The sequence below is a fragment of the Telmatherina bonti genome (genome assembly GCF_933228915.1).
Source record: "Telmatherina bonti genome assembly, chromosome: 10".
Taxonomy (NCBI): domain Eukaryota; kingdom Metazoa; phylum Chordata; class Actinopteri; order Atheriniformes; family Telmatherinidae; genus Telmatherina; species Telmatherina bonti.
Genome location: NC_136628.1, coordinates 12,541,497 through 12,685,675, shown reverse-complemented (window position 1 = coordinate 12,685,675; position 144,179 = coordinate 12,541,497). Strand labels below are relative to the sequence as shown.

Here is a 144,179-nt window from a genome sequence, read left to right as displayed (position 1 = left end):
ACAATTTAACAGATTTTCCAACTTGCTGGGGTAATAAGCTTCTCTCACCAAGCTTCTCCTTCAGCATCTCAATCACTGTTCACTGGCTTGCAGGGAAAATGGCTTCTTATTCCACGTTGGTGCTATTTGTCCCTTAATGGAGGCTGTAGTTTCTAGATGGCCGGCTGTCATGGGGCTTCCCTGCTGGCTTACTCGTCATATGTACAAACAAATCTAAAATTCTTTACTTACAGTTCTGCATCGACATTAGCGGAGGTCATAATACACCAGTGATATCATATCACACATATAAATGCAGACATCGATTTAGGCCAGAACATGTCACATTGTGTCCCTTTAAGTTTGGGTTGTTAAAGTCTTCAGTTTGGTTTAGATGTCAAAACTTAAGATGTTTCACTGAAAAACAATTTGGAAGCGTAGAAAGGTGTGCGCTTATGTTTCATGTCTCTGAAGCTGATGACATAGCAGGTACTTTTAAAACAATCTTGATGAGGAATGGACTCATACTGATGTATTGGCTGATGATGCAGTCCTGCAGGTAGTTCACATCGCCTCACTATGATCCGACTCGAGGGGTTTTTCAGAAACTAATTATTTCATCACAGATATGAGGAGGCAACAAGGCAGACATCCTGGGCTGTGTGTGACAATGCCACATTTGTCATTTCTGTCTCATCTACATGCAGACTGTAGATGGGATTGTTAACTTTGTTTTTTCTCAACCAGGTAGATACACACTGTACAGATGAAAGTTATAACATCTTTGATCTACCGCACAAGATCTCTTACGTCTTAGACCTTTAAATCATTGTTTTACTTTATAAAACTATGAGATGCTGTCACGGTCAGAGACCGGGGTGGAGGGGTGGACCCAAAAGCAGAACGTACAGATGAAGAGGTAAATGAAGTATTTATTTAGTACTCAGATCCTGTTGGTCTGGTCCAGGGAAGAACTTCTCAGATAATTGGAATTCTGATGATAGTGGAGGTTGCTGGGGGGGGTGGCCTCTGGTTGTGGTGGTTGGCCTTGGTTTGAGGCAGAAGCAGGCAGGCACAAGCAGTTGGGGAAGTTGGCTGAGGAAAATGTTCTTGATCCAGGAGGATGTCCGTAATGGTCTTGACGTGCTGAGGAGGCAAAGAGAAACAAAATGAAATCGCTAGCGATGAGCCACAAGGTAAGCACTAGAACTGGCCTGATTACCACGCAGTAAAGAGAGACAATCTGGCAAAGACTGGAGCTCCAGCTTGTCCTTAAATAGCAGGATAAATCAGGAAGATGAGCTCCAGGTGGTTGTAATTGAAGCTCCAGACTCCGCCTTGAGTCCCCATGGCAACCTGCACAGACTCAAACAGCAAACCATGACAGCACCCCCACCTCAAGGGACGCCTCCAGGCGACCCAGGAGGTACAAGACGGCGGGAGCGGCGGAAATCAGCAAGCAGGGAGGAGTCCAGAACGAAGCGACGAGGAACCCAAGAACGCTCCTCCGGACCATAGCCCAACCAGTCCACCAGATACTGGAAACCCCGACCCCGGCGCCGAACATCCAGGATACGGCGCACAGTATAGGCAGGACCACCCCCAACGATCCGGGCGGGAGGAGGGGGCCTGGCAGGAGGGCACAATGGACTGGACAACACAGGCTTGAGCTGAGACACATGGAATGTGGGATGGACGCGGAGAGAAGAGGGGAGACGAAGACGGACGGCCGAGGGGCCCACCAACGAGACGATCTCATAAGGACCAATGAAGCGAGGGGCCAGTTTAGGGTAAGTGCCCTTCAATGGAATGTTCCGGGCAGACACCCACACCTTCTGACCAGGCAAAAACACAGGAGCAGGACGACGGTGGCGATCAGCCAGGCGCTTGTTGCGACCTGCGGTACGAAGCAGAGCCTCCCTTGTCCTAGTCCAGACACGCTGAGCCCTCTGGAGATGATGTTGCACCGAGGGTACATCCAGATCCCGCTCCTCCGTGGGAAACAACGGAGGTTGATAGCCAAGGGAGGCTTCGAATGGAGAACAACCGGTAGCAGAAGTGGACAGAGAATTGTGGGCATATTCGATCCAGCTCACATGACGGCACCAAGTAGAGGGATTATCAGATGCGACACAACGCAGAGCAGCTTCCAATTCTTGATTGAGTCGTTCTGTCTGGCCATTGGACTGAGGATGGTGGCCAGAGCTCAGGGAAACCTTGGCACCTAGGGCAGTGCAAAAAGCCTTCCAAACCCTGGAAACAAACTGTGGTCCCCTGTCAGACACAATTTCAGTTGGAATGCCATGAAGACGGAAGACATGGTTTACCAGGAGCTCTGCGGTCTCGGACGAGGAGGGCAGCTTGTTCAGGGGAATGAAATGGGCAGCCTTGGAAAAGCGGTCCACTATAGTGAGGATGGCTGTCTTGCCTTGAGACGGAGGCAAACCAGTGACGAAATCCAATGAGATATGAGACCAGGGTCGGCTGGGAACCTCTAGTGGCTGCAGAAGTCCTGAAGGAGGCTGATTGGAGGTTTTATTCCTTGCACAGACTTGACAGGCTGAGACATATTCCCTGGCGTCCGATACCAGAGACGGCCACCAGAAATGTCTTTGAGCCAAAGTGATGGTCCGATGAATTCCTGGATGACACGCAAACTTAGATGAATGGATCCAGTGTAGAACCGCAGAACGGGCAGAAACGGGCACATAACGGCGGTTGGGGGGTCCCTCCTCGGGATCAGGATCCAAAAGCAATCCTTGGCGTATCTGATCCTCCACATGCCATGACACTCCACCAACCACCACTGAAGGAGGAAGAATGCGTGCTGGTTCAGAAGACTCCTTGGCAGAGTTTTGCCTGGACAGGGCGTCAGGCTTAGTGTTCTGGGACCCAGGGCGATAGGAAATAGCAAAGTCAAAACGATTAAAGAACAGTGACCAACGGGCTTGACGGGAGTTCAATCTCTTTGCACTCTGCAAATAGGCGAGATTCTTGTGGTCTGTCCATACTACAAAAGGATGTTTGGCCCCCTCCAGCCAGTGTCGCCACTCCTCCAAGGCAAGCTTTACCGCTAGGAGTTCTCTATCGCCGACATCATAGTTCTGTTCAGAGGGGGTCAACCGTTTGGAGAAATAGGCACAGGGGTGTAATTTGTCCTCCTTACCAGATCGCTGGGACAAGACGGCCCCAACTCCAGCCTCAGAGGCATCCACCTCCAGGACGAACTGTCGCTCAGGGTCTGGCTGAACGAGAATGGGTGCTGTGACAAATAGTTCCTTTAAACGGCCAAAAGCTTGATCCGCCTCCGGAGTCCAGGAGAAGGGAATCTTGACAGAGGTCAGCCTGGTGAGGGGAGCCGCGACCATACTGTAGTTTCTGATGAAACGTCGATAAAAATTAGAAAAGCCAAGAAAACGTTGTAAATCCTTCCTGGTACTGGGAATAGGCCATTCCGCAACAGCCTTGATCTTAGCTGGGTCTGTCTTCACCTGCCCGCCCTGGAAGACGTAGCCCAGGAAGGAAGTTGATGAGGCGTGGAAGTCACATTTCTCTGCCTTGACATAAAGACGATTCTCCAGCAACCGTTGTAAGACCAACCGAACATGTTGCTGATGTTCTGCAAGGGACCTTGAAAAAACAAGGATATCGTCAAGGTAAACAAAAACAAAGCGGTGTAGGAAGTCTCGAAGAACATCATTGATAAGTGCTTGGAACACAGCGGGGGCATTTGTGAGTCCAAAAGGCATGACGAGATATTCAAAATGTCCGAGAGGGGTGTTAAAGGCCGTCTTCCACTCATCCCCCTCACGAATCCTGACCAAGTGATATGCGTTCCGGAGGTCCAATTTAGTAAAGATCTGGGCCCCCTGAATGGATTCAAAAGCCGAGGTGATTAAAGGTAGAGGATATTTATTCTTGATGGTAATGCTGTTCAGATCCCGATAATCAATGCATGGGCGTAAAGTCTTGTCCTTCTTTTGCACAAAAAAAAACCCTGCCCCAACGGGAGAAGATGATGGCCTGATTAGACCTGCATCTAGAGATTCGCGGATGTAGTTCTCCATGGCCTCCCGCTCCGGTTTGGACAGGTTAAAAAGTCTACCTCTAGGAAGTGATGCACCTGGGAGTATTTCTATAGCGCAGTCGTAGGGCCGGTGCGGTGGGAGAGACTGAGCCTTGTCCTTGCTGAAAACGGCACCTAAATCGTGGTATGCTGACGGAATGATAGATAAGTCCACCGGTTGTTCAGGAATACAAACTGGTGCTCTAGAAGGTTGACAAGCCGACTTCAAACAGTTGGACAGACAAAAAAGGCTCCAACTCTCCAGGCGGCTCTTACTCCAGTTGATATGAGGGTTGTGCAAAGCCAACCAGGGGTATCCTAGGGTGATGGGTACATTAGCCACAGGGAAAAGAAGGAACTCAATTCTCTCACTGTGATTCCCAGACACTAGTAGGGTAAGAGGACGGGTCTTATGCGTGATAGTTGTAAGAATTCTTCCATCCAAAGCAGTAACAGAAATAGGAGTTGACAGGAGAACAGCGGGGAGTTTGAATTTAGTGGCCATAGTGGGATCCATTAGGTTCTGTTCAGCGCCCGAGTCGATTAAGGCCTGAAACTGGTGGTCAGTTCCGTCCAACGAGAGAGTTACCGGTAGTACACAACGTGGAGGACTTGGCTGCTGAATCCCGCCCACCAGTAGTCCTGCCTCTACTGGCGGGCATGGTCTTTTGACTGCAACCGGCAACTGGACACGAGATGATCCGGGGAGCCGCAGTAAAAGCACAAATGATTCCGTAACCGGTGTTGGCGTTCCTCTGGCGTCAACCCAGCTCGCCCTACCTGCATAGGTTCACTCTGACCTTCAGGAGCAGGTAGAGACGGTAATGTGCCACCAGCCGCAATTGGAAGGGTCCTTGGGCCGAGAACCGGCCTCCGACTGGACAGCGGGTCCCGAACCCCTCGCTCCCGCCGCCTCTCGGCAAGTCTGTTATCAACCTGTATTACTGTGGTGATCAACTCCTCGAATGAGGCTGGCTCCTCCCGGAACGCAAGCTGATCCTTTAGATGGTCATTAAGAGCATTTAGCAGAACTCCCCTTAACACCTCGGGAGGCCACCCTGTCTCAGCTGCCAGAACACGGAAGTCCACAATGAACTCTACTGCAGGTCGACTGCCCTGTCTAAGATTGAGCAATCTCTTGACTGCATCAGCTCCCTTCAAAGGGTGGTCGAAGGTCTTACGAAAGTCATCTAAGAATGAAGAAAAAGAGATTGAATCCATTGGACGAGACTGAAAATAGGCCAATGCCCAGTCCAGCGCCTTATCACGTAGGAGAGCAGTGACAAAAGATATCTTTGCGGCATCGGAAGAAAATGATCGTGGAGAACGAGAAATGGCTAATGAGCATTGAAGGATAAAGCCTCCACACTTGCTTACGTTCCCAAGGAATGGCTCAGGTGTCGGGAATGCAGCATCACGAAACACCGGATCCGGTGAAGGAGTAATGCTTTGTGGGGTTGAAGTGGAGGAAGATCCAGAAGCTGCAGAAGAAACAGACAGTAAGTTATGAATGCTCTGTATCTGTTCAAAGACTTGGTCCAGACGATGGTTACAATGTCCCTGTTGTTCACCCAGGAAGTGCAAAGCTTTCTCATGCTCCTCTAGAAGTTTTCCCTGTTCAGTCAGGGCTGTTTGGAGTGTGTTCGCTGGGTCCATGTTATGGCCAGATTGTACTGTCACGGTCAGAGACCGGGGTGGAGGGGTGGACCCAAAAGCAGAACGTACAGATGAAGAGGTAAATGAAGTATTTATTTAGTACTCAGATCCTGTTGGTCTGGTCCAGGGAAGAACTTCTCAGATAATTGGAATTCTGATGATAGTGGAGGTTGCTGGGGGGGGTGGCCTCTGGTTGTGGTGGTTGGCCTTGGTTTGAGGCAGAAGCAGGCAGGCACAAGCAGTTGGGGAAGTTGGCTGAGGAAAATGTTCTTGATCCAGGAGGATGTCCGTAATGGTCTTGACGTGCTGAGGAGGCAAAGAGAAACAAAATGAAATCGCTAGCGATGAGCCACAAGGTAAGCACTAGAACTGGCCTGATTACCACGCAGTAAAGAGAGACAATCTGGCAAAGACTGGAGCTCCAGCTTGTCCTTAAATAGCAGGATAAATCAGGAAGATGAGCTCCAGGTGGTTGTAATTGAAGCTCCAGACTCCGCCTTGAGTCCCCATGGCAACCTGCACAGACTCAAACAGCAAACCATGACAGATGCTACATTCACTCATCTTTCAGCTCAATCTTCAACATTAATGCAAAAAACTTTGTGTCTCTTTTCAGATTTTTTGTGAAGGTTTGGATCTTGTGATGTTAAACCTCTGGGCTAAATTGTATATAAAAATGTCTAAATCAGTTTGCCAATCAGCCACTGTAGTAAGATATTACTCATATATGCATGTCAATAATCTCATAAAATCATTTGTAATAATAAAATGAAATTAGCATTTTAATAGTAATATTTATAGGAGAAATGGGAATAACTTACTTAAAAGCCAAAAAAATTATCTTCTTTGTAGTAAAAAGTGTAACACATACATAATAAGTGTATTTACGTAGGTGTGGTTTAATATTTACCATTGAAGTATTACCATTTTATTTTCAATTCCAATGTTTTACATATTAGTACTTCATAAAAACTCACCTGGTTCTCAGCATGTCTTGAAATGAATGTGAGATATTACAGTGTAATTGAAACTGGGAAAAAAATAAAATAAATAAATAAAATAAATAATACATAATAAAGTGTATTCACCCTCGCTGCTTCCATAAAAATGAAGAGGATGAGTATCAGCTGCCAATTAAATGCACTTTAAGTACTTGAACAGGGCTGCTAAAATTTACTGAGCAGAAGTTTGCTGCATTCAGGTGTTAACCATAGACTGTATGACAAGAGAGTTCACACAATGCCTTATAAGAAAGACATCAGAAGCAAATGCTGCTGCCCATCTGGGATGGATTATAAGCCGGTTTCCAGACAAGCGGGAGTCCACATTGAGAAAGATTATTTACTCGCAGAGAATAACTAATGTGCCCAAGGAGGAAACATCACTGCAACTTCAGTCCAAGGTCAGCTCATATAATGCTCAGAAGAATCACAGAGCCATTCACATAATAACTCCTAACACTTATTAACCCCACATGCATGTTTTTAACCACAGGAAGAAGCAGGAATACCCTGAGAGAGCCCACATTTATAAAGGGAGAAGATGCAACTCCACACATCATGTCATGATGTGATGTTTTCTTGTTTCAGATTCCTGTTTTATTTTGTAGGTTTTCCCTGTTTCCTGTGTAGCATTTGTTCTTGTTAGTTAATTTTACCTGGTCTCGTTAGTTCATTCTTTACACCTGTGTCTTGTTCAGTTCTGTCAGTATTTCTAGCCCTCAGTTCAGTTGGGTTTTGCGGGTTCATTGTGTTTGAGTTAGTCCCTGCTTCATTGTGTTTGAGTTAGTCCCTGCTTCATTGTGTTTCCTGTGTTCTGTCGTTGAAAGAATAAATCCTCTAGAATCTGCATCCCTGCCTCTCTGGTCTGCATTTGGGTCCGCACCTCAGCATCCATCCCATGACACATCCACGCCCACCTGAGATTAAAACTTTCTCGCAGCGAGCCCCTCAGTTAACATGTTGAATATTAAAAGGTCATGACAGAAAAAAAAACAAAAAAAAACTGTTGAATCTAGGAGTGTAATTTTTTTTCACATTTGTTTTTGTTTTTCTTAGTTATATTAAATATATAATGTGTCAGATAGTGCTGGAAGTGAAGACATGGACACAAATGTAGACTGACGACGCAGTAGGCAAACCGGTGAAGGAATCATGGTTTAAAGGTACTTGATGATGCTATTTCTAGTTCTAGCTTTCTATAGTGTTATAGTGCTGAATACTCATCAGACATGTGAGCGGCGTTGTATTTTTTTATCACCTAAACACATGTTTGAGTTTTCCAGACTACATTCGGTTTCCATGGCGATGGAAACAACTGGTTTTAGAGTTTTTTCTACTTAAAAGTTTTAGTGACGTCCCAGGGGAGGGACTCAGTGACTCTAGGTAGGGACTCTATATCGTGCACGTTCACAAGAAGAAAGCCACGCCCACTGCTCAGTATAACCACTCACAGCAGTTAACCAATCAGATGCAGTTGCTGGCAGGACATAGGGCGGAGCTTTCTCTGGTCGCTTGTTTCTGGAAGAGGCTGATCTGAGAAGATCAATACAAAACGAATGAAGGGGTTTGTGGAAAATGCTTGATTATTTCTTGTCCTTCTGGACTTACATATTAAAATAAATTAGATTGAAATGTGCATAATAGAGCCACTTTGATGTCATGGTTTCAATCTATCCTGAAAGTCTGTAGTAAACTGGGGAAAACATTTAATCCCGCTCCTCCTTCTGCCACTTTATTACATCACTTTGGAGAAAAGCATCTTCTAAAAGACTGCAGAATAGAATAGAATAGAATAGAATAGGTTAACCCATCTGACAGCACAACCCACGACAAACCCATGATTCATGCATGTGTGCAGCTCCCCGTTCACATGCAGACAGAACATTTGTATGCTGAATCAATTAGCTCTCTATTAACTGCTGTTGTCATGCCAATCCAGTAATAGCATGTTGAGCCGTATGTTAGAGATGCTACTTGCTGAATGTGTTTGACAGGTATTTCCTGTCCAACTATCCAAACGCACACTTCTATGACGGTGATTTGAAAGGTTTAAACAGCCTGAAGCTCATCAACTTGCTGTTGAAGCTGTTTTAGATGCCGGTTTGCTATGAGTCACACTGTCATGACCACAGTGCTGTGCTGCTACAGGGAGGAACTGTCTATATAAATCATGCAGAAAGCCACAAATAACACAAATGAAAAAATGAAACCCACACACGGAGATGTTATGAAACATGGAATAGATCTCAATTAACATAAACCTGGTTGTCTGAATGAAGGATAGCAGTTTCAAATCTCCTAAACTAGCCTTTAAAGATCTGCTTAAGGTAATATTCCCAAGGCTGGTTTCTTCCTCGCTGTGGTACATTCCTGCTCATCACCCTCTGTCTTCTGCTGCCTGTGGCGCCGCCTGTATTCTTGAAGGTTCTCTTTTTTGTTCTGTTCATTGAATGTCATGTCTTCAAATCAGTTAGATGTACACTGCTCAAAAAATAAAGGGAACGCTAAGGTAACACGTTGTAGATCTGAATGAATGAAATAATTTTATTATTTTTATTTAAATTAAATTCTTTCCATAGTTGAATGTGCTGACAACAAAATCACACAAAAATAATAAAAGAAAATCAAATATATCAACCCATGGAGGTCTGGATTTGGAGTTATACTCATAATAAAGTGGAAAAAACACACTACAGGCTGCTCCAACTTTGATGTAATGTCCTTTAAACAAGTCAAAATGAGGCTCAGTTTGTGTGTGTGGCCTCCCCGTGTCTGTATGACCTCCCGACAGTGCCTAGGCATGCTCCTGATGAGGCGGGAGATGTTCTCCTGAGGGATTTCCTCCCAGACCTGGACTAAAGCATCCGCCAACTCCTGGACAGTCTGTGGTGAGACTTGGCATTGATGGATGGAGCGAGACATGATGTCCCAGATGTGCTCAGTCGGATTCAGGTTTGGGGAACGGGCGGGCCAGTCCAGAACATCAATGCCTTCGTGTTGCAGGAACTGCTGACACACTCCAGCCACATGAGGTCTAGCATTGTCTTGCATTAGGAGGAACCCAGGGCCAACCGCTCCAGCATGTGGTCCCACAAGGGGTCTGAGGATCTCATCTCAGTTCCTAATGGCAGTCAGTATACCTATGGCGAGCACATGGAAGGCTGAGCTCATTTTGCAGGGCTCTGGCAGCGCTCCTCCTGTTCCTCCTTGCACAAAGAAGGAGTAAGCGGTCTTGTTGCTGGGTTGTTGCCCTCCCACGGCCTCCTCCACGTCTCCTGATGTACTGGCCTCTCTCCTGGTAGCGCCTCCATGCTCTGGACACTACGCTGACATACACAGCAAACCTTCTTCCCACAGCTCACATTGATGTGCCATCCTGGATGAGCTGCACTACCTTAGCCACTTGTGTGGGTTGTAGACTCCGTCTCATGCTACCACTAGAGTGAGAGCACCGCCAGCATTCAAAAGTGACCAAAATATCAGCCGGAAAGCATTGGAACTGAGAAGTGGTCTGTGGTCACCACCTGCAGAACCACTCCTTTATTGGGTGTGCCAATTGCCTATAATTTCTACTTGTTGTCTATTCCATTTGTACAACAGCATCTGAAATTGATTGTCAATCATTGTTGCTTCCTAAGTGGACAGTTTGATTTCATAGAAGTGTGGTTGACTTGCAGTTACATTGTGTTGTTTAAGTGTTCCCTTTATTTTTTTTTAGCAGTGTATATTGTCTTGGCTGCCACCACCCAAACAAAACTGGCTCTGAGAAGTGGTAGGGTCCACATTGATGGCTGGATCTTATTACTACCATTGGTGTGGCTCCTTTCCGTACCAACATGAGGTGATTGGCTGTGGCTTATAATCTCACCCAGCCTTTGAAACACCCAGATACTTGAAGCTACCCTCAGCATCCCTCTCTCCTGTCTCTTGACAACTCCTCTCCCTTGACCCTGATCCTCTTACCTTTCTTTGCAGTTACACTAGACTGCATTGTCCTTGACCTACCTCACCAGTGGATCGATGAGAACAAGAATGGAAGTTGAAGTGTGTCTTAATTAGCAACAGCAATAGTTACAAAGCTGAATACAGAACAACCAAGGTTGTTGTCATTCAGGTGATCATGTGACTCCAGCCTGCCATTAGAAAGTAAAACCACTCTGTGCTTCCTCTGATTACAAAAGAGAAACTGCAGTGGCTTCAAGTCCCCAGAAAATTGGCTAGTAACCCGATCACAACTAAATGAATTTCGGCAGTCCAATCAGGCAATAAAATTGCTGTGGTCAGGGCCCATTTATCAAGCAAAATTTGACTTTTCTAAAAAGCCCAATTGCAGAATAATAATTTATTTTGGCTCATATTGAGAAACAGTAGATATGGTACTATAGAATACCACTGAAGTATTTTCTCTACTTTAACAAACAACTTTACCAACACCAAAATGGGGTCCAGCTGTTATCAGCTGTGAAAAGACAAAAAAAACCCATTTCATTCATTAGAGGAAAGTCGGTCTAGTAATCTAAACCAAAAATTAGACTCTATACTTCAACCAGTAATCAGACTATATATTTCAACCAATATCAGACTATATACTTTAACCAATAATCAGACTACATACTTCAACCAAAACTGAGACTGTATACTTCACCTAATATTAAGACTATATACTTCAACTAATAATAAGACTATATACTTCAACCAAAAAGTCAGACTATGTACTTCAACCAAAACTGAGACTGTATACTTCAACCAATAATCAGACTATATACTTAAATGACAGACTTTCTGAGGCTGAGATCAGTTATTCGAAGAACCTAAACAATGAAAAACCCAACCAGGTTAATTCATAAAACTTATTTTCTATTCACAATGATCACCTATTCCATTATGATGACCACATTGATTATCTGTGTTCTCATCTACAGCAAAGGCTGTAGTATTTATGTAGACTAAGGGTGTTTGATGTGAATCACCCCTGTGATGGACTGATGGCCTGTTCAGAGTGCACCCTGCCTCTGGGATAGGCTCCAGCTTATTATTAGGTGTGGGATGTCGGTGTTGTCAGCCCATATGCTTTTAACTATGTGCACCTCTGATCACAGTACATATATAGATATATTGCAATTTATCGAACGCACTGCTTTTATTGTGAAGCGAGCGGAAGTCACTGGGTAAGCCCATGTGCGACTTCCTAGCTTTCTTTAAAGACGTGGCTCACAGCGTTCTCAGGTGAGAATTGCTGGGCTGTAGTTGCCGGCTAAGGCTTTGTGGTATCGTGGATATTATTGGGTATATTTAGTTATGTTTATGTATTTCATACGCTACACCAGTAGAGGGCGATCTTGCCTTTATGTTATGTTGTATAGGACATGTTACACGGAGAACGGTAGAATAAGAGATGCCGCATGGAGAAAGAACCGTGTGTGTAACATGTGCGCGAGAGAAGAATAAAGGAGAGAAGAAACTTGAGAGGTGTTGCACCTTTATTTCGGCCACGATGCAACATCTTTTTGGCGACGAGGATGGGATCCCCGACGTGGATGTTTTGGCATCGAGAATGTTTTTGCCGTCGAGGATGTTTTTGGCGACGTGGACGAACTGGCGGATGTAGAGGCGAAGTGTGGACGTGGCTGTCGTGCTAAAGTCTTAAGGGTGAGGAGGGAGAGCACTGCAAGGTACAGACAAGATGGCGACCATCGGCACTCTAGCGGCGTTTGATGCTAAAAATCAAAGCTGGGAAGAATACTGTGAAATAATGGATCAGTTTTTTGAGGCCAATGAGATTGATAATGGAGACAAGCAGAGAGCTATACTCCTCAGTGTGGTCGGCGCATCTACCTACAGATTAATACGGAATCTTCTCAGCCCGAGTAAACCAAAAGAGAAGACTTACACAGAGCTGGTTTCGTTGCTGAAAAACCACTTCGACCCAAAGCCAAGTGAAATCGTCCAGAGGTACAAGTTTGATTCCCGCAGTAGGAAGCCAAATGAATCAGTTGTGGATTACGTAGCGGAACTGCGTAGACTGGCACAGGACTGTAATTATGCTAACACGCTAGAGCAAAAGTTGCGAGATAGGATCGTGTGTGGAATTAATGATGACCGTATCCAAAGACGACTCCTAGCAGAAGCGGAGCTAACCTGTGAAAAAGCCTTATCCATTGCCGTGGCTGCGGAAACTGCAAATAAGAATGCACATGATCTCCAAAACCCAAGAGTAACAGTGAAGTGCTTCAAGATGAACAAAGACACGTTCACGAAAGACAGAGTTCCAGAGTGTTACCGGTGTAAAGGAAAACACAAGGGATCCGAATGTAAGTTCAAACAAGAGAAATGTTATGCATGTGGAAAAGCGGGCCATATTGCTAAAGCTTGTCGGAATAAAACCAAGGGAACAGGAAATGCTAAACCTGGAGTTAAAAAGGAACAAGCTCGTTCAGGCTATCGTTCACATAAAGTTAAAGAAAGGTTTGAGGAAAGTAACTCGGAGAGTTCGGATGAAGATTCTTTCGCATTACAAAGAATGAAGTTCCAGCTAGGGAGCATGAGTGAAAGAACTCTGAGAAAAGTTGAGCCATACACGGAGAGTATGAAAATAAATGGTAAAAGAGTGACTTTTGAGATTGATACTGGTTGCAGTCTTACCGTGATGAGTGAGAAAACATTTTAAACAATGTGGAAATCAGGGAAAAGTCCTTCCATCAGACCAGTGAGGATCAAGTTAGAGACTTATACAGGGCATCCCGTGACAGTGGTGGGAATAGCTCAAGTCCAGGTCAAGTACCGTAAGCAAAGAGCCAAGCTGCCCCTAGTGGTCGTAAAAGGAGATGGACCTACCTTATTAGGCCGAGGCTGGCTGGAGGACATTCAACTGGATTGGACAGAAATAAAAGACAGAGACAAAGCAAGACAAGTACATAGTATTCGCTCCGAAAGAGATACTAAAGAGGAAACGGTGACGTTACAAGACGTGCTGGGTGAACATGAGGAAGTGTTCAAGGAAGAACTGGGTACGTTGAAAGGCACAAAAGCTACCATTCACGTGAAGGAAAATGCAGTTCCACGTTTCTTCCGCCCCAGATCCATTCCTTATGCTATGAGAGCTAAGGTGGATGAGGAAATTGACAGACTTTTAAAAGAGGACATCATCACCCCGGTGAAATATTCAGAATGGGCAGCCCCGGTAGTTCCCATCCTGAAACCAGTGGGCACAGTCAGATTGTGTGGAGATTACAAACTAACAGTAAATACCGTGTCATCGTTAGAGCAATATCCAATACCCAGAGTAGAGGACTTGTTCAACACACTTGCTAAAGGGAAGCAATTTTCCAAGTTAGATATGAGTCATGCTTATCAACAAATACTCTTGGATGAAGAGTCCAAGAAATACCTTACAGTGAACACGCACAGAGGATTATTCACCTACAACAGATTGCCGTTTGGTGTGGCCTCAGCTCCGGCCATATTTCAACGATGGAGAGTCTTTTAAGTGGAGTTCCTCTGGTCGCTGTGTATTTGGATGACATTTTGGTCAGTGGAGTGAACCAAGCTGATCACCTCAGAAACTTGGACAGTGTGCTTAAGAGACTAAAGGAGGCGGGGCTACGTCTCAGACGGAACAAGTGTTCCTTTCTTCAGGATGAAGTGGAGTACTTAGGGTTCAGAGTTGATGCACAAGGATTACACCCCGTGCAGGAAAAGGTCAAAGCGATCCAGGAGGCCCCTGCCCCAACGAATGTTACAGAGCTCAAGTCGTTCTTGGGACTGTTAAACTATTACAACAAGTTCCTGCCGAACCTTGCAACTAAGTTGGCACCATTGCATGAACTTTTGAGACAGGATGTTCGATGGAAATGGACCAAAGAGCGAGAAGAGGTCTTCCAAAACGCAAAAGACATGCTCAACACATCTGATGTTTTGGTACATTACTCAGCGGACCGAGAATTGGTTTTGTCGTGTGATGCTTCACCTTATGGAGTGGGTGCAGTATTATCTCACGTCATGGAAGATGGAAGTGAGAGACCGATTGGGTTTGTGTCCCGTACTTTACAACCTGCCGAGACAAGATACTCGCAGTTGGATAAAGAAGGACTTGCAGTCATATTTGGGATTGAGAAGTTTCACAAATATTTGTACGGACAAAACTTCGTGATTTATACAGATCACAAGCCGTTGATTTATCTGTTTAATGAAAAGAAGCCAATACCCCAAATGGGATCACCAAGAGTGCAAAGGTGGGCTGTGAAGCTCAGTGCATATGAGTATAACATTGTCTACAGACCAGGCAAAAATCATGCAAACGCTGACGCTTTGAGCAGATTGCCAGTCCCAGTTAAACTGAGGAAGGAGGAGGGGACTGAGCAAGTTCTAATGATGGACCTGTTAGATGAGCCGATGATACAAGCGGATCAAATAAAGCAGTGGACCGCTAAAGATACTGTTTTATCACAAGTACATGAGTACATCCTAAAAGGGTGGCCTACAGTTCATGATCCAAACCTCAAAGTTTTCTACCAGAGAAGAATGGAGTTAAGTGTAAAAGATGGCTGTGTTCTCTGGGGAGCTAGAGTGGTAATCCCTACAAGAGGAAGAGAAAGAATGCTCAAACTATTGCATCAAGCTCACACAGGGATGACTAAAATGAAAGGGCTGGCTAAATCGTACATGTGGTGGCCAGGCATGGATCAGGATGTAGAAAGAACTGTTCAGGCATGTCATGAGTGTCAGGCGCATCAGAAAGCACCTGCCCATGCACCATTACACCCGTGGGAATGGCCGGAGTCACCGTGGTCAAGAATTCATGTGGACTACGCTGGACCATTCCTTGGAGAGATGTTTCTCGTGATTGTGGACGCTCATTCAAAGTGGCTGGACGTGTATCCAACAAACTCTTGCACCTCCCAGATCACTATTGAAAAACTCAGACAAAGCTTCAGTAATTTCGGAATACCAAAAATGCTAGTGTCTGATAATGGGACGTGTTTCTCAAGCGCGGAGTTTGAGGTGTTCATGACACAGAATGGTATTAACCATGTGAGATCTGCCCCGTTTCACCCATCTTCAAATGGACTAGCGGAGAGAGCTGTTCAAACCTTTAAAGAGGGGATGAAAAAGATGAAAGAGGGGACGATCCAAACAAGAGTGTCAAGATTCTTGTTCAACTACAGGATCACACCTCACGCCACGACAGGTTTGTCACCTGCAGAACTCTTGATGTCACGCAGACTGAGATCAGCGTTGGATTTGATTGTTCCGGACGTCAAGACCAAAGTGCAACGGAAACAACTGAAACAGAAAGAGTGTCACGACGCACACAGCAGAGGAAGAGGATTTACATCTGGAGATGACGTACTCATCAGGAACTATTCCTATGGACCGAAATGGATTCCTGGTGTTATTCAAGACTGTTCAGGACCTCTATCTTATACTGTTCATGTAGGTTCTGGTCAAGTTGTGAAAAGGCATGTAGATCAGGTCAGGTCTAGATTACCTGATCCAGAGCTAAAGGTTGAGAAAGAGAGAGTGTTGTATCCAGACACTACGTCTGATGCTTCTTTACCTGAAATGTACAAACCGCTAATGTTAGAACAACAGAGTTATAGTTTAGAGGTAGGGCCAGGGATACCCCCTGCTCCGAATATTCAGGCAGAGAAAGTGTTAACCCCAGAGCCAGAGTTAAGACGTTCTCAGAGAGAGAGACGTGCTCCTGGGCACCTTAAGGATTTTGTTTACTAGAATGTTATTCATCATTCTTATTGCTTAGTCTTGAGCTAAGTCATTTTATGTTTGTATTATAACATGAATGCTATACTTTGTTGTGAGTATGTGTTTTACTTAGCCCGGACAGGTTTTTGCTTAAAGGTGGGGGAGATGTGGTATCGTGGATATTATTGGGTATATTTAGTTATGTTTATGTATTTCATACGCTACACCAGTAGAGGGCGATCTTGCCTTTATGTTATGTTGTATAGGACATGTTACACGGAGAACGGTAGAATAAGAGATGCCGCATGGAGAAAGAACCGTGTGTGTAACGTGCGCGAGAGAAGAATAAAGGAGAGAAGAAACTTGAGAGGTGTTGCACCTTTATTTCGGCCACGATGCAACAGGCTTCCAGACGTGTAAGTATTTCACTTTTTAAATCTTTTGCACACTAAAAAACTTAATCCAAATTTAACTTAAAATCTACACTGTGTTTTTCATAGGGGACCGACGTGTGTGTATATTGTGACATGAAAACGTGAAAGAAATTTTAAAAATAAAAAAAGACAAAGAAGGAAGTGCCGGACTATTGTTCATTCTAAGGGTGCAACAACAAATATCTTGGTGTTTCTGCCTGGTCGGATTAAGTTTTGGAAGCGTTACTGTGGATGCCACCGGAGCTCATGCGAGGATTCTAATCGCGAGTGGAGTACAATGAATGACGCCAACACGGAGCTAGCGCGGAGCTAATGCTAACAGTGGCTACTACTCAAGCACGACAGATTACAACGCAATCTACCATTAAAACCAAGGTAACGAGTTTCTTCAATCATGTCTGCGCCACAACAGCAAGTGTCATCTATGTGGGAAGAAATGTTGGAAAGAATTGAGGAAAAGCTAATTACCTTACCTGTTTTGGAACTTGTTGATCTTTGCACAAATACACTTGGCATTGCAATTAATAATGAAGATAAGGACTCCTCTCGCAAATTGAGAAGGCTCATCCTCCAGCATTTGGAAGGTGATGATGTCACGTTGCTTGAAGATGAAGGAATGTCTTTATTATTAACAATAAATGATAAAATAGATGAACTGAAAACACTGCCCGGTCCCACGTCGCCGTCTGGCGGACACAGCCGGTACTGCACCCAATGTCGAATCTGGGGTGAGGCTACAAACATCTGTCAATTTTCCTGCTACTGCTGTGAGCTTAACTGAAAGGACTCAAACTGTTCACCCAATGTACAGAAAAGACCTGAAAATTAATGGACAAATTGGTGAACACAATCAGAAGGACAAGCTGGGATATGCTAGTCTGGAAAGACAAATTACTAGAGCATTAAAAAAAGGGTATGATGAATGTGAAATTGTGGATGCAGTCATTCAAGCCATTATCCCAGGCACAAAACTCAGAAGTTATCTCGAAAGTAGAGATGATTTGTCACTGCAAGCCCTCAAACAAATATTAAGGACTCACTTTGTTGAAAAGGATGCCACTGAGCTGTACCATGCTCTCACTCGTGCTGCACAAGAACCCAGAGAGACTCCAGTCCAGTTTCTGGTTCAAGCCATGGATTTGAGGCAACAGATACACTTTGCTTCGGAAAGGGCAGACAGTGGACTAAAGTACAGCCCAGAACTCATTCAGAATCAGTTTTTACAGACAATACTCACCGGACTTCAAGATGACACCATACGGACAGACTTAAAACCATACTTACAAATTCCAAAAATTGCAGATGAAGTACTCTTGGAGAAAATGACTGCAGCGTACAACTTGGAAATTGAAAGGAGGGGCAAGCTGGCTACAAAATCTAGAGTCAAGGTGTCAGCAGTAGGTTATGAAACAAACTATACTAATTCAGAAGGTTGCGGTTATAACAGTGACTCTACAGCTAGTAAGAAACAGGAACAGTTTAAAAAAACGGGATACGTTAATGGATAAAGTTGATGAAGGGAATAAAGCTATCTGTGAAGCCATACAGAATCTCACCATGCAGCTCTCTAACCTGCACCAGCCACCTAGACGACCACAACCACCACCATCCAGGGGACAGGCTAGTCGTCGCTGTGGCAGATTGCCATCCGGGACACACCTCAACCGACAATGTCATCATTGTCAGCGGGCCAATCCAGGAGGAAAGTGCGACCACTGCTACAAGTGTGGGAGTACAGACCACTGGGCTGTGGGTTGCCGCAGAGGAGCCAGGAACACCACAGCCTCAACCAATAAGATCGAGAGCAGGTTACATCTTGGTAAGAATGCAGATCTGTTCTGCTCTACAGCACCCCTTACAGGCAAACAACATCAAACAGCTAAGCTAGTGGGAAGGAGATGTCTGAGCTACTATGAACGATGTTGATACCAGAGTGGTGTGGGACACTGGCTCCCAAGTGTCCATTGTTGGAGCAGGGTGGAAGCAGAGATACCTACCTGATGTCTCTGTGAGGCCTGTGGAGGAGTTACTGGAGGAGGGAGGACTGGACTTATCAGCGGCAAATGGCACACAGATCCCATATCAAGGTTGGATTGAAGTGGAGTTTACACTGTGTAAAAATGCTGTAGCTGGGATGAGCGACAGGCCTGTGGTTGTCCCAATTCTTGTTGCCACTACAGAGCTGGAGCGTCCCATCATTGGATTCAATGTGATTGAAGAGCTGGCTCTAGAAAGTGAGGACCCTGGAAGCAGTTTTCCGGCTGGTCACATGGTAAAGAGACTTTGCTCTGCACTTGAAGTAGGACATAAAACTGCCAGAGCTGTTTTGACTGTTCTAAAGAAGCAGCCTTCAGGAAACAATCCCCATTTGGCTCGCATGGGGAGAATGCCAGTCACTGTCCCAAAGAATAAAACCGTCCAAGTGCAGTGCAGTTTCCTCCAGCAGGGTGTGTTGTTTGGACCCCATGTCATGTTGGAGCCCAACCCAGAAACACCGTGGCCCACAGGACTGAGGGTAAGGGAGCAGCTTATTCAACTTCCTCAAGCTAATACAAGGATTAAAGTGGCTGTTGAAAATATAACAAACTGTGACATCGCCCTGTATGGCCGCACAACACTTGGCTGGTTGCACAGTGTTGATGCTGTCTATCCATTGGAGCCCAAGTCTACAGAGTGTCAACCACCACAAAGCCGTACCAGGTCATCACTGGAGCAGCCCGGACGTGTGTCACAGCCGGAGTCCTGGGATCCACCCGTGGATTTGAGTCACCTCTCCACAGAGCAGCGGCGCATAGTTTGGCAGATGCTGAGGGAGGAGTGTGATGTGTTTGCCAGAGATGAGTGGGATGCTGGCTGCATTATGGACTTACAAATGGATATTAATTTAAAAGACTCTGTCCCTGTTCAAAAGACTTACAATGCAATACCACGACATTTGTACCAAGAAGTGAAGACTCACATCCTAGACTTATTAGATAGAAGCTGGATTCAAAAGTCATATTCTTCTTACTCTTCACCTGTAGTTTGTGTCAGGAAAAAGGATGGAACTCTTCGTTTGTGTATTGACTACAGGCTGCTGAACGAGAAGACCCTTCCAGACCGTCATCCCATCCCCAGAATCCAGGAAATACTGGAAAACTTTGGAGGAAATCGCTGGTTCACTGTTTTGGACCAGGGCAAGGTGTACCACCAAGGCTTCATGAGTGAGAAGAGTCGACTTTACACAGCCTTCATAACACCATGGGGACTTTACGAGTGGATCAGGATCCCATTTGGACTTTCAAATGCCCCGGCTGCTTTCCAACGCCATATGGAGGGATGCCTGGGGGATTTGAGGGATGAAGTCTGTGTGCTCTATCTAGATGACGTCTTGGTTTTCAGCCGCACATTTGAAGAACATGTGCGTAATGTTAGGCAGGTCTTGCAGAGACAGAGAGCGAGTGGGATAAAACTCAGAGCAGAAAAATGTGATTTGTTTAAACCACAAGTCACTTATGTTGGACGTGTGATCTCTGCAGAAGGATACAGGATGAACCTGAAGGAAGTTGAGGCAGTAAAGGCACTCATACATCAGGCCCCAGCTACAGTGAGGGAGGTGAGGAAGCTTCTTGGATTCTTGAGCTACTACAGAGCCTTTATCCAGGACTTCTCCAGGATCGCAAAGCCCCTGTATGAGCTGTTGGCCAAGCCAAAGGGTGAGACAAAACATTACCGTAAGAGGGAGACAAAATGCTCCAGTTTCCAGCTGCCACCTTCTTCTTCTGTTCACTGGACAGAGACTCACAGAAGCGTTTTGGAGATAATTGTAAACCAACTCACAAATCCACCTGTAATGGCTTATCCTGACCTCGAACAACCTTTCATCCTCCATGTTGATGCCTCTGAAGAAGGACTGGGTGCCGTACTGTACCAACGTCAAGATGGTGTCCTGAGAGTAATTGGCTATGGCTCTAGAACCTTGACCCCTGCAGAAAAGAACTACAAGCTGCACTCTGGTAAATTGGAGTTCCTCGCGCTAAAATGGGCCATCACAGAGCGTTTTCGTGATTACCTGTTCCATGCACCTCACTTCAGTTTACGGTGACAATAATCCACTCATCTATGTCACCAAGTCAGCAAAACTCAACGCTACTGGTCACCGCTGGGTTGCAGAGCTGGCGGATTACAGATTTACACTGAAGTACCGACCTGGAACAGCCAACAGAGACGCTGACTTTCTGTCTCGCACACCAGAGCCCATCGAGACCATCATACAGGAGTGCACTGAGGAATGTGAGCTGGAGGTTATGGACACTGTGAGCAAAGCCCTTAAATGCAGCCATACAGGTGAGATAAACTGGTTTTCTGCAGTAACATGTAATACTGATGTCTTGCTACAGTTAGGCAGTATTGTACCACCAATTCAGCCCCTTCCCATTCAGGATGTTACGGCGCAGCAACATGCAGATCCAGTCATCCAAAGAGTTGCGAACCTGAAAAAAACCCACATTTACTTGAAATACAGAGACAGAGCCGCAGAGAGTCAACCAGTCAGAGCTCTATTGAAGGAATGGCCAAAGTTGCAGCTGAATGAAGATGGACTCTTGTGGAGGAAATGTAGTAATAGGATGCAACTGGTGGTGCCAGAGTCCATGAAGCCCCTGGTGTACAAGTATCTTCACGCGGAGATGGGACACTTAGGTGCTGACCGGATGGTAGCTCTGGCTCGGGAACGCTTCTTTTGGCCAAAGATGAGACAGGAAACGGAACATTGTTACACAAGTCTGCACTTGCATTAAGAGGAAAAAGCCCAACAGAGTCACAAGGACACCACTCCAAAGTATCGAGACTTCTGCACCTTTTGAGATGGTCTCCATAGACTTTCTACATCTGGAGAAAAGCAAGGGGGGCGAAGAATACATCTTGGTTCTGGTGGACCATTTTACTAAATATGCTCAAGCTTATGCAACCAAAGACAAGGCAGGAAAGACTGCAGCAAAAAGGTTGTTTGATGACTTTATCCCAAGATTTGGTTTTCCAGCGAAGATCCATCATGACCAGGGAAGAGAGTTTGAGAACCAGCTGTTTGAGAAACTACAAAAGTACAGTGGTATGTATCACTCTCGCACTACACCTTACCACCCCCAAGCTAATCCTGCGGAGCGTTTTAATAAGACTCTGAGTATGCTGAGGACCCTGGAGGACGTTGAGAAGACCAGATGGAAGGAGCACTTAAACAAGGTGGTTCATGCCTATAATTCCACCATCAATGATGCTACTGGCTACTCTCCTTTCTTTCTGCTCTTTGGGTGGGAACCTATTCTTCCGGTAGATCTCCTGTTCCCAAAGAGGCCCAGTGGGACGGGAAGGCAGACCCCTGCTGGCTATGTTGAGAAATGGAGGGAGGCAATGCAAGAAGCTTATGCCATTGCCCTGGAAAACATGCGAAAATCGGCCAGAAGAGGACAAAGTTATTACAATCAGCCTGCTTGGAGTTCTATTCTGAAGCCAGGTGATCATGTATTGGTGAGGAATCTCACGCCCCTGGGTGGTCCAGGGAAGCTTCGCAGTCATTGGGAGGATGCTGTTCATGTGGTGAGAGGGAGCAAAGGTCCTGGAAGCCCTGTTTACCTTGTTGAGCCTCTGAATACTGCAGGGAGAAGATGTGTGCTGCATAGAAATCTACTCTTACGTTGTCCTTACCTGGTTGAGCCTGCTCCTGCTGATCCCGGTTCTAAAAGGAGAGACAGAGGAACCAGGAACATCTCCCAGCCAGAGAAAAGACCTAAGTATAAAACTCAGCCTGCAGACATAGAGACCTCTAGTGAGGAAGACTACAGCCTCTTCATACCATCGAGACCTGTTCTTCAGCCACTCGACCCTGCAGCCAGAGAGTTCCAGCCTAGAGCCCCTTTGCCCGCACAACTTGAGCAGAGAGCTGCACCAATGGATAGGGTTGAGGTGATCATCCCAGAGGTTGGTCCTGAATCAGTTCAAGAGATAGATCCATCTGAGCCAGAGGCTTTCTCTTCCGATTCTTCTGAGGAAGCTTCTGAGATCTGCCCAGCCAGACCTGTCAGAACCCGGCAACCCAGGCGCTTCTATACCTACAATCAGCTTGGTGAGCCAACAGTCAGGGAACTGAAGAGCTGTCCTGTTGGTGTATCAAAACCAGCAAGGAGCCGAGACGACGACTACTTCAGTCCATCAGCCAACCGATATCCTTTTTATTACTAGTCATAATGCAGTGATAACATGCACCATACCATAGTAGCAGTGAAAGTTAAAGTATTTTGCACTTTACAGTACAGTGTGCAATGTAGTCAGAATACTATTTAATGCACTTTGATATATTGGTTTGTGAGTAGTGCATAGTTTTGGGTTTAGTCTTGTTATACATGGTTTATTATGTGGCTACATTATTTTGGGTAAAGAGGATTTTCCTTGAGTCAGTTTTGAAGATTGGGGGCCCACTAATGCTTCAACTGCCAGACTACCCAGTGATACGAATGGACAACAGGTCTTGTGTGTTTTGCCATGTGGAAGGACTTTAAATAACAGACAATTCATAAAGCCAAGACTTTATTCTGGAATGCTGTTAATGTTGAAACTGATGACCCTTTTACTCGTATGTTGTTAAACCTAGTGTAACTCATATTAGAAAATGTTGGCGTAACTTTTTTTTTTTAGTGGGGGAGGGTGTTGTCAGCCCATATGCTTTTAACTATGTGCACCTCTGATCACAGTACATATATAGATATATTGCAATTTATCGAACGCACTGCTTTTATTGTGAAGCGAGCGGAAGTCACTGGGTAAGCCCATGTGCGACTTCCTAGCTTTCTTTAAATACGTGGCCCACAGCGTTCTCAGGTGAGAATTGCTGGGCTGTAGTTGGCTTCCAGACGTGTAAGTGTTTCACTTTTTAAATCTTTTGCACACTAAAAAACTTAATCCAAATTTAACTTAATTTAACTTAAAATCTACACTGTGTTTTTCATAGGGGACCAACGTGTGTGTATATCTGTGATGTGAAAACGTGAAAAAAATAATAAAATAAAGACAAAGAAGGAAGTGCCGGACTATTGTTCATTCTAAGGGTGCAACATCAGCATTGTACAGCATTCTCCTAGCACAGGAATCCTCTTCCTCCAATTCATCTGTGTCTGTACTCAGACAAGTACAGAGAGTTTTATCAGAGCAATTACACATCTTTTGTCCTGAATGCTAGTTATTGCCTTCTGGTAGAAGGTATTATGTTACAAAATGCAGACTGAACTGTTTTGAGAATTTATTTCACCCAATTTCAATTAAAAAGTTCATTAATTTTAAATAGTGACTTTTATGGCTACATGGACTGTGCAATATCTCTACAGGCCAACCAGGGTTGTGCAAATCATCTTGTTTTAATCACGTTTTTCTTATGATTTGTTGTACTTCTTTGGGTACTGTGCTATATATTTATATATTTATGTTTTATTGTGTGGGTGAGGGTGGTACATAGTTTACAGTGGTTTGTTATTGTGTTTGTGTGGCGCATCGATTGTGATAGTGCCACTAATAGCAGCACTTGAGTCTATATATGTCTCATATTATGAGACATAAGTTAAACCCTAATAATTTCACAAAGATACTCAGTAGAACCAATAGTAGGTTTTGCTTTTGTTTAGCTAATTGGCACTGTTGACTTTGTTTTGTCAAACAATTGTGTGATAAAAGGGAATATCAGGATTCTTTCAAATTATTTTGTTATATTTTTGATGTTATTATATATTGTTTACTTACAAAAAAAGGTTTAAATTTTAATTTCTTAGTTATGCCATTTAATTAGTTAATAAAAAATATATTTGTGATGAGTTTTATTATCATAATCGTGATCATTAATTAAAGAAAAGAGGAATCATAAAATGATTCTACAATTTCAATTAAAAAGTATCGGTATCAGCATCATATCGTATGAGTAATGTATTAGTCTTGTATCAGTTCATATCGTATCATGTCGTTTCTGTATTGATGATACTTGATATAGATTTACTTGCTATTGGCTTATTTACAAAATTTGCAGTATGGCCCAACCCTGCTGCTAAGTCTCTGCCATGGACATTTTTCTACCATGCTACGTGTGTCTGCTATGTCTATCCTGACTGTGATGTTGTACAAACTGCACAAAGGCGTGTGCCATCCAGACTGTTATTGTAGAGTTGTGAATGAGTTTCTTAAAAAAAAAAAAAAAATTCAAATAAATTTTAAAAAAGAATTTAATGTTCTCTGTGTTTGTTCTTTGCTCTTGATTTTTGTATAAATTTGTGGTTATTGTTTGAGACTGCCACCTTATTGTAGTCTGGAGTTTGATGTTCTGCTCTGTGTTTGTTTGTGACAGGCCGAACTATTTCAGCTTAGTTTAATATTTTAGTTTATTGTTATTTGGCTGTCCAATAAGACATTTGTTATGTTGTTTATTAAAACTTTGACAATTGATTTTTATTTTTCTTATTTTAATGTATCATTTTTATATTACGTTTCCTTCTGAGAGGTATATACCAGCAGGAGCTTTAGCTTCTGGTGGGACACCCAAGCTGGACAGGTCTTAGGTAAGAAGCCTGACAAAGTGCAATCAATATCTTCACACTTTTAACAAAAAAAAGAGCTGAAACATGATGTCCCGTTCACATTTCTGCCTGTCCCCTCATGTAGGCCTAATAATAAGACTATAGACTTCAACCAATAATCAGACTATATACTTAAATGACAGACTTTCTGAGGCAGAGATCAGTTATTCGAAGAACCTAAACAATGAAAAACTCAGCCAGGTTAAATCATATTAGGTAAGAAGCCTGACAAAGTGCAATCAATTTCTTTACACTTTTAACAACAAAAAGAGCTGAAACATGATGTCCCGTTCACATTTCTGCCTGCCCCCTCATGTAGGCCTATGCTCAAGGCCGGATTATCCAATGGGCATTATGGGCATGGGCCCAGGGGCCCACACCCATTGGGGGCCCATGTGGGGCCCACCTGGGGTATACACCAGCAGTTTGGAAAGGAAACAAAATGTATATAAAAGCTGAATAGTTACACCACAGTGTCTAGTGTATCGCTACTCGTACCGCTGGCTGAGAGATCTTAGAAATGTCATTTCACAGTGTATCATTCACAATTTTTACAATGTTATGGTGTGGAAAGGGGTCACTGGTACACTCTGGGCCCAAGGGCCTGTATACTTTTAATCCGCCCCTGCCTATTCCTTCCCACAGCCGCCACTGATATAAATACATGAGCAACTTGTGGTTTTATTTTAATGCTCGTTGTATAACTTGAGCTGCAAACAGTCAGAAATCGATTCAAGATTTTCTGGCGACCTGCCCAGGGTGTTAACTGCCTCTCACCCAGTGATTGCTGGGATAGACTCCAGCTTCCCGCCACCCTGAACTGGACTAAGCGGTTAAGAAAATGGATGGACGACTGAAGAGATGGCTCAAACAAATGAAAGTAAGTGTGTGTCTTCAACAGTTACATTCACTTGTATCACCACACATTTCGCCTCCCCTCTCTCTCTCGCTCTCTCTCTCCCTATCTCTCTCCCAGTGCCCACTGTCTCTCTCCCGGGGTGGAGGCTGACGGCCGTGTTTTCTGTGGATGGATGGAGGAAAGGGGAAATTAGTGTCTCTCCGGCTTCCACTGAGCGGTCTGGATTTGCAGAAACTACCAGCACCAGCGAAGACTTTTCATGGTGGAATCAAACGTCTTAAAATGACCGTTGGAGTGATCGCTGACCTGCTGCACGAGGTAAGCACCCCCCACCCCCCTTCGCGCGCTGCTGCCGGTAGCGATGCTTTATGATCGCCTGTTAAAATGTAATCATCTGTTATACGGAGGGGATGACGGTGGAGGGGGGGTGGATAGTTACATAACAGCGCGAGACGAAATCAAAGATTAATTAAGAAAGCAATCAGCTCGTGGGGGGGGGGGGGGGGGGGGGGGGGGGGGGGGGGGAGAAAACCAGGAGGCTACGTGTAGGTGAACGTCAGACCAAATTGGAGGAGATTCTGGCCGATTTGTCTCCGCTGACATGGAGGGAAAGCAGCCGGGGAGATGGAAGAAACTAGAAGGTGTTGAAGAAAATGTTCCAGGCTGAATTAGCCTGCAGGCCCGCGGCCTCACGTCTCCACAGGATACCCATACAGCTAATAAATGAGACACACAGCTCCACAAACGGGCGATGAAAAGACAGAAACGTTAGTCTTTTATCATTATTATTATCTGGATCGCCTCCACCATCTCCATGACAACGGGAAATCTCCAGTCTGGCAGTTTGCTCTGGTTTCCAGCAGATGCACCTGATCCAAACAAAAATAATTCAGCCTAGTGCTCTGCATTAAAAAACCCACATTTAAGCCAAGAAAGGTTTAATATCTGAATGTATCTGAGCTGAATTACAGGAGTGATCACAGCAGTTTACTTTGGAGCTTCTCAAACTGCCTCATTCAGACTTAAAAAGTTGTTTTCTGAAGCTACAACTTATCCAGACAAATCCGTATTATGTGCAGGTATAAATTCTGGTTTAAGGTAAAAAAAAAAAAAAAAAAAAAAAAAAAATCGCGTTTCATCGTGAGTGAATGTGATACGTCGTGACAAACCTTTTCTTTATTTAAACTTCCCACCGGTAGTTCCTCTCATTTAGATACAGCAAACTTCTTTTGGGTTTTATTTAACTAAAAAGAATATGTTGCTATTTAAGTTCTGGTGCCGTTTATTTATCTTTAATAAAACACTATTTTGAATTTGCTAAATTTAGAAACCCCCCTCCCAGACCAGTACTGTTTTTATTCTGTTTTATTGACCAGTCACCATTGTGCTTTTCAGGAAGCTATTTCCTGGAGGTGAAACAGATTTATTTAGACTACCAACATGATTCCACTTCTACTTTGACTGTGTTTCTCCTGGTCACGAACTAATGGCAGTGGTTTGGAGTGTAGCTGAAGTTTGTGTTAATGATGACAGGGGGCATTTATGGGGAAAATCGTGCATGATGGCTGGAAGGGTGTATTTTCCACAGGGACTGGAGGAACAACACCCCCCTCCCTTTTTGAAATGGCTATTTTTGTCAGTCTCACTTTCACAGCTTCGGGCTAATTTTCTCACCAGTGCTGAGCTCTTTAAATCAGTGTGGAGACCCTCAGCTCAACCGATATAAGGGGCTGCACATGAAAAGAAAAAAACAGCCTTATGAACTGACCCTAATGAATGACTTTCAAGTTATTATCTTGATTTCTTTCTCTTTTTTGTCCTGTTAGAGGGTTAATGATCCTAATACAGCAGGTCAGCTCGGAAACATTACAAATATGTGAGAATTATTTCACTATGGGACGTCTGTGGTGCCTGAGCTCAGCTGTTGAGATGCCTTAAAATAGAAAACGCTCCCATGCAACCTACGCTTGGTTTTGGCCACATCTGGATTGAGCTACCTGGTCAACACTCTCACCCAAACAGCAGACACAATGAGAGCGAACTGAACAACAGATGCAATGATCATCCACTGACGTATTCACATCAGTTTATTTTAGCTGATTTATCTCTCTTATTAAGTTTGAATGCACCACGTTCTGCTGTAGGTCAGTGGAATTTTTCAGGATTGTTGCACCTATACAGCCATTTGGTTGCCTTTGTTAACCTCTTGTGGTCGTTTTATTCATAGTATTGTGTGGCAAACTGCTGGAGAAGTTGTATAGCTTGGATGAAGACGTGCTTTCCCAATTAAACTACCAACATGAAACAATAAGATGTGTGTGTTTTGCTGTTACATCGAGTGGAAGCTTTATATTGCCGTAAATAAAAATACACATTGTCAGTATAATTTTATTCTTGGTAAACTACCAGTACATTATGCAACTGTAATCATGAAGCATTAAAATTTTGAGCTATTTTAATTTTTGCTCAACCTTTGGTTCATGGCAACAGCCTCTGATGTTCGTGGCTAATGCAGTTCGCTCACACTCATTTGCACAAGTAGCTTTGTTTCTATACACAAAATCAAGCCAAGTTTTCAATGTCATTTTTATTTGCATCTAAGATAAATACACACTAACTACACCAGTGTATCATACTGGTAACCTTATCTGAGCTGCTGGGCGACGTAGCTACATGTGTAGGGATGTTTGTAATTATGAAAGCAGCATCACGGGGTGGGGGTGGGGGGGTTAGAAGTGGAAAAAGAAGGTGGTATACTCCGTATATTTGCGTATACCCTGGACTACACCACTGGCTGCTGGGTTTCAACAGACATAGCGCTGACATCACAAAATGCAGACCGGGGTCAGGAAGTAAAGCAGCTGCACAGAACCTTGTTTCCCTCTGTTGGGCCAGTGTCAAAATGCCTAAATGCTGTACTGTTACATATTACAAACATTTTTTTTTTGTGTCCTGAAGTATTGTGTGACAAAAGAGTTTAAAAAAAAAAAAAAATCCTGACAGAAATATAAAACAAACGTGGATCAACCGTCTTTGGCTGAAAACGGGAGGAGAAACGGACATGACAGGATTTGTGGCGACCACTTTCTAACCAGTAAGGAAGGTGAAGTTTGTCCCAAATGGTGAACACAACCTAAAATAAAATGCTTCCATGCTTTCATTTGTCTGAGCAGTAAAATAAGATCTGCAGGACGAGATCATTCGTGATGTCAACTGCGTCAGCGCCAGGTAAATCCTACAGATTGAATGGAAAGTCTAAATTATTTAAACTATTTAAACTATATCTCAAATTTACTTGTATATATATATATATTTTTTTTTTGCCACAAAGCGATGAAAAACACTTCCTGCCGCCCATCTGAATTCCACTCATCTTCCATGTCGAATGAGTGAAAACCAGCAAAGACTGTGGTGAATTACCAAACAAACTATGTCTCAACCTGTGGAAAAGACTGGGATTGTTGTGCAAGTCAACATCAGACCTGACTTCAACATTTCTTTCTTCATTTTAAAAAACAAACAGATATAAATGTATTTATTTATTTATTTATTTACCAACTGTTCACCTGTACAGCAATATAAATAAACTTTAACAATCAATCAATCAATAAGCTTAAGAAGCTCAGTCGAACATGTAAAATGATATCCTGGTTCAGGCATGTAACACATGATGTAAAATAATAAAATGCTGAAACTGTGAAAATATAATAGCTTGACAAGCTTGGTAAAACATGTAAAAATAAACAGGAACAACACCACTTTGAAATGGTTTAGTTCAGGCAATTTGGATATCAGATAAAAAAATATAAAAAATAGAAGAGAAAGAAAACACAAACAAAAGTTCCAGTGGCTTGTTTGGTAGATTTCCATAAGAAAAAGAAATCAGTCCTACCCGTCAAGCTATTTCACACACATACCACTCCGTGTCAGTGACCTGCTCAAGCAGATTCCTTAAGCTTGTCAAACTCAGGCTTAAGCATCACTGGTAGGTTCCTGCTTAGGAAAGCAAGCATGTCAGCTCTCTCCTGTCAGTCAGCTTTGCTTGTCATGCAGGATGGTGCAGACTGTGCTAAACAGGATTTCGCTTTCGATGCTGTCGCAGAAGGTAGAGCCAACAAGGCCAGGAAACCACTGATGGTTGAATCCCAGTATTTGTATGGGTCATCTGTGGCAGGACTGGTTTCCTCTGTAAAATATTCATGCATCCGTACAGCAGTACGAGAGCTGCTCGCTGCACCAGCATCCTCCTCACGCTCTTGATGCTCCATCAGCGGTGTTGGTCCGCAAGTCTTCCTCCATTTCCTCAGCTAGTTTATCTTCCCTTGGTGGTCTGGTGGAGTCATCATGGGACAAAAATCTGAAAAAATAACATGTTGTAATCAGTTATATATTATACAAAATAATACTTCTTGTAGTAAAAATGATAATAAAAAAAACAAAAAACACAAATACGAAAAAAAGAAATCATCCGATATGCAATTATCCTCACTTTAAATTTCACATAAATTATTTGTGTGTGTAATATCTAATGTGTTTAATATGTATCAACTGTAAGTTCTATTAAAGCTGAATAAAGTTTGTCACAAAGAGTTAAATAACTTAGAAAAGCATTAAAAATGTTTTGCTATACTTTTAATTTATTGAGATTTACTTGTAATGTTAAATGAATATCGGGGCCAACATTGTTTTTAATTGTTGCATTTTGATGCAACACGCGCCGATTCAATTGCAATTTATAAACAATTATTTTGAATAATAGTTAAATGACCAAAGCAGCTGTAAAATGTGTCAGGAAGCTGGAAGTCACCCAGTCAAACAGTAAATAACAGATCATAGGAATCATATTCTATATTATTCCGATATAATAACTACTTCTTTAGCCACTAACAGCATCGCTCACCACCTTCCTCGTTACACTGTAGCATAGTTTATTTATTTCAAACCAGTTGCAGGAAATGTGATGATGATACAGATTTAGCTCTTGCAGTTTTTCAGCTTTTAACTGAAATTACTGCTTTTGAGTGAGTAGGAACCCATCTGTATTATAATGGTTTGGTTTAATTAGGAGACTGGAGTCATAACAGTTGAGAGTCGTGAAATTGTTCAGGCTTAGATATTAATCCTATCAGTCATTTCTCTGTACTTTTGTTTAAACAAAATAGATCTCCAATATACTCATAATAGTAAAATAATCCTTAAAAAGGTTGAAAATGGCATCATACAATCCAGTTAAGCAAAACAAAGATGTCTACGTGTGTCACAATAAGAGTTAATGTTAGAAATGTATTTTTAAAGCCTGGGTCAGATAAGATTTTCCAGCTTTTCATATTGTGACACTTGCACAGGGAGCCGCTCAGCAGCTGTGTGGTTGGTGGTCTGCAGTGGGAATAGAAACACTGGCTACAGCCTGACAGATTATGTTCTACGGTGTTTGCTTAAAGTGACGGATTCAGTTCTAAACCAGTCATGAGACGGTTCACTTATTTTTTTTATTTTGCCTATTTATTTTCATTCATTCTCTCTCTTATTTTAACTTCCTTCATTTTACTAATGTCAAAAATGACAATGATAAAAAAAAATCATTTTGAAAGCTCAGCTCGTGCAGCATCCTACTATGAGCATCGTCCAGCCAGTGAAGGACAGTCTTACCTTCATTCTTGTGTTAACTTTTTCTTGTTTTCTTTTTACCTCTCTTGCTCCGATGTCTTTTTGTGTTTCTTTGCTACATCAGCCACACCGTGTATTTAAAATAGCCATCATGTTTATATCCATTACTGGTGTGTGAGATGGTGCATAAAGTGAAACTCAGCTGCAACACCGTGCAGCATCCCTGAAGAAAAAAAGTTGTAGAATGCAGTTTCTCAACCTTGGCATGAACAGAAATGCACATAACAGATGCTGTTTTGTCATCAAATGAGTCCAGACCATAGAGTTTAAAGTTGGAAAGTCAAGCAATGCTTCTTTAAACCTCTGTGTTTCTGAATCATTTTGATGGCAAATTGACATTTGTTATGCATCATTCCTGAAGTCATTGCTGCCCTGCTGTGTCCCAAGGCTGAGAAACTGCACATTACAACTTTTTTTTCCAGCCAAGACCATTAAATTAAGCTGACTTGAGTTTTAAGAGGAATAGAGGTAAGTCAGAAAGAAAAAGCGAGAAATAAGACAGTATTAGACTGACTTATATTCACTGGAGGGAGCTCAGATAAGAGACAGGATGCAAGATCCGCCAAAGTTCAGTGCTGCTTCTTAAAACCAATAATATTTAAGATTACTTTATTACTTCCTTGTGAAATGAAAGAAAAACCTTTTCTACAAAGTTTAAGCAGTACTCTATTCATAGAGTGCATCACTGAGACACAGCACTTAACCCGGATGAATATAGATGCAACATAGGCTATATAGACACCACACCACTATCCAGTTTTTTATTTAGTTTCTTCTGTATAATGGCAGTATATGACACTGGGTTAAAACAATTATTTAGTAAGTAAACATCACAAAGTTTTCCCAGCTGTATGCCCTCATTACTTTCCCCTCTACAAACTCAGTCATTCAATTCATACATGTGCAAAAGGACATACCTCTCCAACTCTGGTGCGCGAGGGCCACAATGCTGCAGGTTTTCCATGCATCCCTGCTCCAACACACCTCAGACAAAAGAATCAGTCATTGTGCAGAACTTCATTGGCTGTTGGATCCATTTAATGGAGGTCAGGTGTGTTGGAACAGGGATACGTTAAAAACCTGCAGGACAGCGGCCTTTCAGAGCTGACTTTGGGCACCTCTGAGGTCGACTGTGGAAAAAACACTGTACAAAGCATCAAGTTAGAGGCTTTTAGTCAGTTCATATAACACAAAATTAATGCAAATAATAAGCACTTTAGTTCATCGTATCAAAAGTGTCTGTTAATGTTTTGTATGCTACACAGTCAAGAATATCTGTGATTGATAAATGAAATGCGGTACAAAAACAACAAATAGTACTAATGGTGCAGGACACACTAAACAAGATAATGCTTACAGACATTCAGGAATGTAAACAAATGTCTACCATCAGCCTGGTGTCTTAGGAGTAAGAATAAAGTTGGACATTTTGACTGAATATCCACAGACATCACACTTTTGTTTGGGAACTTTGATTTTGTCTCCATGCTGTTCTTCCTTCATCCAAACATAGTTGTATGAAAAGATGGAGCTGCAAGTGAAAGCTGAAAGATAAAAGCTGAAGTTGATAAAACTTTGTTTTTTAGACCCTTTTGCTATTGAAATGATTGAATTTTTTTAGAAAAAGCACCAACATGTTGACCAGAAAGATGCGATGGACTGGCGAGCTGTCCAGGGTGTACCCTGCCTTACGCCCTAAGACTGCTGGGATAGGCTCCAGCTCCCCAGCAACCCTGAATTGGATTAAGCGGTTAGGAAAATGAATGAATGTTGACCAGAAGGATTTTTTTCAGCTTTTTTGTGGGACAATACTTCCACAAAAGATGACAAGTGGGTCATCCATTTTTTTTATACAGTCTATAGTGATGGCCAAAAAAAAAAAAAAACGCTGAAAGACGTAAAGACTGTGTGTTGAACTTGGGGTATTTACCTTTAGGTTCACTGCTAGAAAGCAAATCTTCCATGCATAGTACAGATGACTTGGCAACAACTGCACTGAAACCCAGTAACCGGCTCCAATAATAGTTTAAATTTACTTCAATTATGTTTGCTTTTTCTGTTCACTGCCTTCACAACACATAGCCTCTCAGCAGACCTGTTTTCTGGTATTTTTATTCACCGTTATTTGGCGTGACAAAAAACCAGATGTGATATGAATGGCAGCTCTGTGCACAAAGCAGGTGCAGTGCATTGTTCTTCCTCACGCTCACGGAGACAAGATGAAACAGACAAATGTTATCCATCGCTGTGGCCTCATCCAGCATATTCCTGCTATATTGTGAGTACTTGGTAGACTGAGCTGTGCGTTGCCATGGAAACCAGCGCTGCTCAAGCTCATAATATTCCCCGGTGAATGGAAGAGCGAGAACGACTTCAACACAGCCATTTGTTCCAGCGGTAGAAACGCTGGTGGTTGCTGACAGGCTAGGATGTGCACAGTACAGGAAATCTGCTCTGGTCCCAGGTCAGCACGTAGCACAACAGGGGGGAGGTGAGACTCTCAATGTGACAGCCACTTAGGATGATTCACGCTACACTTCTACTCTTCTTTTTTTATTTTTCCCCTCTGCAACTTCCACATCAGCTCCACACAAACAATAAACATGGACAGAGCAGTGTAGCACAATGCAGTAAATCACCTCTTGACAGCAGTGTAAGCGCCAGCACTCTGTACGGTGAGATGAGTGTTGTCAGTTTTGGTATGTTACGTAAATGTAATATTGGAAAGGTTAGGAGGTGAGGAGTTTTCAAAGCCTTCAAAACATCTCATTTCCCATGATGTTTACTTTGAGAATGTATTTAATTTTTCTTTATTCGCCTGTCTGTAGTCCTCCCCGATTCTAGCTGGTAAATTTATTGTGTTTTGTAAAACTTACTAGTTTAAAGTTGTTTTTCATTAATTGCTGGATACTTAAGTGCTATTACTGAACTTTAGCAGATTTTCCGACTGAGGCACCCCAACTAAGTCTAATGGGATGGGATGTACTTGTAAACAATGCAAACAATGCAAGTGTGCTGTGGCCAAAATGTTCAGTACTGGAGGTCACCGCTAGGGGGCGCTGCGCGGCACTGGGACTCTGAACTACTGAAAAGGTCAATGCACCAGGAATGTTATATTTCACAATGCCAATCTATTCCTAAATATCAGGCACTAATGTGTGAGAGACACCCTTCAACAATATCTGCTATTGTGTTTGCTTCCGACCTCGTGTTCATGCTCTTGATCGCACGAGTGTCTCTTGCATTCAAGTCAACATTGCACCGAGTGCACACGACATGTTGCCTCACATCAACGTGGCGGCCTACATGCCAAAGGTAAGCTGAGTAAGTGTGGGTGCCATGATGCGTACGCAGATGTGTTAGCAATTATGTCTCAGGCCTGATTCTGCATCCGTCTTCATCTAGTCTCTTCTCTGAGCGCTCTCCAGCAAGTAAAAGTCAGTCTGAGGTTGACTCTTGTTTTGTGTTACTCTGTCACTTTCTTTCTTTCTTTTCCTATCTTCCTCCGATAATTTCTTCTCAATTTCCTTTACTAACTCAGCCACGTTGCCCCTTCAAAATGGACGTAGTGTTGCCATTCAAAATCAAATCATATCAGAAATTATTTGTATCGCACTTTTCATACGTAAAATAGCGCAAATTGCTTTACATATATTAAAACAACAAGTAAGACAATTAGATACATAATCACTCACAGACACATACTGAACACACCCCCAATCCCATGTTGCATGGCAAAACTAAGTAGTCTTCTGTCTCTTTAACCAATAATAATAATAATAATAAAAGAATAAACATCTGGCTTGGCAAACTGTGAGGACACAATATCCTGTCCAGGAGCAGGCGTTTGACACACTACTGTAGAAAGCTTTACTTTTTTTCTTGGTTGTAAAAAAGTGAAGTGTTCTTTCTTAACCTTTAGACGCTGTTAGACAGTGATGGCACCAGGAATTTACATAACTGTCGGAGGGCCATCAAAATGAGTCATAAACACAGAGTTTTAAGGTCTAATAGTTATGTAGTGTTGCAAATTTCTTTTTCAATTATATATGATTATATATTATATAATTTACTATTATATCAACTTTTATTTGCATGATTTTTATGTCATGTTTACCATGATTGTTGTTTTAAATTAGTAACAATAATATTATAATTTTTTTAATTATATGGTTTCATGTTTATCCATCACAATAAAATTTGTATGCGTAAACCTGCATGAGCATCTAGGGAAGGTGAAAGTGCAGAAAGAAAAAATTTATCAGTGGGGGTGGAATATTTTTTATGCCTCCTTCGGACCCTTAGTACCAACATGACATGGTTTAACCACCGCAGCCTACCTGCGTGTTGCTGCTGATCATGTCCATCCCTTTATGAGCACAGTGCAGCATCTTCTGATGGAAACTTCCAGCAGGAAGACGCACCATGTCACAAAGCTCACATCACCTCTAGCTGCTTTCTTCAACATGAAAACGAGTTCACTGGACTCCAACAGCCTCCACAGTCACCAGATTTACACCCAATAACATAACATTTGGTTTGGTGGAGTGTGAGATTCTGTCAGCTGGTTGAATCTATAGCACAAACAACAAAGGCTTTTCTAGAGGTACAAAGGTGTAATGATTTTAGCATTTTGGTGTTACAACAATAGTTTATCACCTTATTAGACAGCTCAGTTTAATTTCTCACCTAATTTACCTTTTTATATGGCAGGGGTGTGGGAATCTTGGCCCTTGTCCTAAAGGTTTTCGATGTCTCCTTGTCCTAACACAAGATTCAAACGAATGAATCAATGTGCAGATCTTGATGAGCTGTTGGATCCATTTGATTTGAATCAGGTGTGATGGACCAGGGATACATGTAAAACCTGCAGGATTCCAGCAACTCGAAGACCAGGGTTCCCCTGTTGTTAAATTTCCATATGTCCAGGTGAAAAATACATACAAACTTTTAAGCATTACAGGAAAATCTTGCACTAATTTGAAAGAAGAACAGAGAAACAAGACAAAAAGCTGAAAAGATTGTAGCTATGAATATAAAACTGCTTTTAGTGACCTCTGCCTCAGATGAGATTAAAGCTAAAAACATTTCTGGTTCCAAGATGCAATTATTTCACTGTGTGACGCCTAAAACTACCAGCCATGAAACCAAGCGATTAAATATAGATACTGACACAGTTTAGTTCAGAGACACAGCTTTGACACTGTTTCTATTTATTTTCAGTGGATCGGCTCACGTTCCTGCGGTGCCGAGGACCTCCTGAGCACCAGGGAAGTCTTGCAACTTACTGCGACAAAAGCGTAGTTTACTTTTTGGAAGCGTGGGTGATGGTACTTTTCCTTTGCGTGTACTGCGGCTGCAGGGTTTCACAGTGAAACTCCTTCATGTATTTGCATACTGGACTTTAAACGTATGAGTGGGAGGTATTTGGTTCATGATATCATCTGTATGCATGGCTTGTTTGTGGAGCGGCCACTCTGTCTGAGAAAACATCCATATTAAGTTAGTCAATTATTCTTACAGCTTCACCAAATTACAGCTTCAACAAAACAGCCTCAAGAGTAGGGATGCAGCTATCCATGATTGTTCTGACTTTAAACAAGGCAATGAAAAACAAATGGTTTCACCAGAAATGACATCACCTAGGGATATGATTACAAAATATGAAAAGCTGAAGATCGCTTCATTATGTAAATATAGTCACCAAATCAAATAAATGAATAAATGTTTTTTTATTTTGTCTTAAACAGATGAAACTCCAAAGTGCCAAATAATCAAACACGCCCCCTCACCTGGTTTTTGAGACTCAAACCAGCAACCTTCTTGCTGTCAGGTCGCTGTTTTAACTACTATTTCACTTTATATTGTTCTCTGGCATTTTATTCATTTTGTAAGAGCACATTCACACTGTTGCCGTTGGCTCCGCTTTAGGGACCATGATCCACTTTCAGTGATTCTTAATACGTTTGGCGTCGTATGAACACTGACCGCACTCTGCCAATCGCAATAAAGCATAAAGAAGATGAAGGAAGTAATGCAGGTTATGGTTTGGGCAGGAGGAAACACAACAGCATGTGTTCAGAAAACGTATGTTCTGCACACCAAGACCATGCATGGGTTCAATTTCAAACCCACCCAAGATGAATTGTTTCATTACTGTGTTGTTCAAAGAATATTCATTAGTTCCATCTTGTTTCACTGCTAAATGGATAAGTTCTCCAGAGGTTGCTGGTCTTGTGGTTTTGGAGCCTTTACCTCGTCTGCTACTTGCTTTTCGTAAGTCATCGTTTAACTTAATGTTTTAATGAATACAACTTGCTGCACGGTGGCGCAGTGGTTAGCACTGTGGCCTCACAGCAAGAAGGTCACTGGTTCAATCCTTGGCTGGTTTGGTCAGTGGCCTTTCTGTGTGGAGTTTGCATGTTCTCCCCGTGTATGCGTGGGTTCTCTCCGGGTACTCCGGCTTCCTCCCACCATCCAAAGACATGCATGATAGGTTAATTGGTTACTCTAAATTGCCCCTAGGAGTGAGTGTGAGCGTGAGTGTGGTTGTTCGTCTCTCTGTGTGGCCCTGCGATGGATAGGCTCCAGCTTCCCCGCGACCCTGAATTGGAATAAGCGGTTCAGAAAATGAATGAATGAACTTGCAGCCCGCTCCATCTCTCTCTCTCTCTCTCTCTGAAGGGAAGCGTTCAGAAGTATTTTGTGAACATCTTGTAAAGCGGACAGCAGCACAGCAAGGCGCATTTCTACTCCAGCCAGGATAATGAAACAAGTTTTTCAGCACGGCAACTTGGGAACGAGTGCTGGTTAATATGTAATGTTTATTGGCTGCAGTAACATCTGTTTTTCATGCTCAGTTGTCTGACAAGATAAAGAAAAATTATGTTTGTGCAGCAGCCTACAGTCACAGAGGAAGACACCTTATGTCACTACTAATATTTTCCATGGCACTACATCATGGAAAGTCATTAATAAAGTACAACTGTTATCACTGATCTGGATTCTATAGGATTTTTCAAGTTCAGTTTAATTAATTTGGCAATTTTGTTTTGGGACAAAGTAGAAAAAGTAGACTTCTATGAACAATCATGAATGTTTTCATGCTGCAAACTGTTTAACAGTGAAGAAACGACAAATCACAAACAACCATAAAGCGCCAAATGTTGGTAAATGTCACGCAGAATGTTCCTATCTCCTATCTTTTATTTCATTTTATTACATTTAAATTTACTTTTTATGTCTTTACTTTTGGATAAAGGAATCAATGTACTCTGATTCTGATGTGCTTTTATTTTATAAGTAATTACAGTCATGTTACTGTGAAACTGACATATTTAGTTATTAAAATTTTATTCTTATTAAAGATATAAAACAAGTATATTCTGTAGAAACTTGTATAACTTAATGATCTTATCCATCCATCCATCCATTCTCCACCGCTTATCTGGGGTCGGGTCACGGGGGCAGCAGCCTAAGCAGGGAAGCCCAGACCCCTCTCCCCAGCCACATCTGCCAACTCTCCAGGGGGGATCCTGAGGCGTTCACAGGCCGACCGAGAGATATAATCCCTGCAGCATGTCCTGGGTCTTCCTCGGGGTCTCCTCCTGGAGGGACGTGCCCGGAACATCTCACCAGGGAGGTCCAGGAGGCCTCCTGACCAGATGCCCGAGCCACCTCAACGGGTTCCTCTCGATGCAGAGCAGCAGTGGCTCTACTCTGATCTCCTCCCGGATGACCGAGCTTCTCACCCTATTTCTAAGGGAGCGCTCGGCCACCCAGCGGAGGAAACTCATTTCAGCCGCCTGTATACGTGATCTCGTTCTTTCAGTCACGACCCACAGCTCATGACCATAGGTGAGGGTAGGAACGTAGATCGACTAGTAAATCAAGAGCTTCGCCTTCTGGCTCAGCTCCTTCTTCACCACGACAGATCGGAGCAGAGTCCACATGATTGCAAACGAACTGATTCGCCTGTCAATCTACCGCTCCATCCTTCCCTCACTCGTGAACAAGACCCTGAGATATTTAAACTTCTCCATTTGAGGCAGAACCTTACTCCTGACCCGGAGAGGGCAATCCACCCTATTCCGGCTGAGGACCATGGTCTCAGATTTGGAGGTGCTGATTCTCATCCAAGCCGATTCACACTCAGATGCGATACGCTCAAGTGAGAGCTGGAAATCATGGCAAGATGATGCCAACAGGGCCGCCTCATCCACAAAAAGCAGGGACCCAATCCTGAGGCCACCAAACCGGGACCACGACCCCAAAGAGGACCACTGTTCCGCAACCATGACCAAAATCACACTTCTCCTCCTCAATCCGAGATTCTACTACTTGATGGACCGTCGTCTCCAAGACCCTTAAATAGACCTTACCAGGGAGGCTGAGGAGTGTGATTCCTCAGGGTTGGGGGTTGTATATAGTATAATCCTTTTAGTACTTTCGAATTAGTGTAGAACCAGGTGGGAATTGCTGTGTTTTATCAAAGTTTTAATTGTTTTGTTTCTAAATGACTTTGTGCTACATTATAAAATGTGCGGTATAAAGGCGCCAGACTGATTGATCAACTGACTGATTGCACATTACTACATGAAATGTAAAGGGCAACTGTTCTAAATGTTTCACGTAAATAAACTATTCCTACAGCTTTGTTTCAACTGCTACGTTTACATGGGAGTTTTATTCCTCTTTAATTCTGAATTAAGTTAATTCTGCTTTAAACTGATGAAAAACAACCATGTAAAACCTTAATTCCTAATGCAAATTTCTATTGTAAATGGCTGGTTTATTCGCATTTTAATTCCAAACTATTTAATTCCTCTGTCATGTAAACCTTAATTCCACTCTAAGTTAATTCTGGTCGTTTTGCACATGCTTGTTACCTTGTCCTGGCCCGATGACGTGTTGTTTTGCCTCTGATGTTTGGTGATCTGTCTTTCTTCTCCTTCTCATTTGGTGCAAAAAGTGAATTAGTATGCCCGTGCTGAGCCGGTACTTCAAAATTATAATAAAAATAGAGGCGAAACTGGTACTTTTTATGTAGTTTTTACATGTACGACTGAAAAGACGAGAAGCAGGGAGCAAACTTTGTTTATTTCTGGTATATGTCACAAGTCACATGTGTCCTCTGTTCAATCAGAACCCTTCCCAACCCACCGCTCTAAAGAGGAATTAAGTCAGGACCTGTTTCATGTAAAACTCTATTCTGAATTATTTTCATGTAAACTCGTAGGAGAATACATTAATTCTGAAAAATTTAATTCCGAATTATTAATTCCGAATTAAAAAGCATCTTGTAACCATACCACTGTCATGCTTTCCATCCTCGCCTTGCATTGAACTAAACCAGCCATGGCTTCTCTGCCTGCTAATTCATAACCTCTACCTCGTTTCCTTTCTCACAGGCTTGAATCCACCCAGAAACCTCATGGAGCATGATGTGGAGAGCCCAGCCGTCATCAGGAAGCCCAAGTTGCCAAAGCAGGCCCGAGAGGACCTGCCTAAACAGTTGGCAGAAATAGACCGAGCCAAGAAAATCCAGCGGTACGTTCAGAAAGATGGCAAATGCAATGTCCATCACGGGAATGTGCGAGAGACATACCGCTATCTGACGGACATTTTCACCACGCTGGTAGACCTCAAATGGAGGTTTAATCTCTTCATCTTCGTTTTGGTGTACACAGTGACATGGCTCTTCTTCGGCTTCATGTGGTGGCTTATCGCTTACCTCCGGGGTGACTTGGACCATATAGCAGACAACCAATGGACTCCATGTGTCAATAACCTCAACGGGTTTGTATCAGCTTTTCTGTTCTCCATTGAGACGGAGACAACCATTGGTTATGGATATAGGGTCATCACGGACAAATGCCCCGAGGGGATAGTTCTACTTTTAGTTCAGTCAGTGTTGGGCTCTATTGTGAATGCCTTCATGGTGGGCTGCATGTTTGTTAAGATCTCGCAGCCCAAGAAACGAGCTGAGACACTTGTCTTTTCCACCCATGCGGTCATCTCAATGAGAGATAGTCGACTGTGCCTGATGTTCAGAGTCGGAGACCTTCGAAACTCGCACATCGTTGAGGCTTCGATCAGAGCCAAACTTATCAAGTCTAAGCAGACCAAGGAGGGGGAGTTCATTCCTCTAAACCAGACGGACATGAACGTGGGTTACAACACGGGAGATGACCGGCTCTTCCTCGTGTCTCCACTCATCATCTGTCACGAGATAAACCAGCACAGCCCCTTCTGGGAAATCTCACAGGCTCACCTAGCCAAGGAGGAGCTGGAAATCGTTGTCATCTTGGAGGGGATGGTGGAGGCTACAGGTGAGCACTCTCTTTCATGAAGTCAGACAAATGACCACAGTTAGGTTCATTTGTGATGTCATTAAGAGCTAATAACAATTGTTCATGTTAGTCAGAACATTTTAGGACAGGGGTGCTCAAGTCTGGTTCTCAAGATCTAGCATCCTACACACACCTGAATCACACAATTGGCTCGTTACCAGGCCTCTGCAGAGCTGGATGACATGAAGAGAGAATTCAGCTGTTAGATTCAGGTGTGTCGGAGAAGAGATGCATCTAAAAGTTGCAAGAAAGTAGATCTCGGCACCAGACTTGGACACCCCTGTATAAGAAAATACAAAAATATGTGTTGAATTGTAACAGATAGAGGCTCATTTGGGATCACACATATGTTATTGCAATGCATGAACACAGTGATGCAGTGTTTCAGAATTTTTTGTTATTTTTTTAATTTTTTTTTCTTTATTTAGGTCAATTTAACACACAATACAATCACAAGTAGTTTCGTTTGTTTTAGCCATGTTCACAACATGGCCCCTGGCGTGCTGAATTGAGTGTTTTCTCATTTACAGTAATTATTTGGCTGATTTTACTCTGTCTAATCTGTAATATAATCTGTAAAATACACAAGGATTTCAGCATCTTTAAGAGTAAAAATGTGTAAAACTGATTTGGAAACAGTGGGTTTTTTTCTCTGTACCCTAACTTTAAAAGCCTTGTATTTTATAGCAGGCCATAGATCTGCACATCCTAGGTGAAATTGATTCATGTTGATTTTCTGAGGATTTAGCCCTCTGTACTTAAAAATCTCCAAACTAAGTTGAGTCCTTGTGAAGAACAGTACATCCTGTTGGCTGCTTTGACAATGCTCCCCTGTTATCGGTGCTCAGCAGCCCATCTTTCTAACAATAATCTGTTTTGTAAGATTATTTGGTTTGAGCCACTTCTTCCAGATGAATGTTAACCAGTGAATGGATTGTCAGGAAATTCAGTCCAGAGATTCATTCCTCTGAGAGGATACACTCTGACTCTTCTTCACACACGAACATTAATTGTCCTGACAGTTGGGCTGAGTCTTTGTCAGCAGTGTGAAATGGGTGTGACGTAATGTGACGTAATGTTTTTTAATGTGTACCTGTGCCAGTGGGTTCACTGGGTTCCTCTGCATTTCAGTGTTTGCAGCTTATGTAATAAAACCTCGCTGTAGTGGTCAAAGCTCAAGCTAATAAGTTAATTACAAGCTAACCCGGCGTGATTGACAAGGATGCAATGCTTTAAAACTCAATGTCAATTCTTGGCGCAGCAATCTGACACAAGGTTAATCACATTTGTTGTTTTGGTGCTTCTGTTTGAAAATATTGAACTATTAACAACTTTCCACAGCAAGTTAGGTCAGCAAAGCAAAGGAATTAACTAACAATTTAATTTAGCAATGAAAGACTCCATTTTCTGTCCAAAGTGAATGAGAAACGAAACTTTTGATGCCTGCAATGGCTTACATCAGCATGATAGAGGATTTATTCAAAGAGAAGCAATCCATTGGTTTTATATGAATCGGTTTATACAGCTGTCATAAATTGGACTAATGTGGATCAAATGGATTTGTTGTAATATAATTATTATTTGGGCCCCACTGAATTATACTGAATTGGACTGTGCCTGTAAAAGTGATCCAGGATTACTTTACTGTGAATTTTATTTCCAAATAAAGCAGAATTCAGCTGAACTAAATTCAATTTCATAATATCCTTTTGGAGAAAAGAACACAAAAAAAAACACAAAGTGCCAAGTAACAGCATGGACCTTAGCCTTGAGAAAAGTTATACACCTCTGTAATGTGCTGTAGGCTGATTACATCGCAGAGTTTTGGTACATTTGGCCAGAAAGGTTGTGTATATACAACATAGAATGTATCTGCAAAGCCTCCATTGGTTTACTGACTTGAAATACCTTCAAAACGCTGTAATATCTAACTAATAATAATTTTTAAAAAATCAATAAAATAAACTCAAAGCCCATTTTAAATTACTTTTTCCAAAGAAAGGGGTCTCAAACAAAACTGTTTTGTTGTTAATTATCACATCATTGTGATTTAGCGCGAAGCACTACTGCCTCACATGATTTGTTATTTTCTCTTTATGTTGTGACCCCTGCATCTAATGTTGTGTGACAGGTAAAAACAAACATCAGCTGGAACCGTAACTTTGTTTGCTAATATTAAGGAAATGAGAAACTAAACCTTTTCTGAAACTAAACCTTCACCGTACCCAAATAAAAGTCCTGTTTATTGTACACCAATGAAGCACAAAAGCCTAATCTGCTGTGTCATCTGCCTCCACAATATTTGCAAGCAGTCTTAAAATCTTTGCGGTTTAGAGAGACTACAAAGGCTGGCACACATTGTTCACCCTTTCAGAACAGTCAATAAGAAATGTTAAAATAACATCTGGTATGCAGCAGCAGTATTTAAGTTTAGTCGTGTGTTATAACCAATAACACATGGTAGTTCTAGATGTGTGTATCTTGAGTGAGCCCACGACCATAAGCTATGCTGACAAATCTAAATTTATCCAAATTGTACTCTAATAATATATGCTTTTATCTTCACAAACAGAATGAAACAGGCTTCAAGATGAAATAAAAAAACTAAATGAACTAAAAAATTTATATAAAGATTGATGTTGCATGTTATATGTCCTGAGCTGAGAAAATCTGCAGAGCAAAGATGCACACTCAGAAGCAGGGCAACTAAATCTGAAGTACAAACAGGACATGTGTGAGAAATACAACAGCTGAGAAAATTAACACACGAAACTACATATTAGTATATTAGATAAAAACATCTTAAGATGTGTGATGTGAGTTTAGTATGCAGTCATTTGTCCCACTGCCAGTTTGAATAAAATCAAATGAAAGTATTACGTAATGGCTTAGTGGCGTGTTTTGAAGCAGCTGCTGGAGTCTCACAGATGACTCTGTCTGCAACAGACAGCTGAGCCAGAATTTCATGATTAATGTAAAATGTCAACTAATCTCTGCTGGAGCAATTATTAACAGTTAACTAATCTAGGAAGAAATGTATTTATTAAATTACAAAGTGAAGTCCCTATAGGCTATAGACCAATAAATTTATTATGCTAAAACATTAAACCTGGGTAAGTGACTATGTTTGAGCACTTCGTTTGCTTTCATATTCAGCATGAAACTATTTTTTTTGTTAATGTAACAACACAATGGAGGTCTTGGTACATACCAGAAGGACAATTTTAGGTTAAAATTTCTAATTTTAAGGTATTTCATAGAGTTTCCTATCAAGGGTTAAACTTTATATGAAAGTGACAAACAGCGCAGTGTGTTTTAATCTGATTTTGAATTTAAACACTTGCTCATTTAACTCTTTAAATTTAACTCTTTAAATGATTTTTTTTCTCTTAAGTCAGCTATAGGTTGAAGAATCCCTGGTATCTGGTTAGTTTTCAGTAATGCTAAAGCTAGCTCTTGATTTGCAAGTTACTGCCAAAGTTACAATGATTTGTACTTTTCTAAATGTGGGTGATAAAAGTACTAACTATGCATAGTCATTGTTACTAGATGCTGACAGTTGTCAGCAGCTTAGCACTCTCAGCTAACATAGCACTAACAGCTAACTGCTGGGAGCTAAGCTAACAGCTAATCAGTATGAGAAAGGGGCTAATTTTTCACCATCTACATCAACTATTACCTAAAAACATCATCACACTTCAATGAACCTTCATATTGTGTATTTTTATGCCCTATAATTTTTTTAATCAATATTGAGTTTGTGTTCATGTTTTATTAACTTCAAAAGACCCATATTGCAAACTCAGTCAGGGCTGGGTTACTTAATGTAACACAAAAGTCCATCTTTCTGGTGGCCCCAAGCGGCAACCTCCAGCAGTTAAAAGTGAAGCCTATGCGGAAGTACATAAAACTGCAGTTCCCCTTCATCCTTTAGGGGCTGCAAAACAGAGCTAATCCCCATAGACTCCCATGTTAAAAAGACCAACTTCACAGCAGAAATAAACATGTTTACAGCCTGGTTCAAAAATCCATTTTAGGTTTAATAGGTCAGGTTTACCTTCAGGACAACTGTGGGGGGAGTGAATTTTTTTCTAACTCGCCCGTTTAAAAGTAATTTAATCTCAAAGTTCAACATATTTAGGGGTGTGTCCTTTTAATTGACAGGTACCCCCGCTTGAAGTTAGAAGAATATAGAACAACCACGGTTTTTAGCCGGTTAACAACGTGACTTAGCTTTAGCCCGCTTAGCTTCGTTAGTTGGGTAGCTCGGTTAGCTTTTAGCTACAGAAAGCTCGGAGTTCGCTCGATGTCAATCATCCACCATGACGCTCACAGCCCCCCTCTCAGCTCCACCTCTTTGCCCATATTTGTATTTTCCGGGTGAGACGACGCGCATGTCCCTGCCAAAATGGCGATTGTTGGAACCGCCCACCGAGCTTCAATTCAGCTCTTCAGAAACCTACGGGTGACGTCACGGAGACTACGTCCATCTCTTTATATACAGTACATGGGTGGCCCTGTACTGAATAGCAGTTAGCTTAGCTAACCAACAGATTTTCTCCTGGGTTCTACAAACTGAGAGAAAGGTGTCTACCAATGAGATGGCATTATTATTGATTAGGGCTACCGTTTTGTTTTTTTTTTATCAAATAGAAAGCACCTTCATACTATCTGAGCTAACATTCACATTTTTAAAACTTATTTTACTTGTCACATTTGAATGCTTTCACCAAATTAAGTGACCCATAAACAGAACATTAATAAAAAAATAAAAAAACAAAAAGAAAAACAGTACACTTCGATTGATCAAATACAGGATAAATTAATAGGATTTTTAACCATTTATCAGGCACACATTGAAAATTGAAATTTGTATTTTCAACTATTAAATGAGTGTTATCATAATATAGGAGTATAATAAAGGACTGAAATGTATACTTTTTTTCTAAAATAACAAAAGCTATACATGAGTAAAAGCTATGGGTACAACAGTAAGTTATCAGTTTTAAACTTTTCTTTTTTTCATTTTAATGCTGAAGACTGATCTTCAGTAAAGTAACGGAGATGTAGTCTGATCTTTGAGAGGAGAACTTCTCTGATTCTCTGATTTCTAGCATGCAGATGCATTTCTATGTCCAGTGATGAAGTTAACGACTGAGTTTTCATCTTCTAATGAACTCAGTGGTTAACAGATGGTCTCTGTTAGGAGAGTCGTAGTCATTATATATCAATTTAAATTCTTGGTAATGGTAACTTGAAAATAACCTTACATTTCTCATTCTTTTCTGCGTTGTGTATATTAAGTGAAACTGTGCTGCCTTGACCTAAATGCTAACATCAGCGTGACAGCATGCTCACAGAGAGACTAACACTTCAGTGAAATATCAATCCGATTCTTGGAAGAATGACTCCCATCTCGTTACTCTGTTGTTTGTGTGGGAGAGGGGGAACCTTTAGCCAATGCAATGAGCTTGTTTTAATGTTCGTGACATCCTTTCCTAGAACACATGGCGGTCTGCTGTTTTCTTATTCACACCATTTGGCCAGCAGGCCATGCAGCATTGATGAATCCCTGCCTGTCTAAAGCAGCAGAGGATTTTTAATCTTTTCTGCACATCGGAGCAATCATGCTGTTAGTCTAGACTTCACCATCTTTAGCACTTTACACCTCACCCGCTTTGCAAATTCCTTTGTCAGTGGTATGTTTCAAGCTACTTCACTCCTGCAAACTTCAGACTTAATTAAAACTTGTGACTTCCCCAGAAGCTTGCTTGGCAATACTCAAATTAACGTTCTACACTCTTTGATGCTTTGTCTTCCCAAAATTCTGACTCTTTCTCCAATGTTGCTTTGGATTTTAGTCCACTTGGGCATTGTCAGTCAAATCAGCTGGCCGTAACCAACCAGCAACTTGGGCAAAAAGGATAAAAAGAAGAAAGACCGATCCAAAAAGACTTCTTTTCTCTTTTTTTAACATTTAAAATACCAGTTTGAGGAAGCAGAGACAGAGCCTGTAACCAAAATTGAGCAAAAATGTACAAAAAAATTACCAACTTGACAAACCCAGTAACATATGACAAGATCTATCTGCTGTCAACATGATGTCAACTGCTAATTGTTTTTATTGAAACATTATTAATATTTCCTTCTTATTAACACTGTCAGTTTTGACCAAAAGTTGCAAAAACTTTTAAAAACTACCGCAGCCAAAAGCCTGAACTGGAGCACTGCAGTGAAAGTGCAGCTCAGGCTCAGGCTTAGCATTTATCCGATAAAGATATTCCTCTGAGGTATGTCTGTGTGGACAACTCAGATAAAGTGAATGATGTTGTGTTGATGGTGGGGGATGAAAAGTCAGAGGATAATCAGGCCTGTTACAATCCAACTAGCAGAGGACATGAAATGTCAACAGTAAATGTCATGGCAATCCATCTAATAGCCGTGTAATCCACCAACATTACTGTCATTAGAGAAACTGCTATCATGACCTAACGAGCTCCGATTGTTCTGCCTGAAAGGCCATGAGTGTGGTGACATGTCTTGAAATCTGGATGCAATGCTTTAAAAGGTGAAGTCTCACTGTTTCATTTTCTGAGAGGACTTTGAAGTGAGCTGTAGATGTACAGAAACTCTGCAAGGTGAAAACAACAGCATTAGTGGGGTGTCATTAAGCTGCTCTAAAGGGTTCTCACTGTAGACATTCAACAGCAATGCAGACAGTCTGTAGAAGATTTAATATGTACAGTCTCGGTAGCAACCCGGAAGGTCCCGTAGGAGATAACAGAGAGCAGAATGAGAAAGGAAGGAGGGCTTTTACAGAGATAGAACAGAAAGCCTCAGGAAACATCATCTAAAACGTTTAGTGAACCAACTCCAAGGTTTTTCTGAGTTAACAAAAGTGTGCTGGTGTTGTTTTTATTTTCTTCTTCGAGACTGCTCACTTTGTAAATTACTTAATATTATAAAGAAAGGATCTATTATTAACATTTCATTTTCAAAATATTCCCCAGAAAATAGTTAGAAAATTCAGTTTGAAGCATCGCGGTGCAAGAGAGTGATCTCAGTGGTCATTCTTCATCCTGACGTCTGGCAGTATCTGACGCTGTGGATGGTGGTGTGCATGGAGTGATGCTAATAGCCTCATGCTGGCTGCTACTCCTTTCAGAAGGAATGACACTTTTTTTTTTACTTAGGAATGAGCAAATCTCTTCCAAACTTTATGATATGCACATGATCAGTTGTTGATACTATTATCTATTTAGCCAATGGCACGGCTGCAACTCACTGCATCCAGTCATGATGATTTGGAGTCCAAACTGGGCATCAGAATCAGGAAGAAATGAGATTAAAGTTACTCAGAATGGTTGTTTGTAACAAGGGGGACTATTTCAGAAAAGATCTGCAGGGGTACACATTGGACAGGTCACCAGTCCGTTGCACGTCCAACACAAAGAGAATCATTCATGCTCACATATACAACATGCAACCTCCACACAAAAAAGGCCAAACTTCGAACCAGGAACCCTCTTGCTGTGAGGCAATAATGCTAATGACCATAACACTGTGCAGCCCAGTAAGTCTGTAATAAACAGTTCAGAACAATGAAACATTTCCATTGCACCATCATGCAGGCTATTTCATGCTGTTACCTGACTGCATGCATGCTATTTCACAGCCTCAATCAATTTAACAGTTGTTTAAGTGTTGACTGAGTAGTGGCTGCAGGTCCGCCTTACGTTGGCTGACATTAGTTCAATTCAATTCAATTCAATTCAATTCAATTCAATTCAATTCAATTCAATTCAATTCAATTCAATTCAATTCAATTCAACTTTATTTGTATCGCGCCACTTCACAACCATGTTGTCACAGGGCACTTTACATACACAAATCAACATACACATCATTTCGAGCCAATTCATACATATCCTATACTAGAAACCAACTGATTGCATCGAGTCATGACTTCGATCCAATCCTCCATCCTGAGCATGCACGCAGCGACAGTGGGAAGGAAAAGTTTACCAGAATCTCTTGTTTCTGTTGAAATCACATCAGAATATGTCTTTCTGCTGTCCATTGCTAAAACACAGCCATCAGTTTACTGAGTAACTGAAAGAAAGATGGTCCTGATTGGATCTGAGCAGCTTTCTTTCTATTTGTACTTCCATGGACAAGGGAACTGCTAATAGCTAATTCAACCCTCTTCTGATGTTCCCAGTGTGCCAATAAAAATGAACTTGCCGTAACACAGTGAACGCCAGTTTAAGTGGGACCATAAGGCCCATATTTCGGTTTGCTGGTAATTAGGATGAAGGATGCAGCTTGAACCCAACACAGTGTTAAAACCCTTCATGCTGTTTGCAGGTATGACGTGCCAGGCCAGGAGCTCCTACGTCAGCAGCGAGATCAAATGGGGTTACCGCTTCACGCCCGTCCTGACGCTGGAGGACGGCTTCTACGAGGTGGATTACAACAGCTTCCATGAAATCTACGAAACTGACACTCCCACCTGCAGTGCCAAAGAGCTCGCTGACATGGCCAACCGGGCTCGCTTGCCCCTGACGTGGTCACTGGCCAGTAAGCTTAGCCAGCAGGGGCTCCCCGAGTCTGAGCAGGAGGGCCAGGAGACAAAAACCAACACAGATGATGAGGGAAAGAGCCAGCAGACTGAGAGGAATGGAGATATTGCCAACTTAGAGAGTGAGTCCAAAGTGTAGCGAGTTCTTTATGATAGGCAGCGAGCTCACAGGTTTATATGAGATCACTGGACGGAACTGCTCGCAAAGGATGGCCACACAGTGATGACCAACGAACATAGTAGACCAAGTATCCTTCATTAAGAACCGCTTCTTCTCAGTGATTCACACTTACCGCTAGAAGCAACAAACGACGTAGACATGTGTCCCACCGCTGGACTGAAAACCATCTGCGGCAAATGCATGTTTAAAATATAATGTGATGTCCTCCTGATGAGATTCTTATTATTTTTTCTATTAAAATATTCCTAGGGGCATTTGCTTAAGTATTTTTGTATATAATATAAACAGTTTTGAATTCTTTGTTTAGTTGCGATGTGAATATTCGACCAATGTTTGATACTAATAATACACTTAGGTTAGATCTGTATATATTATATGCCTTACTGTGTGTATAAAGCTTTCATTATTTGTTTTTCAGAAATATATCTAAGCATGTATAAACATTATCTGCAGTTAATTTATCTTGTATGGTGTATATACTGTATAACAATAATGTTATAAGGAAAATGTACATCTCAGTGGATGCAAACTCTAGTTTAAACCAATGATCATTTTTTCCCCTAATAATAAGTGTTTGTTTTAAGGTAGTACTACATGAAGACATGACTTGCTGTTTACAGCTGACTGACTTCAGACAATGGCCCTTTAAAACTGCATTTGGTCACTTTTTGCACACAGGAAGCCTCTGGTCTGGCGGTGTATGTTAGAAATCCCTCACATGTCACCTAACCGATTCAACAATTAATAAACAGTAAGTTGCTTATTATGCACCTGATGAGATTTTTCTTTCATTTCCTGAAATTACTTCATGATGATTCGTACGTACAGCAAATCAAACATACGAAGTTAGATCTGAAAAACCCCTTCATGAGATAACAGCTACATTTTTTTTTTTCTAACCGAATTCTTTATTTGGCTCTTTAACAAAATATAGAAGAAAAAAAGTAACTAAATTAATTTGCATGATTCACCTTTTCTTATTGTTTGAGTTGTCATAATTGTTTAGTATTTGGTATTTCTTTATTTATTTCTAACAAACAAAAAAAAAAGCAAGCATCAAAAAATAACAGCTTTGTCAGAAAAGGAACGGGATTAAGTAACAACTTGTTTCTTCCAGGCCCCCTTTTTAATCTTAATTTACTTCCTTACAGTTGTCATAATAATCACTCAAATGTTAGCTTGAAAAAGTTAAAAGAAAATAAATACATAAAACTAAACATACAAATACGTACTTACTATCGTGCAAAAGCGATCCACCTGGGCAGGAGACAAACATCCGACTGCGGTTGTGAGAGAGCTTGGCGTCTTACAGAGCATGTAGCAAAATCAGGAAAACTTTATGTATCATTAACAACTGAGTTTCTGCTTCTATTTAATCACTTAACTAAAATAATTATGTTTTTAAACTCCAGAACGAGTCATTTATTGACATTATCCTTTGGTTGACGTAAATTAAAGCTGCCATTATCAGCGCTTTGAAACCGCAGTACAAGCTTGTTTTAACAAGCAGCGTTTGATAAATAACGCCTTAAAATGCACATAGAAGAGGCCAGTATGCATGTGGGGAAGTCATCGCTGCACTTGAGGCCACTGGATCCTAACAAAGAAGAAAACATGGTACCTCTGGAAGAGTTTTGGCCACAGACGGCCACCGTCCATTCACAACTCTGCTTGGTACTTTATGACATTTCTATGCCTGTCTTTACATTAGATGCCAGTAATTCTTACACTCTGTATCTTTAAGTTTTAAAAATGTCTTTTTATCTGTTTAACCTGAATGAGTTCCCAATATTATTGTGATATGATCATAATTTTACTCAAATCTCCTGCATTTCAGCATGATTTTTATTCTTTAAATTTGAGCTCAATTCAGAATTAAAGAGTATTTTGTAGGATTGGATAACTTTATGGTAAATTGATCACTATTGCATAGGAGTGAATAGCTTGTGTGCATTGTTGGCCAGATCTTTCTTCTTTTGCTGTTTCTTTCCTGCTTTTATAGTCTTTGATTTGTGGACCTGTTTAATTTAATGTGTTTAGTCAATAGAAGGTTACTGCAGAAATATTCTTAATGTTTCCATGAAAAGGACAGAAATTTACCATGTTTTCCTCTAAGTAGCTTCAATGTCTAACAATTATTCATTCTTGCAGGAGCACCACTTCCTGAATGGAGGAAATTCTGCCTTATTAATAGTCATTAAGACGTAGGCTACCAGTCTGAAGGCTGCTTGTTTTCAGAAAACTGAAAAGTGAAAGACTTATAACAACTTTGTAGCAAAACCAGGATTTATGATTAAAAGACATGGATTATGGTGAATTAGACTATTAAAATGGGAAAATATCTAAATGAGTTTATACTGTTTGGAAGTAATTAATAAAGTTAAATTTATTAAAATGATGAATAACTTTGAACTGAGAGAAAGATGGTAAAATAAATGCCAATGTGGGCCTAATATGGGAACTTGTTAGGAATTTAGACAGTAAATTTAGACTTGGAGCGGCAACAGAACGATCCCCAATTCCTTTGTATGACTTTACACATCTCCTTGTCCTTGGGTCAAGTCATGGTCAGTCCAGCCCACCTTAAAGCATTTAGGTGGGCTTTATCCTGCGATGGCGTGGATCTGCAGGTGGTTTGTGGACCAGTCTGCCTTGGACCAGCACAGAAGTATTTTCTTCTGGGAGTCCTGGGTAAGTGTGTCCTCTCATAAGTTGGTAACAATTCTCCTGGGCCAAATGTACATTACCACCTTGTTATTAAGATTGTGACACACACAAACACACCCCTCCTTCGTAAAAACAAAAAAATGTTAATAAAAAAACTTGTTCACTTAACTGGTAGATTTAGAAATAAGAAAAAAAGAAAAGAAAAGAAAAAAGACAAGAACAGAAAAAAAAGAAAAGAAAAAAGACAAGAACAGAAAACAAAGAAAAGAAAAAAGACAAGAACAGAAAACAAAGAAAAGAAAAAAGAAAGCACAACTTGTGGACTGAAAGTCTTAGTTAGAAAAACAACATAAAATGCAGTTTGGTTTGAACAAAAGTAGCCGTAAATATTAAAACAGAAAAAATGAACTGGATTGTTCCATGGAACAATAAACCTTAAAGTCATGGTGGCTGGATGATCTCTGAACGTCATATCAGTTTCATCATAGCCACTTATTCCGCATTTTAATCCTTTTAGAACTTTTACCACAGATTGTAGTACAAACTTTCCAAAGGCAAATATCACAACAGATGTGTGACTCTACTTTTCAGGTTTAGTCCTTCTTATCCCAAGACGTGAGGGGAAGGGCACAACTGTCTGGATTTGTGTACTGAAGTCAGTTTTCTCGACTTCAGATTGGCCAAGTTTTATCTGGTGGAGGGAGACCTACAGAGACTCACTGGGGACATTTTAATGTTAAACAAAATGATAACTTAAGATTGTTTGGTCTTTCTTTATATTAATTTTTCACTGGCATAGTCGCAGTTAAATTCCCTTTTGGGCAGTATCTGTAGTTTTAGGGAGGGTCCTCGGTTTATGGGGAGGTCCTCCATTCTGACGAGCTCAGGACTAGCCAACCCACCATATTACAACCACTCCTGAAATTAAAATGAGAGAACTTGTTAAATTGCATACGAGCTCAGTGTACATCCCTACGGACGCAGGATAAGTCATCACCATTCAGTACATTTACATGACATCAGAAAAAAATCTTTCTGCCAGTTTGGCTGGATCAAAAGTGGAACATCTTTGAACATATAAATGGGACAAATTGCTGAGCATGCTCCATCGTTTGTCCACTGCAGTCTTTGGGGGGGGGGGGGGTATACAGATAAACAGCTGAAAAAAATAACCGTAAAAGATAGCTTGTACAGAAAGAACAAATCTGTAAAGACAAAACAATTCACTTCTCAGTCCGTACTGTTATCAAACTCCGATAAACGGTCAGTCAGATTGTTATTTTATGGAAACAGTAAACCAGAAAAGTCAAATAATAAAAAAGTCAAGAATGTTCCCACCTTTCAATCAACTCATTCCCATCCCATGCAAGTGTACAGAGACAATGATTACTGTTCAGTTCAATTTCCCAGCTGAACTCTCCCTGCATCTCATCTCTTCTCTGAGCTCTTCAAGTCAGTAAAAGTCACTCTGATTTTTACCCTTGTGTTTTTCCCTTTTCCCAGCAAGTGTGCTGGTTCCCAGTTGTGCCCATGTTGCAGTGGAATAAAGCAAGCTCAGCCTTAACGCGATGTTTTCAGGAGGTAAAGTACAGCTTCTCAGCCTTGGACAGTGAGTTTTCTCTACTTCTTTAGTGTTGCTTGAGCCATATCTAAACAGAAATAATGGTGCAAGCAGACCATGAACACTAAAGTACCATTTATAGTACGTTTTCTCCATTTTCATTCATTTTCTACACAGCTTATTCCAATTCAGGGTCTTTAGTCTGCTGAAGATTTTCTGTTCTTGCTGAAATACTTATATATTTTGCTGCTTTGTTCTAAGACCAGACTTGACTCTGGTAGAGAACAATATTGAACTTTTAACTCACTTTTGTTTATTTCATAGTTTTATAAAATAAGTAAAGTTATTCCATGTTTTTTCAAAACTCTTAACATTAGAAAGAAGGAAAAAGTAGCTTGATACTGATTATTTTTGTTAATTTTAGTGTCTTATTCACTCCAAATCCTTTGCGTTTGACACCAGACTACATCCTTGATCTAGTCATTTAGTAGATATTTTTATATGAGTAACTGGGTTAACGTGCTGCTAATGCTGCAGAACCCTGATGTCTCATTTGCAAAACAGTGCACACTCCTTCAGTTTTAATCTTCTAACTCCACAGCATGCTGCAGTACAATACATCACTGCTGCAATGACGTAAAAAGCCTTAACCAGCTTTAGTATGAGCCAACTCATACTGGTTCAAGACAGGAAATTGAGATAACAATTTTAACTCTTAAATCTCCAAAGTGCATAATTATTTATCTTCATATGTATCATCATGACGGCTCCTGAATGAAAGACATTTTCTCATCACTCACACACCAACATAACTTATCATAGTTAATATTTAACTAGAAATGTCCCACTTTATGGTACAAAACCAGTTAACAGCAGGGTAACTTAGAAAATGAAAGTACAGTAAATGAGGATCTATAGCTCAGTGCTGCTGGAAGTTTTCATGCACACTTACATATTTTCAGTGCAATCCCATGTTTACCCAGAATATCTTTTATATCTTGAAGGACAGATTAATCTTGGACTGACAAATTAGCTGAATTAATAATAATAATGATGAGGATGATAATAATAATAATAATAATAGGAAGAAGAAGAAAAAGGATATATATATATATATATATATATATATATATATATATATATATATATATATATATAATTGTCGTATCTACAGTTTCCTTCCTGTTTTGAATTAGGCAATAAATCATTTTACATAGTGCCTAATCACATTTATGGGCCTCATTACATCTATCCTACATCAGTAAATCAATTTGGAATAGTATGGAAATGATTTCTGCGAGTCCTGGAGTATCTTTCACTAATATGTCACAGACATGATGTTGTAGAAAAATGTGTCTCAATGGTCTTTTTTATCATGGAAGTAAAATTTTACCATAATTCAAATTAAAATTGATCAACATAAATGCTTTTTCATTTTCAGAACATACCTGCTGTTTTTGACTCATGAATAAAATTAATAATAAATAATCCAAACTACATTTTTATTTTCTTCTTTGAGACTGCCCATTTAATTAATATTATAAAGAAAGGGGCCATTATTAACATTTCATTTTCAAAAGATTCCCCAGAAAATAGTTACAAAATTCAATTTGAAGCATCGTGAGTGATCTCAGTGGTCAATCTGACATCTGACAGTATCTGACGCTGTGGATGGTGTGCATGCTTGGAGTGAGGCTAATAGCCTACACTGGCTGCTACTCCTTTCAAAATGAATGACACTTTTTTTTTTTTTTTTTTTAAATTTAGGAATGAGCAAATCTCTTCCAAACTTTATGATATGCACGTGTTCAGTTGTTGATACTAGTATCTATTTAGCCAATGGCACGGCTGCAACTCACTGCATCCAGTCATGATGATTTGGAGTCCAAACTGGGCATCAGAATCAGGAAGAAAGGAGATTAAAGTTACTCAGAATGGTCGTTTGTAACAGGGGGGACTATTTCAGAAAAGATCTGCAGGGGTCTTCTCTCACACAACCATCTGTAGCCTTTACAGGAAATTGTCTAAAATGAAAAATTAACTAGAGAGCAGCAGTTTTTTGGACCAAAAAGCCTTATTGATGTGAGAGGTCAGAGTGGGCAGACTGGCTGGAGATGACAGAAAGCCACCAGAACTCCGAAAACCTTCAGGTAAAACCAAGTCACGCAGAACAGCCTCTCTGAAAAACACTAAAACCTCAAGCAGCAGCAAAAATGTTGCCTGGTCTGATGAGTCTCTATTTCAGCTCCACATTCAGATGATTGGACTGGGAAAACCTAGAACTATCCTGTCCCGTATCGATGATTAAGACAAGTAAGGGGTGCAGCAAAGGTGGAAATGTTTTCTAAACACACTTTAGCCATTTAGTACTAACAAGATCATTTAAACCACAGCTTACTGAGTATTGTTGCTGACCATGTCCATCCCTTTATGAGCACAGTGTAGCATCTTCTGATGGAAACTTCCAGCAGGATGATGCACCATGTCACAAAGCTCACATCTCCACCATGAAGACGAGTTCACTGTCCTCCAACGGCCTCCACAGTCACCAGATCTACGTTCATGTACGAGAGATTCTCATCATGGATATGCAGCAACTGTGATGCTTCATGTCAGTATGGAGCAAAATTTTTGAGGAATGTTTCAAACATCAAAACAAATCAATGCTAAGAAGAATTAAAGCATCTTTAAAAGAAAAAAGAAGAAATACTGTATCTTCCTGTTACTAGCAAAGCAGACCTGGCGTAGCGACCAGAGAGTGTTTCACTGTTAAGCCGGAATAGTGTAAGACTGGGAATAAATAGTAATCCTTATTTGTTGATCAGAAGATAATAAAAAATTCCTATCAGAACCGACACTGTCAAACAGCTGATTTTGGTGGAATAAAATGTTCATTTGTAAACGTTCAATTATATCTCACACTTTTCCGACATTCTGTGTCAATAACTGAGATCAAAGCATGACAATGAGACAAACATCGACACTGGCATCCCTCTCATATGTGCAAAAATGAGTTAATGTTGGTCTGACAGGTGTAAATAGTCACAGTAATGCTTTGATTTATATGATTTGGACACATAAGATGTCAGCTGTCATTTCTTATCAGGTTACAAGAGCAACAGGAGCCTGCAGGCAACATGACATGCGGATTTAACAACTATGACATAAAGTTCAGACCATCTGTTCGAACACTTAGTATTTTAGACCAAACTAGAAAAAAAACACTTCCTTTTTCATCTCATCATGATCTTTATTTCACTCAAGTGTATTACTGATGTGAATTTTTAACTATCAGTTTTATTAAGCAAAGTAACATGTAAAAGTTATTTGTCTAATTAAATAAAAAATTATTTTAGTGAAAATGAAAACTTTGCTTTTGATTGCTCTCAGTTTTAATGTTAAAATAATTTAAAAAAAGCAGCTTGAAATGGAAAAGGTCCCTCTTCATCAGGTATTTAAAAAACAATGTGGTGTTAGTGTAAGTCTAAACCATGCTTTTATCATTAATAGTTTAATTCACATTAAGAATATTATCTGTATTCTTTCATGTGCAGGTGCAACTCTAAAGTGTAAGACGTATCTGTTTGGTTCTTTCAGTTCTTTATGTTTTAGTTGGTGGACATCTTGTCTAACCAAAATGATCTGGAAAAAAAAAACATTACAAACAGATGACTTTTTCATTCATTTCTGTATTCAGATTCCTGAATACAGAAATGACCATGAAAAGGTTTACAAGCTTTTACGTGTTCAATCTTCCCTTTGTTAGTTACTGAAATGAAAAATGATGGACAATAGAATACATCTTGAGATAATTAAAACAACCTTAAAACCAAACATCAGTAGTTTCACAAGAAAGTACCATATTATTTTTTACAGTCAGTGCTTCACAAGAATCAGCATCTGAAATACATGATTTTTACATAAAACACATTACGATTTATCCATGGTTGAAATCAGTTGGTAAAACACATACAACATATAAAAAGTCAATTCTGAAAGCATTATAATGTCAAAACATCAGAACTATAGCATCTCTTAAAGTTGGACAACATCAAAATAGAGAGTTCCTGTTCTTTCTTAACTTGCATGATTTCTCTGGCATAAATAGACAAATCTCCACAAAATATTAAGACAAAATTAGAAATTAGGTCATGTTGCTATTATTATCAAGTGAAACTGGCCTTAGACAGAAAAAATACATACATATGTTTATGCTGTATTAGATTTGCCATTCAGTTGTTGATGAGTTTTTATGAACTACATGTACAAGTGAAAACAGCAGCCATGTAAAAACTGAAGACTTTAAATTATATTTGCTAACCACAGAGGCACCTTTAAAGAAAAAAGTTAGCTTGAACAGAACATAAAAACAAAATAAACAAAAAGGCAGTACAGAGTAAAATGCAATTTATGGTTATGTTAGAACTTTATATTCAGTTTTGTGTCTGTATTGTGCGTTATTGTTTTAAACTTAAATTAAGTGGTGTTCATTTGTATTTGTGAGTGTTAGCAAAGCTAACTAAACTGTTAGCAGCAGCTAACCTGCCAGCATGTTAACTGTTTATCTTTTTAGCTAAAATGTTGACGAGCAAGTTCACTACAAATTACAGCTCTACAGTTTTATTATTTGGCAACAATTGTTTTGTTTTTCATAACTATCTGTAAAACAATAATCTGACACTTTAGTATTTCACCGCACTCGACAAAACAGAATACTTGGCAGGAAATAGTATTTCATGAATCATGCTAGCTAATTAACACCACTAGCTAACTGCAGCTAACATGCTAGCACTGCTAGCTCTGCTCTGCTAGCCTAAAACTAAATAAAATTTCAATAAAACTTATTTAGGAGGGGAAGACAAACTGCAATGAATAAATATAAGAGGGAAATCTTCTTTAAAATGATGTCTTTTGCCTTCTTTAAAAAATCTTTAAACATTCAATGCACAAAGCAGCTAATTTTGACCATGGCTACATTCAGGGTTGCTTTGCTTTGTAGGCAACATTGCTCTCTTCAGTTCAGAAAAAAGAAGATCTAAAAACTGTTTTGTGAAATTAAAAACTGGGAAGAAATATTATTGTAAGGAAAAATATAAATATAGTTTCTAGACAATAAAAATGGAGTGGGAAATATTTCCTGAGTTACAGAGAAGGAATCAAAGTACTTAATGTGGCGTTATTAGAGACAATTCTGAGCTCTCACCTGTATTTAAATACAGAAAAGGTTTTCCATGCTTAAGTTTGGCTCCCAAACTGTGCTGTTAATAAACCTGCATTTTTTGTAAGCATTATTTGCAATTTTGCACCACTGTCTTTTGTCTTTAATGTATATTTTATGTGCCAGTTTTTATTGTTTTATACTTAAAGGATGAATAAAAGTAAATTGTACAGCAAAGATCACATTTTTAGCCTTAACCCTGCTAGGCTCTTTACACGATCTGGATTTAAAGGTCACTGCTGTCCAGACAGCAAGCTATTGCTTAACATGTGTTCATACAAACTGAAAGTGACATGAAGAAAAAAAACTCAAAAATATGCAAATATGAAGAAATGTACTGACTAAATCTTTACTCGGAAATGTTTTAGGTTGAAATGTTAATGCAGCAGGGTTTCAGTTGTGAAAACTCAGTCGGAAGAGATTCCATAATTAATCTGCACATGATATTTTAACTGGAAATAAATTTAGCACGCAGTGTTATGTGAGCTGACCTTTTCAAGTATGTGTTCCCTAATCGAAATGTTGAAATGTTTTGTCAACTTCTCTAGCTAGCAAACACCTGGGGTTTGAGGGGTGACGGCAGGTTGTCATTGTCCGTGTTGTTTGCATCAATGGCAGAAACACTGCAGGAAAGAATCTCCAGTGGGTATTTCTCCAGTATGTCATGCACCTCCTGCTGTACACTCTGAGACCAGGAGAGGAGATCAGCCTGGAGGCTCTGAGCTGCTTCCATCAGGGCCTCCTGTCGACTGCTTAGACCCGACAGCAGCTCCAGATTGTGGTTGAGCTGTGCCAGAACTGGGTTGGTGGCGGCCAGGGCGACTCCTGGACCAGAGTGGGGCCACTCACCCTCTGAGCTGCTGCATCGCGGGGAAGCTTGGCCTGACATGTACCGCTCAAATTCCTCCGGGGAAAGGTTGAGAGACTGAGCATCTAACTTCTCTATGAAGGCAGCTGCACAGCACTAAACAAGATAAACACTCTGTATTAAAATCATGGCTAAGATTCTGGCAGATGATGTAGAATAAGCTGAGTCACAGAGAACCAGATGGCCTTACTGTTATGCATTAAAACTCACACATATGAGACTGGCTCACTGAACTCCTGTCAGACGACAGCATCTCATGACAGATTTTACAAAAAAAAAAAAAATCACAATATCATTGTACTGGTTCATGTTGTTGGGTAAAATATTATTTGTGTATTATTTTAAATTGAACACCAAACATTTGTTTCCTTTATTAAGGTAATATAAACTTTACATATGGAAGCTGGAATGATGTGAAATAAACCACTGAGCTTTCAATAAGAAGGGCTGTGTTTGTTTCCCATGTTTTACAAAAGCATTTTTTTTAAACTTCATTTTTTGTCTACAATTACAGTTATCCTTTCTCAACCTGTGTCCTGCAGGTTCTCCTAGTGTCCCTGCTGGAACACACCAGACTCGGGTGAATCAGGTGTGTTACAGCTGGGACGCTTGGAAAACCTGCAGGACATCGGTCCTCGAGGACCTGGATTGAGGATCCCTGCTCTACATTACCTTTTCTACTTGATATGTGACATACATAGTGTAGATTTCAAAAACAGGTTTAGATTTACCTTCATAACTATTTTTACTATTATTTAATCTGCTAATCCTTCTTAATTTAATGTTGGATGAAAGGGTTTGTTTATAAAATGTTAAATAATATTTTAAAAAAGATTAATTTGTTTTATTTACCAAACTGTCCAACAATAGAAAAAACTATTATAATAAGAAATGCATTTTTATATTTTGTAAAATATAAACCAGCAATATAAGGATTTTTCCTTTCAAATTAATTAAAATTTATTATTAATATAAGAATTTTTTTAATATCCCTGGATGCACTAAATTTTACCATGTGAACTGTCTGAACTGTTTACAATAAAGCCATTAGCCATATTTCCATTTCCAGCTGCAGGTTAGAATACTTCCCATGCTGGCTGACAGATGTCCATCTCTTGTTGATGTCAGCTTACCGACAGGAAGACTTAAATCATAAAGTCTTACACAACTCAACCGCATTTAACCAGCTTCAGCGCTCCGGTTCAAACTGACTTTGATGAGAAGTGAAGGAGGAAATGAAAGGAAAAACAAAAACAAAACACAGACCAGGTTGGTGAAGTAGTATCCGTCCTCTCCGGTCATCAGTCTGCTGGGGTTGCAGAAACGAGTGATGTACTGGATGTTGGACTGGAGTCGCGGAGGGTTCGCCTTGAGTACGATGTAAATAAGCGCGGGCAGAAAGTCATCCGCGGACGCCGGCTCATTCTTGGTGATCCTAATGGCGCTGAAGATGTGTTTACTGCAGCGTGTGATGCATGCAAGTTTGTCCCGAGGAACCCTCTTCGAGTCCATTTCAATGATATCTGGAAAAAAAAACAAGAAGCAGAGGTGGTCGTTGGTTCAAAGCATCAAGTATTTACCAGAACTGACTGGTTACTTACTGGTTTTCTCACTCTACTCTGATACTATGCTTTATATGATGAGGTAAGTATGGACAATATGAGCCAAATGAGCTAAATGAGGTAAAAATGACTTCAGGGGCTGAAACTAGTTCAGAGATTTCTGCCTATAAGGTTTCAGCCTCCACCTTATGTGTACTAAACCGACTTAAGAGGCTCTTTATGAATTGAAAGTCACATTTCTTCAACCTGTAATTGCCTTGACCACATTTTCAGAGACTTCAGGGATTTCTTCATCCATGGACACACAGAGCATCTGGATGGTCACCCAGTGTAAAGCCCTGCAACACGAGCAATCATCATAGTGTTGATTAGTGCGAGCTCCCAGCAGTTCACAGCTTTTAAATTTCCTTCTTGTCTGCTAATGACGTCACAGTCACATTTTTACAGTCAATTTCCTCCTGAGATGTTAACACATGCAGGCGGCGGCTGCCACTGTGCATTCGCATGTAAGAAAAAAGTGTAATCAGAAGCACAGACAGGAGTTTTCACAGACGGCTGGAGATGTAAGACAAGCGCTGTGCAGCGGGGCTTACTGTCAAACAGCTCATACATATGTTAAACATGAAATATCCATTCTTTTGTTGCAATATGTTCAGTACTAATAACTCAAATTGATGAAATCACAAGTCCTTCATGTGAATCCAGGTGGGCCCACCTTATCCTGTTCTGTGTGGCCAAATCCTTCTTCTCATCATCGGTGGTCTCCGGGCAGAAAACGCTCTTATACAGACGAGTCATGATGTATTTTTCCACTTGGTCCATCACCTGCTCCACAGATTCTGAAGAGCCTGACGGACAAAGGTTTAATGAGTCCGCATGAGATGCTGCTGGTGCTGCCACCTTGTGGTTCTCACTGTACAGCCTCTTTGACTTGTTGGGAACTTTTGAAGCATTATTGGAAAAGAATTGCTGAACTTTGCAGAAAAAATTACCTTTAAAGTGACTCATCAAGCGGTCGGCCAAGCCCTGGTAAAAGTCCTGAACACACTCCGACAGTTCGTCTGCACTCAGGTCCTGCTGAAGAAGTTAAAGGTTTATAAGGTATTTGTGAGCGTGTGGACCTTTGTTTTGCCCTAATCCTCTGCTCAGCACAACCAACCTTCTTGCTCGACATGTTCAGAAGAAAAGCTCTGCACTGCTTGTGGATTTCCCGGCCAGGTTTATGAAGATTCTTCAAGAACTCTAAAAAGTCTTTGGACACTTGGTCCGTATCAAAGCTGGCATGGCGGCTAATGGAGGGACTGGGAGTCTTGCCCTCCTGGGTTTCTGATGAGAAAAGCATCAAACAGAACAAGTTATGCAATGGATACCTTCCTCTCCACTGGAAAGTAGAAATACTGAACTTTTGACAGATGTTCTCAATGAGGCTCTGAGAGTGATGGGCATCTATCTTGCGTCCTGTCTCTTCTCGAAGCTCTTTCAAGCCAGTAAAAGTCAGTTTGATATTAACTTATGTCTCTTGCTCTGGGCCTTTCATCCTTTTTTTTTTTTTTTTTTTTTTTTTTTACCATCTTTTCCTTCAATAATGTCCTCCTGCATTTCTTTACTGAATCCACCATGGTGTGCCTTCATAACAGCTAGTGTGTTCACATCTAGTTGCGGGTGTGTGACATGGTGCTTAAAGCGAAACTCTGCGATCACATGATGCTCAGGACTGGAAAAAGACGTTGTGAAAATGAGGTTTCTCAGCCTCAGGATGCTACTTGGCTACAACTTCATGAATACGCACAGCAAATGACCCATTAAAATGGATTATTTTTATTTTTAGGTCAGAAAGTCATTTAGAGCTACTTAATGTACTTAAGTGTTTGACTCACTGCATTGTGAGTAACAACAAAAAATCTGCACACTTTTATGTGAATACTGTGGAAAAATGGTACAAAGCTGAGGAAGTTCCAGCCCTTCTTTCGTCTTTTCAACATCAATGAATTGAGACCCTTTTGCAAAGCTTGGAAATTTGTCTTTGGAGACTTTATTGCTGCGTTTGATTGGACTTGGAAGTCATAATGGCATCATGACCCGTTTTGAGAGCGTTTACGTTGACAGATTGGAGAACTTGGAAAACCAACATTAGCAACAGTTCCTAATGTTAGCAAAGAATCTAGTTCCAATGTTTTCATTTTGTCATGGTTTGGACTTTTCATGTCTTAGTTTTCCTGTTTTATTTTGTAGTTTTTCCTGTTTAGCTCCCTTATGTTTTGTTTAGCTTTTCTTACTGTTGATTTAGTTCACCTGGGTTCATTTAGTTCATTTGTTTCACCTGTGTCTTTGTTGTGTTCAGTGTATTTATACCCTCGGTTTCCGATCTATATTGTGTTGGTCACTCCCCTGTATGCCTAGTGTCTTGTTTTCCTGTGGTTAAACAATAAAACCAGCCTTGACTCAGCTTTTCTGTCAGCTTCTCTGCAATCGGGTCCACACCTCACCTCCACCGGCCGGGACATATTTAGCATTTTGGACACGATCGCATTACAAAGCTCCACCTTTAACTCTAATTTATTTACAGTTAAACAACTACATTTAGACAATGTATTTTTACTCTTGGCTTTACTCACTGTTGATTTGTTAGGCAGCCATCTGTATTAGGTAAACTCACGGTAGGTGGATTTGCTTCAACTTTCAGAGCCAGATTCCTGACATTAACATCGTATTTCTGACTGGGGAACTCGGAAAATCTTACTTCGAGTGCAAATCGAACACAGCGTTAGTGTTTTTACAGGAGCCGGTAGGAGGCAGCTGGGCTAACTCACATAAACTAACTTCTCCTTGGATAGCAGCCTAATTCTCAAATCATTGTGACTGATGCAGTTTTGTTGTTACGATCCAGTTGTGTTTAAACATCCTCATCATCATTCTTAACTTCATTTGTAAAGCTAATTTTTTATCGAAACCTTCAACTTCCTGGATGATTCCAACACATGTTGTGGTTTAGTTTCAATTAGCTGTTGGTAAGTCTCTGACAGACCGTAACACCAGCGAATGATTAATATCAGCACATGAAATTCAACAAGTCAGAGTAGAGTTGTTTGTAACACCTTTCTTGGATGTGGTTCGTGATGAAGGACTGAAGAATTTTTTCACAGTTGTCACTTTCCGAGTCTTCTCGTTGGTTTTCTTCTCTTCGAACTTTGAGAAGGGGCCCAGCGAGGTGTGCTGCTGGGGTGTGTGTGACTGGGAATGTGCTCCGTGACTGCTGGCATAGGCTGCCTCTTCTTCACGTTGCAACCTGGACAGGAATAAAATTTACTCAGTGGACAAGCTGTTCTTATATAAAGTGGATATATAAGCATCTCTGCAATACAAGCAGACTGCATGAATATTTAGGACGATTAAAGGCATAAAAGATCTTTTTCAATCTTTTACTTGAATTTTTTTTGTATATGTGTCTTTTAGCAGCTATTTGTGCTGATAAATTACAACTTTGTTTAATAAAATTATGAAAAAGAAAGAAATTGAGCTAAATTTCTGTTGAACTGGCCAAATAACAGATGCATACCAGCCTATAAATAAGCTTCAAAGAAAATGTTGAGTCTAATTTATCTGTTTTTTCCTCTGGGACGTTTTGGGGAAGCAGGAGCAGCTGGATATTTTGAAAGCCAAATAAAAATGATCTCACTTTTCTGCCAAGGCCCAGTCGTCCTGGATCTGCTTCTGCCGTACCCGCTGGTACTCTTCTCTCCAGCACTTGGAGCACAGGCCCTGCCACGCTGTGTTTCCATAGTAACCGCATCCCTTTTTGCACAGAAGGTCTGATTGGTCCACGTGTATGCCCCGTCGCTCCGTCCGCTGACTCATAGTGCCGGATGACCTGGAATAAAAAGTTCATCCTCTTATTAGTGTATTTGTATGCACTGCAGGTCAAACTTGTCTCTCTGCTGCCGCGCAGTCATGTCTTTCAGATTATTACAGTTTAAATACACAGTCTCACACGCAGATCCCACACCTTACATACACCTGTCAGATATGTTTAACGTCAATGAATCATCTGGAAATAAAAGTGTTGTGATGTGTCTCTACTGTCGATTTCATTTCCATCTATTTGTACTCTTCTTGCAAATGACTGAGTCTGTACTCAAACTTTAGTTATAATCTGTTCTAAAGATGATTTCTGAGCTCAGACCATTTTGATAATCTACCCATACCATTATTCTGAACAGTGCAAAAGGCATTTTGTGAAGACAACAGACTAAAATGATGAACATCAAAACAAGCGCAGCAGCGTTGTCATGCCGTTTCAGATCAGATGGGTCAGATTTCCACTAGTTTCCAGTACGATAGGCTTCGGCAAAGGTTGGTCTCTTTGTTTTGTCACTGCTTGCTCTTTGGAAAGGAAATAAATTGGAACGACATTTGTCAGTCAAAGAAACATTAAACTTAAGACAAAAGTAGTTGTTTTAAAATCTGTCCGGTAAAACCCAGATGAGTCCTTAAAAAGCAACAAATGTCAAACAAGATGCTCTGATTTCTGGCAGAAAACAGCAGCATCACATTTCTGGCCGCTGAAGCCCATGCGGTGAAGACTACAACTGAAGGAGTGTGCTTTATTCCTGCTGCAGTTCAGAACAGGTTGAAAAGACCCGACTCGCTGACTCATGGTGCTTAAAGCCCCATGAGTCAGCGAGTTTTTTTCTCCTGCTGAGGGAAAAAGTGACTCTTTGCTTCACAGATGTAGAGGCTGCTAAAATATTAAAGCTCTGTTTTTGTCCAAATTCATTTTAAAGGTGCAGCCGGCTGAATGATCAGTTTTTCATCTGGTGTGTGCAGTCGATGTTAGGAGGGTTGTTAAAACTAGGCCTGTTACAATAACTATTTTTGCCATGCGATTAAATGTCTCAGAATTTATTGCGATAAACGATAATATTGCATGAAGCGATTATTGTTATTTTGAGACCATTTTCAACTAAAATAACAATAATGCTATAATAATGTAAATACACCATTTCAAAGATCAACACACTTAAACATTTAGCTCGATGTGCTGATTAGTTTATGTTCATCCAGTCCCCAGTCTGCTAAAATAGATCAGGATTTCTTCTGGGGTTTTGGCAACATGTTTATCTGGAACATATGGTCTCTAAACACCATGTAACACAGTTACATAGTCTATGGTCAGCTCATATAAGGGGACATGTTTGGACTTGACCAGAAGTAGAATAGTAAAATGTTATTTTTCATGTCATTGTAAAGTTGTAGAATTGATGTATTTAACATGTATGTTCATCCAGGCGATTCATACTGGCTGGGAAATGTTTGCAACATCTTTCAAAATGTCGACTTTTTAACAGTATTAAAAGGGCAGGATCACTTTACAAACCACGCTGTCTGAGTGCACACCATGTTGCACCGTCCTGTTGGTAGCTAATCTGTCGGTTAAACACCCCAGTGGTCGTGGATTGTCAGGAAGATGGAGCTAGCCTGGTTGTAAAGATCTTAAGTGCAAATGGAAGCTTGTTGTTTTGCTGTGTTTAATTAAAATTGTCTTCAAAACAAATGCGGCAGAAAAGAAAAGACAAATGAAAATGACTGCGTCTGGCATTTTTTCTTATCGTCCGATTAATTGACTTACTTATTGGCATTAAGTTAATGTGGCATTATTACATCATTTGTCATTTCCAGTATGAATTCTTTCACAAAACAATGTTTTGATTTGATTCAGCAGCCAGTGATCGATATAAGATGATAACAGGCGCTGATTTAACACAATGACTTTGAAGTATAAACTTCAATGGTGATGTTGTGTGCCCTCACTCAATGGTGTCGTGGGACGGGAATAAGTTGAATGATGTCACAAAACATCAAGAGTGGAATGAAGTATAAACTTTATTGGTGATGTTGTGTGCCCTCATTCAATGGTGTTGTGGGAAGGGAATCCTGTTTTGCAGAGCTGCTTGCTTATATCACTGAAGAAGGTAAACTGAGCATGTGAAACAACAAAAGTTATGGTCTCATGGTGTGTGTGTGTGTGTGGGGATGGTTGGCCACCTCCCTAGCGCTCCCACGTTATGTTGCAGAATGAGGGGTATTAAAGCGGGGAAGTCCCGGACTTCGGTGGAGTCTGCTGCGGGTCTATCTGATCAGGACGCCCAGCTGGTTTTGGCACTCTCTACCGGGGTTGTGGGCTCCCCAACCTATTAGCGTTACGGTAAGAGCTGGAAACTGAAAAGTGCCTTAACTGATGATGTGTTGCTTACTCTTGTGCTGCAAGATTAATAAAATGCTGAGTTAATCATTGGGCTAAGAGTTTGTGTGTTCATTATTTCCCGACTTCCTACGATCCTGCAAAATAAATAAAAGTGTTTCATTACAGACTTCCATACATATCAAATCCAAAAGAAGCAATAACAACATCAGAATCTTATTCCTGTATCGCCCTCTCTTCCTTCCCTCCATCGCGCCACATCACCGGCCTATTAAACAACCTGATCACTAACACCTGTGCAACGGCTCATCGTCTTCACCTTTTCACAGCCGTATATCAGTCCCAGTCATCTCTCACAGAGCAGTCTTCACTGCTCTCCGGCCAGCACGCACCATTTCTCCTCGTCTCTCCCCTGAGCCAACCAGGAGGGACTTTCTAACCTTTTTTCTCGCTGTTTTAACAACATCTTTTGTATTTTTTAATAAAGCTGCCACTACTTGCACTTGCCTCCTCCATCTGCATGCTCTCTGACGTGACAATTCTCTGGCTCAAACAGACTTTTAAATAAAAAAAGACCATATTCTTTCAAGTAAAACAGACTTTGGCACTTTCTGTGAGTTGAACTTTAAAATTCTCACACTATCTAAAAGAAAACTGCAAGAATGCATGTCTGTTTGTAGAGAAAAACCGGGATATGGTGTAAATCTTACACTTATTTAGTCTCAAACTAAACATTTTAAAGATTTACTTACAGTAACCATGATAGTACAGTCTGACTTGAGCATAGTGACACAACATACCAGCATTTTGTTCATCATTCAGCATTGCATTGACTCACTGAAATTTCAATAAATACTCTAATGTAGGTTTATGTATTGTTACATCCTTATTAAACACACAGTACACTGTTAACCATTGCTCAAGTATAAACACAGTTATTGTAAAATATGTAAAAGCAGCTTTGCTGTTTCTAATGAAGACATTTAAACGTCTCATGACTGCTGCTGCTTTATGAAACTCTTCATGTGGTTAGATGGTCACCTATGTGTGTGTTTGTTTACTTCCATTAGGACAAAGCTGTCTTCATATTAATGATGGAAAGTTTCAGTGTAGATGCACTGTTAGACTTCAGAAGCTGTTGTTTTGATGATTGTTTTCTGCTCTCATTATAGCAAATATCAAAATCACTTGACAAAACTCTCAAAACACCTGCCGGCTTTCCTGCTAAAGGAGCATTTAATAAAACTGTTAGAGATGTGTTATTGCAGCTCAAAGATCAGGTTCAGAACTTCCAGACTCTCTTCAGTGAAGGGTCTGATGGGATTATGTTAATATTTTCTTATGTTGTCTGTTTTCTGTCACGAGATCACTTTGGCCGCAGTAACTGTCACAGTGGTTTTGTTTAGTTCCTGCCAGAGGTTTCCTTCCTGTTAAAAGGGCGTTTTTCCTTCCCACTGTCGCCATTGTGATTGCTCAGGATGGGAGATTGAGTTGGATCTTCCAACTCAATCTGTTGGTTTCCTTATATAGGCTATTATGAATTGGCTTTTATTATGGGTTTTTTTTTGTGTGTGTGTGTGTGTGTGTCTGTAAAGCGTCTTGAGATGACATTGCCGTGGTTTGACGCTATATAAATAAAGTTGAAATGAATTGAATTTCTGTAAAGGTCACGTGACATGATTACATTTAGTTTTAGACTATTGAACAGTTCAGAGAGGCCCCAGTGACTGTTAGCATGTAGCCCTGAAAGCAGCTTCTGCCTTTTTATACACAGTTTACATGACACGAGCATAATGTAGCTTTGCATCCACATGTCACCTGAGGTCAACCAGCTAACAAATATAGCTGTGTGTCCTCAGCCGTCACAGGAAAACTTCGAAGTCAGGAAAGATCTTCGCGTTTCTGGTAATTTCTGATGGTCTTTGTGAGCATGTCGTGAACTCGCAGAGCTGCCTCGGCACTCACCTGTTAGTTTCACCGACTACAAGCAGGAATAGATCTCCTCCTCCTCCTCGGTGCTTCTGCTCTGTGAGAGGAGCGGACTTACAAGGTCCAGTCAGTTACGTCACCCTGAGGGAAAAGCGGAAGTAGGCTACAGATGTCGCACGAGCCTGAAAACAATGCTTAGTTGACGGTCTCAGAATACCTCCGAGATATTTGTTTCAAATACCAGCGATTTATTAAGCAAACAGATGTTACACTGAGAAAAACCGCTGATTTCGTATCGAGGACTAATTTTAAAGGTATAATAAATGTCGTCATCAAAACCAGGCGAAAGTCATGTGACTGACGGAAAATACCGAGCGTTTCGATTCTGTACGACAGAGTTTTTGTTTATTTAAATTTTTATTTTTTATACCGAGAGGGCTCAATAATAATATTAGTAATAATAACAGTAATAATAATAATATAATAAGAAGAAGAAGAAAAAGAAGGAAAAAAAGGAGGAGACAGAGAAGAAAATATGTCAGAATCAGAAGCACCTTTACTTTCAGTGTTGTACAACAATGAAATTTGAGCAAGACTTTCTTAAAATTGTGTCTTTTGACATATTTACAAGTATTAAATAAAATGAAGTTTAAAATATTTAGAATTTTTTTTAAAAAAGGACAATGTATGTAGAATACAATGGAATAGTGCATTGAGCAAAATGTAAACAGTAATAGGCCAGATGGAGAGAATATAGAGTGTAGTCTTAGATAGTTATTGCACAGAAGGACCAGCTTTATTGCACATTTATGAGCAGTTTTTATCACTGCTATTTTGAATTGTTCAATGTGATTATTGCTCTCAGAAAGAAACTGTCAAGCACAGAGATAAATGTAACATCCAAATAGCTTAACTGTAAAAAGAATACAGAAATCTGACTATACTTAAAAATAAGGTAAGGATTGAAATGACATTTTAAAGAAAGAGGAATGAGAAAATGCATTATTTTGGAATTATTTTTGAATGATAGTTTAGAAAAGTAAAATATCAAATTAAAAAAGAGTACAAGACTCACACTTTTGCAATCCAGCCCAAAAAGTAGAATAAAATAAGATAAATGGAAAAAACATATGTTTGTTCTGTTTTTTCTTTTTTCACATATTTTCATTTTCTTAGGACAATAATTTAATGCTTGTTATTATGATTTGTTTGTTTATTTTGTACATTTGGCTGATTAGCATTATTACAGTGGTTAAATGATCAAAACCTGAATCAATAATGGAATTAAATATACTTATTTTTGGCATTATACACCCAGACCAAGTGGAAGTGAAGGCTCAAGCAAGTTTATTTCCATACAATTAAGACTAAATATAGTCACTGAAAATTTTGCTCTTGTAAATGGTGGAGCTGGAAGTTTAAGAGTTAAAAATGTATTTAAAATGGTTTAATCAATTCATTTAAGTTTTACCTTTATGTCCATGAATTTTATATCTATCTATCTATCCATATCTATCTATCCATATATATATATATATATATATATATATATATATATATATATATATATATATATATATATATATATATATATATATATATATATATATATATATATATGTATATATATACTCTAAGTAAATCTGCATAGTGTGATACAACACACTTATATTTACACAGAGAATCATTTCCTGAAATATTTCAGATTCCAGAAATTAAAAGTAATAGAAGTAATTATTTGTATTTTAATCCTTTATCAGGAACCCATTGATATACTTGGAAATTTATATTTTAAACCAAAGGAGTAAAATACAGGATTTTAAAACTTGCATTTTTTTTTTTTTTTTTGGTTTAAATAGCAGCTTTTTCTTTTTTTAATTTTAACTCCAATTTAATGGAATGCGAGCTGATCGTTGATAATTTGTGTTGGGAACTCCGTCTGGTTCTGGTTTCACGGTGTAGCATTTTGCAATTCTCATGAAGTAATCAAATATTATCATTTACCCCAAAAAAAAGGGTTAAATAAAAAGATCTTGTCTTTTTACACACTGCAGGGTATTTTATCATGAAGAAATCCTTCAGACAAGTGAAAAGCAGGTCTTTCCACCATCATATACATAACAAAAGCCAAAGAGAAAATATTTTTTCCCATTTTTTTTCTCAGCTGAACAGAACATTAGCTTTTTCTCTTCATTTTGTGCATCGCCCAAAAGTTTGAGAGAAGGAGAAGGAGGGAGGACATGTGTCCTAAGAAGCCACTATGAAGTGATCTATCAGAACATATCGATTAGACTGAGGTGGTCCTCAAAACACACTATGCGTGAAGAGCTCTAAAACTATGAAACTTTCAAGAGAGAAGCAAAAATGATGCTTTAGCTTGTTAGATAAAATTTTAAAGAGCCTTTGTCATGTTTATTCCTTGGGATTTTTCCTGTTTTAATAAAATAAAGCTTTGTTTGCATTCATGTTAAATGTGTGAAATGTTCTGAGTTATCTCTTATTGATCAGCTAATTTATAAAACAGTGAACCTTCACAAGCCAGCTAAACAGATTTTAGAACTGGTGCTGAAAATGAGTAAAAGAAGAACAGTATGGAGTATAAATAAAGGTTTTTTTGTGGACTTTGTGCTTTGTAAGTTTACAGATCGTTTAGAAAAGCTATGTGACACAGAGAGGAGAAGGCCAAGAGCCGCATGCAGAATATGACCTATTCCAAGGTGCAAAGGTCATCCTGGGTTTGTGGAAAGGCAAACACAGTTTTTTGTCAGAATGAGCAGAACGGCAGGAAACAGAAAAATAACCACAAGAGAGGACACACGCATACTCACTAAACTGCAGAATTACTCTGCTTTTGCTCGTCTTTGCAGAAGATTATAATTCCTACCTTCACTGCATGATGCGTGTAGCTGTTTCTGAGGGGACCTAGCACACCGATGAGATCCTCCTGAGGGAAATAAACAGATAAATCTCAGCTCAATCACACAGATCCAGCCATGATCACGATGAGTCGCAGCTTGTGCCTTCCTTCTCCAGCCACTGTCCAGGAGCTGTTTACTGTGGCTCGGGATGCCAGCATTCTCCCTGATATCTCCCTGGATCCTGTCCTCACCACCTTCCTCTCACTGGACTCCAACGCAGCGCTACAGCACCAGTATGCCTTCTTACAGCGGAGCATGAGCGTGGAGGAGCAGACGGCATTTAACCTCAACCTGACCAGAGAGGTGGGGGGCAGCAGGATCACCTATGGAGGAGTGGGGATTGTCGCTCTGGCTCTGTCCATGTTATTTGATCAAGTTTCTCAACAAGTAGGTACAACTATATTGTTTTTTTTTCATGTTGGATCAATTTAGTTATCAGCATGATGCTGAAACAAACCCGGTCCAACTCTCCACCAGGTCCGAACACAAAGACCAACACAGGAAGCGAAGAAGATTTTTGGCATCAGCACCTCTTCGAGAATCGGTTGGATTATCCACAACTACCTGCGCCTCATCCCTGGCATCGCCAACAGCCGAGATCAGATGGCTGAGACCGCAGAGCTCTATGACAACTGGCTGAAACTGGAGCTGCTTGACCATTATGAGAGGATGACCACAAAGAAGAGAATGAGTACGGTGTCCATGCAGCAGTGGCTGGTGGGAGCTGCGTTTCATCTGCACGTGAGAATCCACCAGGTAACAACAAGCAGAGGAACACCTGAAGTCAGAACGTATAACATGCTCAAATATTTAGTCAAATGTTTCATTGCCGTCGAAACAAACACCCACAGTTTCCCTATCGCCACCTTATTTGCAAAGTGGCATCTGTGAATCCCGGCCTGTGATGGGATGATTGATAAGCTTTTATTCTGATGAACTCTTCCACTTTAAATTTGTGAACTTTCCTTTTGAGAAAATCTCAGGTCTTTAATAACACCGAGGAGCCTCAAGGAAAAAACTAGCAAATGTTTTACATCAGTCAGAGGTTGTTTGACACGTCTAAACCCAAAACACAAGATAGTTTACTGTAAATGGAAAGCTTTGTGAGTCTGAAGTGGCCAACTTTCCATTCATGCAGCTGTCTTGGTTTAACAAATAAGTGTCTGTACTGGTGATGGAGTTGCAGGGTGGCCTCAAAACAGCCTGTTTGTTTTCTTAGTAAAAAAGGAAAAAAGAGCAGAGAAAAAGGAAAAACCATTATGTGAAATGTTACCCACTCCAGCACCTCTCCTACAGGACAACTTTATAAAAGGAAAGGGTTAAAAAAGCCAAAGGAATTTATCTGGGTGTCCCCAGAGGAAGAAATGGGAAAAGTAGGATTCATAACAGAGCTACTTAATTCAGCCCTATGAGGGCAGCACATTGACAGTGTGTACCTGCTCCAACATATCTTCAAATTAAAGAGTCATTGTGCTGAACTTGATGGGATGTTGGATCCTTTTAATCTGAGTCAACTGTTTTGGAGACAATAAAAACCTGAAGGACTGCAGCCTTTCTGGGACCAAAACTGTGTTTCACTGAGTTATAACTGGAAGGTACAATGTGTAAAAACTGCTAACAACCCAGGTAATTTTTTATTGTCCCTAATGGGAAGCTTAGTGTACCCACAATAACCAGACGTCAAACAATAAAATCCAGTCAAACTTATCAAATATGGTTTTCTTCTGAAACTACCAAAAATTAATAATCCACTAAGGAAATAAAACCACTAAAATTAAATTAAAAAAAAAAACACCAATGCCCCAAATGACCTTTAAATAATTAAAATGTTAAAAATAAAGAACTAAAAAGAATAAAAACATTACAAAACATGGTCATTTAAATAAACCATAAAAGGAATAAAACCATCTGTAGCGGTTCAGAACAGCCATTGCCTGAGGAACAAAGGCATCGAGTGGTGAGGATGGGCATTTACGGAAGCATCCTAACAAAAACAAAGCTGGGGCCTTATCACGTTATAACGCAATAGTTTTATTGTAAAAACGTTATTAAACATATCACGTTAAAACTTAATATGTTAACAGGAATTTGGGCATTTTGGACTTTAGATGAGGAAATTGGGTGCGGGGTGGATCACAAATGGCTCATTTACAAGACTGGATGAAGTTTTACTTCATGATTGGATTGAGATATGGTGAAAATTTGCTGCTTTTAAACACTCTGGATGACATTGTAGTAAGTATGCGTACTTTAAGGAGAATTTAAAAGGTATGGGTCTGTACAGAAGGAAGAGGGAGTCCAACCCCCTTGACGTGGCATCATGTCTGATGGATCAACTCGAGCGGCCGGGAATCACTATGAACACAAACTGCATCATCTTAGCTGCATTCAAGTGGTTACACGTTTTTACAATAAAACTTATCACATTATAACGGGATATGTTTCATGTTTTTACGATAAAATTATGTCATAACGTAATAGTTTCCATTTTTACAATAAAACTTATCATGTTATAACGTGACAGGGCTCCCCACTTTTTTTTTTTTTTTTTTATCTGCATGCAGATCTAGTTGCCTCAGGTGAAGCGACGAATGCACTACATGTGACTATAACATTTGGTACAAGTATAGCATGTTGTTCTATGTGTCTGATATGTCACCATTGGAGCCTGTCATTTGGTAATTAAGAATCATCAAAGACCAGAAACATAGCTAAAATATCATAAAAATAATAAATAATTAAAAAATATCAACATCAAGAAAACAATTGTTTATTTGAATAATTCCCAAAAACATGACTCTACAATGTTTCGACAAAACTACTGGGTTTCCACATGACTAAATGATTGCTTATTGCTAGATATGGATTCTGTGGGGGTACCTGCAGAAATTAAAAGAAGAACTTGCAGAAAACAGGTTTCCTGTCCACATTAATGTTGACGTCAGCAGGCAGCTGGATTGCTGTGACATACTGCTTTTATTGTACGTAAGGAAGCAACCTGACGATGAAAATCACCAGCTCTTATAAGAGGAATAAGCAAACTATCTTCTGAAGCTGCTAAACAGGAAACTAATCTCCTCACAAACAAGAACTCAAACAAAATAGAGAGAAGGGAAAACAAGAGTAACGTCAAGGAGAATCTGATGCAGAACAAATTAAACTGTCAAAGTTGAGGATGTTTGTAACGAACACAGAGCAGGTGGTAGCTCACAAGATCCTGGTGTAAAAGAGAAGCAGCAAACAGAGCTGAGTGGGAGAGTTCACAGATCAGACTTAAGCATTTAAACTTAAACACTTTCACCAAATATAGAAACTTTTAAATCCAGGTTAAAAACATTTCATTTCTCATGCACCTATCCATGACATGACAGTAACTTTTAATTAATTCTGCTTTTAATTATTTTAATATAATTGATGATTTTATTGTGATTTTTATTTGTATTTTCTTTTCTGCTTTTATTCTGTAATGCTTTTAATGTTTCATGTAAAGCACTTTGAATTGTCTTGTACATGAAAGGCGCTGTACAAATAAACTTGCCTTGCCATCATTAGCGAGACAGAACAGAAAAACCAAACATGAACTGAAGATAATCAGAGAAACCATGAAAGCTCAGAACAAGGATTCAACTTTAAAACAGAACCAAAAGCATCATGAAACCCACAAGCTTTGACAGTTAAACTGTGATGTCAAGTAGTTTTATACCTGGCTCTTTTACATGGGAGGTCTGGGAAACACTTTCTGGCCTCAGTTGGGCGAAAAGGACAGAGTGAAAATATCATGAGCGAGATTTAGTGTCTTACTTTCCGAATGGCTTCACACACCAACTTAAAAAGTGTCCATTTGGGAAAAATAGACCAAATAATTCATTTACACAGGTTTAAGCATATAAAAAGGCTGGAGTCGGTAATGGAAATATTTGCTGAACTGCAAGCAGGTTAATGGAAGTAAACTCAGACATGTCCCTACAGTAAACCTCATCAGCTGCACATCTGAACTTAACTTCTGCTTGTCAAGCCGGCACTTCATGGATATTATGGTACACTTAACAGTCCAGTATGGATATGGTGATGGTGAACAAATATCAAAGCATTCTTATTCTTCTTCCTTACAGATTCGTCTGCAATCTGTTCCATCCGGATCAGCACAGTCGCTGTGTTTGTCCTACAAGACAGCCTTGAACCACCTGGTTCAGGGTTACACGGCTTATCTGCACAGAAACATCAAGGAGACCGAAGCTCCAGGGCCACAAAAGCTCAAAGCCAGAACAGCCAGCAGCCAGAGACAAACCCACATGTTCAACATGACGAATGTAACCTGCTCCAGAAGTCCTGCTTTCAGCGTTAGTCTGGCCAGTCCAGGAGTTAATGATTCTCCCACACTCAACAGTTCAGCTGCAGCAAATAACGGAGGCTGTAAAACAGATGGATCCAGAGAAGACTTTGGACACAGCGAGCTGAAAGGAAGCAATGACACAGCTGCAGGTATCAGAGGCAGGCAAACAGTCAGTGGTGGACACGGCAGGGAGGAGGAAGACAACACGCTCGGCCTGCTGGTTATTGAGTCTCACAGAAACGTGAGTCACAGTGTGCAACACCACCCCTGCGAGTCTCCAGCCATCCAACAGGCTTTGGTGACTCGGATCATGAATTCTCAGGATCTGGAGCGCAACAGGAACTTTTTCCTTTTCTCTGTACGAGTCCTCCGCAGCCTACTCAGGCAGAAGAACAGCTTTGAGCTGAAGACAAATTAGTCTTTGACATGTTCCTCTGATTGCACAACAAGAGATAAAACAAAGTTCTTTCAGGGTGTTGATTTTTCTGTTTTATAAGGTGGCCCTGAAGTGCAAAATACAACAAAAAAACAAAAAACACAAATACAAAACAAAAAAACGCAACAACAAATTAAGAAAGAGCAACAAATTAAAAATGACAACAATTACAAAAAAACACGATGACAAATTAAAAAACACAACAAATTTAATTAACACCACAAAAAATAAAAAAAAAACACAACAAATTTAAAAAAAAAAAAAAAAAAACACAAAAAAAATGATGAAAAACACAATGACAAATAAAAAACGACAACGAACTTAGAAAAAGCACAACGACATTAATATACCGGAAGAGGTAGGTATCAGCGGGCAACAAGAGAAATCGCTGATTATTATCACTTTAGTCAGATGTTAAAGATACTTGTGTGTTTTGTATTTTATGTTTTTTTGTTTTGTTGTTGTGGTTTGCACTTCAGGGCCAGCCTAGGGTTTTATCATGTAGAAACAACATTAAAAAAATAAAACAAAATCATGTCCCCCTGCAATGGACCGGTGACTTTCAGGGTCTACCCTGCCTCTCGTCTAATGATAGCTGGGATAGGCTCCAGCTTCCTGCAACCCTGAATTGGACTGAGTGGTTAAGAAAATGGATGAATGAATGAATCGAGTCACCTAAAGAAATAAACAAAGTTGTGATCAATTGAATATGTCATTTTTCTACATTAAGTTAAAATGAATAAACTCATAATTTCCGGAACAAATATATCCACGTGTCTGCAGAGAAGAGTTGTTTACAGTCCAACACAAAATAGATTTTCATTCTGCTGTTATCTCAGAAAAACACCAACTCATCGCTTCAGTTCTTATCCTTATCAATCAGCTTGAAAGTGGGTGTTGTTAACGTTTCAGATGACCACACACACACACACACACACACACACACACTCTGTCTTTTCATAACTGTATTGAGACTTTTCTCAAAATAACTGTGTGAAGTGTGAATCTGTTGGTTTAAGGATCATTTTGTGGAGTTGACTGTTGCAGTTCAGGCCTGTGATTCATGTCATAGGATTTATAAACATCATTCAATCCTGCAGCTTCTTGTTTTTGTTTTGACCTCCCACAGTTTAATTCCCTGTTTCTGTTACACTTATTAAAAACCAAACTGAGATATTACAGTAGAGAATTGCATCTGTTTTGCCATGACAAATAGTTTGTGAAACTAATCAGTGTAGCAAAGTGTATCTGATACTATATCTTATTTTAAATAACTCGCTTTTTATATTTAAATTCTTTGGATGAAAGGTCAGATTCTTTCATTCTGTGTCCTTCCTTCAAGGCAAAGCACAGATGGATTTACTGAATACATCATTGATCAAATGATCAAATTTACACCTTTTCCGATTTTATATACATGGCTCTTTTTATTTTAATTTTATTTATAATCTGAGAAGAAAATAAAACTAAGTTTGAGATTTAGGGAATTTAGATGTAAGCATGAACAAATGCACTGAAGAGAGGGGATTAAACTGCAAGACACTGTTTAAAACTTGGCGCAGTTATTTGACATATTATAACTGTTAAGGTCTGATGGTTATCATCAGCTAACACAAACTGAAGGTCAATCAAGTTGAGAGCTACATTTGGATTCATAGAAATGTATTCTATTCTACAGTCATATAGCAGATGCTTTTATCCAAGGTGACGTACATATATACATATATACCCTGATCACAATCGGAAGGCAACTAAGGGTTCAGTGTCATGCCCAGGGACTCTTCCTCCTGAGCTAAAGCTGCCCTATTCAAACCCTTTCATTAAAGAAGGAAAAAACAGCTGCCTGTAAAATAAGCTGAAATTGACTAAAGTGATAATAAATAAAAAATTTATGAAAATTATTACATTATTTTATAATTCTGGTTCAACAGAATCTTTTTTTTTTTTTAAAAAAGCAAACAAATAAGATAATTTATTACACATTACATCACTCATAAACTAATATTTTGTTGAACAATCCTTTAATGTTTCCGCTACAGTCAGGGGTTTTCTGTTCCTCTCAGTCAGACTTCTGCACTTGTTGACAGGTATTTTGTCCCACTGTTCAACAGAAAAATGCTCTAATTTGTCCAGGACCAATTTGCCTGACTGTTTTTTTCTTTCTTTCTTCAACTCAATTAAATAAAAAAACACAATGTCTTATATTACTAAATTATATTTTTGCAAATTTTTAGATGTTTCTTTTTTAAGTCTCCAGTTATATATATATATATATATATATATATATATATATATATATATATATATATATATATATATATATATATATATGATTGGAAATCATGTACCGAATCTAAAACTTTCCTGTCGTGTTGTGAATGCGACGGTATCGTTTCTGCATAAATGCGCTGCAGTATTAAAGACTCACTGCAGGGGGCGCTGAAACGCCTGGCAGAGCACAACCCAGCCACTGAAGAAGTCCTGCCCCAGCGCTCTTCACCCATGTTGCTTTCTCACTGCGTGGGTTCATGAACCAAACTTCCGCACACTAGTAATGATCTTTACGTCTGAATCTCACAGTTAAGCAAGAATTATTCAGAGGTAAGTGGGTTTTTTTTTTTTTCGTTGTATGCTTCTATAAATGTGACACTTTAACCTCAGAACAAAGTCTGGTTAAACTATTATCCCCAAACATTCACAGGAGACGAGATTAAAGAAAGCACAACAAGGTCTGGAAAGATGTTTACTAGCTATTAAATCATACAATATTATCTGCAAAAATATATTTAAATGAGTTTAAGTTGCTACATAGACGGCAATGTTGTCTAATTTAGTTCCTAATCAAACAACTTAGTCGTCAAGCGGCTGCGTAGGTTAGCAGGAATGCTAACAATGCTAACATTTGTGATAAGCAGGCTGTGTTAAGTTTCAGACGTAATGCGTCGTTTCTGGAAAATATCACATTTTAGTTAAATAGCGTTGAAGGACCGACCCACCTTTAGTGATAAATAACTCGCTGTTGGTTTAGCTTCAGTGGGAAGGCTATTGGGCACAATACAGGTTAGCCCGTAGCTCCTATTTCTGAGGAAAGGACCCAGTGAAACCACTCCTGACATGAGGTCAGACCAGTTTGAACCCAACCACACCCACGTGTTTTCACAACTCCTCAAACCTCAGAGCAGATATGTTGAAGTTGTCGGCTTCTGCTGTGGTCACATTCTTTTGCAAATAGGTTTTGTTTTAGCAGAAAAAGCGAGAAGTTTGGACTGGTACGGTACCTTCATGTGCGAGCACAATGCGCGCGCCTGTGTGTGTGTCCTGGTGTGTGTTATTCCTGCTCCAGGGGCCCAAGAACTTCCTGTGAACGTGGCAGCAGCTCATAGGTACAAAATTATTTCTGAGCTCACACCTTGTTGTGGGTTCAGGGGAACAATGCTTTCGGAAAATGTTTGGAATTATACACGCATGTTGCGATGTTTATAGTAAGTGGGGTAGGAAATCCATCAAGAGGCCTTTTACAAAACTTGTGTTTTATTTTACTATATAAAGACCAATAAAATATAAGGTCTGAGACACAGATGGATTTATACAGTAACCTACACAAAGTTGTTTTAGCTGTAGTGTTTTGCATTTTCTCCATCTGTGATGTATGTTTGTAATAAGTTTTTAGAACAAGAAAGTGGACACTAAAAGGTTAAAAAATACTGGTGCATAGGGGTTTTTGTGACTAAATGTGGTCAAAGAATTTAATTTTGTCTTGTATGTTGATGTAAAATCCCAGGAATAAATTTGGATGTCAGGAGAATCTAACTTGTTTGAGTGTGCACACTTTTGTTTGAAAAATAGTTTTCAGGTTCATGTAAAAGGCGTGAAAAGTAGGGCTGTGATGATATGCTTTTGTCCTAATTCGATTTGATTCAGATTTTATTTGGGTGTCAATTTGATTTAAATTGTGGTTGTCACAATTCTTCGATATTGCTGATTTTTGTAGAGTAAAAACAAAATTGTAGAAAACTTTTTTATGCCAATTATATTTTTTCATTTCAATGAGGAAAAAAATGTAACAATAGGCAGACTGACCAATGATTCTGCAGCTATAATGCCCAAGAAGACGAGTTAAAAAGATTAATAAAAACAATAAAAATGTCAATTTTATAATGGAGTATTTGGATTTATTTAAAAAAAAAAAAAAGATTTGAACAAAAATCTATTTTTTAAAGGTGTGAAGAAAAAGTCCTGATATTTGATTTTTTTTTCTCATCGATTTCCCACCCCTAGTGGTAAAAATGCAGATGGAGAAAGGCTTCACCATCCGCACGAAACCCCTTTATTACATACTACAAGGCTGTGGGGGTGGTGTGATGGTGAAAGAATAACACTCCAAAGCTAGAACAAGATATAGCGCATGTGGAGGTAAAGACACCTGAGTGTTGCAGGAAGTTTATATAACATTCATGTAACATCTGACATGCACTGTTCTCAGTATCTGCTTGCTTCCACTGCTGATGGTGGAGTAACGCAATCCCCCTTTTGCAAAAAGCTTTAAAGAAACTGGAATTTTCTGGAGCAGCAGCACAACTCAGCTGTGCCATGATTGTTGTGTTAGGCATGCATTTGTAACATTAGCTTCGTTTCCATTAAAGTTCTTTGCAAAATAAACGCAATATTGAGTTTAGACAGACAACAAGTGGGATTTGCAAGTGATTCTGTTGAACGGTGTTTTGCAAATAAGCTGCAGTTCAGAATTGCGGCTTATGCAAGGTAGCCACGTAGCATTATTTTGGGGTTTTCTACTTTTTGCAAAGAATTTGCTACGGCTTCTCAAAGTTTTTTTCCTTCATTTTCTTTTATAAAACTTGAAAATTCGTGGTTGTTTGTTCCATACCACGCCATCTTTACCGAAAATGAACTGGTCACGTCCCCATACGTCATGTCCGGGGACACGTAAATGCAAAGAAATTGTTCCTATTACACTTTTTCAGTATAATTCTATATTGAAATGACTGAAAAACCCACGTCATGAGAGCATAAAAACTTTTTATTCGGAATTAAACTTAATTCTAATGTAAGTGGCTGGGTTATTTGCATTTTAATTCCGAACTATTTAAGTTCTCCGTCATGTAAACCTTCATTTCGCTCTAAGTTTCCTCCAGTCATTCTGCGATGCTCGTTACCTTGTCCTGTCCAGATGACGTGCGTTGTTTTACCCCCGTGTTCGGTGGTCTGTCTTTGCTCTTCTTTGCTTCAGTTGCTGCAAAAACTGAAGTAGTATGCTCGTGTTGAGCTGGAACTTCACATTTATAATAAAAAATAGCGGTTAAACTGGTACTTATTGAGTAGTTTTTACAAGTTACGACTGAAAAGACGAGAAACAGGGAGCCAACTTTATTTCCGTTATACGTCATACGTCACGTGCACCCTCTGTCCAATCAGAACCCTTCCCAACCCTCCGCTCTAAAGAGGAATTAAGTGAGGGCGTGTTTCATGTAAACCTCCATTTAGAATTATTATTTTCATGTAAACTTGTAGGAGAATAAATACATTAATTCTGAATTATTTAGTTTGGAATTAAAAGACATCATGTAATCGTAGCCACTATCTTGGTGGAACACACACTGTAGAGGTTCCACAATCCACTTTGTTACAGACATGATCGGTTTCCTGGAGGCTAATCACAGCTTAAATACTTTTGCACTTTTACTGCAATTCAACACCTGTAGATGCACCTGAAAATATGTCCAGCGTAAAATCACTGTTTGATACTATTCCTCAGGAGGTTTAGAGTAACTCCTTAGTCTCCTGTGGAGGCAATGCAAAAAGTAGAAAAGAATCTCAGAGCATCTAGATAGTCATTTTGATCATCAATTATTCATAAAGGGATGCATATAGTAGAATAAGAAGTTGCTTATCAGGAAATTGCATCACTTGAATGCAAGAATTAAAATAGGAGAGCCTTATAGGAAATGCATTGGTCATACACAAACATAACTACAGTGTAACCTGGGATACTTTGAGGAGTATTTGATGTTTATGCAATATTTTTAGTTATTTTGCCCCCCTCGTTCTGAATTGCGGAGGTCACTGAAGGGACAGAGCTGCTCAGTTACACTCACTTCCACTTCTGTAGTTTTATATGTATGTGTTGCTGATACAACAGATGTCTTTGTCAGAGTTAATGATCATGGTGCCTTTAAATGAGCTGTTTCTGCAAAACGTGAAAGTAGTGTTGTTGGCTGCACACCACGTCTAAATTACCAAAAATGTTTCATAGTAAGATTAAAAATGTAAACTCTTGTTTTTGTCTACATTTTATTGCTTAAATTTGCGGTCAGACTTGTAAATCTAAACAGGTCGGACATGTAAAACCTCATCCAGAAACGTATTACTGTAATCTGATATGGGGACTTCCACATGTAACATTTCCCACACTAGTTTGTGTAAAATGATCCTTCATCCAGGAACCTGTTTGATCGTCAAATATGCCAAGCCCCCCCCCAATGCATTCATTGAGAACAATGGAACAAAATGGTGCTGATCATACTGTGTACTTTCAACTCAGTGTTGAAAATCACTGTAAAGTAGTTGTGAAGCTGCTGCTGAGATATAAACTCTTATTAAATTATATTTTTTATTGTATTAACGCTCATTTATACTGGATGCAGAAGACAGGAGCGGACAGTTTTGCCTGTGACCCACATTCTTTCTGCGTGTAATTTAAGTTTTTTTTCAAAAGCCTTTGCTTCATTTGATGTAGAAAGTAGGGCTGGGTGATTAATTGATTAATTCAAATTAGCTGTTTATGAAGATTTCTTTTTGTACTCCCGCTGGTTTCCCACAGAACCGCATAAAAGCATCAACATGGCAGCTAGCAAAGAGCTTTATCCCCAAAAAAGTGAAACTTTTTTCACCTCATTCCCAAAATGTGAAATTATTCTGGTTATTTATTGTCAAAATACTCTGAAAGGAGTCACTATTTTTCCTCCAAGATGAGGCACTTTTATTTATTTTTTTTTTTTTTAATGTTAGAATAAAGTTGTACAAGAGAATTGAGTCCTATTCTTAAATATATGCTCAAAACTTAAGAAATCGCTCACTGTGGAAAAGCACAAAGTGCTAACACGTCGTGTGTCATATATTCATTGTTTATTCAGTGCCTGTCATCTCTTTTTACAACCTTGTTTGATAGCTTGTTTACTTGCACTTTATATCGATTTGAAATCTGATTTGGTTTTTAAAAAATGAATAAAAAATCTTATTTTTGGGCCATGCTCTGGTAGAAAGTAGTCTAGAACATTGGAAATCACGGGACGAGTTTTGATTGGCCGATCAGACAATAGCTGACATGGACCCAGCAAAAGGAACAAACCAGAGCAGGAGAGGAACCAAAAGAAAAGAAAAAAAAAAGTGCAGAAACCACCAAATAAAAAGCAACCAAAAAGACACAGAAGTTGAGAACTTTGTAGTTTTATTCTTCTACCTTCACTAGAAACAAATAGCTGTGCGTTAACATTACCAACCAGTGTCAAAATACCGATTGTGACCTCAGCACGGCCCACCAGAAGAGAAACTGATTTAATAACCACAGAAAAGTAAAAGACGCATAGAAATATGACGGCGGCGGCGCATTAAAATGTTTTACACGTACTTTCACACTTACGTACATATGGGAGCATAAATGGGTCTTTGAACTATTAATTATGAACCATTGAAACTGATTGTTGTCTTGATAGTTTGTGGAACACTGTGATGTTGTCGCTTGCTTTGTACAACCAAGATTTCACAATCTAAAGATTTTATCATTTAAAAACCATACTAATCTAAAAATGTGGTAATAAGTGCATTTTTCTTCTTGATATGATCACTGTGGCGCTTCTCTCTCAGAATTCGTGTAAACTAAACTGGTGCTAACAATATGCCCTATGGTGGGAGTTCTCACATCACCACTGTTTGAATGGAAATGGAAATAAACATGGTAGCATGCGTTTTGTTGTCAGTAATGTCAGGCAGAGTTGACATCTTGTCATGGATTTAGGTTGGTCTTCAGTTTCCTAACATAGCCACAGTCATGTGAAAGTAGGACTTCTCGAAGAACTGAACATGCCATATTTGAGATTGTTGGCTTTCTGTCATCACTTCCATTTATTTAAGTGTGTTTGGCCTCGCCACCGGAAACACCCGGAGTGAACGCTTGTGCTGGTGCTTCAGGTAGCAATGCGACGTTTGAGTCTGCTAAAATAAACACGCCAGAGTCCAACAGTGATCGTAAAGTTTATAGACGAAGATGTGCAATGCTTTATCTCTCGCTTCCGCCCCCAAAAGAGATTAAGTTTAGAGATAAAATCCACAATTCAAGTGTGGATTCAGCAGCCTGCTGAGGCCATGCTAGAACGTGAGCCTCTGTCCCAGACTCAAATCTCTGGAGGATCCCTCATTCACATGCTGACTAGTATCTTATTAAACATGATTTATTCTGTGTTAGCATTTTTAGATTGTTTAAAAATTTGCAATTTTTTTTATATGTATCAGTTTGGTTGCAGTTTTGATAACTTTTGCTCTATGAATTGGTTTTCTCATTTGATCAATTGAATCACATTAGCAACTCAGTTTGACTGAGTTATTTATTGGTTTTTTTATGGTGGTAACATTTTCATCTTTTAGCTGGAGTGCAGAAAACTCCCTCTCTGACATTTTTGTTTATCTGGCATCAACAAAAACAGTACTGTGCCAAGAAACAGAAACCTTGACAACCACTAATCTATACGACTGTATGTAGCTGATTTCTCCAACGTTGAGGAGCAGCTCACTCATACCATACCTCACCATTTTTATTTTTAAAAGCCCTTTAAAAACAAACAGCAGACCAGACTTCTGTACAATAACAGCAAGTGAAAAAAAAATAGCGCAAGTAAAATAAAATGGTAAAACAAAGAATTATAAAAAGAACAGTTATAAAATACATCCGAAGACACAGAACAGAACTCGGTCTTGTTTAAATGAGAAAGAATAAAAATGTGTTTTTAAACAACTTTTAAAAACAGCTAGGGAGTTAGCCTGTCTCACCTGCAGACGGATACTGTTCCAGATTTTTGGGGCTAGAACTGAAAAGGTTCTGTCTCCGCTGGATTTGCGCCGCGTCTCCGCTGGATTTACGCCACGTCTCCGCTGGATTTCCGAGGACAGTTCAAAGTATCTGGTCTGCTAATCTTAAGGACATGTTGTGGTGTGTAGGGATGCACCAGGTGGGCCAGATACTTTTAATTTTCCCTGAGACACTGCAAATTAGGGCTGTGATACGCTTTTGTCCCAATTCGATTCCGATTTTTTTTGGGTGCCGATTTCGATTTAAATTGCGATTCTCAAAATTCCTCAATATTGATGATTTTTGTAATTAAAAACAATTTTTTTTTTTTTTTTTTAATAAAACTTCTTTTTGCTAGTAATTTTTCTTGATTTCAGTCAGGAAAAAACAACACAGTATCCAGATCATCATTCTGCTACTATAATGCCCAAGAAGACAAGTAAAAATTTCAATAAAACCAATTAAAATGACAAAAATTTTGTAGTGGATTAATTTTATTTGGGGGAAAAAAAAGATTTTTTTAAACAAAAAAAATCTGTTTTAAAATTGTGAAGAAAAAAAATCCCGATTTCCAATTTTACAATTCGATTTTCCCACCCCTAGTGCAAATCCAGAGGAGACAGAACCTTTTCAGTTCTAGCTCCAAAAATCTGGAACCAGGATTGAAAAGGCTCTGTCTCCTCTGGATTTACACTGTGTCTCAGGGACAGTTAAAAGTATCTGGTCTGCTAATCTAAGGGCATGTTGGGGTGTGTAAGGATGCAGCTGGTGGTCCAGATAAAGAGGGGCAAGGTCGTTAAGACACTTAAGAACAAATAAGATCATTAAAATTTATCCTAAACTGTACAGGAAGCCAGTGAAGGGACGCTAAAACCGGAGACATGTGTTCACGTTAAAAATCTTGCAGCAGCATTCTGTACCAGCTGCACTCATCTCATTTGCTTTGATAGTTTATAAAAGTCGGCGTCCTCATTTGCACTTTATTTGCTTCCACAACTCAGTCGAGCTTCAACTTGTTCCAATAAAGTCCAAGTAGAAAATGTCTTCAATCAGGTTACTGTTCTGATCAGACCTGTATGGTTTACCTGCACCCTGAAGAAGTTTAATCTGATTATTCTGCATGTTTACTGGCTGCACATGTTTGAACAGAATCAATAAACGCCCAGTTGACAGTCTGTAGTGGGTGGGAAAAACACAAAAGTTCCAATGTGTGTCTTTAATGAGGAGGAGCCTGGATCAGCCATAAAAAACCACACCACCCAGTGCTCCCCCCTCTGCTTGCAGCATGGTTACACAGTTGGTTTGTGAAGACGTGCTTCTGGATGTCTGGAGCTTCTCGCGGAAGAGAAACTGCAACATGACGACATAACCTTGTGTGTGAGAGCATTTTTAATCAGCATCAACCATGTCGTCCGTACCGTTTGCAGATAACTTAACCTGGTCTTTTTGCCCGGTGCCTTCATGTTCACACTGGTCGATCCATCAGTCTGTTAGACAGCAGGAGCGGGAAGCTTCTCCACATCACTGCCTGTGTCAACAAGCTACAATTAACTGATGTGTCAAGCTCTGCCTAACGATGACAGACTACAAGTCATCAGAGATCAGCAGCTCTGAGTCATCAAAACTTAGAGACTTGTAACCACCTTCATCCCAGAGTGAATTGATGTCCGCCATTATTATAAATTCATCAGCATTAGGGCTGGGCGATATGACCTTTTAGTAATATCCTGATATTTTTATGACATGTCACAATATACGATATATATCTCGATATTTACCTTAGCCTTGAATTAATGCTTTGGTGCACACAATCACATCAGTAAGATGATTTTGTGTCTCCATTAAAACATAATTGTTCATACTGCATTAAGATATGCTGATTTTAAACATTCATGCCAAAAGGATGAAATTGTAACAAAGCAAATTGATCAAAACCGTATGTATTGAACAGTTAAAGCAGTGGCAGAAACATGTCATTTTAAAACAAAATAAAGTGCCTTTGCATGATGTAATAAATGCAATGTATGAAAATACGTGCTCTAGGGGGTGACACTTCAAATGATGAACTATTATAAGGCTTTGCTTTATGGATACGTTTTTGAGTTGTCATGTATTTTGAGTTGTGTATTTTTTTTTTAATCGCAGAGTTTAGCGTAGAAATCAGTCTTATAATACAGGCAGAATGTCCTCGTATCGTCTCCAATAAACGGCGTCAGCCAGTTTTTAATTCAGGATTTGATTCCCACTCCTTTCTGTACTTTCTACAGACATTACAAGCTAGATAAATATGCTTGTGTCACACACACAGTGGATGAGGTGAGTAAATGACAGAGGCTGTGAATGTAATCAAATAGAATTAATTATTTTTGCGTGACGTGAAAAACTTTGCAATTTACGTCCCACTCTGTAATCCAGAGCGGGATCAGTGGCGGATTTGGCTGTTCATTGTGACTGTAGGTGGAGTCATGCAGGTGTCCTCTCTGCTCCTCTGACTGGCTGCAGCTGCAGCCGGAGCGACTGAGTGCTTTAGGACGGGGAGAGACTCTCGTTCTGACAATAACTTTACAATATGCGCTTTAAAGTCAGTCGCCAAAACACCAGGAAAGTCTCCAATAACTCCTGTAAAGGTTGCTAGATTTGTCGCTAGTCGCTTTTCACAAAAAAGTCACCAGATTTAGCGAGAAAGTCGCCAAGTTGGCAACAGTGGCTACATGCTGCCTCTCATGACGTAGCACGTAGCTCACGTTATGTACGTAACGAGGTGCTCTTGCTTTAACTCTGTGTGCAAAGCGGTGTAGAGTCGAGGAGGAGGGAGAAAACCCCGCCCACAGCTAAAAACACCTGCGTGACAACAGGATACTCGAATATGACAAATTTAGGCATTTTCTATATCGCACAGGGGACTAGCAACGATATATCGAGTATATTCGATATATCACCCAGCCTTAATCAGCATTACTTTAACTTTAATGGCATAAAAGCAAATGTTTGGTTAAATATGTAGTCGTTTCTGCAAGTTGATTTTCATGTAGTAAAATGAAATTTTCATCTTTCACAAAGGAAACGTGCTTGTAAAAATGAAATTGACTCCTAACTTCTGTAAATGGTTTTTTTTCACCACCTTTTTTTTCCCTTTTTTTTAATCTAGACTTCAGCAAAATGTCAGACTCCGACTCTGACTCTGACAGGGAGAGCAGAAAACGTCGCAAACATTCGGTGAGTGAAAACCAGTATTACCACTTTAATTTTTTTCTTTGCATCTGCTCCTGGTGTTAATGACAGCTTTCCTGTTTTCTTTGTCCACTCAGACAAAAGATAAACTGATCACCTTTCGTCCATCAGGTAAGGAAGATTTAAATCATTCATAGATTTAATAACATACTGAACATAAGCAGATTATGTTAAAGCAGGTTTAACTGATCGTATTATTGAACAGCTGATTGAGGTGGGGATACTGCATGGTTACTTGTACAGCAGGGACCCCCAATCCTGGTCCTCAAGGCCCGGTCTCCAAGTTTTTCTAGTTTCCCTACTGGAACACACAAGACTCAGACAAGCTCTACACACGTCTAATAAACACACATTGATTTGAATCAAGTGTGTTGCAGCTGGGACGGCAAGGCTGGATTATCCAATGGGTATTATGGGCACTGGCCCAGGGGCCACGTAGGGAAAACATCAGCAGTTTGGACATAAAACAAAATGTACATAAAAGCCAAATAGTTTCACCACAAGGTCCAGTGTGTTGCTATTGGTACAACTGGCTGAGAGATGTTAGAAATGTTTCACAGTGTATCATTCACAATTGTCACAATGTTGCGGAAGGGGGCCCCTAGAACACTTTTGGCCCAGGAGCCTGTGCACTTTTAATCCGGCCCTTAGGGGCGCTTGTAAAATCTGTAGGACATTGACCCTGGATTGAGGATCCCTGGAGTACAACATGTGGTAAATAAAGACACGGACACTGTTGCGCCACAAGCCTGCCACAGAGGAAGTTTCATGCAAAATGTGAAAGACCACAGATCTTATTCATAACCATTGCAAAGCCACAAAACAGGACCTGAAACTGCCATATGTCACTTTTCACACAAAGGTTATGATCTATTTAAAAAAAAAACCACTTCTTAACTCAACTTTATTTATAAAACCCTTTAAACCGATCATGACTGAAACAAAGGGCTGTACTTAATTTGTGCTCACAGTCTACTGTGGAGCGTGCATACTGGTTGTATTGGATGTGTTGGTGGGAGACTTTATCATCTGAGCCGTTACCAGCATTTGGGCGTACGTAAACTTTTGGTATCGATCCAGCGCAATGTTTTATGAATGGATCCAGGAGCAGTGAAGTTCTGCAGTGACTTATTCATTTATATTAGATCTGTTTTAAGCAGCGATGCATGGAAAACCTGCAGGATTGTGGCCCTCGAGGACCCGAGCTGGACACCCCTGACCTACATCATATATAATAAAATACATATCAATATAATTTGAAAGTGAAAAACTGCTTTTCTGACACGACTAAATGACCATTTAAAAGTTCCACAGTTTCCAGTCACACAGAAATGAGTTTTCTTGTGCAAATGAACAAATATGTGATGTCTTTGTAAGAGGAGACGAAGACTCAGGAGGTTCAAATGAAATCTCGATTTGAAATGCTGTAATGAGCAAATGGCAGAGCAGAAGTCTGGGAATGGTGTCTGGGAATTTGACTTGACTAATCTGGCATGTTCGTCCTTGAACGATTCAAGTGTGAATTTATCAGCGTGCTGAAGGCCAGACTCACATCTCTGGAGGACTGAAACACATTTTCTTCATCAACGACTCTGTGTTTTGAACCAAGCGTTGCTCGTTTCTGACCAGTTTGAGTCTCTGCTGATGGCAAAACAAACAGAAGATAATACTGTAAAGTGAAATATGAAAGTGACGTGAATCGGGTTGTACAAAGGAAGAGTTCCACAGTTTATGTTTGGAAAGGAGAGAAATAAAACTTATTGAACTCTTATTTGTAAAAGAAAACACTACATTCACAAAAATGTATGATAGTTTTTTTAAATTAATAAATATTTTAACTCTGAGGCTTCATGTTTTGATTTCAGAGGAGATTTTTAAACAATGGGACTCGATACCCTTAGCTACCAGAGTAGAAGCCACGCAGAGGATGAGGATTTGTGCTTTCTGGCTTCCCATTCTTCTGCAGCAGGAGGAATCCTGCACGGCCGACTGGGCCATGGAAATAGGTTTAATCAGCTCAAGGTAAGACCAGTTATTAGCATTAATACCATGAGAAATCTTTTGACTGCTGAAGTCTGTGTTTTTCTGCTTGTAGAAACAGTGAAGAGCTGAAGATGAGGCACCTGCGCAGGATTCAAGTAGTAGAAGAGATTCTCTATCACTTGGAGCAGGGAACTGTAAGTCGATCGCTGAGGGTCTCCACCCAACTAGCTTTTAATGCTGCGACGTGATCGTTTCTGACCACATCAACCTTTGTAGAGGACCGCCAGTGCAGTTACAGCTGTCTATATTTTCTTCCATGTTCAGTGTCTGTATTGATTTTGTGTCGTCTGGTTTTTCCAGATGAGGAAGGATCTTACACGACATGTGATCACCATAAGCAACATGTTTAATCTGGTAAGTCGGCGATCATGAGTGTAAAACAGTGATCCGCACTCAATATACTAAGACAAGAGGAGAGCCGCCACCCCCAAACAAGCCTTCCCACGCTACATATCCTGCTACGTTGCCAAATCCGTAACATTCAGCTTTATAGCAAGGAGTTGTTATCCTAAATATTGCATGGAGTAAGGGCATTCTTATGCAACATTATATGGTGAAAATACAATAATGCCTCCAGAATGTGGTTGTTTCTTTTTCAATATATATACGGAGCTACAGACGGAGCAGCTCTTTGGCGGAGTTCGGCGCAGCTGAAATCAGCCAAAACTGGCAACTCTGACAGGGTCAGTTAGGGTCGTAGGACAGCAAAGTTTCTGCAAGCAGCCTGCAGCTCTTGTTTTTTGAGAGAACTGCACCGTTGAGGATCATAATGACTTGTTTAGATAGGATTTTCAGAAAGCCAGTGGCTGCTTAGATAGTGATAGTGAGCCACATGCGGCTTGCGAGCTGCACAGTGGGAAAAACTGGCTTAAATCATGTTTTCCAGCTGTAAATGTAAACGCTAACATTACAAATAGCCATCACAAGATATAAGAATACTTTATTCACCCCTGGGGGGAAATCCAAGGTTCAAATAAAACCAGGTTTTACAGACAAACGTAGAACCATGACATAGAACACAGGTCCGGGCAGTACTGGATGTAACTAATATGTTGTTTCTTTCCCAGTGAAGGAATTTTAGTTTTTGTTGTTTTCTGGTGGAGACCAGCCAAAATGTGTGATTTGCTTCCCATTACGTGTTTGTTCTTAAAACCGATCAACTAATCAGATAAAATCTGGTTCAATAACATGTATTTTTCATGTTTGTTTTTTTTGTCATATTGGGTCTTTATTTTGTGAAGTTGATGGTTCTTCAGATATGACTGATCAGCTTTATTGCATAATTTTGCATAAGAAGAAGAAACGCATACATTTTCTTGCTGTGTCCCTTTTCATACATGTAGCTGAATAAATGAAATGGTTACAGTAATTCCAGTACCTGCGTGTGACGGTGTGGTGTTTTGTTCCAACAGCGTTCTTCAGAGGTCTTTGAAAACGCGGTGCGGTGGTTGGAGGGGGCAGGAGATCTGGACATACAGAGTCACCTGCGGGAACTGGGCACCTTCATTGCCTGCCGCACAGCCCTGCACCTGATCTTCACCGAGTGTAAGACGCCGTCACACTGCTCTGACTCGGTTCAGTCCCAGACTGTCCCGATGAGGAGGGAAACCTAAATATTTTGGTAGATTTTTCTTCAGGAAGTTGTCATATTTGAGCTGTTTCACAGCATAGAGATATTTTGTGTTTTTCATTCATAAAAGCAAACAAAACGTTAATAAATGAGAGAAATTTGACTTGTTTGTTCTGTGTTCAGATGCCAAGTTTATTCAGGATATGGGTTCCAACATGAAGAGGACGATGAAGGCCTTGTTTGCTCGTCCAGACGACTACCTTATAGAGGTGAGATTCATCATGGTTTCACGCAGACGTGTTGACGTAGTGATTTGCCTGGAGTCTCCACCAGCTGGTCTGATAAAAGTTCAGACACTGTTTTAATTGGATGATTGATCTCAGATGGTGAGTAATTCCTGCAGTTAAATGAGAAGTCACCGGTAGAGCTACATAGTTTGTGTTGCATAGACTGTAAAAGATGGGCAGAGCCTCTGTGACTGGCTGAAGTGAAGCTCATTGGGCGGTTCCTACCGTCACCATCTTGGCAGCGTCATGCCTACCATCTCTACTGGAAAACACAAACATTGGCAAAAAGGTATAGCTGACAGGGCGGCTTTGAGTGTCGTGGTGGATGATTGACAGCTCTGAAACTCCGACCTGCCTGTAGTTGACCCTGCGCTAACGGTAGCTAACCAGCTAACTGACGAAGGCGGGCTGAAGCTAAATCACGCTGTTTACGGCTAAATCACGGCTAAAACCGTGGTTGTGGTCCACCCTCTGCCTTCTTGCAGGATATTAGGCTCTGTCAATCAAAAGGACACACCCCTAATTATGCAGAATATCAAGATTAAATTGGTGATTAACAGGTTAATTTAAAAAAATTTCCTCTCCCACAGTTGTCATGAAGGTAAACCTGAAATATTTAACCTAAATTGTTTTTTTTTTGTTGTTTTTTTCTTTACCAGCCTGAAACGTGTTTTTGGTCTCATTTTTAGATTAAATCTGTTTTTAAGGTTGTATCATTTTCCAGACACTTAATCTTTTGTTGTAAATTAGTACCGTGAAACATTAAAATGTCCTGCCTATAATTTATATCTTTGTTGTTGTGTTAACCGACTAAAAAAGTTATTTTCTTCATTATATATTTTCAAAAATTATTCAGCCCATTAACCAGTGACATCAGCAGAAAAAACCCAAGCCACATTGATCACACCCTACTTTTAAATAACGTGTTCACCGTCAGCCAGAAGGCAGCACTGCACCAAAACTTGCCAAAGTGAAAAAACGAGATGCATAACAAAGATGATTCATTCGTCTTGATGCAGAACAGGTTTGGCTTCTAGGATGTAACATCAACATGTGGAGCTGCGTCAGATCCTGACAGCCTTGCTTTGATTTATATTCCTATCAGAACTTTTTCTGAATTCTTCCACGTCTGACTGGGAGCCATTTTTCCTGTCCAGAGACACATATTGTCTCGCACACACTTCCACTTCCTGTATTTGGTCCGCTTGAAGCCACTATGACTTAGATTTGTAGGTGGACCGTCAAAACAATCCCAATCCCCAAAACGAATCAAACTTTCCAAGCAAACACTCCGATTTGGCTAAAATATAGTTTGTGTAGGTCACAACACTGATATGTCAGCCAGTTAGAGAGACTCGTACGCACTGGTAATACATCTGAAACACTTGTAGATTTTTTTTTTTTAGTCAGATAGAAGCTACTTTATGTTTGGACTGAACGACATTTCCGGCATCTTACGGTGCCGATGATGCTGGAATGAGTCAGTGGCTCCACCTGCGTATTTCATGCCAGTAAACGTTTCAGTTTATCAACCCAGTTAATGAAACATTATGAATTCAAACAATCCCTTTTGGAAGTGTTTTTCAAGTTTTAACAGGTTAGTAATCTCATGAATTTAGTCCTGGATCAGATTTACACTCAGGTCTGCTTGGATATTTTAATTTCACCTGGAACTGTTAAGCTGCTGCTTTATTTTTATAACCAGTGACCAACTTGCCCTTTAATCAGAGTAAATATACATGTTTTCTGTTCATAATTTCCCTTTCACATTATGCACAAGCACATAAAGAACAGCTTTTACTTGTACCTAGAAAAAGCAGTCTGTCAAACCTGAATGCACTTTGAAAGACTAATGTCCAAAAAGATTTAGCTGCTCTTTCCAAAACAAGCAAACCCCTCTTTTATTTATATCTCACACTTGTAGGGCTAACAAATGACAAAGATGTATTTTTAGCCTATAAAAAAAAGAAAAAGACTAATTGGAGTGCTGCTATTTATTATAACTTGCATGTTACTGCGTGTCGACCTCCATGTAACAGCAGGTGGCGCTGTTGTGCGGTGTAGAAAGACTCAATATGAATATTTGCTATGAAACAATTTTATGTTTAAGATTATTTGTATTGATGCTTTATTTGTATTTCTAAGATTGTACCAATAATAATTGGTGACAGCCACAGCTACTGCGTGCACACACACCTCCTAAACTCTGACGTACACTTCTGATGTGATTGTTGATTGCTTATTTTCAGCCTCGATAATTAATCCCTGCTCCTATTTTACACACATATGTGATGCGTCTCACAAAAGCTCAGCAGGAGAAGAAAGGTTAAAGCAACATGCTCATCATTTAGTGCAGATCTGCCTCTGTTCCACAAAGCTACTTTAGTGTGTATAAACACACAATGCAGGCCTGTTTTACCTCTTTAACTACTTCTCTTCCAGACTCTCAGATACATCAGTCATTTCCTGATTTATGAGCTTATCCAATAATTAGAAGGTGTCATGTAGATGTCCATCAAAAATTGGATTTAAATGTCTAGATTTCTCCTCGTTAGCTGAACTGACACCCGTTTATCGGATTCATTGTTTTTCTACATCTGTGCATTAAGAGCTGCGTCTCTCAACATCTTTAAAAAGATGAAAGCGGCACCGTCACAACATGCTGCATAGAAACGCAACACAAAAAGCAAAACCACCATGTTGTGCAGCAAATGGAGCCCAAATGAAACACGTGTCGACTATTTTACAGGCCTTTTAGCAGCCGGTAAATGCTAAAACAGGAAGTGACCAGGAGCGCACTATGAAAGTCATCTGGCTGCCATGACAATGGACACATCCAAATCTGAGACCATTGTCCTCAGCTGGAAACGGGTGGAGTTTCCTAACTGGGTCAGGATTCAGGTCCTGGTCCAGGTGGAGGAGTTGTTCCATCCGTGGTCTTGTTCACGAGTGAGGGAAGGATGTAGCGTGAGATCGCTAGGCGGATCGGCGCGGCGTCTGCAGTATCGCGGACTCTGCACTGGTCTGATGAGGTGAAGAAGGAGAGCCAGAAGGCAAAACCTGATTTACCAGTCGATCTACGTTCCAACCCTGTGCGTAGTGACAGGTTTCAGAAGTGAAATATCTGATTCAGTCATCTGACTTTAATGGTGGTGTGAACCGGCTCAGGTGTGGATTAACTCCAGTCACCTCTAGTCAGCTTCTGTATTTTACTACAGAGAAAAGCAAGTAAATCAGCTGCACCCTTCAGTTCTGAACCCTCTTCTAACACAGGGACTTTCTTCCTTTTCTATTTGGAAAAAATTAAATCTGTTCAGCTAAACTGATCATCATAGACATGAAATATTTTCTGCATTTAAATATCATGTTTGGATTAAACATCAGCTTCATGATTTAATGTCTGAATGAGTTTTCTTCTTATTTTTCTTCATGCAGAAAAGTGAAGCAATGAAGAAAAAAGGAAATGCGAACTTCCAGAAAGAGAAGTACGACGAAGCTGTGAAGTTTTATTCTGATGCCATCAAACACTAGTAAGTATCTACTTATTCATTCTAACCATTAATTGTTTTCACATTTAAATCTGTAAACGATCTGCTGACTGGTCATTGTTTTGGTGCAACTGATCCTTTTTTCATCCCTTTCCAGCCCTGACAACCACATTCTGTATGGAAACAGAGCACTGTGCTATATGCGCTGTGAGAAATATCTGTAAGTATGACTTACTTGTAACGCATGTGTGAATGAGTGATGTAATACTTTTCACATGTTCTGTGAGAAACAGGAACTTCTCTCTTCTTCTTGAGGCCGTAAGAACAAAGAAATTGGTTCTTGTCTAGTAAATTCAGACTCTAGTAGAAGCTTCGCCTGCAGCGCAGTGGGGATCGCTGAGGGGGAGATGTGTTTATGTGCAATGAACAGCTAGTTTAAAAAACTTTGTCTATGATAGGCCGGGATCTCTCTTTAAATGCCATATATGTTCGTACTTTCTGACCACCTAAATCAGCTGTTGATAAAAACTGTCCGTTCAAATCTCGCTTCATCACAGATGCGAGAGCGTCGTCTTTCTGCCTCATGCCCTTTTGCAGAAATTAAGCTGGAATTCAGCTTCTATGATCTGCATGTCTGGAACAAACTCCCAGAAAGTCTGTTTATTTAAATCAAGGTTAAATGTATGTTTCTTTAATGTTATTTCCCTTTTTCCTTGTTTTCTTGTTTTAATTCTGAATTATGCTTCTTATTTTCTAATGTTGTGTCTGTAAATGTTTTTTTCCAAGTATGAATGATCCATTCTAGAATATTTAGCCATTTTTATTGTTTTTATTGATCTTTTAACTTGTCTTCTTGGGCATTATAGCAGCAGAATGATAGTCTGGCTACTGTGGTGTTTTTTTTTCCTAATTGAAATTAAGAAAAATGAGAGCAAAAAATGTTTTGTACAATTTTTTTTATTTTACTCTACAAAAATTTGTATTTTGTCAAAAATCCTGAGAATCGCAATTTTAAACAAGATCGGCACCCAAAAATTATAATCGAGTTGGGACAAAAGCATATCGTCAGAGCCATAGTATTTAGATCAGTATTTAAATTTTTTATTTTATTTATTTATTTATTTTTTAAAAATTTTTTTTAAATATTTTTTAAGTCTACAAAAATGATAGACCATATATGAAAGATGGACGAAACCTTGGCGGTAAAAAGTGAAGCCTATGTGGAAGTGCAAAAAACCGCAGTTCCCCCTTCATCCACTAGGGGCTCCAAAACAGAGCGAATCCCCATAGACTCCCATGTTTAAAAGACCAACTTCACAGCAGAAATAAACATGTTTACAGCCTGGTTCAAAAAATCCATTTTAGGTTTATAGGTCAGGTTTACCTTCATGACAACTGTGGAGGGGAGTGAATTTTTTTTCGAACTCGCCCGTTTAAAAGTAATTTTGTCTCGAAGTTTGGCATATTTAAGGGCGTGTCCTTTTGATTGACAGATACCAATCTCCCACTTAAAGTCAGAAGAACGTAGAACAACCGCGGTTTTTAGCTGATTAATAACGTGACTTGGCTTTAGCCCGCTTACCTCTGTTAGCTGGTTATCTCCTGTTATCTCCAGGTTAGCTTGGTTAGCTCTTAGCTACAAAAATTTCAGTTTGCTCGATGTCAATCATCCACCATGACGCTCACAGCCCCCCTCTCAGCTCCACCTCTTTTCCTATATATGTATTTTCCGGGCATGCCTCTGCCAAGATAGCGAAGGTAGGAACCGCCCACCGAGCTTCAATTCAGCTCTTCAGAAACCGACGGGTGACGTCACGGAGACTATGTCCATCTCTTTATATACAGTCTATGACAAAAATTGATGAATCAAATATCAAAGAATTGTGAGAATAACAATTTAAATCGAATCGGGATGAAAGAATAGTTACTGCCCTGCTGGATGTAGCTGTCTTTTCCTCCAGTTTCTCTTGTTTTGAAATATTTCAAGCAGAATGGGATTATTGATATAATTATTGATATGTTTTCTGTTTGGTTTTGCAGAAAAGCTGTTGGTGATGGAAAACGGGCCATTCTCATAGACCCGCTGTGGGCAAAGGTATCCATCTCTACATATAAAGTGCTTACACCCATCTGTAGCAACAGACCTGCAGTGTTTGTGATGTTCTGTGCAAACCAGCAGCTTTACGACTGATTGCTGACACACGTTTCTAAACTCACTCGCCACTTTATTAGGTATGCGGTGCTGGTCGGATCCTCTTTTACATTCAGAACTGCTTTATTCTTGGTGGCAGAGATTTTCCTCCATGTTGACAAGAAGCATCACACAGTTGCTGCACATCATGATGAGAATCTCCTGTTCCACCACATCCTGAAGCTGCTCTGCTGGACGGAGATCTGGTGACTGTGGAGGCCGTTGGAGGACAGTGAACTCATCGTCATGGCGGAGATGATGTGAGCTTTGTGACATGGTGCATCATCCTGCTGGAAGTTTCCATCAGAAGATGCTACACTGTGCTCAGAAAGGGATGGACATGGTCTGTGGTGGTTAAACCATGTCATGTTGGTAATAAGGGGCCAAAGTAGACCAAGAAAACCTCCCCCACATGTTTGACATCACCTTTAGACTGAAGCTTTGATCCAATCAGGATGGATCCCTGTTGTCATGAGGTTTCCAACAGATTCTGATCCTACCATGTGAATGTGGAGCAGAAATGTAGACTCGTCAGACCAGAAACGTTTCTCCATCTTCTGTTGTCCAGTTCTGGTGAGAGTGTGTGACGTGGAGTCATCGTTGGACGTGTTGTGTATGAGATGCAACTCTGCATATCCTGGTTGGAACCAGTGGTTGTTTGACTTCCTGTTGCCTTTCCATCATTCCCGACCAGTCTGCCCATCCTCCTCTGGTACCGACAAGACATTTAGGTTCACACCAGGAAAGTGTGGGGGGGGGGGACTTGGTCTGATTGGGAAGAGATTTTCTAAAACTTTTGTACCTTCCATTGGTTGGTTTGTGGCAGTTTTCACTGGACTCAGGCGGACCGAACAGCCTGGACAACATCACATAGATAAACTGCTGTACGCTACGGGGAAATACTCCCATAAAAACACAGTTTGGCTGGTAAAAATTAAAATTGTTTTATTGTCCTTGTTTATTTATTGTCCTTGTTTTAATATATTTTATTTATGTGGACATGTGGGCGTATCCAAAGGCGTCGCCTTTAGTGTGAAGCCCTGCAGGAGTATTTCCACACCATGTGCTTACTGGGAGGAAAATTCTTGCTTCATGCACAACCGGTAAAATATTTTCCTGCTGCGGGTTCTGTGATTCAGGATCAGGAACCAGAGATGGTGGATGAGATGTGGTTTAAGCAGCATAAACCGCCTGCAGGGAGGTGGTCTGGTGGTTCAGTGTGATATTATACAAGTTAAAAAATAAACCTTAAGCTCAAGTTCTGCTTAAAATAAAGCTTCAAATATATTTTGAAAAAATATATTTAAAATAAATGAAAACGGACAAAAAAAAATACATTACATGAATATAGACACAAATAGAGGAAACTGTGATAAAGGGAAAGGTGGAGATGTATTTAGAGTGGGTGTGTTAATGTGTGGTTTGGTTTGTGGGTTTTATGTTGACTGGTCAGGCTGGGTTCAGATTCCAGTAGGAGATTTTAACCTGTTGGGTTTGATCCTCATGAAAGATTCGCATGTTTGCGTTGTTGGGCTGGGGAAAAATAAAAAAAGGCCTGTGCATAAATCTGGTCTCTGGGATCCATAGTTTACTTCTGTGTGCAGAACTTATGTTTTCTGTTCACATGCTGTGGGTTTGTTTCTCCTCCGACACAATAATCTGCGTCACTTCCTCCTTGACACTTTACTGCGGTTGGCAGACGTCCCTTTCTGTTTTGTTGCTGATTATTCTGTTTGCAAGCGATCCCAGACCAGAGTTTGTTTCCTCTGCGTCGGCATGCGGTTGTGTTCACGCTACGCTCCCTTGGAGCGGCCTGCGGTCCGTTTAAAGTGGATCAAACAGCAGCAGTGTGAACATGCTCTTAGTCTAACAGCCATTCCATGACAAGGTCACACATTTTGATTTATTCCTCATTCTGATGCTCCGTTTCAAGCATCATGACTACGTGCCTTTAAGTATCGAGTCGCGTCATTGGCTGATTAAATATTTGTGTTAAGCAACTAAGCAGGTGTTCCTAATAAAGTGGCCTTTGAGTGTGTGTGTGTGTGTTAAATGCTTTTATTTTGAAATTTGATGCCATTCTTACTGTCTCATCAGCAATCAGTAGCTCCATGTTTTGCAGCTAATCCCTCCTGGTTTGTTTGCAGGGTCACTACCGTTACTGCGAGGCCTTGTTCTGCCTCGGAGAGGTCCAGTTAGCTTTTAACGCCAACTCCAACGCCAAGCTGCTGTGTAAAGATGACCAGGAAGGACTCAAAGTCCTGGAACAGCAAAACCAAAAATTTATTAGTTATTTATCAAGCAAAAAAGGTGAATATTTTTATTTTTTTATTATTATGTAAAACGATGAATTGCAGTAAATTTGTAAACGCATCATTTTCTAACACCACATACATACAGCTTCTAAATAAGTATGATAAAAAATAAAAATGTAAACATGTACTTCAGTTAATTTCATCATTAAATGTCAGTCTGTTTTTCTTTAAATAACCTGATTATTGTTAGTCACAGAGGAAGAAAAAAAATAATTTCCGGCTCAGCTTTCATTTCCTGTATATAAAGTGTGAAACTCATGTTTGTGTGTTTCAGTTGAAGTGCCGAGGAAAATGCAGAGGTATGTGTTCATAACCTACAGACACCAGATTAACTGATTTTTACTGATAATCTGTTGGTTTTAGAGATTAAATGTATATATTTGTGTTTTTCATGACTGCAGTTTTAAAGTTGGTGTGGTGACAAAACGACCGAAGTCTGCAAAAGCTGCTGCTAAGACGGATTCAGCAGCGAGCTCTGCAGCAAAGGTTCGTTCAGCACTTTTATTCACACAGAAACAGTCAGGTTTACTGATTTGTAGATGTGGTTTGATGATGTGGTGATTAATTTTCCTCAGGTTTTTTTTATCATAACTGGATCCTTTAGACTGTTAAAGTGTGAAAGTACATTGAGGCTAATCACCTCCTGGTAAAAATAGTGCAACATGTTGGGAGATGTTCATTCAGATGTTTAATGCTGCAGGGAAAAAAAGCAGATCGGCCACAAAACTGAAGTCATTTAAAATGGAAACTTTTATGGGTTTAGAAAACACTGGAAGAAATTCAGAAATAAATTGTGATGATAAATGTTTAGACCAGTGTTTCCTAATCCTGGTCCTCGGGGCCAACTGCCCTGCATGAAAAGTTTGATCGTCCCGTCCTTTGTTCCGACGGATGTTTCTCGTACTGGAGCCGTGATGCGTGCCGGCTCTCCCAGCTGCGACGTCTCCTGTCCAGCTGCAGGTTCAACCTGATACTGGTGTGTTCTGGAAATGGAAATTTAACTGGTGATTCCATAGTTTTTGGTTTTTTTTTCCCCCCGGACTTGACCGATTGTCATTTTTTCCTCTATGGGAGATAAACAAGTGGATGGAAGGATGGATGGATGGATGGATGATATAAAACACCTGTAGTTATTGACGACCACAGTTTTGGAAAATGTTTCAGTTTTAAGTGACTTTAGTTTTGTGGTCGGTCGGGTATCTGCTATTTTTCTACAATATTACACAACTGAATGAACATCCTGCATGATGGGTGATTTCCTTATTTTGGGGCTTATTCCCCAAATATGAAGTGAAAATGGTAAACTTTATATGGATCATTGGGGGAAGAAAAAATGGGGGAAAAAATGAAAACAGCTTGAAAGAACACTGGACTAAAAATCTAAAAAAAATCTAAAGTCTAAAAATGTCCTGATAAACTAAACAACTGCTTTGCTGAGTGAAGTTATGCTACATATTGTTTATTATACACATCTCTGATAACGAGTGTATATTAATGAAACCTCCAAAGTATTTTAGATTAATTTTAAGTTGCAAAAAACTTTTTCACGAACCACAATATATTTTAATTTAAATTTCTAATGTTGGTTGTTGGGTTAGTTGTCCCTCGTCTCATTTATTGAAATTTTCGACAAATTTTTCAATATTTCATCTTTTTAAAAAAAAAAATTTATTTTAAAACAATTTTATTTTTTACTTATAAACCTTTTTTTTTTATCAGCAATATTGAAACCATACTAGTTTCACATCTAACTATTAATGTGTAAATAGTCTGCACTCATTTTTACTAGTATCCTGTTTTTTAATTTGGTGTTTAACTCTTGTGTTGACAGATTTCAGAAAATAAAATGGACAAAAAATCTGGTGAGTGTGAGGTATTTATATTTATTCTCTAACTCCTGTTGCCAGCTTGTTCCTCTGGAAGGCCATTTTCCAGCTCATAGAGCTGCTTTTATGGCTTCATTTTCCTTCAGGATTTTGGAGATTTAATTGAAAAAATTAGCTTTAAGCAGCAAGGTGTGTTGGTGTTAGTTTGCTCGGCATGTTCGTGTCATTAAATACACACTTAGGGATGCTGTGAAGACTTGAAGGTTTGAGACCTTTGCTGTTTACATGTTTGGGCAGTTTTCTTTTATTGGCACGTCTCAGTCCAGACGTCCCGTCGTGGACAAACGGTTCTGCAACAGTCAGGTGAACCAAGGCAGGTTTATCTGTACAGCACCTTTCACGTACAAGACTGTTCAAAGTGTTTTACATGAAACATTAAAAACGTTACAGCTGGTGTGAAGAAGCATAGAAGACAACAACAAACAGCAAAAATCACAAAAAAGTCATAAAAAATTAAAGGCCTGAATAAAAGTTACTGTGAGGATTTAATTTAAAGCGCAATTCTCGATTTTCTCCATTTAGTTCAGTGTTAAAACTCATGTTTTGGAGTTTTATGTGTATTGTGGTTTAGCATGAGAAGAGTTTAGTGAACTGAGATGATTTTGGTTGCACAACTTGGACTCTGGGTCTGGGTCTGCTTTGATCACTTTCCAACATCAGGATTTTGGTTTTCATGGAAAAAAATTCCTGCTATAAGCAAGTTTACATGCTGTTACCGGATCTTCAATTACCAAACCAGACGTATTTTATATTATCTACTTCATATATCCTAAAGACATTCACAGTATTAGCAGTAAGAGTGTGTGCGCACACATGAATGATTTGAAACAATCCTGATGTTTTCTTGCAGGGAAAAATGAAAAAGCTGCACAGCCAGAAGTCGTTCCTAAGGACCCAAAACCATCGAAAAGGTTTGATTTTTTTTCTACGTCAGCAACATTTACAGCACAACTTGCTTGACTTTATGTCTATAAAGAAATGTTTGCAGCTTCTAATAATTACACAACTTAATTCCACTTTGATGTAAAGTCCGTGTTACTGCAGTCTGACTGTAAGTAACTAAAACTTCTGTGTTTCCAGTGAGAAAGTAGAGTCCAACGCTTCAACACGAAAGAAAACCAAGAGTATAAATGATCAGACTGACGTGCAGGTAAGATGGTTTTCACACTGTAGGTTGTTCAGGTTTCTGAGGCGGTTGACGTGCTTCTGTTTGTTCTTAGAAACAGGTGACTGGTGATAAAGCGGATGTGTGCAAAGAGCTGAGATTCATGGTTCAGGAGGCCTTCACTGCCCTGTACGACCTGCGCAGCCGCAACGCAGAGCAGGCCTTCAGCCAGGCCCTGAAGCTCCTGGAAACACTCGTACCCAAAATAATAACTCCTTCCCGATTAACCATTAATAACCTGGTAATAAAGTTTCTGCTGTCCTCAGCCGCTTGCAGTGGTTTGATTTCAGAGATTCAGAAGCTCCAGAAGTTCCAGCCTTGATGCCAGCAGGTGTGAAGTGCAGAAGTTAAACTGTGGCGTTGTTTCACTCTCTCAGGATCTCGGGCTTTCTACGCTAGACGTGCTGTTGCTGCTGTTCGGACGTGCATCAGCTCTGACAGAAATCGGCCAGCCTGAGGTAACTGGGAAGTGGTTGGGGTTGTGTTGCATCATCCATGAAAAGCTCAGCCTCTTCGTCATCCAAGCTTTGTTTCTCTGCAAAATGAACAACATGAGGGTGTGGTGTCCATAAAATCTTTACTACATGCATATAAACACTCAACAGCTCAGTGTAAGATTGGAATTATTTTATTTCATATTAAATTCATGATAATGTGAAGATGTCTGAAAGAGCAGGTAGAAACCAAACCTCCTTATGCTGACAAGGAATATGAAAAACCCTCCAAAGACTCATATGTGTTGGGAAACTCAATTTCACAATAACTTCAAGATAAAAACAGTTTACTTGTCGTGAGTTTGTGTAATAAGCAGTTTTTGTGTGGGTGTAATTATTCCACACCTCTTTCCTGTAATTCTCCTTTTCTTATTAGTGGTTACAGCTGGTTTGATGTTGGGTTTTTCTGAATTGTGGCTTTTTTCAGAGACTAAGAGCAAATGGGAGCTATTTGCAGTCGTACATCCTTCCTTGACACATCGATGTCACTCATATAGCTGAAATTCTGTAGTCAGATTTAAAGCTGGGGTAGGTAATGTTGGGGAGGGAGCAAGATGTGAAGGTCCGGGTCGGGGAAATCCCAATTCCCTGCATATAAAAGTATTTATCTGCAGGGTGTGTCTATCAGGTATGCGATGCTGGAGGGGGAGGAGGGGACCCGGGAGAGGAAGCTTACAGAATATAAGAAATGAACAACTTCAATTCGGTCCAAACGTCTGGATTGGTCAAAGTTTTTACAGATTTACAGTAAACTGAGGGGTCTAACTATATTTCTTATAGTTCATGATTACAAAATGTATCGACTACTATCAGGACGTGGAACCACTTCAGAGTAAAATAAAATGTCTCTGAGCAACATTACCTACCGCAGCTTTAAAGGCAGCTTTTCCTTTTGGAGTTTGTGCCGTTTCATCTGTTATCGGTATCACCGGTGTTTCAGCCCAAAGGCCTCCTGCCGCTGTACTTTCTGCAGCAAGTTGCAGCAGTCTGAATATAGTTTACTGCATGATGGAACGTATTTGTATCAGAAGTCGACTAAAATGAGAATTTCTATCAAAACATTAGAAACGCTTTGTGTTTACTGGCTGAAAGTGGGAAAATCTCGAATATGTTCCCAGTATTTAGTGACAGACGTTTCAGACTTGTATCTAAGTTTCTCCTGCTGCTTTTATCAAACGTAGGAACTCGCAGAAGCTCAGAAAGTCCTGGATAAAATGAAGTCATACGAGGAGCGGACGTTTCAGTGTCTGGTTTACTACGCCATCGGCAGGGTGTACCTGAGAGAAAACAGGTACGGCGGTGTCCTCTCCTCAGTTTCTGCTCCTACTGTCTCACACTTTGATCGTTTCAGACTCTACCGTATTTGTTTGTGTTTCTTTTTGGCAGGTTTGCGATCGCTCTGCAGCAGTTTGCGGATTCCCTGCAGATGGTGAAGAATCAGATTACACCTGGTAAACTCACCTGGCCTTTAACCAAAGACATTGTCAAAGAAACACAGCCTGAATATTTCAAGGTAGGTTTGTGTTTGTTGTCTGGAGCATTTTGTAAATCAGATGGCGAATTCCTTCGTGTTGGACAGTGTGTAAGATGTGTGTAAGATGTTCATGCAGCTCCATCAAAATGTTGCAGTTTAATAAAGAAGGTCCAGTCTTCTGTATAAGAGTTCATATTAATAATTTAAATGTTGTTCTTGCATGTCAAAAGTTAGATTTACTTTAACTCAGAATCCTAATATTAATCTCCAGGGGGAAAAAAACAAAATAAAACTTGTTTTTCTCATTAACGGGTTGAGTTCGTCTGACCTGTGTTTTATTTGGTTGTTTTTTTTTTTTTTTCTTCCTCCTTCTGTTGCAGTTTTAGCAAGTGGGTCAAAAAGAAAAAAAAGATTTGCAGCTGCTTGTGTTCTCGTTTTGACGGATTGCTGTTTGAGACTTTTGGGTCTTTCTGTGCGATCGCTCTGCGTGCACAGAGTTAAATATCAGTGCATGCATGGCCCGTCGTCATAGCTGCCGTTATCACATCTTTTCTTCAGGTAGCCAATCATAATGGTGAACCGTCACCTTGGTAACTAGAAATATAAATTAAACGGGTAGAATTAATCAGAAAACTTAAGCGATCACTAAATATTTGTAAAAATGATATTAATAATAATGTGACAAAATTCAACCAGCTTCCCTTTAATAAAAACCAGCCGCAGTGTGTCGCAGCTGACAGATGATTGCAGATCTTTGCAGAGATGATCGTCTCCCTGGAACCATAAACAGGCCTGGAGCCAGATTCACTAAACAAACAGCGGAATATAGACATTTTATAGACATTTCTAAATCTGTGAATGTTTATATTTTCTTAGTTAACATGTTGTACATTTATTCTTAAAAATTTGAACAACTTTTCTGTTAGTAGGTACAACTCATTTGTCGCCATAAACTCCACAAATTACAGATGCTTTGAATTTTAATTACCTTCGCCGTGGACGTTAGGTTTTTACCGGTGTTTATCGGTCTGTTTGTGTTTAATATAACTCAAAAAGTTATGGAGGTCTTTTCACGAAATGTTCAGGAGTTGTTGGAAATGTTAAAAAAAAACAAAAAACAACTGATTTGACCCGGATCCCCGTTTGGATCCAGGAACTTTTTAGATCTGTGACTCTAGGCGGAGATTTGTGCTCTCCGCGTACTTTTCTAGTCCAAAACGTTCTCGTTAAGACACTGTAAAATCTGCTCTCATGGCTGAACAATCCGTATTTATTTACATCTTTTTTCTACAGCTGCTTTTTTGCATGCGTATAACGTTCATTAGTGTTTTTAAAAGTATACTCAGAAGGTTTTGTGTGTGAAATTTCAGGAAGTTTTGGAGAAAGCTATAGACTTGTGCAAGTTTCCTCCCATTCCTGATGGCGTCTGTCGCCTTGAGAAATGCCTGTCCTCTTTGAAAGCTGAAATCTACTTCACTGATCCGGATTTTAAGGTAAGTGGCAGCCTGTCTGAATGTTTTGGTGTTAGGATGTGCGAAGCCCTGACTGTGTGTGTGTGTGTGTGTGTGTGTGTGTGTGTGTGTGTGTGTGTGTGTGTGTGTGTGTGTGTGTGTGTGTGTGTGTGTGTGTGTGTGTGTGTGTGTGTGTGTGTGTGTGTGTGTGTGTGTGTGTGTGTTTCTGCAGGGCTACGTTCAGATTGGCTGCTGTCAGAGCTGCAGGGTTGAATTCCACATAAACTGCTGGAAAAGCCTGAAGACGACAACGTTCTGTGAGAAGAGTGAAAAGGTGAATTTAACTTCTGAAAGGATTTGTTCAGACTAATGTTCAGGGTTAATCTTCTTGGACTTGTGTGATCCGTTGACTCTGTTTGACCTGGATGTGTTTTGTGTTGCAGGATATTCTGCGAGAGGCTTGTTTGACTCCAGACTGCGTCGGACAAATCTGTTGTATCAGGATCTTTGGTCCGACGGGGTTGGTTAAATGTAAGGTACGGTACATCTGAAAGAAGCAGCACGTGTTACACACCCTTCGCTTCCCCTTTGGAGAGTTACGAAGGGTTGCCAGTTTGTAGATGATGGAGAATCATACCTGGACACGAGGGTTAACTAGTCTATAAAGGTTTTTCATAAAGACGGGGCGACTCAAGGTTCTTTGTTTTCTTTTCTTTTGCATTTTCTTGCCAATCAAACAGTTTGAACGACGCAGGCCGTGTTGTCTGCAGGGTCTGTTACTGATTGAGTTTACAGGAGTTTAAGATGAGGATGGTGAGGATTGTTATTGCTGGCTTGGGAAAGATAATCGGTGTATGTGTGTACCCCTCACACACACACACACACACACACACACACACACACACACACACACACACACACACACACACACACACAGTACAACTCACACAAAAAGAAGGGCAGTTTAAAAAAACACACCGAGGCTTCCTTTGTCAGAGTTTTGTCCTCGTACGTTTCTTTCAGCTGCTGCTTTCCTTCAGTCTCACTTATTGAATACATTTGATATTAATTATGCAAGTTCAGGGGCCAAACACTTTTCACTTGAACAAAACATCAATATTTGTTGCTGTAAACTAAAAGTTCGCCAGTTTACTTCTTTAATCTGTGCAGCCGCACAAATGGGTTTAATGAGCGCTGAACGTAAAATTAGACTAAACTTTGTGAATTAATGAAACTTTTAGGTTAATTTAAGGAAAATATTGGAACTTATCTGTCGAGGAAAACTTTTCCAGCTCTGCATTCATATTGTAAAGAATTTAGTTTCTCGTTTTTCCCGCCTCGCATCAGATTCTCCGGTATTGATCTTTGTTTCACTGCGTTTGATCGCTTGCAGAGTCATCTGAGGTTTTGCTGAAACTACGTCTGGTCTTTCACGAGCTTCCAACCCTGCAGGTTGCAGCTCTTTTGCAGACATAAAATATCAAATATTGCACTGTTGCTTGGCAACCTTGGGAAGTTGCGTATGATTGGTTAAGGAGCGGGAAGTAGCCAGGAGTTATGTGGGTCTGTAGCGCTCGCTTTGAAAGCAGAAAATGTTGACAAAGACGTTGCTGATGGAGGACAGATTGTTTATATGGAAGGTTCCTTTCATCTCAGGCAACAAATGAAAACATTTTAAATATTTTACAGAAATATTCTTTCTTATTATGTTTGAAGATGAATGATTAATGTTGAATTTTTATCTTTTCAGTTTGAAACAGAGATTATGAAACCGCAGATGCCAAAGAAGCCAAAAGTGAATCAGAAATGTACAAGGTAAGGCTAAATCCACCTCAAACCGTTTGTTTCCCTGAACGTCGCCTGTCGCAATAAGTCAAGAAATCGCACAATAATTTTGCTTGATGCAATCACTTTCATGTCTTTCTTTTGTGTGACGCATTTGTTTTAAGACAACATTAACTAAACACGGCGACACAACAAGCTTCCATCTGTACTTAAAACACAACCATCAACTGCAGTTTTCCCAGCTGGGAAAAAAGTCCACAACAAACAGGCTAGCTCCATCTTCCCGACACTACGATCACTGGGCTGTTTAACCGACAGATAAATACAAACAGGACGGTGCAACATGGCGTGCACTCGGACAGCGTGGTTGGTAAAGCCATGCTGCCCTTTAAGGTTGTTAAAAAGGCGACATTTATAAAAATGGTGCAAACATTTCACAGCCAGTATGAATTGCCTGGAGGAACATACATGTTACATACAGCAATTCCACAACTTTACAGTGACATGAAAAATAACATACTGAAGGTGATCAAAGACATTCAGCTTTACCATTCCACCTCTGGTGACATCCAGACATGTCTCCTTATATGAGCTTTACCATGGACTATGTAACTCTATGTGTTACATGGTGTTTACAGACCATATGTTCCAGATAACAACGTTGCCGAAACCCTGATCTGTTTTAGCAGACTGGGGACTGGATGAGCGTAAACTAGTCGGCACATCGAGCTAAATGTTTAAGTGTTGATTTTTGAAAGGGTGTATTTACATTATTATAGCATTGTTGTTATTTTAGTTGAAAATGGTCTCAAAATAACAATAATCGCTTCATGCAATATTATCGTTTATTGCAATCATTTCTGAGATAATTAATCGCATGGCAACTTTTGTTACCGTGACAGGCTAACCTGAAAACATAACGCGTGTTTTACCTTTGAGCCTTGTTATAGGAGGTTACATGTCATTAAGAACCAGTATCAACTGAATCCCCTTTAACTTTATGAAATGGGATGAAACCATCTAAACGTGTGCAGTTTTCGATTGCTTTCATGTTGTTTTTTAATGAAGAGAATCATTTCGGAGCTTATCGTTGCCATGGAAACTAACCAGTACGGACTGAGCTGTCAGGCATTTTCTGACATACTTGAAAAGAACATTTCTGAACAAGCTGTAACGAGGAACAGAAATTACCGGATAGTTAAACTTGTTATGATGCAAGATATTTAGGTAGAGCCTGATTTATTTTTCCTCTGCTCAGAGGCCGCCGTGGCGGTCTGCGGTGTGAAACGAGCTGCGCAAAATGGATGAAAAACGTTGAAAGTTTGAACCATTTAAAACAGGAAAAGTGACATCAGTGTTCACTTTAAAGCAGAGTCAGAACAACTTATCAATACAAGGCGGTTGTCAGGACTTAACTAGTTGGTTGGGATGGGTACTACTAGTAAAGAGGACATGTGAGCTGAGGCTTCAGATGGATGGTTCAGCTTTTTAACTAACATACGTTTGTGTTTCACAGAAACTCACATTTTCCTCATCCCCACCTGCCCATCAAGGCAGCTGCAGCCTGCAAGATGTTAATGTGAATTCATACTATTATACACAAAGGGTGTCAAAGTGGGACCTCTGGGGCTGTTTTCCTCTTCCAACACACCTGGCTTCCATTAAATGGTTCCCACAGCTCTACACAATGACTGATCTGAGTCAAGGGTGTTGGAGGAGGGATACCTGGAAAACCTTTACAGGAAAGTTGAACCAAATCAGCTCAATGTGCCTCCATCAGACCATGTTCCACTCGTAGCTGCAGCGATGTTCTACCTTCTTCTGTTCCTGATTCACTGATGATGAACAGACAAAGGTGCATTAAAAAGCTTTATTAGGATATTTAAAAAAATGAAAGCAGAGACTGAAAGTCTGACAGGTGTTAACTCAACATTAGGCTGAAAACATTCAGTGTTTTATAGTTCTGTTTTCAACATCATAAAAGCAGTTTGTGGTTGTAAGAATGAACTTCTACCACCAGGATCACCTGCAAACGAGTAAAGATTCAACATCTTTGTCCTGTTCATACCGTCCCACATCACTTCCAGTCATACCTGGTGCCGAGAGCCTCCTCGAGGTCCTTCCTGTGTTTCCTGATATTATTCTAACTTCTGAATCGTAACTGAGCAATAGGTCCTGGTTTCCTTTCAGCTGTGGACAACCCGGCAACCAAGACGGAGACAGTTTTGCTCTTCTGAATCATGTTCACCACAAAATGTTTTTAGAAAATGCTTTTCTATTTATAGCTGTTTATGGTATAAAAATGCTACAAATATCAAAGATTCCACCAAAACGGATGCATGGTTTTAATTTTATAGCTTAGTTTTAATTATCTTCATAGTTTCAAGTCATTTTAGTGAAGTTTCTGTATATTTAAATACATTTTTGCTTTGAAAAGAAAATATTTACTTTAAACAAAAACTGCTTTGATTGTGACTTAAATGTGCCGAGTGGTTTTGCTCGTTTGACATATAGATCAATAATGACATTTTTGCTGCATTTTCTGGAATAAAATCTAAAAAGTAATTATTGCTTGTCAATACGGAGAAGTATTTCTTTCCTGTCCAAGGCTGCTGAAGCTTTCACGTCTCTAAAATAACCAGTTTCCTTCTGTTTTCAGTCTAAAGAAGTTAAAATCAAAGGAGGAGCACAAACTCAAGAGAAAGCATCATAAACAGCCATTTCTAGATAATGAGATCATCTCTGATGAGATTGTGCAGCTGAAAGAAAACTCTGGATCTCAGAGTCAACATAAAGGTACCGTTTCACCTGCTGCTCTGCCGTGTTGATGTTGTCTCCTGACTCTAAATCATCTGTCCAAACCAAGAGTCCATGTTTATCTAAATGAACCTGTTTGTCATGTCTCCACTGTGCCGGCAGCCTGGTTGGTGTACAGAGACAGAGTTCTACTGCAGATCAGTCAGAACATGAGTCTTCTGAAGGAGGAGAAGAGTCTCCATGTTTCTGCTCTGACCAGCAGCCTGAAGCCATGGCTGGAACTGGACTTGTTGAGGGGGAACCAGCTCGCTGGGAGGCTTTTGAACTGGCAGGAGGAGCCGCTCGGGTCTTTTGGTCAAGCTGTCGAGCTGCTGCTGGAGAGGAAGAACCGAGTTTGGGCTCGAGTTTTTATCCAACTTCTTAGTAGTTGTGTGGATGTGAACCCTAAGCTCAGCAGTTGGGCGGGTCAGCTCAACGACGCAGGTCAGCCTCGCCACATGCTCCGCATGGAGACGGCGAACACGCCAAACTTTACGGGACTCTGAATGTGGTTTAAAGTCTGAACTTGAGGCCTGACCATCTGCTTCCTGCTTCCAGGTTTGAATGCAGCTCAGACATTCATTGAACGCTACGCGGGACACTTGGAGCAGCTGGATCTGGCCGTTCTGCTCAACTTTGAACCGCTGCAGGAGATGATTATAGAGAAACTTGACACTAGACCGGAGGTTTTTGCAAGCATTGGCTTGACTGTGACTGAGTACCTAAAACAGGCTCCTCCACATGACATGAGACTTTTTATCTGGACTCTTGAGGAGCATAGAGATGACTATGTGTCCTGCCACTCTATACTGGATGAATATTTTGATATGATGGGTACGTATATCAGAATGGAAAATCGAGGTGAGCGGCTGGTTTCTCTTTGCGATTTCACGTTGTGCTTTGTTTTTCAGATGGACATTGTTCAGTGTTAAAAAAGTCTGATGAAAATGTAAGTGTTTTAAGGTTTTCTTAGGTTCATGTTTCCTCTGGCAGAAGTTTCTCACAGAAAACTATGCATTTAGGGTAAATCAGGTCTAAAAAGGCATCCCACGGCTTTGAGACAACATACTTGAAACGTACCGCTCGGCCGGAGGAGGTGTGGTACGGACATCGGCAGTAATTAGTCCTGTAGTGTCGACAGTATTTTTTCTTTTAAAAATGAAGAAGTTGAACGGGCCATGGTGGGATCAAAGTACACGATGTGACCGATGTAAACATCAGAAAATCGGGAGTTTTCCACATTAAATCACGTTGAAGGAAACTTTGCTCACTGATCAGGAAAAACAACAGAACACAGTTCTTAAAAAACGAAGCACATCACAGGAGCTTACGTCTGTTTTACTAAAAGCATCCTGAAAGCGGCCCGGATGTTCTGCCGGTTTGCAGATTTATTTGTCTGCGGCGCACGTCTTGCCTTTAAATAGCAAATATATTCAGATTCAGACGTGACTGACTGTAATTTTCACCTTCTCTTCGTCTAACTCGGACATTTTCTATCAGTAGAAAAATGTTTGTTCAGTTCACAATGTTGGTTTGTTTTGCAAAGCATATTTCTCATAATGTGGTTGGACTGGATAAAGACCCGTATGTCCACCATATGAACCAGTTTCTTCTGTCTCACATCCTTTCTGTCGGTGTGTAATCTCTGGACAGACATCAAATACGCCCAAATGGAGCCTGTGTGCTCAGCCAACAGCTGGCCACTGGGAACGTTTCAGTGTGTGAAACATTGTCTACAACGTCCTTATAATTGTTTTTTTCATCCAGTTGTGTTAGATTGGTGTCGGGTCTGTCAGTGAGAGAAATCTGTTGCTGCTCATGATTTCATCCACTTACTGGTGTGATCTTTAACTTCCTCTTTTTATCTTTCTACCCACCAGTATTGTTGCTTCTCCTGCGGCTGATCTTATCATTAAGCTGCAGTTGTTTTACATAATGAGCGAACACGTTTCTTTCACAGCGTTTATCTCTGCAATCTGTTGGCTTCCCTTAAAACTGTACTGTAAATGGTTTGCTGAGTGGTGGATGTGGTTTTCTGGTGTGCTGAAGTGTTTTTGTGAAACTCTGCTGGGATCATGTGTGTATAAGAGCTTCAGAAAAGCTCCGGGAGCACGAGGATACTTTCCATCCATACAGTGACTTCTAATCGATGTTGTTGTCCTTCACGTGGATCCACTTTTAGATGCTGTAGGAGGAAAAAGCCCAACGAACCACAGACACTCAGACCAGTAGAAGGAACAAAAGTTGTACAGGCGATCCTCGGGTTACGCAGCTCTCTACTTGCGGCGTTTCAACTTCACGAAGCTCATTAAATAAATGTAAATTAAATAAATAGTCTAATAGGTACGAGGTTCCGTATGAGCTCTTACCACGCGTGATGCAGAGGCGACGCCTCAGTGCGTGTGTAATTAATTTTATTTTAATTAAAATGTATATTTTAATTGCCTGCACTGTTTTTCCGTGAATATGATGCATAATGTATTTAGTACAGGTGGGGAATCGAATCGAAAACTAAATATCGAGATTATTTTGCTTCACAATTTTTAGATTTTTTTTTTTTTTTTTTTTTTTTTTTTTTTAAATCAAAACGAAAAAATCTTTTATTTTTATTTTTTTGAAGAAAAAAAAATCTATCATGAAATTTAGGGATGCACCGATCCACTTTTTGGGAGTTCCGATCCGATACCGATATCTGAAATGTGAATATCTGCCGATACCGATATTTTCAGATACCAAATGTGTTTATGTGAACATTATTGTGACGATGGTTATTATTGCTGTTATAACTGTGTAAGATTTCACTAGGTTGTAATAAATTACCCATCCTTTCTGAAGTTACCTCACAAACACAAATATAATAACATTACAGATCTAACATTTTCAACAAGTCTTATTCTGATTTGGCTCATTTTACCTAAATACAACTATAAATGTGTGGTTTTAAAACAGAGATCTCGCTTTTAGTGGAACAAAAAAATGTCACATTTTAACATTCAAGGCATTTATTTCTTATAAAACTCATCCGAAGCATGTCATCAAACACATCTACGCTGGCTACACTGGTGTGGTATCGGTTGTGGTATCGGTACACTTTTATTAATACCAAGTACGAGTACACACACATGGTATTGAGCCGATACGGATACTGTTATCTGTATCGGTGCATCCCTGATAAAAAAAAAAAAAAAGTCATTTTGTATTGTTTTTACTCATCATTTTACTTGTCTTCTTGGGCATTACAGCAGCAGAATCATGGTCTGTTTTTCCTCATTGAAATCAAGAAAAATGACAAGCGAAAGTTTCAAACATTTTTTTTTTTTTTTTTTTTTTTTTTTTTTACTCTAGAAAAATTCGTATTTTGTCAAAGAATCACGAAAATCACAATTTAAACCGAATCGGCACCTTAAAAATCAAATCAAATCGGGATGAAAGCGTATCGTCACAGCCATAGTATTTAGTTATTTAGTTGTCAAGGGGACATTTATTGGGTGTTCCAGGATAAAAATCTGACTCACACAGCATTTTAGGTTACGCCGCAGCGTGGAAACGGAACATGTTTGCAAACTGAGTGGCCCCATTCAGTGGATATGGTGAACTAAGAATCAACTTAGTGGTTACCTCAATTATTGTTCTAGAAACCCCACAGTGAGGTTTACGATGGCCTTCTCCTGGTTCTTACGTCCTTTTGTAGTTGTTGTTGTTCCAGCGACTCTTTGAGGCAGGAGATGAGAACATCTGTCCTCTACAGAGGATCCACAATATCATAGTTACAAGATTTTTCCATCAGATTCCAGACACATTAATAATGAATCCACGGTGTCTTGGCGACATTGTGGTGCTTGTTGCATGTTTATATCTTCATTTATTCTCCTGCGGTGATAAAAATTCCAAAGATCTGGCTTTTTTTCCTGGTCTGAATGTCGTGTCCAGAATGTTGCTGGGATCCAGATGTGTCTTTGATGTCTTGTAAAACCTGTTGGGAACTCGTTGTGGAGGTGCATGTCTGCGTACTGTAAATGTTCCCATCTTGCAATGAGAAAGAATCCTTTAAAGTTTTCCTGCATCCAGATGCAGATCCAGATCATTCCCAACATTTAATGGAAGTTAAGTTAGACCAAGACCCGTGTTCAGGGAAACATTGTGAAAATCCGTCCAGACACATAAACACACCTGGAACATACATAAACATGCTTAAAGTGAAATTGTTTTTTTTTTTTTAATGAAGTTTTTGCTGAAGGATCAAAACGACCAGTTCAGGAAGTTTCCGTAGTTTAGATGAGTCTCTGGTTGGTGTCGTATTTCATTGAGCTTCACCTGAATGCCTTTCAGTTTCCTCTGACATTTTATTTATTTATTTATTTTTCTTGTTAATTTTTTTTGTCTTGTCCAGCATTTAAGCAGGCAGAATGATGGTCTGGATGCCGTGTTCTGCTGAGCAAAGTTACTGTTGCCGAGGGGAGCTTTATAGATACAATGTTCCCCCTTGATATTCTGGATTGGAGTATTGCTGGACTGGAGAGGATAGAAGAGGGACAGAAAGAGAATGAAAAGAAGAGAAAAAAAACATCTATAGCGAGAAAGAGAATGAGAGAGAGAGACAACCTACATGCATGTATATACCTGAGCACGCGACACACCTCTGACATCATTTCAGAAATCCACAGCACAGGTTGGAATTAAATTCATGTCCAGTTCTGAGATCTGTGGTTTGTGTTTCATCATCCCCCAACAGCTTAGTCGATCATTTGTTGGAGAGTATTGATATTTTTTCTGTCCTTCATCTTGGCACATAAGAAAACTGCTTTTGAGGGCTGTAATTTTCTTCTGTACAGGGAAAATGTAGCAAAAGTGCTGATATACTTGTAACGTTCATCTGTTTCTCAATGTTGAAGTTACTTTCAGGTGATTTAATCCTGCTTGCAATAAGAAATATGTTTCTGTTTCTAATTGATGTTTTTTTTTTTCAGAACTCACCTATAAAGGGTAAAACTCGAGGCCGAAAAAAGAAGCAAAGAGAGCATAGGGTGAGAGAAGGTTTTTTTGTTTTTTTTGTTTTTTTTCTCACAAGAATGTCGTACCGTCTTTCTGATCCGTCTCCCGTTTTCTTCCTCACAGGGTCTTTTTGTTTTCCCCGTGGGGAGCCTCACCCCTCACCCGGTGGGGAGAGTAATTCCAAGAGAAGAGTGGGACCAAGAATTTTTTGAAGATGACTCTTTGTAAGTTGTTCTTCGATCCTCCTGAATGCTCAGATAGTTGCTGTGATTGAAGACTGGACTTACGTTGAGCTTTCCGTTGGCAGATCATTCCTTCACCCCGTTGACCCCTTCACCGTTCCCAGTCACCTTCGAGAGCAAGTGGTTGATTTTGAGGACCAGTACAACAGCTCAGGGCAAAGAACTCACTTTAAAAAGATTTTGGACAACAACCCAGACACGACAAAAGAGTGGTTGTATGAGTAAGTACCGCTGAAAGTCCAGAATGTCTCTCCATTTTACTGGCTCACGCCACCGTGTGGTTACCGCGTGAACAAGTGAGTTTTCATCGATGTTACGACTGTCCAATATGAAAGAGTTTCACTCCTCCTCATGGTGCTGAGATGGCTGGAGGGAAGATGACCTGAGGGAGCAGCAGGAGGAGGAGGAGCAAGAGAAATGAGGAGTAGCAGGAGATGTAACAGGTGCTGTAGGATCAGGGAGGCGGGGAAAGGTGGCAGCTGAATTCTGGACAATCTGAGGTTTGTGGAGATATTTCTGAGTGAGACCAAAGAAAAGAGGTAGAGAGGTGAAGAGGCTGCGAACAAGGACAGACGGGGGCGAGGGAGGGGCGGAGATGGAAACGTGCAGAGCGAGTAACGTCACTGATGTGAGCATGAAATGACGCGGCATCGAAGATGGAGTGAGGAGGGTTGGGTTTGATGGAGGAGCAGAACTGGTTGTGATTTGCGATGGATGTATCGGCTGAAAATGCTGCCAATATCGCTAAATTATATTGTTAAATATTTATTGAATAAAGTTTGTAACAGTGTTGATCATCTACAGTCAGAATGTATCACTCAGCAATGTTTAATGTTCTAGGACTGACAGTATCGCTTTGTTTTTATGTCCAAAAGTTAGAAATGTAACATTTTTATGAAGAAGTTACCAAAATTTTAGACACTTAAGATTCTAGCTAAACAAACTGTTAAAATTTAGTAAAGTTTTAAAATGCTGTTTTTATGCAACGGTACGGATTAAATTCTCCAAAATCCTCCATGTGAAAAAGCCACCAGATGGTTTGGAGATGGAAATGGTTTTGCATTAATGAGCCAAACAGCCAATGGTTGACCTGCTTTTACAAAGGACTGCCGAGTGATGTTAATAATAAAACTTTATTCAATCAGCACTTTTCTAAACAATGTTACAAAGTGCTAAAGAGCAGCAGAGAAATATCAACAAAACTAACTCAGACATGAAGAATATTTTTATGAAAGAACTGGAACTAAATTCCCTTCAATAAATAAATAAATTGTAGAAATTTAAAAAAGGCTTTATGGAAATAGAGAGTATTAAAGGTGTGTGTGTGTCTGAGGCGGTATTTCAGTAGAAAAGCCTGATCTTGTCACACTGTGATCAGAAGATATTTAGAAAGATATTATGTGTGGATTCTCGCTGTCAAAAGGACGTGCAGCCGGTCGACAATCTGAAAAGCAGGTTAATCGAACAAAAAGCCAGAAGAGAGTAGCGCACACTGCTCTGTGTTAATAAGGAGGCTTGTCGCAGCATTTTAAATTCATTGCAGTAAGTTGAAGTTTACAAAAATTTGATTTTTTTTCCTGGTTGTCGTCTTATCCTGGGAAAAACGAGGCTGAACTACATGTTAGACCTGAGCATGAAAACTAATGTTGGAATCAGACATTTTGCTGGACTGAATTTGTAAAGCTTCAGTGGGTTTTATTGGCTTGTCAGTATAGAGGAGGAGACTGAGAACTGAGCCAAGTGGTACGCCATGAATGATCTGAAATGTTTTGGCAAAATAGAAGTATCTTGTATCGTCTTCCTTGTAGTTTCGTTGTTAAAACTTGCGGTTTCTTGATTAAAACTTGTGGTTTTCTGGTTAATACTCGTGGTTTCCTGGTTAATACTCGTGGTTTTCTGGTTAATACTCGTGGTTTTCTGGTTAATACTCGTGGTTTCCTGGTAAAAACTCGTGGTTTCCTGGTTAATACTCGTGGTTTCCTGGTTAAAACCAGTGGTTTCCTGGTAAAAACTCGTGGTTTCCTGGTTAAAACTCGTAGTTTTATTGTTAAACTTCTGGTTTCCCAGTAGCATTTGTGGTTTTGTGGTGATTGGAAGAAGAGAAGAAAAAACCTTGATTTATCCCAAAGGGAGTTTGCGAACATCCTTATGTCTGTGATTTTTGTACCAAATGTTCTTCAGTCTATGTTGTATTTTTTTCTGTTGATTTTAAACAACGTTAAAGTACGAGGGGGTGTTTTGATGTGTCCGTGAAGCTGCAGGGAGCTGTCAAATGTAGCAGCTCAGGACACAGAACCACAGTGGAAGTAGTTCATAAAGAGGTTTAAGGTACTATTTGATGGTAAAACAATAAGTGAGTTGTGCTGAACTGTGTAATGGGGGGGAAAAAGGTTTCACACTGGTAGCTCTGCTGCTATATGTCAGCACATCCACAAAATAAACAAGCCCATGTGTAGGAATAGATTAGACGCTGAACGTTGAGGTTTAATGGCGTTACACGTCTGCGAGCTGTGAACTTTTCTGACGTTAGGACGGAGCTCTTAGTTGCTGCTGGATGCTGCAAAGCGGTCACACGGTTCGTGTGTTTGTCTAAACTCTGCCCTTCTGTACGATATGAACTTCGGCATTGTCTCTCCGCAGCTACTTTGCTCAGATCTTGGAGGAGCATGGTCCCCTGATGGCGAGCGACCCTCTGCTGGTTGGTGAACTGGAACATTTCCCTGCTATGGTTCAGCAGAAGTTTGAAGAAGCTGGTGGCTTTGAGTCCTTCCTGCTGGAGTCTCTTCGCTTCATAAAGCTGGGGAGATGTATTGGTTTGGGCAAACATGCCGTTTCCATGCAACAAGCTGCTCATGGAACAAGCCTGGACGACCTGGACGAAATATTTGATCCTGAACATTATTCTTTGTCTCCTGATTTGTATGGAGACATCCCAGCTCACCTCACAAGCTGTCTGGGGGATTATTCATCTGCACACAGTGAAATCGATCCCATCCTGCCAAATCCATACCAGTCATCAGGAAATGAGTGCCTCTACAATTGGACTAACGGCTACGAGGACCAAGCTGCTCACTTTCTTTCTAATGGTTATGAAGAACTGGATCTTGATAGCTTTGAGGTCGATGATGGGATTTTGGAAACTGATTCATCTTCAAGCAGAGCCACCTCCGGGGTGCCTGATGAAATCGTTTTGAGAAGAAACACATCGGTGCAGGTAAACGCCATCGTTTCACCACAGCTCCAGTTCAACTCATGCAATATCGCAGTGTTTCCACCACCGTTACATTTAATCAAATCAAAGTTTATTTGTATAGCGCCTTTCATACAAGAAGCATCTCAAAGTGCCTTACATATAGTATAACAAGTAAAGCAAATAGACACGTAATCATTCACACACACATACTGACACACCCCCAATCCCATGTTGCATGATAGTTTCTAAAGTGATCCGTTTACTAAAACTGCTTCAATATCCCAAACAGTATATTTCATTCAATACTGGTTCGTACAATATTTTTCTGCATATTAACTTACAGGGAGTTGTAACATGTAACATTGTCTTTCACGCTATGCAATACTTATTAATAAAAAAAGTAGAGTTTAAGTAATAGCATAAGTACATATACCCTAACGGGGCTGTCTGTTTTTACAGTGATACACACACACACACACACACACACACACACTGTTGGCACATCCTTTTTAAAGGTGTTAAATACAAGTACAGTTTCAATGAGTGAAATTGTTTTCAGCTTTGATGGTTAAATTAATATTCCCTGCCTTTTTTTTCCCCTTACAACACACACAAAGTAAGCTGTGAAAGCCCCATGTTGTATATTACGGTAGACATACTCTAATACTGCAATTTATTTAAAAAAGAAAAGAAATCTGTCATCTGTGAATGATGTCACATCAGCATCTTTATTTTGCCATCTTGACCTTTTAAACAGCAGTTTAAGACACTTTTCAGTCATAACATGTTCATCTTCATTAGAACTGTTTATTGCTATGCAACAAATTACAGACAAAATTACGATGGTACTGATTTAAAGAAAAGTGGTGCTGTGCAGGTGTGATGCCCCCTAGAGGCACAAGGCCCTCACAGTCCCTGCAACGCTCTGCCTGGATCTTAGTTACACACATGAAACGAAAGTAAAAACAGACTGGAGGATGTTGGTCTGAAGGAAACATATTGTTGAAGTTTTTCACTTTAAAATGATTTATTTCTTCTTTCAGACGTTAAAGGAGACTTTGAGGAGCGTGGCGGTGAATACAGAACCTCATGAGCGTTTTGAGAAATGCCAGGTAAGTTAGTCTGCTGATGTGGGTTGACATCAGCTGGAGGGCGTCTGATTCATGTTTGGATTCTGACCTGATTCCAGGAGTTACAGATTTTATCAGAGATACTCAGTTACTGAGATGGCAAATTTGTCCGATGACCAATTTATTTTGAATTTGTAAATATTAAACTGATGAACAGCTAATAATTAAATACATGGAAAAAAAACCAAGCGGCAACCTCCAGACAAAAAAATCCATTTTCGGTTTAATAGGTCAGGTTTACCTTCATGACAACTGTGGGGGGAGTGAATTTTTTTCCCATTTAAAAGTAATTTAATCTCAAAATTTGGCATTTTTTAGGGGCGGGTCCTTTTGATTGACAGGTACCAATCTCCCACTTCAAGTAAGAAGAATGTAGAACAACCGCGGTTTTTAGCTGATTAACAGTGTGACTTAGCTTTAGCCCACTTACCTCCGTTAGCTGGTTAGCTTTTGTTATCCCCGGGTTAGCTCATAGCTACAAAAAGCTCGGAGTTTGCTCAATGTCAATCATCCACCATGACGCTCACAGCCTCACTCTCAGCTCCACCTCTTTGCCCATATTTGTATTTTCTGGACGAGACGACACGCATGCCTCTGCCAAGATGACGGTAGGAACCGCCCACCGAGCTTCAATTCAGCTCTTCTGAAACCTATGGGTGACGTCACACAGGCTCCGTCCATCTTTTTATATACAGTCTGATAAAAACACAGGCATAGTTTTTATTATAAATCTTTGCGATCAGCATTTGCTTAAATTTGCCTTTTATTCATCCGATTTTTTAAAATATCTCAAACCAGTTTGATGCTCTTGGGACTGCAGCGGTCGCTGAAACGGGCATCTTCTGTTGGATCTGGAGAAACTACTCATATTATTAGCTGTGTTGGGCTACTTAAATGGTTCCTGTTAGATTTTTTTTCTCTTTTTTTTTGCGAACAGCTTCTAGTTTGTACATTTTGCCATTAAACCTAATTTGTAGAGGGGGGGGTCGAATAACATTGACTGTAATTGTACATCTGCAGTAAACTGAACTACTCTGAACTGGGCAAATACAGAAACAAAGAAAATATTTTGTTTTAGTTTAGTAACAAAAAAAAAGAAGAAAAAAAAGAACCTGTAAGTGAGCACAACTGGTTTTATTCAATGTTTGTTCAGTTTGGCCAGTTCTTCTGTTGCGATGAACCACTTTCAGCTGGAGGTTCTTTTATCTAAACATGCTATAAAATGTAAGAAACCCAGAACAATTTACCACGTAGCATTTAATAGAGAGGAGTGTGTGACTGGAAAGTGTGTAACTTTAATACCTCACGTTTTTCTCCACCTGTCATTCAACATGGTCATAAGTAAGTTATGGACCTGTCTGGATACTGTCGCCTTCTCTGCAGGGTGACATTAACAAAATGGAGAGAAGCATCAAGAAGTTGGAGCAAAAGATCAAGAAAATGGCAAACGGCAGTTACAAAGTGAATCTAAATAGCAGAGAAGATATCGTTTTACTTGAAGACGAGATAAAGAAGATAACTACAAATATACAGGTACGGTTAATGTCTTTCCTTGCTGGGTTCAGGTACTTATGTAAATATCTGATTTATAAGAGCAAAGTGTCTTTTTGTTTCTTCTTTCCTGTGTAGGTAACCAATAAGGAGCTGGTGATGTTCCAGCAGAAGCTGGAGGAGGAGGTGAAAAGGGACCAGAAGGAGAAGAAAGCCAACCAGGAGGTATTAAAGTCGCTCAAGACGGCGATAGAGCAGCTGGTTGAGGAGCAGGCGAGGTGAGACTGAGAGACCCGCATGCATTTCCACTTCCAGCGTGAAGCTTGAACTCTTCATCAGGGCTCGTTTCTGAACGTTTTCCTTTCCGCAGTCTGACTCGCAACATCCGAGAGAAGAAAGCCAGCTATGAAGTCAAGCTGAGGGATTTTTTGGAGCTAAGGTAAGCTGCGAGGAGGATGCAAGATGAAAGATTAAGACCTTCAGACTTATTGCTTTCTTCATTGTTCCTGCAGCAATCAGTCGGCGGCAGAGAAAATGAGTCTGGAGGACGAGATCAAGCGCTGCAAATCCTTGTTAACATCAGCTACGAGGAGGTCTCACACAGCTCAGGTAGCTCACACACACCTTCATCACTAAACCAAGCCCTTCAGAGATGTGAAAACCAACATTTCCAGTCGTGGAAGGAATCCAGAAATGATGTTTGTGTGTTTCATCCCGTTACCTTCTCGTCTCGCACCTTGCAGGTGTCTGTTGTGGAAAGCAGCCGGGATCAGGGATTGTACGGTCTCTACCGAGAGCTGGCAGACGCCAAGGCTTTGGTGACTAAACTGGAAGAAGTCGTACACAGGTAAGAGGAGGGAAGTCACTCTGAAATCTAAAGGGATCTCCTCCCTGCCTGCAGGAGGACAAACTAACCAGTCTGGGCTAACGGTGGTCCCAGCTGAACATTTCCCACTTTGCTTCCTATTGGTGGGCGGTTAGCAAAGCCTTGCTGAAAGTGTGCTAACAGCTACTTGTAAAGCTGAAACGGCTTTTATTATATAACCGACTGATCAGGATTACTTTTTATTGTCAAAGTAATTTCTATGCGTTTGTTTAGATACAGTTGAGTTAAACATGTTCTCCACAAACCAGATGCCACATCCATATATCCATATATATATATATATATATATATATATATATATATATATATATATATATATATATATATATAATAAAATTTATTGAAAAGACGCGTCCCATGATGATGTTTCTGTGCGTGCACTGTAGGGCTGTGACGATATGCTTTTGTCCCGATTCGATTCCGATTTTTTTTGGGTGCCAATTTGATTTAAATTGCGATTCTCACAATTCTTTAATAATGCTGATTTTTGTAGATTAAAAACAAAACAAATGTAGAAAACTTTTTTGCACGTCATTTTTCTTGTTTTCAATTACGAAAAAAAAAGACCAGTAAAAGATCAATAAAAATGACAATTTTTTTATAATGGATTATTTTTATTTGTTTGGAAAAAAAACTGTTTTTTTTTTTTTTTGTTTTTTTGTTTTTTAAAAAAAAAAAATCTATTTAAAAATTGAGAAGCAAAAAAATCCTAATTTTCGATTTTTCGATTTGATTTTCCCACCCCTAGTGCACTGGGATCTCCCTTACTTTCTGCAGGAGAGTTTCAACCAGATTAAACCATTAATCAGAAGCTTTTAATGGTGTTTAACCATGTTCCTGAGCGAACAGAGTTCTGTGTGCAGATAAATGTCTAATTGTTCCTTACAGTGAGATGAAGTTAACCATCTTCCTCCTTTTGTCTCTTCTCATCTCTGTTTTCTGTCTGTTGCAGCGAAAATGTTGCAAACGTTATAAAGCGGATGTTTAATCTGGATGTCCTTCACCTTTGCAGATTCCCAAATCCAGAGCTGGAAATGAGAAGAAATGACTGTAAAGCCAAAGTTGAAGAGCTTGAAAAGAGCATTTCAGCTGCTGAGGTAGATAAACGTGTGTTTATGTCTCAGGTGTTTGTAATGATTTACTGGTCAGAGAAATGGACGACTCCGTTACCAGGAAGACACATCATTACAAGCTTTAAGTATTCTGCAGAATATTCTGCTTTTGTGGGATTATTTCCTCCACATGCAGGCGGTATAAAAAGTGTTTACACCCCGTTAATGTCAGGTTGTTGTCATGTTAATAGATGAGACCACAGCTAGTTATTTCCACATTCTTCCCCACATTAGATATGATCTATAAACTGTGCCGTTTGGCTTAAAAACATCTTTATGAAGTAAAATGTGTCATGAGATTTCAGAGAAGAATGAGCTGGTGGTGTGAATTAGACACCCTTTTAACCACTTACTGGTTGTGTTGTCCATCTGTATTGTCCACCTGTCTGGACGACGAGACAGAAGCTTTTCCTGACGGGAAACGTTTTAGTCTCGCTACAGTTTGGAAAACAAACAATAAGTTTCCCAAAAGCTTGAAAAAAAATGTCTAAGACCAACGTTGGCCTTCCTGGCCACATTTTCAACAAGCATGTTTGGCACACAAAACATGTTTTATCACCTAAGCACAATAAAACATGGTGGTGATGATAATAATGATGGTGGATTAGATATGTTTCGCACTTTTAAAGGCACCCAAAGTGCTTCACAGTGAATCCATCATCCGTTCCCTCCTCGTTCATACGCCACGTTTAGCTGAATCTGGCCGCCGATGCGCGCCAGCTTCTCCGCCAGTCAGTTCAAATTTTGCACATTAATTTATTATTTTAGGTTTGTTTATTTTAGTTTCAGAGAGAACTGAAACTTAAGCCGTCCGGGTCTTTTTCTTCGTCACATAAACCAGTTTAGTTTCTACGTGTTTCTTCGGTTTTACACCAAACATTTACATTTATATCCAGACAGATAAAACTAAGTGATGTTAAATGTTTGGTTTTTTTCCTTTTAGCAGACTTAAAACTCTTCTTGTCTTATCAGAATCATAAGATGCATCTTGATCCACAGAAACACTACAAGGAGCAGATTGATCAGGTGAAGAACGGCAGGAGAGCGTGTGACCTTCCTGCCCCCAGCAGTAGCAACCAGTCCCAGCCTGCAGCTGCACCAGTAAGACCAGTATCATGTCTGTTTAAGCAGTAAATTATGAGACCCGTGATGTGATGCTTGGCTGCTCCGCCATCTCATAGACCTGTCTTTACCTCGACTGCACGTACGTTTCATGTGGGTCTGCCTGGTTTCTAGCATGTGAATACCAGTGGAGGTTCATGGAGCTGGTTTTTTACCGAACCATCACCGCTGATCGGTGTCTGAGAATCACGTTTGACAGTCGGCGTGCGCTGACGGACACCTGCGCTCTTTGCTTGTGTGTGAATGTTGCAGCTTTCTGTGACAGCCAAAGAGTTTGTGCCTAAAACTGCTGCGCAGACAAGTAACAGCCCTCCTCCACCCATCCAGCATGCGGCTCCTCCCCCGCCATCAGCCACGCCGCCGCCGCAGCACCGGCCTGTTGCCAGGAAACATGAGCCTGCACACAGCACTGTGTTTGGAAAAGCCATGGAGACTCTGTCCTCCATGTTCCCCGACTACACCAGGTAACGCTGCTGCCCCAACAAGTCAGCTGTTTTCTGATTGGTCGATCCTGTTTATAAGGCGCGAGCGATATGGATTTTTTAAAACGAGTTCCCGCCGTGTGTCTGTCCAGGTCGGATTTGATGAAGTTCGTTCAGGAGCTGCGATCATCCAGGGGTGGAAGCCTCAACAGCATGACGTTGCAGGATGTGGTCGGGGGCGTGACCCAGCTGATCTTGGACCATCAGGTAGGGGGAGGTTTTTCCACCAGTCGAATCTAAAATAATGATGAAAGTCAAACTTTTTCAGTGGAATTAATCACTTTGGCTGTTTTTCTGTCTGTCCAGGAGAGGCTTAGTTCTGCCAGAGCCAAGGCTGCGAGTCTCAGGAGTCCGGTGGCGTGTTCTACCCCTCCTCTGCTAAACTCTGCTCCGGTCTGGCAGCCAGTCGGAGTCCAGAAAGCAAGAAGCTCCAACGCAGTAAGTCCAACATCGTCAATCAGCACATTTGTTTATTAAACTCCTACTGCGGGGAGGGGGGCAACCGCGGTCGAGAGCTGCATGTTAGAGATTTCCCTGCTGCAACACACCTGACGCACCTCAGACTATATTGGCAGAGTTGTGCAGTTTGATGCCAAACTTTGCACAAATCTGCTAATTTCCCACCGGACTGCGGTTCTGGAGGACCGGAGTTGGCCGCTCCGTCTTAAAGCTGGGAAGAGACTTTTTTATTTTACTCTGGGTGAAGCGGTTCCTCGCTCTGATAGGAGTCTGTACATTTTGTAATCATGAACAATAAGAAATATAGTTGGACCCCTCAGTTTACTGTAAATCTGTAAAAACTCGGACCAATCCAAACGTTCTAAACTCAATTTATTTGCCTCGTCCTGCTAAACAGCTGAGATATGATCATGTATTTGAGTTTCAGGTCTGCTGCAACAGTAAAAAGTACAGAAAGTCATTCCTTTAATGGCTTTTTTTTTTCTTCTTTTTTTTTTTTTAAAACCCTTTCATGCATAAATCAATGAAAAAAATAATGGAACTTTTTTTTTTTAAACACAGCATTTTACCTCTACTTGATATGCAATGATACTTTTTTTTATTAGTAATACTTGGAATTTATCATGATTTATTTTAATGTATTTCATCAAATGTATAATTCTGTAAATCATCTATAAAATGTAGCTGTATCTATCACAAAGGCTAACTTGGGTAATTATATTATGTTGAGTTTTATATTTATTTATTCTCCAGTGAGTAGAAACGTATCGAATGAAGTGGTTTATTCACAGAAATATCATCCTCATTTATGAATATGCAAGAAAAAAGCTTGTAAATATGTGTCTGCTATACGGCCGCTATGCATGAAAGGGTTAAAACGAATGAATACATAAAATGTCAAATTGCTACATTATTATTTCTCCTCTAACTTGAGTGAAGTATTTATTTCCTATAATTTCATCTTCTAAACCACATTTAAAAACGTGTCTCACGGGTCTTTGTTAGAGCGGTCGCCTTGTGGATAGTTTCCAGCAGCTGACTCGCAGACGTTTGGTGCTCTGAGTCCAGCGGCACGCCGCCGGTCTGGTTCAGGTTTGTCGTTGGATCTGACTGCATGTGGTCTTTGCAGCTGAACGAGGAGGACCCGTGCATCATCTGCCATGAAGACATGAGTCCAGAGGAAACCTGCGTTCTGCAGTGCAGACACAGCTTCCATCACGAGGTGAGGAGGAACGCCAGCGCAGCTGGAGCGGTGGATGTTCTCGTTTCCGGGTTTAATCTGGTGTCTCCTGCTTGTGTTCAGTGCATCGCGTCCTGGCTGAGGGAGCAGAAAACATGCCCCACCTGCAGAAATCATGCCCTGCTGCCTGAAGAGTTCCCCGCCCTGTCCGGCAGGAGACGCCAAGCTCCATGACGTCTCTACCTCCTCCCTCCCATCACTGCCAACGTTCTTCTTCCTTTTTGCTAAATTGTGATGATGCTTTGTCTTCATCTGTGTGCTTTGTGTTTATAATTTTCGGGAGGAAGCAGTTTATACCCTTTCAAAATAAAACTGTTGGCGCTTACGTCCCGAACGTCCGCATCTGTCGCAGTAGCGCGTTACAGAAACTCTTCCACCCAGACGCTGCAGGAAGTTTTAAATTGAAGCCTGGTAAAATGTCCAAATGCAGAACTCCTCATTTGGATTTTATACTTTTAAAATGAAGTTTGAGATGGAAGTTGGTAAAAACTGAACTTCAGGAAAGCCAGATGGATAGTTTTAATACTTGTTTCTTTTATGCTTTATTTTAAATTGTTCACTGCGTCCCTGCAGTAGCTTATAGCCGTTTCGTGTCTGTTTGGCTTCATTGGAAGAAAAGTTCAATTAAAGTAATGAAAACACTTCTATTATTTAATCCCCCCATGGTAATGGAAATAAAGAACTTCAGTCCAGGCCTTCAAGTATCGTTTATTCACAACTTTTGTAAATCATTTACAAACTTTCAAGTCAGACTGGTCGGATGCTCTAACTGGTTTGTGCTGCTGGGTCCGACGGCTTCCAGGAGGGAAAAAGATGTAAATACTTCACCAAGATCATTGCATGTTTTCATGTTTTAAAGGAGAAACTAGACTTCATATCCAACCTGAAACAGTTCACTGTTTATCAAAACTTTGGAGCCCTGCTTTGGTAACGCGGCCCATAGTTTGAGTGCAGCTGCTTCTCTCTCAGGTCGTCTGGCAACGCTGCTCAGGCGACGCTTCGTTCCAGGCCGCTCAGTTTTCCTCTGATTCTGGGAGTTTATGTAGAGAAACTTCTTCCATCCAGCTGGCTGCAGCTCCGACTGCTTCCTGTCAGGCTGAAGACGAGCGGGCCAGCAAACCCCACACAGACGTGGGCTGGATTGAGGCCCAGCAGGAGAGGAACTTCATAGTTTGACATCATGAAAATGGAGATCTTAAAAGGAGCTGTTTAGACACTTAATTTAAAAGTCTGCATGCATGAATTCAGTCCTGGGATTGTTTTTTTTTTTTTTTTTTTTTATAGTTTCTGACTAAACGCCACATGAGGCAATTCTAAGCACTTAGAAAAGTGATTTTTCATGCAGTTTCCCCTGTAACGTTCACAGCTTCAGTCTAAAAATAAGCAGGTATCATGATAGATTATGTGCAAATATGCCACGAATTAATTAGTCTGCCTGAACACTGAGCTGACGAAGGTCCGCAACAACGTCAGACTTTCAAAGATGTGTTTTACTTAAACTCTTGGTTACATTTGAGGAGGAGCATCTTGACTTTGAATGGCTGGTTGTTGTCTTGAGATGAGCCTTCTAGGAGCTGGTCCTTCTGGGAAAACTGGTCCAGATGTCCAGAGCGAACCAGGACCTGGACCCGGTCTGGTCTCTGTCTGTGGGCTGATGACACATTTAGACTCTGCAGAGCTTGAGAGGGAAGTTCTCTGTGATCAGGTGATCATCATGAAGCACAATGACGACGTTTATTTCAAACTCTGGAAGACAAACATGATAAAATGAGATGAGAGGAACCGTTGCAGCTGTAGGACCGCATTACATGCGGGTTTTACTGACCCACTTTGAAGTTGGTGGTCTCCAGTGTGGGGCAGGTGAACAACCTGGGGAAGACCATGTAGATGGGAATGGGGAGGCCGTGACAGACGTCGCCTTCAGCTATCTGGATGTTCTGGATCTCTGTGGCGTCTCTGGCGTATCCTTCAGCGCAACCTGAACACAGACCACACTGAGAAAACCGCGTCGCTATGGCAACAGCTGGTGTCTGACAGAACTCACCACAGGTCTCCACCCGAACCAGCTGCAGCTCGATACTCTTGATGGGGACATCAGAGTTCTCCACCACCACCTCTCCAGTCAGTGGCTGGCTGATGATGCAGTTGGTGGCGTCTAAATGACCTCGGATCAGAAACTTTGGCAGCGAACCCCTCTGGAGATTAAAGCAGCGCACGTTTGTCCTCATGTCCGACTCGAATCAAAAGGACAGGAGATGGTGTTTCTCACCTCGCGGATGTTCTGCAGGGTGTCGGGCGTGATGGCGAAGTTGACCGGCGTGGGAACAACTTTAGCTTTCTGTGGCTGAAAATCAATGAGCAGCTGATGAAATCTGGCATTTTCTTCCACAGAAAAGTTTTTAAGTTCAAGATGCAGAGAAAACATTTGTTCAAGCTTAAGATCAGAACAGCTCAAGCTAAATAAAACGTTGAATCTTCCATCTTGTCGCAATGGGAGGAAATGTTTGCTCACCTGACAGTGAACGATGAACTCGCAGTTCCTGCTCAGGTCTTTGGCCAAAAGCGAGCGTCTCAAGTCACAGCGAAGGGTGTACTGGAGAGAAAACACAGCCTGGGTTTACAGACAGGAGTGTTGGGATTTCCTTTATCTATATAAATAGGATTGTTCTATAAAATTTTAATAAAAAATAAAACTTTAATAATTTAAACCCAGAATTAATTGAAAATATAACAAAAAAAATTCAGTTGTATATACGAGGACCGTGTTTTTATTCTTAAGGTTTTATACATTCTTTCAAGTACATCACTTTAAATTAAGTCGAATAAAAGAAATTCAGATGGTATTTAAAAAACAAAAAAAACAAAACGTGTTTAATTCCTCTGAAAAAGCCTAAAAGGCAGATTCTTGGTCAAACATAATTTCAAGACAAACAGGAGACTCCAAGACAATAACGTAATAAGTACAAGCTATATAAGGCCAAGCTGTAAAGAGGAAAACTGGATAAAATCCTGTGACTCTCAGAGGGAAAAATAATCCCATCTTCTGGCTGGAGGAGATTTTTTTTTTTTTAATCACTCCAGTCCAGAAGCTCCACAAGTCAGACTTCTGTTAAATCATTTTTGCACTGTCCAAATATTCATATTAATATTTCATTTAAAGAAAAGCTTTTTATGTTTTTACATTCAAAATGCAAATTGAAAAATAGTTTTTTGGACCCTGAGCATCACAGGAGAGTAATCAACAGAAATGGCTCAAACCAGATGCTTCTGCTACAGAACTACAATAAAAATGAGAACATTTTTATTACTATTTTATTAGTGGAAAATATTCATATTTACAGAATCGGGGAACCCTTGTTTTTTTGTTTAATGTTGCTTTTTAGGGATGAGTCAACAAAACCTTGCGAAGCTGATTTTACTGGAAAAAAGTCAAAGCTTATTAAGACAGACGTCACCAGTGACCTCTGGTGGTCAGCTGCAGTCATTACAAGCACATTTTCTGATAATCCCCCTTTTTATTTAATTTCCTGCACAAACTCAGTCTTGCAGTGGTCTTCCTTCTGAGGCGTCATCTACATATAAAAATGTTGAAACACTGAAATCAGTGTTTTAGTTATGGTTTAACATGTTATCCTGTTACTCATTACATTTCCTGACATGCTTTAGACACAACACGCGTGTGTGCTGTGAAACAAGATGACTGGTATGTAAACATCAGCCTGTTGGGAGATATGATGGTTTGGGAGAACTGCTGACGCAACTCAGTGGGAATTACTGAGAACAATCCTGATTTGGATCATATGCCGTTTCCTGATTCCTGAATAATAAACAGTCACATTAGACAGGAACACTCACAACATCATGACATTTTATATTTTATTAACTAATCTTCTGTTGTCATTTATTCTCTATTGTTGCAGAGAGAAATTTAGTTATACCATCTAATTACTACATACAGTAATACATTAAAAATTATAATAAGGTACTAATAAATCCTATTTAATCCTATTCCACATTATACCACTTCCTATGTGGGTGACCCGGCGCCTAAGTGTTCCCATACATGTTTTCTTCCACTTTAATCCTCCACCCTTAAAGTTTTCTCTCGAGATTGCAGTTCTCTCTCAAAGCAGTGAGCAGGAAGGAACGCCGTTTTTATCATCCCATTCTGACAGATGGCACCAAATTCTGCCAACGTCACCAACTTACTTCATTCCCGGTGTTTCATTGGAGCGTAAAGAGTCACACGTCATCAGTCACATGATGGTAGAGATTTGAAACAGGCTTTAATGCAACATTTAGAACAACTCCGTCTCGTTGGAAAGAAACGGGCTTCATATGTAGATGACTCATCCCTAAAAAGCAACATTAAACAAAAAACAAGGGTTCCCCATCTACTGATTTCTGAAGGTTACTTCATGAACTCGCCTTTAGAGTCTGATTTTTAGATGTTTTGTTTACTCACCATGAGGTTAATCTGAAACTAGTTGGTGTGATAAAAAAAAAAACAAACTGGAACAATTAAAATGTTTCCTCGTTGAGAGCGAACGAGGTGAACTGCAGGTATGAAACCATGGCGTGTCTAACAGGTTCAGTCCCAGACTCAAACTCACCTGAATGTTGACAAACACGCCATGGTACGTCTCGTACAGCACTTTGTTGCCTTTTGTGTGCAAAGGGAACTCAAACGGGATTTCGGTTTTGCCTCCTGGGATCTTTCCTGCCTTGGCAACTTCGATGTTACTGCTGATCAGCTGGATGGGCTGTAGCACAAAACATTTAGTTTAATTCTCCAGAACTGCACATTTATTTAAAAGACAGACTCAACTTAAAGAAATCACAACGACAGAGGACCTGAGAAATGTGTGGTGATCATACGGACAAAACAAGTCAAAGTTCTTCAACACCAGAGGACTCACAGCTCACCTTGACAGAGTTGTAGAAAGCTTCAAAGATGCCGACGCTCTTGGAGCTCAGCTGCAGGTTGACTAGCCCTTCCATGCTGAGAGAGATGCCATGATGCTGCATGGGCTCCTTACACGACAGCACGATGACACCAGCCACAGTTTCCTGCACACACTACACTGTCAGGTCCCGTCTCAGCTGCTCTGGAGCTGCAAACGGTCAGCGAGAATCCTAAAAGCTTATGTGTGAAATTACTGGAGTAACAAACATGTCTGCTTTCATTACATATTTGCAGATCAACCACAACCAGTACCACCCGTATGACCCTGAATTATGCTTCCCATCAGCTCATCTATGGACTTCCAACAATTCTCCCACAAAAGCCTCAACAAATAATGCATATCTCATTTACAATACCTATCTAAATATCTACAGGCATGATCAACCCATCAGTGGACATAAAAACTTTGGGTGCGTAGTAGATGTACTATCAGATAAGTAATATTAACATAATACTATGTATGTACACCGCTCAAAAAAAATAAAGGGAACACTAAAGTAACACGTTGTAGATCTGAATGAATGAAATATTTTTATTAAATGCTTTGTTCTTTCCATAGTTGAATGTGGTGATAACAAAATTACACAAAAATTATCAATGAAAATCAAATATATCAACCCATGGAGGTCTGGATTTGGAGTTACACCCTAAATTATAGTGGAAAAACACACTACAGGCTCCAACTTTGATGTAATGTCCTTGAAACAAGTCAAAATGAGATGCAGTAGTGTGTGTGGCCTCTGCGTGCCTGTATGACCGCCCTACAACACCTGGGCATGCTCCTGATGAGGCAGTGGATGTTCTGCCGAGGGATCTCCTCCCAGACCTGGACTAAAGCATCCACCAACTCCTGGACAGTCTGTGGTGCAACTTGGCGTTGGTGGATGGAGCGAGACATGATGTCCCAGATGTGCTCAGTCGGATTCAGGTCTGGGGAACGGGCGGGCCAGTCCAGAACATCAATGCCTTCGTGTTGCAGGAACTGCTGACACACTCCAGCCACATGAGGTCTAGCATTGTCTTGCTTTAGGAGGAACCCAGGGCCAACCGCACCAGCATATGGTCCCACAAGGGTCTGAGGATCTCATCTCGGTACCTAATGGCAGTCAGGCTACCTCAGGCGAGCACATGGAGGTCTGTACAGCCCTCCAAAGAAATGCCACCCCACACCATTACCGACCCACTGCCAAACTGGTCATGCTGGAGGATGTTGCAGGCAGCAGAACGTTCTCCATGGCGTCTCCAGACTCTGTCACGTCTGTCACATGTGCTCAGTGTGAACCTGCTTCCATCTGTGAAGAGCACAGGGCACCAGTGGTGAATTTGCTACTAGCCTGTCTCCTGGTAGCGCCTCCATGCTCTGGACACTACGCTGACAGACACAGCAAACCTTCTTGCCACAGCTCACATTAATGTGCCATCCTGGATGAGCTGCACTACCTGAGCCACTTGTGTGGGTTGTAGACTCCGTCTCATGCTACCACTAGAGTGAAAGCACCGCCATCATTCAAAAGTGACCAAAATATCGGCCGGAAAGCATCTGAACTGTGATGTAGTCTTTGGTCACCACCTGCAGAACCACTCCTTTATTGGGTGTGTCTTGCCAATTGTCTATAATTTCCACCTGTTGTCTATTCCACTGGCATAACAGCATGTGAAATTGATTGTCAATCAGTGTTGCTTCCTAAGTGGACAGCTGACTTGGAGTTACATTGTGTTGTTTAGGAGTTCCTTTTATTTATTTATTTTGAGCTGTGTATTATGATTCTAGGTTTTGAGTGTATTAATATCTTACAGTACAGATTTGACTTTACATGAACAAACATACACATCCTAATCACGTATAAACCAGAAGCTGTTGTAATGTCATAACAAGACAAGTCTTAGTTAGGCCACTAGTTAAGTTTAACAAAGTGCTTTTCAACCACTGTGCCGTGTCACACTAGTGTGCCGAGAGATTATCAGGTGTGCCCTGAGAAATTACCCAATTTCACCTAATTGGTCTAAAAAGCAGCTCTGTGTTCATGATCCAAACAGGACAATAAAATTCCTTCATGTGTTTATCTGATTTCTATATATTTCTATATATATTCTATATATACTTTATATTAATTATATTGACTTTTTTTTTTTTAAATTATTATTATTATTATTATTTTGGTTTGTGGTGTGCCTTGTGATTTTTCAGTGAAAAAAAGTGTGCCTTGGCTGGAAAAAAAAAAAAAAAAGGTTGAAAACACTGGTTTAACATTTTCCTCTGCTGTTTGTGGACAGCATTAGCATGTTTAGCATGTTAGTTTGAACCCCGAAGATGACAACTTCTTCTTCATCCAACTTAACTCTCTTTTTGCTTAAATTAGTTTCATTTTGTGATTTGCATAACAATTGGCATTCATGTGATGTAAAACGACAAATTAAATCTTAAAAACTTGATTTTGGTCCACTGGCGGTACTGAATAGGAAGGGTGACAGAATTTGTCGCAACACCCAACAATCAGCTGCGGGTCGCGTGAGCGCGAGCAGTTCAGTAGCAGGAGGACTAATGTTGTTTTTACTAAACTGTCTTTCTGACCACTTATTGATATAATGGTTAGCTGAACAGGCTAAACGAGCTGGTTACCGGGTGACTATGAGTAACTTACCCCCTCACGATAAACTTTGTTCGCTCTTTTCAGTCTTATATCCAGAGTGACGCTCATGTCTGCGCAGATTAAACCCTCCCGTTTTACCTTGCAGGCTCCTTCTCCTTCATACAATAAATACACGAAGAAACTGCACTGGTCTTTACATCTAAAAGCTAGAGTTCCGTATGACAGAAACAACAAATCAATATCCGGTCATAACCTTCAAAATAAAAGGAGGACTTCCGCCTGGCTTGCTCCTTCAAAGTAAATTCTACTAATATTCCTCCCAGTTGTTCCAAAAGATTTATCTTTTTGTTAACACCATAGACTGTATGGTTAACACTTTGGACACCTTTTGGGTTGGAATGACTTTCCATTCCTTAACCTGTTTTTGTCAGAAGTCAGCCAAGGTTGTGTTGGTCACCTGGTATAAGCAGAAATGTGAAGTCAGGACTGTTGACAGGTTGTTCAACTCCACTCCCAAGTTCTGGAGGTACAGAACCAGTCAAAAGTTTGGACATCCCATTGGATTTAATGGGAAAGGGTGTCCAAACATTTGACTGGTAGTGTAGCCTGTGACCAACTCTCATTAGGCTGGGTGTTTTTTTTTATCTTTGATAGCAGAGTTTGGTCGCAGACTGCAGATATGTGATTGTCGGCTGCAGAATTTCATCTCAACATGTCTGCATCCTGCAAAAGTTTTTGCAAGTAGAAGGTAAATAAACAGACTTCCCTAACAAGGTGAAATTTGTTGCCAAGAAGCATTTTTAAAACAAAGACATAATAATCCACCAGAGGTGGCAATTCCTGGTCCATACAATAAAAGTGTATGTTTTTGGTACATGTTTTTGGATCTACCTCTACATTTATAAACAGGTGTTTTCACTAACAGGCTCGTTTACATTGCAAATAAACTCTGCTCATTAAATTCAGCTCGTTTGGTGACTGGTCGGAACAGTTGCCAGACAGGACTTTTACTGTAATCCACCAAATACAAACATAAAAAACTATCTTTGAAAGAAAAAAAAAAGTTTCAGTTTTTCAGGTACTATGAGATTAAAACTTTCAGCTCACTACTTTTTAATAATAATAATCCACAAATTTGTTCCTCTTTTCTTCTCCTTCAGAAATGCATTTCCTTCTAGAGCTGTATATAGGCTGTAGAGTCATGTTTGAATGTTGCATTAAGGTATTTGTAGTCGAGTATTTTAAGTTTGTGGCTCACAGAATGAGTTAATTGGTCATTTTCACATTATCATATCGAAGCTCCAACGTCAAAGCTGCAGCCTTCAACCTAAGCAAATCTCAAGCTGTGCGTAGTATTGTTTTTTTTACAATAATTATCTGATATGTTAACCTGTTTGTTTGACTGCACACATTTCTCGACATCGCTGCAGAGTACAGTGAGTCTGTCCTGCCATGCAGTTTAAGGCTCTGGATGCTGTGGGGCTGTCCTGGCTGACATGCCTCTGCAGCATCGCATGGACATTGGGGGCAGTACCGCTGGATTGGCAGACTGGGGTGGTGGTCCCCCTTTTTAAGAAGGGGGACCGGAGGGTGTGTTCCAATTACAGGGGAATCACACTCCTCAGCCTCCCTGGTAAGGTCTATTCAGGGGTCCTGGAGAGGAGGGTCCGCCGGATAGTTGAATCCCGGATTGAGGAGGAGCAGTGTGGTTTTCATCCTGGTCGCGGAACAGTGGACCAGCTCTATACCCTCTTTGGGGTCCTGGAGGGGGCATGGGAGTTTGCCCAACCAGTCTACATGTGTTTTGTGGACCTGGAGAAGGCATTCGACCGTGTCCCCCGGGGGCTCCTGTGGGGGGTACTCCGGGAGTATGGGGTACCGGACCCCCTTGTAAGGGCTGTCCGGTCCCTGTACGGCAGGTGTCAGAGCTTGGTCCGCATTGCCGGTAGTAAGTCGGATTCGTTTCCGGTGAGGGTTGGACTCCGCCAAGGCTGCCCTTTATCACCGATTCTGTTCATAACTTATATGGACAGAATTTCTAGGCGCAGCCGAGGTGTTGAGGGGATCAGACTTGGTGGCCTCAGGATTGGGTCCCTGCTTTTTGCGGATGACGTGGTCCTGTTGGCTTCATCTGGTCGTGATCTCCAGCTCTCGCTTGAGCGATTCGCGGCCGAGTGTGAAGTGGCTGGGATGAGAATCAGCACCTCCAAATCTGAGACCATGGTCCTAAGCCGGAATAGGGTGGATTGCCCTCTCCGGGTCGGGAGTGAGGTCCTGCCTCAAGTGGAGGAGTTTAAATATCTCGGGGTCTTGTTCACGAGTGAGGGAAAGATGGAGCGTGAGATCGACAGACGGATCGGTGCGGCGTCTGCAGTAATGCGGGCTCTGCGCCGGTCTGTCGTGGTGAAGAAGGAGCTGAGCCAGAAGGCGAAGCTCTCGATTTACCAGTCGATCTACGTTCCTACCCTCACCTATGGTCATGAGCTGTGGGTCGTGACCGAAAGAACGAGATCTCGTATACAGGCGGCTGAAATGGGTTTCCTCCGCAGGGTGGCCAGGCTCACCCTTAGAGATAGGGTGAGGAGCTCGGTCATCCGGGAGGGGCTCAGAGTAGAGCCGCTGCTCCTCCGCATCGAGAGGAACCAGTTGAGGTGGCTCGGGCATCTGGTCAGGATGCCTCCTGGACGCTTCCCTGGTGAGGTGTTCCAGGCACGTCCCTCTGGGAGGAGACCCCGGGGAAGACCCAGGACACGCTGGAGGGATTACATCTCTCGGCTGGCCTGGGAACGCCTCGGGATCCCCCCCGCAGAGTTGGCAAATGTGGCTGGGGAGAGGGAAGTCTGGGCTTCCCTGCTTAGGCTGCTGCCCCCGCGACCCGACTCCGGATAAGCGGCAGAAGATGGATGGATGGATGGATCTTTGTCTCTAACAGTAAAAGATCAAACTGCTTTGGATTGAAGGATTGTTTGGACCACATACAGTCGCCCCAAGCCAGTGTGAGCCCACATGCAGCCACACAATGTTGCCACAACAGAAAGGGGCAGCTAACAACAGCTGAGACAGCAGAGCTGCTGTTTAGACCTTTTGCAGCAGTGTAGGTCCATCTTTGGCAGCAGTTTAATCCTGAAACAAGTAAAAATCCTGAATTCAGAATTTTGTTCTGAAAAAGTTTTCTCAGCATAGCAGAGCTAGAAGAGCTTAGTGGAGTTTAGCAGGTAAGCAACCCGCCTGCAGGCTGTCCAGATCAGTCTTGTGGTTTAATCTGCTCTGCAGCCTCAGTGAACACTGTCTTCATTTCAATTTCTCCATCATTTAGGATCTGAAATCTTGAACCCGCAAGTTCCAAAATCAGCCAGATATGAAATGAAAAGAAATACAAATTAGATGAAAAATACTTTATTAATCCCCAAAGGGAAGTTCATTAAAATCAGGTTAAAAAAATTCAACAATATGATATCTGAACAACTGCTCCCTGATTGGTGATTTTCCTGTCATGTTGTCCACATTGTCCACCGCGCCAGTAGCAACCTCACTATTCAGTAGGATGGTGCTTCTCAGTACCAGAGGCAAGCCTGTTTTAACACATCTGAATGAAACAAATGGCTCTTTTAACAGGCTGTAAAGAACTTCATGAGAAAGTTCATGAATCTCAATCTGTGTAAAAGTCGGGTTTCCAGTAAAACATGCAGGGTTCTGAGGGCCAGAATTAGGAAACACTGGGACAACATGGGATGGAACAAACAGGAACCAGCATCTGAATGTCTGAAAATGAAAGGTTTAAAATGTTTCTTTAAAAGAATTTGCATGTTCTTCCCATGTATGTGTGGGTTCTCTCCAGGTCCTCTGGCTTCCTCCCACTGTCCAAAGACATGCGTGTTCGGTTAACTGGTTACTCTAAATCGTTCCTAGGAGTGAGTGTGGTTGTTTGTCCTTCTGTGTGGCTCTGTGATGGACTGACAGACTGTCCAGCGTGTACCCTGCCTTAAACCCAGTGATTGCTGGAACAGACTCCAGCTTTCTGTGACACATAAATGGACTAAGCGGTTAAGAAAATGAATGGATGGCTCCTTTAAGGGAATAAAAAATAATCTGTTTTCCAAGAAAAAGTCTTTTTTTTTTAATTAATTAATTACATATTAATGATATTGTGACTGCCCTAAAGTCTATATTAGAACACAATAGATATATCGATATTAGAACTTGTAGATGTATAATAGGTTAATACTTTCCCACTATAAAGCCTTAGTTTTATGGTTTTAATAGTCCAGCCATGATGCAACGCCGCAGTAATATCAGACTTACTTGTGTTGGAACAGCCAAAAAATGTGCATTTGGTCCTGATCATCATTTTGTGTCTTTATTCAAAATGTCTCATATTATAGAACAAGACCTTAAAAAGTAAGAACCCAGCATGACATATATGATACATTCAGTTTTTAGACATTTTATGATATAAACTTTGCTCAAAATCCTGTGGAACAAAATCTTGTCTTGTGTCGCTTAATGGACACCAGAAAGCAGAAGGTTACACTAAAAGTTTTGACATACAGTCTCACATGGTAATAAATGTTAAATAAACCTAAAATAAATTAAAGGTATCTTTTCTTATTTAACATTTTGTTAAAGGGACAAATAAAGACCACGTTTAAAAAAAAAAAAAAAAATGGACTCATCTGATTATTTTTAATGGGCTGGGTCTTCATGGGTCACCAGTCCTCCAATAAAATCATTCTGCTGAGGTTACCTAGCCAACAATGACAAGGTTATTTAAGTATTTTACCACCTTACTGTAGTTTCCTGGACAATTTATTCCGGTGTATTTCTGTTGTCTCACACCAGTACCTTCTTGTTCAGTACCAGGCTAACTCTTGTTCTATGTTCCTTTAAAGGCAGAGTATGTAAGATTTCAAGGCGATTCTTTCCGCCACCAGGTGGTAAACACCAGGGGGCTCATTTACGAAGCTGTCACACGCACAAAATCTGGGTTACGCCAATTATAGTCAATTTTTGGGATTTATCAAAACACGACTTGGCGGTAAAACGTCCGTACCTCCACACCAACTCTGACCCTGCGTACGCACAAAATCTGGAGAAACGGGAAACGGCGACACCAAAGGCAGAAAATAAAACCAAAGAAATGGTGTGAAATTTGATACATTTGTTCAAAATCAAATATAAACCTTTATGCAGAATGCCGTACATTACCAGCATTTGCAAAAAACAAAAAACAAAACAAAAAAAAAACTGCACATTTGATATTGTTCCTCCACCACGTAAAACATCAACCACTAAAATCTGTTCTGAAACGAAGCAGTTCTATGTGTTATAAAAACCATTTCACACAGTTAAGTCATACAGAAGCAGCCATAATAATGAACTCAATAAAAAAACAAAATACAATGTCAACACATAGCATACAGCCCTACATGTTGGAACCTGAATCAGACCCTGAAAACGAAGTGGAAAACAGCAACCCACAGCAACGAATGCAGCAGGATGTCTCTCTTTGGTAAACTCACCAGCCATCGTTGGAAATAACTTTATCCCACGTTTTCCACCCGCCTGATGTGTTTGTACATGCCCTTGTTAACCAGTAGAAGGTAACCAATCACCGAACCATATCCCCTGGGACGTCACAAGGATTTCCAAGTAGAAAAAAACTCTCTAAACGACGCGTTTTCCGTTGCCATGGAAACCGAACGGAGAGTGTGCTTGAACTCAAACTCAAACATCATAGGTGATAAAAAACAGTGCCGTTCACATGTCTGATGAGGATTCAACACTGTAACACTGTAGAAAGCTCAGAAAACTTGAAATACCATAATAGCACCCCTTTAAACTTGTAATTTAATAATGCATCAAATATGGACAGACTCAAACCTACATGTTTAAAAGACTATCTAATTATGATTGTAGTTTTTTTTTTCCGTTAATTTGTTTTGAAAATATTGAAAATCTTACATACTCTACCTTTAAATCATCTTAGAAACACAGATCCTCCAGTGAGAGTTTGTGAGTCTCTACAAGGATCCTCCACTCTGGTCCTTATGGGCCAGTGTCCTGCAAGTTTTAGAAGTTTCCTTGTTGCAACTGGCAGACTTTTGACTTGACATCAAGTTTTGTACAAGTCGAAGCCTGAATCAGGTCTCGCAGCAGGGAAACCTCTGAAACTTGCAGGACACCGGCACTTATCAATCAATCAAACTTTATTTGTAGAGCACTTTCACATACCTCAAAGTAACCAAAGTGCTGTACAGGTAA

At 40.4% G+C, this 144,179-nt stretch overlaps 5 protein-coding genes across 10 annotated transcripts; 3 read left to right on the top strand and 2 right to left on the bottom strand.

Moving 5' to 3' along the window:
* Positions 1-41,370: 41,370 nt before the first annotated feature.
* Positions 41,371-51,024, top strand: kcnj6 (potassium inwardly rectifying channel subfamily J member 6; the record flags this gene model as incomplete). The annotated part of the gene is made up of 2 exons (XM_079248253.1): positions 41,371-42,283; positions 50,672-51,024. The coding sequence occupies exons 1-2, from the start codon at positions 41,386-41,388 to the stop codon at positions 51,022-51,024; spliced, it is 1,251 nt and encodes a 416-aa protein (XP_079104379.1). The 5' UTR covers positions 41,371-41,385.
* An 8,952-nt stretch (positions 51,025-59,976) lies between these two features.
* rabgef1 (RAB guanine nucleotide exchange factor (GEF) 1) lies at positions 59,977-71,132 on the bottom strand. Of its 2 annotated transcripts, none has more exons than XM_079247094.1 (9): positions 71,107-71,132; positions 66,619-66,810; positions 66,038-66,228; positions 64,102-64,268; positions 63,935-64,019; positions 63,658-63,790; positions 63,189-63,280; positions 62,647-62,903; positions 59,977-61,476 (listed from the first exon to the last, which is right to left on the bottom strand). In XM_079247094.1, exons 2-9 carry the CDS (start codon positions 66,795-66,797, stop codon positions 61,057-61,059), a joined length of 1,524 nt encoding a protein of 507 aa, XP_079103220.1. In that variant the 5' UTR covers positions 66,798-66,810; positions 71,107-71,132; the 3' UTR covers positions 59,977-61,056. The 2 variants fall into 2 exon arrangements, with proteins under 2 accessions (XP_079103220.1, XP_079103221.1); XM_079247095.1 differs by having other exon boundaries at positions 63,935-64,016.
* A 2,940-nt stretch (positions 71,133-74,072) lies between these two features.
* Positions 74,073-78,739, top strand: LOC306761709 (uncharacterized protein; the record flags this gene model as incomplete). The annotated part of the gene is made up of 3 exons (XM_079247979.1): positions 74,073-74,375; positions 74,466-74,744; positions 78,101-78,739. 3 exons carry the CDS (start codon positions 74,073-74,075, stop codon positions 78,737-78,739), a joined length of 1,221 nt encoding a protein of 406 aa, XP_079104105.1.
* A 2,495-nt stretch (positions 78,740-81,234) lies between these two features.
* On the top strand, positions 81,235-131,050 carry ttc3 (tetratricopeptide repeat domain 3). Of its 3 annotated transcripts, none has more exons than XM_079247812.1 (46): positions 81,235-81,358; positions 90,985-91,052; positions 91,145-91,178; positions 92,933-93,089; positions 93,163-93,244; positions 93,411-93,464; positions 94,523-94,655; positions 94,864-94,949; positions 98,403-98,497; positions 98,613-98,675; positions 100,496-100,550; positions 102,794-102,956; positions 103,236-103,260; positions 103,363-103,447; positions 104,793-104,823; positions 105,698-105,758; positions 105,928-105,997; positions 106,068-106,253; positions 106,390-106,470; positions 107,688-107,797; positions 107,893-108,019; positions 109,351-109,473; positions 109,664-109,765; positions 109,875-109,967; positions 111,182-111,246; positions 113,876-114,012; positions 114,136-114,456; positions 114,571-114,846; positions 114,924-114,961; positions 118,980-119,036; positions 119,128-119,228; positions 119,312-119,467; positions 121,887-122,460; positions 123,483-123,551; positions 124,953-125,102; positions 125,199-125,338; positions 125,431-125,499; positions 125,573-125,669; positions 125,804-125,907; positions 126,959-127,043; positions 128,058-128,159; positions 128,508-128,644; positions 128,755-128,869; positions 128,969-129,100; positions 130,251-130,343; positions 130,425-131,050. In XM_079247812.1, exons 2-46 carry the CDS (start codon positions 90,996-90,998, stop codon positions 130,533-130,535), a joined length of 5,202 nt encoding a protein of 1,733 aa, XP_079103938.1. In that variant the 5' UTR covers positions 81,235-81,358; positions 90,985-90,995; the 3' UTR covers positions 130,536-131,050. The 3 variants fall into 3 exon arrangements, with proteins under 3 accessions (XP_079103938.1, XP_079103937.1, XP_079103939.1); XM_079247811.1 differs by having other exon boundaries at positions 128,433-128,644; XM_079247813.1 differs by lacking the exons at positions 130,251-130,343; positions 130,425-131,050 and adding an exon at positions 130,127-130,235 and having other exon boundaries at positions 128,433-128,644.
* A 475-nt stretch (positions 131,051-131,525) lies between these two features.
* vps26c (VPS26 endosomal protein sorting factor C) lies at positions 131,526-138,122 on the bottom strand. Of its 3 annotated transcripts, none has more exons than XM_079247814.1 (8): positions 137,970-138,122; positions 135,288-135,431; positions 134,975-135,124; positions 132,874-132,954; positions 132,631-132,705; positions 132,406-132,556; positions 132,187-132,339; positions 131,526-132,107 (listed from the first exon to the last, which is right to left on the bottom strand). In XM_079247814.1, the coding sequence occupies exons 1-8, from the start codon at positions 138,024-138,026 to the stop codon at positions 132,025-132,027; spliced, it is 894 nt and encodes a 297-aa protein (XP_079103940.1). In that variant the 5' UTR covers positions 138,027-138,122; the 3' UTR covers positions 131,526-132,024. The 3 variants fall into 3 exon arrangements, with proteins under 3 accessions (XP_079103940.1, XP_079103941.1, XP_079103942.1); XM_079247815.1 differs by having other exon boundaries at positions 132,191-132,339; XM_079247816.1 differs by having other exon boundaries at positions 137,978-138,109.
* Between the last annotated feature and the right edge of the window lie 6,057 nt (positions 138,123-144,179).

What these genes read in the sequence shown, in the direction of transcription:
- rabgef1 (XM_079247094.1), bottom strand. Translation starts at nt 66,797, where the DNA reads ATGAGTCAGCGGACGGAGCGACGGGGCATACACGTGGACCAATCAGAC. An exon ending in CTTGATGAGTCACTTTAAAG is followed by an intron (nt 63,791 to 63,934) that starts GTAATTTTTTCT and finishes TTTGTCCGTCAG; the next exon opens with GCTCTTCAGAATCTGTGGAG. An exon ending in GCCACACAGAACAGGATAAG is followed by an intron (nt 63,281 to 63,657) that starts GTGGGCCCACCT and finishes CTCGTGTTGCAG; the next exon opens with GGCTTTACACTGGGTGACCA.
- ttc3 (XM_079247811.1), top strand. Translation starts at nt 90,996, where the DNA reads ATGTCAGACTCCGACTCTGACTCTGACAGGGAGAGCAGAAAACGTCGC. An exon ending in GATCACCTTTCGTCCATCAG is followed by an intron (nt 91,179 to 92,932) that starts GTAAGGAAGATT and finishes TTTTGATTTCAG; the next exon opens with AGGAGATTTTTAAACAATGG. An exon ending in AAGCAAGAAGCTCCAACGCA is followed by an intron (nt 129,101 to 130,250) that starts GTAAGTCCAACA and finishes TGGTCTTTGCAG; the next exon opens with CTGAACGAGGAGGACCCGTG.
- vps26c (XM_079247814.1), bottom strand. Translation starts at nt 138,026, where the DNA reads ATGAGCGTCACTCTGGATATAAGACTGAAAAGAGCGAACAAAGTTTAT. An exon ending in AGTTCATCGTTCACTGTCAG is followed by an intron (nt 132,706 to 132,873) that starts GTGAGCAAACAT and finishes ATTGATTTTCAG; the next exon opens with CCACAGAAAGCTAAAGTTGT. An exon ending in CCCTGCAGAACATCCGCGAG is followed by an intron (nt 132,557 to 132,630) that starts GTGAGAAACACC and finishes TTTAATCTCCAG; the next exon opens with AGGGGTTCGCTGCCAAAGTT.